This window comes from Ailuropoda melanoleuca, chromosome 16 (genome assembly GCF_002007445.2).
Source record: "Ailuropoda melanoleuca isolate Jingjing chromosome 16, ASM200744v2, whole genome shotgun sequence".
NCBI lineage: Eukaryota > Metazoa > Chordata > Mammalia > Carnivora > Ursidae > Ailuropoda > Ailuropoda melanoleuca.
The window spans coordinates 28,176,399-28,320,577 of NC_048233.1; the positions used below are offsets into that span (position 1 = coordinate 28,176,399).

Genomic DNA, 144,179 nt, shown 5'->3' on the forward strand with positions numbered 1-144,179 from the left:
ATAAAAAGGTAACATACATTTTATTTGTTAATTTAAAAATGTAATGTTAAATAACCCATGCAACCAAGCAGAAATCATTATAGAAATTTAAGAAATCCTAAACTGAGTGATAATCACAATACCAAATATCAATACTCGTGGAATGCATCTGAAGCAGCATATACAGAAAATTTTTTAGTTTTAAATGTTTGTATTAGGAAATAAGAAAGGGTGGAAATTAATAAGCTTAAGAGATAGACAAAAGAAAAATTGAATAAACAAAAGAAGGAAGTTTAAAAGGAAAGAGCAGAAAATAAGAAACTGGAAAGCAAAGATACAATAAGAAGGAGCTACAGAGCTGAAAGTTGGTTATTGAAAAGACTAATAAAACAAACTTCTGTTGAGATAAAAAAAAAAGAGAGAGAGAGAGGAAGGCCACACATAATTAATATTAGGATCAGAAAAAGGGAAATGTAATAGATTCAGTAAATATTTAAATAATGCATAAATAGTAATTACACAAATAAATTTATGCCAATACATTTGAAAATTTAGATCAGAAGTTCAAAAATTTTTTTGAAAAATGTAACTTAGCAAGACTTAAGAAGAAATAAAAAGCCTAAATAGTTCTATCACCAGTAAAGTACTTCCAGTTGCGAATTTAAAATATTCCTATGAAAAAAATTAGACCCTTAAGATTTTGGGTGTGAATTATATTAAACCTTTAAGGAAGAGATCATTGTAACATACAAGTTCTTCCAAATAATAGAAAAAGAGGGTAAGTTCCCTGTGGTGAATCTGTCAAATGGACCTTTAAAATCTTTTCCCCCTTAAAAAAAAATAGGAGTTGCTTGGCTGGCTCAGTGGAGCATGAAGCTCTTGGTCTCAGGGTCATGAATTCAAGCCCTACATTGGGAAGGGAGCCTATTTAAAAATACATACATATATAAGCACGTACCTAAGTAAGTAAATAAATAAGTAAACAAGTAAATAAATAAAATCTTTCTCCCCTTTTTCCAAGAGGAAGAAGGCATCTGGCCGCCTAGCCAGAGAGTATGGTTTTCCCTCTTTTGTAGTTAGATGTGGTTATTTGAATAAGTTCTCCCCAACTGAAGAGCAGAAAGTAGAAATGCCATGTCCTTCCCTTGCCAGAGCATGTGAGCCCACTCCACTTTCTTTCCCTCCTAGTGGAAATATGACTGTAGTTGCAATCTCACTTCAACCAAAAAATGAAACAAAGTCCCAGGAAATGGCTTAGAGTCAAATTGGAAGAAACCTGTATTCCTGAATGACTATAAGGACTAGAGCCACCTGGCAAGTTGGAACATCCATCTTGACTTTTACATATTAAATGGAAACCTGTATTAATATGAAAAACTTCTGGGGTGCCTGGGTGGCGCAGTCGTTAAGCGTCTGCCTTTGGCTCAGGGCGTGATCCCAGAGCTCTGCTGAGAGCCTGCTTCTTTCTCTCCCACTCCCCCTGCTTGTGTTCCCTCTCTCCCTGGCTGTCTCTCTCTCTGTCAAATAAATAAATAAAATCTTTAAAAAAAATGAAAAACTGCTGTGCACTGTGTCACTTAAAAAAAAGATAGAAAAGACAAGCCATAAATTGAAAAAAGACATATGCTACACAGGTAACTTGTAAAAGATTAGTATTCAAATCATATTTAAATGTCTAAAATATCATTAAGAAAAAGGCAATTTTTAAAAGTGAATGCTATAACCACATTTTTAAAAAATAATTTTTATTTTGTTATATTAGTCACCATACATTTATACTGATGAGGTTTAGGACATGCCATCCCAAAATATGGCAATTTGGCATATTGAATATTTTAAGCTTAAGGAATTTGAAAAACAGCAGAAAGAAGAAAGTCACTCTGACCTCCTCCTTCCCTTACCCTTTTTCCCGGAAACAGGTCATAAAGTCCTCATGTGAGAAGTGCCCTCCCTACACCCAGGGGAAAGGAGCATTCTATCTTCAAAGGCAAAAGGACACCAAGAAGAATGCTAACAAATGGGGCTTGCTAAGTGACCCCCAGTTTATTGCAGTTACCTCATACTCCGTAACCTATCATATTCCTCCACAACATATCATGTTCCTCCATTATTCACTCTTCAATCAAACCTAGCATAAAAGTACTCATTTATTTCTACTCTAAGCTTTATTATTTTCCCTCTTCTGCTGCCTTTGGGCTTCATTTGTTGTTCTTGTTAGAACTTCTTTAGGTGTAAGATTCGGTTATTTATTTGAAATTGTTCTTGTTTCTTGAGGTAGGCCTGTATTGCTATATCTTCCCTCTTATGCCCACTTTTGCTGCATCCCAAAGGTTTTGGACTGTCATGTTTTCATTTTTCTTTGTTTCCATGTATTTTTAAATTTCTTCCTTAATTTCCTGGTAACCTATTCATTCTTTAGTAGGATGTTCTTTAACCTCATGTATTTGTGGTCTTTCCAAATATTTTCTTGTGGTTGACTTCAAGTTTCATAGAGTTGTGGTCTGAAAATATGCATGTTATGACCTCAACCTTTTTGTACTTGTTGAGATCTGATTTGTGGCCCAGAATGTGATCTATTCTGGAGAGTGTCACACGTGCACTTGAAAAGGATGTGTATTCTCTTGCTTTAGTATGAAATGTTCTGAATGTATCTTTTAAGTCCATTGGTCCAGTGTGTCATTCAAACCCATTGTTTCCTTGTTGATTTTCTGCTTAGATGATCTGTCCATTGCTGTAAGTGGGGTGTTGAAGTCCCCTACTATTATTGTACTGTTATCAACGAGTTTCTTCATGGTTGTTATTAATTGATTTATATATTTAACAGCTCCCAAGTTGGGGGCATAAATATTTACAGTTGAGGGGCACCTAGATGGTTTAGTTGGTTAAGCATCTGATTCTTAGTTTCAGCTCAGGTCATGGTCTCAGGGGTATGAAAAAAAGCCCTGCATCTCACTCTCTTGCTTAGCAGGGAGTCTGCTTGAGAGTCTCTCCCTCTGCGCCTTTCCCCACTTGCACGAGCTCTCTCTCTAAAATAAATAAAAAATAATAAATAATAAATAATACATAAATATATAAAATATTTTACAAAATATTTGCAGTTGTTAGATCTTCTTGTTGGATAGTCCCCTTTATTATGACATAGTACCCTTCATCTCTTGTTACAGTCTTTGGTTTAAAATCTAGTTTGTCTGATGCTATGGCTATAAGTATGACTGATATGTCTACTCCAGCTTTTTTTTGATGTCCATTAGGATGAAAAATCATTCTCCATTCCCTCACTTGCAGTCTGTAGGTGTCTTCAGGGCTAAAGTGAGTCTCTTGTAGGCAGGTCTAAAGTGAGTCTCTTGTGTTTTTGTCCATTCTGATACCCCATGTGTTTTGATTAGAGCATTTAGTCCATTTATATTCAGAATGATTATTGTTAGATGAATTTAGTGCCATTGTATTACCTGTAAGGTTGTTGTTTCTGGAGATTTTCTCTATTCCTTTCTAGTCTTTGATGCTTTGGGTCTTTCTTTCCCACTCAATGAGTTGCCTTTAATATTTCTTGCAGGGCTGGTTTAGTGGTCATAAACTCCTTTAGTTTTTGTCTGGGAAACTCTTTTTCTCTCCTTCTATTCTGAATGACAGCCTTGCTGGATAAAGTATTCTTAGATGCAGATTTTTCCCATTCAGCACTTTGAATATATCATGGCACTCTCTTCTGGCCTGCCAAGTGTCTGTGGATAAGTCTGCTACCAACCCTTATCTGTCTACCCTTGTAAATTTGGATTTCTTTTCCCTTGCTGCTCTCAGGATTTTCCTTATCTTTGTATTTCACAAATTTTACCAAGATATGTCTTGGTGTTGGCCTGCTTCTATTGTATTTGATGGGAGTTCTCTGTGTCTCCTGGATTTGGATGTCTGTTTCCTTCTCCAGATTAGGAAAGTTTTCAGCTGTAATTTGCTCAAAAAACCTTCTGCCCCCTTTTCTCTCTCTTCTTCTGGGACTCCTATGATATGAATGTTATTATGCTTTATGGAGTCACTGAGTTCCCTAAGTCTGTTCTCGTGATCCAATATTTTTCTTTCTCTCTTCTTTTCAGCTTCATTATTTTTGATAACTTTATATTCTATATCACTTATTCATTCCTCTGCTTCTTCCATCCTTATGGTCATTACATCCAGTTGGTTTCACATCTCAGTTATAGAATTTTTTATTTCAGCCTAACTAGTTTTAGTCTTTTATGTCTGCAGTAAGGGACTCCCTGGTGTCTTCTATGCTTTTCTCAAGCCCAGCTGGTATCCTTATGATTGTTGTTTTAAATTCTGGTTCAGGCATATTACTTATATCTGTTTCAATTAGATCCCTGGCCATGACCTTTTCTTATTCCTTCTTTTGGTATGAATTCCTCCGTCTTGTCATTTTTGTTTGGATTTCCGTCTTCTTCTCTATGTTAGGAAAGCCTGCTATGTTTCCTGGTCCTGAAATTAATGGCTTTATTAAGAAGAGGTCATATACTGTCCAGTGCCTATCACTTCAGGAAGTGTTTCTGGTGTATGCTGTGTGTACTCTGCTCTTTCCCTCAGTAAGTCCTATGCAGAGTTCCTCCTTACCTGTGGTGGGTAGTGTTTTTCCTTGCCCAGTGTGTGGCAAGTTATAATTAGTCTCTCTTTGGTCTGCTTGTTAAAATAAGCCTGATCCTATTTCCACTAGAGCTGAAGTTTTGCAGCACTGTATGTTTAGTAGACTTGGTGTGAGGGGTGATTTTGCTGGTCTGGGGAGGGCCCTGCTGCTGCTCTGACTCTCAGGCATACTTGTTCTAGTAAATAAGCCCCTGCAGAGTGAGTAAGTAAGCACCTCAAGCCTCCACTGTGGACACTGCTACTCACTGAAGTCCCTCTGTACTGATAGGTGGGGGTTAAAAATGGCATCAACCCACCTCTCATCCCCGGATAGGGGAGTTCTCACCCCTCAATGTCCAGCAAGTCCTCAGAGAGGAGCAAACAATCTCCTGTTGTGTGTCCCATACATCCCTCAGATCCCTGCCTTCTCCCTGTCTGTGTCCAGGCCATCTGCCCACCCAGTGGTGTAGTGCTCCTGGGTTTTCTCTCAGGCACACCAGCTGAGTTTCAAAATGCCAAAATTTTAAGGACCAAGCACAGCATGAACCTGTACTGATCCTCTTGGGAAGGGACTCACCATGCTGTGGCTGGTGCTGGTTTGTCCCAGAAGGGCAGTTGCATAAGCATGCAGGGGCTTAGAGTTTAGAGTAAAGTGCAGCAAAAAGCCAGTGTCTAGGTTAGCTGCCCTCAGCAGGTGTCTCTGCCCCTATGCTAATGAATGGGGCAGCGCAGTGGCACCCACCAGCTCTTTTGTCCCCTGAGAGGCTGGGTCACCTCCCAGATGCATTCCAAGAAGGGGAACTATCTCTCACAGTGTGACCCCGGGGAATCTTCAGACCACACTTCCACTTCCAGGCCTCTGCCCTCCTTCTCCATAGGAGCACCACTATACCCACCAGCCTCCATTCCTGCCAGTCGGTGGGCTTCTAAAATTTCCATTTTTGAGCCCCGCTGCTTGTAAAAACTCACAGTAAACAGCCTTTTTAGTTTTCCTAGTCAATGGTTTGGGGGAAGTGTTTTTCTTGTGCAACCCCCTGTGCACTGCTTTTTCTTTCTCTCTCTCTTTCCTCTCTCTGTGATCAGGGCTCCCTCCCCTCCTCAGCATCCGAGATTCTTCTCCCCCAAATCATGTCTCTGCACCTCCCACCTTCCACAATGCGGTCTCTTTTCTCCCTGTAGTTGTGCAGTTTGTTCTCTTGGTCTTCAGATCAATTTCTTGGGTGTTCAGAATGATTTGATATTTATCTGCTGTGTTTGAGGGATGAGGCAACCTTAGGGTCCCCCTACTATTCCACCATCTTAACTCCTCCTCCACCATTTTAATTTCTAAACTAAGGAACAGACCATAGAATGGATGACATTCCAGGACAGCATGAGAAGCTTGCAGGCAGGCCAGTTTGCCCTTGAAGGGTAGCAGAGTATAGCACCCTAACATATGCCTTTTTGGCATATTATTACGTATTATTATTTTGAGCTAAAGTTACTTGAAAAATAGCAAACGTAGGATGAGACTTTCTTTGAATTCCCTTTATCTATCTATAGACAGATCCTCCAAAAGGAACTCAATTATCACCGATCTCTTCCTCTGGAGTTTCATCAACCAGAGAAAATTGGTTCTTATCACAGGAGAAACTAGAAAACTATCACAAACTATCGTATCTCCCGTCTATTCTTCTAAGGGCCCATTTCTCTTTCCTAAATATCATTTACTCTCCCCTCAGAAGTCTAATCCTCCCTCCCCTTCACCTAGTGACTATGTATATTAAAAAAAAAAAGACTGTATGTAAGCTCTTAAATCTCACTGCTTTTTAAAGTATTCATTCTTTTTTTCCCCCTGTAATTCCCCTGTGCATGTAACATTAAAAATTAATAAAGTTATCTTTTCTCCTGGTAATCTCCCTGTTGTCAGTTTATTTCATAGATCCAACTATCGAACCTAGAATGATAGAGGGAATATCATTTCTCTTCTAAACCCTCTACAAACAGAATTCTCTCTCTCTTCCTCTTTTCTTTTTCCTTTTTCTCTTTCTCCTCCCTCTCTCTTCCTATCTTCACCAACCTCATATCCAGTACATTCTTAAACTACACCACTTTGATTTGTGATTCACAAAATGCAAAAAGGGAAAATTTTGAAAGAGAGGCTGCTGCATCCACTTCCTAAACAATTCATTGATTTAATTTTGCATATGAAAATATTTCAATGTTAAGTAGTCAAATCATTTCACTGATTAATCTTATGATATGTCTAAATGTTCCCAAAGCATTTTGGCTATTAGTGAATGAGCCTTTATGAAACTATTGACCATACAGATGTGCTTCTGGTGAAAAGCCAGTGTAAGGCCATACGGCTGATGCATTCTGGGTTAAAGTGGTACATAGCATATACCAATCTGACTTTATTTCTTCTCTAAAACTACAATAGTGGTATTATTTTAAAAAACATGAAAGCACTGAGATGGGGGATAAGAACAACAAAAACCTTTGGAAGCTGGGAAGCAAACTGATTCAAAATAACTTAGAAGAACTGAGAATCTCTGGCAACAGTGGGAAAAAATGAAAATAGACAGTACTATATTACAGAAACACCAACAGACTCAGATCCTCTCCCTCTTTTCTCTCCCTAAATCCATGGTATTGGATGACTACTTCTCCATGACTCCAGTGGAGGCTGGGAATCTCTGGAGAGGATAAAACTGTGTCTCTGTACTGGAGAATAGTAGCTAAAATTGAGGTGATTGGTACCATGCAAAAATGGAGGTTTACATTATAGGGGCCAAGGGCAGGCTGCCCCAAGCTGAGCCACTTTGGCATAAAGATGATTTCAAGTTAAAAGTAATCCAAACCCGGCATATGCAGGAAAAGCTCTCTGCCTCCCTCTCAAATGCTTAAATCTACATTGGAAAGAAGAGCCTATACAAGGAAGAGAGCTATTAACAGAGATTTCCTTTTACCTAAGGAACTTATCTGCACAAACATCTCCTTTCATCTTTCTGCTAATGGCCTCCCTCCCCTTTGTATCCTCTGAACCTACTCCTCTCCGTAGCTTATATAAGCTTCATGTTTTGCCACATTATCTTTGGAATTTGATGTCTGTGTGGATTCCCTATATGTACACTTATTAAATTTTATTTTCTCCTGTTAATCGGTCCCGTGTCAATTTGATTCTAAGTTCAGCTAGAGGGACCATAGGGCAGAAGGAGGTCTTCCTCTCTGGCAACATAATCACATGCATTGTGCATGCTAAGACTCTATCTTCTGCTCCACAGTACTTATTAACTATTCAACGCCCAAACTATGGCAGCTGTATCTTTACCCTCTAGGGAGGATATTGACACACTTTTTCTACATGCAACCCAAGAGAGAAGAAAGAGAAACTGACATTTGGGATTACCCAACAAAAAGAATGGCCCTAGAGTAAACTCAAAGTATACAAGAGCTCTCCATGTACTCAGAACTTCCAATCAACTCTTTAGTCTTTTGCTCTCAATCATGAGCAGAAAGCTAAAGATTACCAGAATTCTAAAGAAAGTCTCTATCATGAAAGATAAAGACCAAGCAAACAGAAAACGCACCTGTTGAGGGAACAGAATATGTAGGAGAAAGAAAATGTTACATTATTTCTGTTCAAAGCTTCCCAGAAGAGATCACCAAAGAATTCTATTATGATTACAACAATAAATACCAAGCATAGTTTATTCGAAATGTGCCAGACAGGGGAGACGCTGGCCAAATGAAATCAGTCAAATGGACTCTGAGAAGCTTTGGCACTTGAGTTTTATAAAGTTTTGTTGGGGAGGAGTTAGTCAAAGGATGGTTTTAGGCGGAAGTTAGCAAAGATGGGGGAGGGGCAGGAAGGAAGGGTAGGGCTATGACAGGAAAGAATTGGTTAGAATTTGCAAAAGACTTGAGTCTCTGACTGCTTTGATAGGCTAGGCAAGGCGGTTGTGAAAGAGTCTGTGGTTTTATCTTTCCTGAACACATGAGCTGTTGCTGAAATTGTCTGTCTTGCAAATTGTGGTTTCTGTGCTTTTTTTTCTTTTGTTTTTTAAGTTGTGGTTTCAGTAGTTTTCCATTTCTCGGTCCTGAGAGAGGTAAGAGAAGGTATTTTATTCTTAAAACAAGAACAAGACAGTATTTTTAAAAAGAGGAACGTTCATAGAACAAAGAGAAGCTTTTGGAAGTTAAAAGTATGATAAGAAGTGAAAACTTAATAAAGAATTGACATATAAAATTGAAAAAATCACATAGAAAGAACAGCAAAAACACAAGGGGATATGAAATAGGAGGAAAAAGGTAAGAAAATTAAAGCAGTCTATGAATTTTAGCAGCCAAATAATGGGATTCCAGGAAAGAAAAAACAGAGGGGAAGAAATCAACAATGAAATAATTCAAGGAAAATTTCCAGACCTGAAGGACACAAATTTCCAAATTGAAAGAGCCCATTTTAACAGATTAAAATTATCCTACACCAAAGCATATAATTGTGAAATTTTAAACATTTAGAACAAAAGATGAGATTCTCAGTCTTCCAAAAAAAGGACAGGAGGAGATAGGGGGAAAAAGGAGAAACAGGAATCATAATTGCTTTGGGCTTCTTAGCAGCAATGTGATGTAGGGAAAGAAAAAAACTTTCTTTAACCCTGTTAGGGTTCCTGGCTGGGTTTGAATATTAAACTGACAAAGACGATTAACAGGAGAAAGGCATACAAAATTTATAGAATTTTTACATGTACATAGGAACCTTCACAAGAGAATGAAGGCCAGAAGAAGTGACCAGAGGAGAAAGCTTTTATACCCTTTAGACAACGGGACAATAAATTTGTGAGGAATTGACAAGACAAAAGTATTTGGGTTATGGGTAGTAAAGGGTAAGTAGCTAATAAGGTTTGTTTATACAGGTTTCTGGGCCTTAAATTCCCTGTCTCTGGATATTAGAACACATCCCTTCCTCATGGTACAAGGAGGGTATCTTTCACATGGAAGATTTACCTCCTCCTTTGGAGGAAGAGGGGGGTACAGTGGGAAGGTCAGAGTGACCTTCCTGCTTCTGCTGTTTTCTTAAGCTCCAAATTAACATATGCAGTATGCCAAGGTACCATATGTTGAGGTTGTGTGTCTGGAGCCCCATCATTGAGATGCTAGAAGACAGTACAGCAGTGCCTTAAAAATTCTGAAGGACAATTTATTTGAAAAAGAGCCCTCTCTATTCAACCAAATTATGAAACAATTGCTTCATATAAATACATAAAAACTTGCAAAGACTTTTAAAAAAAAGGAAAATCTTTCCAAGATTATAAAAATGCTCTCCATATACCCTTCCTTAAGAAACTACTGGAGGATATGTGCCACCAAAATGAGAAAACTAAGAAAGAATAAGGTATGAATATAGAAAATAGGAGTGAGGCAAAGCGAATATCTGACATGGCAGTGAGAGGAAATCACAAATAAATAGCAGGCACCAAGTGTAGAAGGCAACTGATCCAGATTGGGGGAGATATAACTGTAGACACAGACATGCTAAAAATGTCATCCCCAAGATGCCTACTGCCATGTTAAACCTGAGCTCATGATCTTGTCCACACTTGGTTTGTTTGTATAGCTTAGCCCTTCTCCCTTGCTACCTGGCTCATCTGAGAATCATCATTTTACCTCACAGAAGAGTTCTGCTTTGATCTACTCCTGAGAGTCAAAATGTAGGCCACACTTAGCAGAAATAGAAAATACAGAACATTCCCCACTCCATGACCATATTCCTGATGGATATCCATTCCTGGGCTTACGCACTACAAGCCTGTGTATGTTTTTCAGGACCCTGTCTTCAGATGAGGCTCTTAGAAACTGTCAGAAGATGCTCAGTTCTACCTTGTGAGCTTTCACTGAACAGTGGAAATATAGCATTTTTCTTATCTAGATAGTTTTTGTTCTTGCTGTACTCATCATTTCACACCTAGAAACTACACAGTAAATTCTTTCTTAATGTATGACAAATGGTACCCCAAAATAGAATTGCACAGGATTTGGGGTCTTGTTATTGCCAGAGTAATGAAATGACCAGGTGAATCTGCAGTTAGCTTGCTGGGAATTCGGGGGAGCTGGGAACCAACTCCAATTACTTTATGGTGTAATTCCCATTAAAAGTTTTTTTTCCTTCTCTATGTGTTGAGAGATTTAAAAAAAAAAGTAAGTGTAAAAGTTATAAAGAAAGTCAGGGGCATGATTAACATGAAAATCAGGAGAGAAGGACCGGGAGAGTGTTTTCTTTGGGAGGGAATGAGGGAGATATAGGCAAATTACCTTAATAAAATCAGAACTTTCCTCCTTAATTTGTAGTCTGCTTCCTTAAAGAACAGCTAAAAGCCCCATTGATCAAGCAAAACTAAGTTTGGCTTATTGCAATAAGGAAAGAGCACATTGACAGAATCTTTTTTTTTTAAGATTTTATTTATTTATTCAATAGAGATAGAGACAGCCAGCAAGAGAGGGAACACAAGCAGGGGGAGTGGGAGAGGAAGAAGCAGGCTCATAGCGGAGGAGCCTGATGTTGGGCTCGATCCCATAACGGCGGGAACACACCCTGAGCCCAAAGCAGATGCTTAACCGCTGTGCCACCCAGGCGCCCCACATTGACAGAATCTTAATAGCATCTTGAAAGGGAAAAGTCAGGAGACAACATTTAAAAGGTTTTAGGCCAGGGCAGAGTGATTTTATGGTGGGTCTGACAAAGCAGGGAGTTGAGGGGGATTAAACAAAATGTACCCCATTAGAGTTTTGAATTGTTTAGAAGCACCAGATGAGGCTCTTGAGTAAGTACTGACTAGTAAGCTTGATGAATAAGCTACTTTAGTTGGTTCATGGTTTTATTTTCTATGAATAAGTATTTCTTGAAGAGAGTAGCTGAGTTATTTTTGCTTGATCCTAGTATTGATAACACAAAAGCAGGGAAAAAATGATTTCTTCCAGAATTATTTAACACAGAGACAGAGAAATATGTTGGTTTTCATAACTACTAAGATCTGAATAAGATAGAAACTGGAGAATATTGGAATATTTTTATTGAAAGTATAAGTCCCACTGGCATCATGGGAGGGGACTGTACCCAATCTCAAATCTGACTCAGATTTGGAAACATTTACAAATATTTTTCTAGATGAGTCTATGCATATATTACATTATCTCCTGCAATACCCTCAATTCCAGTTTAGGCAAACCTCTCCTTGATCTTAATAGCCAACATACAATGATAAACACTTTTTCCAGGATCTTAGAGTAAGACCCCCAGAACATAGGTGAGAAAAGAGAACACTGCATTTGCTGGCAACTAGAAGGTAAAGGGATCTTCAAAACGTACCACTTTGGCATGTAGATTACTTTGAGCTGAAATCAATCAAGGCCCAAAAGACTCGGGCTTTTATCTCCCCCTTAACTGCCTTAAAGAATTTAGATAGCATGGTCCAGGAAGAGAACTATCACCAGAGATAACTCTAAAGAATATGGGCTAGGTGTGGTAAACTGAGGAGAAGTTTGTCAGGGTCTAGAGATCAGATTCCTCTCTGTGACCATTCTCTGCATGGCATGGAAAACATTTGTTTATCAAACCTTTGGTTTTCCCATCTTCCTGTGAATTGTCTTCCTCCCTTTTGAAGTCTCAGAACCTGACCTCCTTCTTCTTAGCTCAAGATGACATATAAACTTCAAATGCCTATCTGTGGGTCTCACATTCTTATGGGGCCCCATAATACACAATTAAATTTGTTTTTCTCCTGTTAATCAGTGTTATGTTAATTTAATTAATAGACCAGCCAAAAGAATCTAGAAGGATAGAGAAAAAATTTCTCCTCCCCTACAAAGGTTAGTCAGAAATTGAGACGGCTCACCTCCTTCCACTTTCTGGTAGTTAACAGAAAGTTAATGAGTTATAAAGGAACAAAAATATAATGTGCAAGGTAAGGCAAATGTTCTGTTTCTAGTTATCCAAGGTAGATGGCTTAAGAGTTAATTAGGTTCAAGTTTAGCAAGGAACCTACAATTTAAGGTAATCTGGGAGAATACATTCTTTATTCTTTGGTTTCCATTCTACCTAGAAAAATGTGCTTTCATCTGAGGCCTGCAATTCTGTTATATGAAAGCTGTAAGAGATTTTTTTTCAATTTTATTATGTTATGTTAGTCACCATTCGGTACATCATAAGTTTTTTATATAGTGTTCCATGATTCATTGTTTGCATATAATACCCAGTGCTCCATGCAATACATGCCCCCCTTAATACCCATCACCAGGGTAGCCCATCCCCCCCCACTCTCCTCCCATCTAAAACCCTCAGTTTGTTTCCTGGAGTCCATAGTCTCTTATGGTTCATCTCCCCCTCTGATTCCCCCCGTTCATTTTTCCTTTCCTTCTCCTAATGTCCTCCATGCTATTCCTTATGTTCCACAAATAAGTGAAACCATATGATAATTGTCTTTCTTTGCTTGACTTATTTCGCTTAGCATAATCTCCTCCAGTTCCATCCATGTTGATGCAAATGGTGGGTATTCATCCTTTCTGATGGCTGAGTAATATTCAATTGTATATATGGACCACATCTTCTTTATCCAGTCATCTGTTGAAGGGCATCTCAGCTCCTTCCACACATGCACCCCAATGTTGAAAGCTATAAGAGATTTTTACACAAGTTAAAGAACAGCAAGAATAGTAACAAAAATATATTTTGTTATTTGTTCTGGGAGACCATATTCTTGCCATTTGGTGATCTTCCACAGATAGTCAAGCTTCTGAGTGTCCATTAGGATATCCTAGGACATGCAAGAGTCCTGCATTATTTATCCTGATATGATGTTAGAGAAAGATACGTTAACTTCCTGAAGTTCAGCTTTTGATCTCAGGGTTAACTCTGGACTTTGAGACCAGCCTGCTCTCTTAAAATCCCAAATTGTGACCCAGAAGAATTGCAAATTGTTAAAAGGACATTTATGATGAATTTTGTCACTCCAGGAATGTTAATCTAAAATTTTCAAGTGTCTAATGTACTTTAAATAAATATTCTCCTAGACAGAATCCTAAAAGAGGAATTTATGAGCCAGTAAACTTGGAGTTACCCAGCCCTTTACACTGAAGATTGACCCCTTGAAGTCACTTAAAACACTAATGTTTAATTTCCTTTCTATTTTGAAGTCTTCAAACCTTGACTCTTTAAGAGTGGAACACTTGACTATTTAAGAGTGGAACCCTTTCGGATAGGGCTTGATGAAAGATTAAGTGAAATGCAAAAGCTAGATGGGATATTTACCATCTTTGAAATTATCTTTAAAGGGCAGGATGGAAACAAATTTTGTAAAACATAATTTGCCCATATTTAGCATTTATGTTATTTCCATATATGTTTCCTCAAGTAGATTCGATTCAAATGAAAAGGGTTTTGTGTGCTGTTTTCAAGGGGACAGAGGGTTGAGAATGACTTTTCAAGGTCTAACTTGAAAATCAAGGCAGAAAGAATTGGTGACAGTTATCTAAATGACTTTCCTTCAAAATATATGGCATTATTCCACAGTGCTTCTATTGAACATGGCCTCGGGGGTTAGAAAGACTTTGGTTCAAATCCTTGTTCTGCCATGTGTTGCTCACTGGTCTTGGAACAATTAACCGCTCTGAGCTTTAGTTTTTGCATCTGACAAATGGGAGTAATAATGGTGTCTATGTACTGCGTCACTGAAAACATTAAAGTGACTTAAGGAATATAAAACAGTGCCATGCTCAATAAATGTTAGTGTAGTTTCAGTGACTCCCCAGCATTATCCTAAAAATGTTAATGGTGAAACCTTAATCTGGCTCATTCTCATCACCCCAGTGTACCACACTACATATACATTCCTCCACAAATTATAATGTTCTTTTGTCTCTATCTTGTTCATGCCTTCACCTCCTCTACTCCTAGGGTCTTTATTTTCTCAGATTCATTATCCATTTCTTAAGGCTCAACCCTGGCATTACTTCTCTGAAGTCTCCATTGATTAGGTTAAGGTGCTCCTCATATGTCCTTGTCATAAGTCCTATTCATACCTATCTATATCTTTGTATTTACAACTTAGTTTGTTTAAGTGTCATGAGCTCCCTGAGGGCAGAGATTATGTCTTATCCATATTTTGAACCCCAGAGGCCAGTGCAGTGATTTGTACTTGGTAGATATTCAATGAGCATTGGATAAATGAATAATAATGCTCAGACAAATTATTTCCAGGTTCTAATCCTTTCTTTTGCAGGACCAAGACCTCAAGTTTCTTTGAACATTCAGGAACAAGCAAGCTTAAGGGAACTGATTCATACTAAATAGACTCTCAATGTAGTGTATAAACCAGAATGCAATTTTTTGAAAAATTTTTTGAAAAATCTTATCAATGCATTGTCTCCTCCAGAAGTAAGTCTTTAGTAATAATCAATATAATTTCTTAGGAGCCTGGTATGCTCTAGGTACTGCCCTGAATTCACCAAGAATGAGTCCATCTCTTGAAAATGAACCAGTTTTGGGCACCTGGGTGGCTCAGTTGGTTAAATATCTGCCTTTGGCTCAGGTCATGATCCCAGCATCCTGGGGTGGAGTCCAGCATCAGGCTCCCTGCTCAATGGGGAGTCTGCTTCTCCCTCTGCCCCTCCCCCCATTCATTCTCTCTCTCCCTCTCTCTCTCAAAAATAAATAAATAAATAAAAAAAAGAAGAAGAAAATGAACCAGTGTTAAGTAGGCTATTGAAATGGCCTTGAGAAGCTTGAAAGTCAATGTATTAGTTTATAATTACATTGAGATCAGAATGCTCAATTCGATATGAGGAGCACATTTTCTTCTAGCCTTCAAGTTATCCAGGAAGCCAATCACAATCAAGGGCCCAATCATTAACTTATAAGGTAAAAATCACTGTGGCAGAGAGAGGAAATACTATAGTTAGGAACCCTATGATGTGAATGTTGTCTCTAAAGACTGACCTACCTTGAAGCCAAATCACAATTAGAATAAAAGAAGATAAATGATCATATGTTTACTGGTATGAGGCTGAAACAGAGAAGTTTTGTTAAAGGGAACTAAACGCCAGTAGTCTGTTACTTAAAGCCTCCTCACTGCAAGGGTACCAAAGAAAACTTGTAAATTTGGTTTTTACACTGTTTACCTGGCTGAGCTACCACCCTCACACTGACTTTTCTATGGATGAGTTAATCTGGTTGGCAAAAAAAAATTTTTTTAAAGAACCAGAAAATAAATGTTTGCAGCTCTGTAGGCTATATAGTGTCTGTTGCAAGTACTCAACTATGCCATTGTAACATAAAAGCAGCCACAGATAATACATAAATGAATGAGCATGGCTATGTTCAAATAAAACCATTTATGGACACTAAAAAGTGACTTTCATATAATTTTCATGGGTCATTAAACATTATTATTCTTTTGATTTTTTCCCCAACCATTTAAAAAGCCACTCTTAGCCCACAGGTTATACAAAAATAGGTTGCAGGTAATTTGTTAACCCATTATCTAGTCAATAAAAAAGAAGCAGGCTAGGTGGTGTGGCCTAATATTAATAAAGAAATAAGGGAGTTTCAAAAGGCAGTTCCCTAAATTATTCCTTAAAGTAGTCCCAGGAGAGTGACAGTTTAATCCAATTATAAGGTTGGGTAATCTCATTATAGAGCCCCTATACAAATCTAGGATGCCTAGTTATTCTGTTGTTTTTTAGGACAGATTGCTAAACCTCTCACTTATTTGGACCTCTCTCATGTTAGCCTCTCTCCCCAGGATTTCTATAGCAGCTGACTTGTTCTGTAAGCATCCTTCAGAATACAACAATGATCATTTTCCCTCTGCCTGGATGCTGTGCTACTCTACTGCTATTCCCCAACAAAGAGTTACTTAGGTCAATATTATTGGATATCTGTTGGAGAAACAAAGAAGTGTAAGACAGAAAATGTTCCTGTGCTTAAAGAATTCCCAGTCTCAGTAGAAGGCAGATTTTCTTCATATAACCCATGATTGCCAACGAGCTTTAAAAAAGAGTAATTTGTCAGAGCCCTAATCTCTACTAACCTCTCCAAAGAGCCACCTTAACTAATATAACCTTTGATATAAATAATTAATGTTAACGTTAATGTTAATGGAAGCTAACTTAGAAGCTGTCTTTATTGATATACACTGTCTTTTGTCAATTTATATTGCCATTGCATTATGTGACTCTTTAGGACATAACTCAATTAGATGATTAACAAAATATTACATATTAACATAGACAGGTTTTAGAATATTAAACTGACAGTCATTTCATATTTTCATACTTATATGCTTGAGTCACCATGGGTGCGTTACATGAATACTTACCTCATTGGTTCCATCAATGTCCTTCTTTCATGGTGGATTACTTTGTATTTTAGCTGACTTAACTGTAAGATTCTACAGTAGAGTAACTAGGGTCATTTCTATTTTGTTTTTAGCAATTGTTATTGAATTACTATTTTAGAGTGAGATTTTAATAAATTGATTTTGAAGTTGAGGGGGTGAATCAATGTGTGGGGTAGTGGGTGAGGGAGTGGGTCTGTCTGTATTGGGAACATCAGAGCGGTGCCTTTCAGCTAAGTAGTACAGCTGGGGTGTGTGTGTGGAGAAGAGGATGCCTGGTGATGAGTTAAAACTTCATGCAGGATAAACACATCAGCATTCTATGATTTCATTTTACATCTCTTTTATTTCATTCTGCATTCCAAAGCAGTATCAAATGGAAAATGACATTTGGATGTCTTCCATTTTCTTACAGAATTTAAATTTGTTCCTTAATATCAAGATTGCTCCATTTCAGAAATCTCACACTCACTGTTCCTTCAATTAAAAAACAAAATTCAGGGTGCCTGGCTGGATCAGTCAGAAGAGCATATGACTCTTGATCTCAGGGTCATGAATTTGAGCCCCATGTTGTATGCAGGGGTTACTTAATTGAATGAATAAATAAAAACTTTAAAAAAATAAAAAAACAAAATTCAACTAAGTAAATTGGAAGATCCAGCTGACTTCATTAAATGATTCATGAATCTGGCAGCCTCCAATCTAACAAGTAGAAGGGAAATCCACTGAGCTAAGCAAAGGAAGGTTTTTAAAGGCAGAGAGAAGGCATAAAAAAAGAAGAAAGGAATTTATTAGCAAGAAATGCATTGTTTAGGCAAGGTTGCCCTCCTAAGGGGAGTATGAAGAGAGCAAGATGGAGTCACTCATGTCAAGTAATGATGTAAACAGCTGATGGTGTTGAAGCTAAGACCAACTATCACCGAAACCAGCACAGACCAGAGGTACAAAGGACTGATAATCAGTAAGGCCACTCGAACCTGGAAAAACCAGGAGCTGATAATCACTAGAACCGGAAAGGGCCTGCAAAGGCCTAGCACTGATTAAACTCCTTTGAAAAGGGAGAACCACTGCATCAAACTGTCAGGCTCTCCAGACACTGACTCCTCCATATCTGACTGAATTTGAAAGGCAACTGCTGCTAAAGGCTACACCCAGTTGATCTCTGAACATTACAGAACCCTCCACTGCTAGAACATAATAAGCAGTACATGCCTAAAGCTGACCTGGACTGGACAGAGGCTTCACCTCAACTGTGTACTCAGACTGACTTCATTCTGTTTGGTTCCTTAACATCCTACCCCTTGTCGTATCTTGTCTGCTGTGTGATTTTGATTGTGTTTTCTTTCCTTAGTGTGATGTGTATGAAGCCAAGTTAAATGCATAATGAAATGCCAGTGAATTTGGAGTTCTGAACCTGCTTTATGATTGAATAAAGCTGACTTTGTGGAAAACACAACTTGAGTGTGCATCATCATAGTGTGACTGAACCAACATGAGTTCACACCTTAATGACTAACAGATAGAAACTACACCAGGTTGAGTTGTTGCAGAAAGTAAACTTTATTTGCAGCAAATAAGGAGCTCACAAGACATAACTTCCAAAGCTGCAACTCTACAAGCAAGGGTGGATGGTTTCCTTTTATTTAGGGTTAGGATGAATATTTGGAAAGGGGGTCCTCTCATGAATGTAGGCTTAGGAAACTCGATGACTCCTTAAAGTGTAATAACAGTTATATCATAGAAGTCCCAGAAGAAGGAAAGAAAAAGGAGCAGAAGGTTTATTTGAGCAAATTATAGCTGAAAAGTTCCCTAATTGGGGGAAGGAAACAGATTTTTAAATCCAAGGACAGAGAACTCCCATTAAATCCAACAAAAGCAGGCCAACACTAAGACATAACATAATCAAATTCACAACATACACAGGCAAGGAAAGAATACTGAAAGCAGCAAGGGAAAGAAATCTACAAGGGAAGCTGATTAGGTTTGCGCAGGTCTGTCCACAGAAACTTTGTAGGCCAGAAGAGAGTGCCATGATATATTCAACATGCTGAATGGGAAAAATCTGCAGCCAAGAATATTCTATCCAGCAAGGCTGTCATTCAGAATAGGAGAGAAAAAGAGTTTCCTGGGCAAACAAAAACTAAAGGAGTTCATGACCACTAAACCAGCCTGCAAGAAATATTAAAGGGGACTCTGAGTAGGAGAAAAAAGACCAAAAGCAATAAAGACTAGAAAGTAGCAGAGAACATCATGAGAAACACCAACTTTACAGGTAATACAATGGCACTAAATTCATATCTATCAATAATCACCTGAACGTAAATGGAAAATGCTCCAATCAAAACACATGGGGGAGGGCACCTGGGTAGTGTAGTCAGTTAAGCATCTGACTCTTGATTTTGGCTCAGGCTATGATCTTGGAGTCATGAGATCGAGCCCCACATTGGACTCTGCACTGGGTGTAGAGCCAACTTGATATTCTCTCTCTCCTACTCCTTCTGCCGCTACTCCCTCTTCACACTCTCACTCTTTTTCACAGAACAAAAACAAAAAACACACCTAGGGTATCTGAATGGATAAAAAAAACAAGACCCATCTATATGCTGCCTATAAGAGGTTCATTTTAGACCTAAAGACATCTGCAGATTGAAAGTGAGGGGTTGGAGAACCATGTATCATGTTAAGGAATGCCAAAAGAAAGCTGAAGTAGCCATACTTCAGACAAACTAGATTTTTTCTTATTTTTTATTTTTTTTAAAGATTTTATTTATTTGACACAGAGAGAACACAAGCCGGGGGAGCAGCAGTCAGGGAAAGGGAGAAGCAGGCTCCCTACGGAGCAGGGAGCCTGATGCGGGGCTTGATCCCAGGACCCTGGGATCATGACCTGAGCTGAAAGCAGACAGTTAACTGACTGAGCCAGCCAGGTGCCCCAGACAAACTAGATTTTAACCCAAAAACTGTAACAAGAGATGAAGAAGGATATTATATCATAATTAAGTGATCTATCCATCAAGAAGATCTAACAATTGTAAATATTTATGCCCCCAACCTGGAAGGACCCCAACATCTAAATCAATTAAAATAAACATAAAGAAACTCACTGATAGTAATATAATAATAGAAGGGGACTTTAACACCCCCACTTACAGCAATGGACAGATCATCTAAGCAGAAAATCAACAAGAAAACAATGGCTTTGAATGACATACTGGACAAGACGGACTTAATAGATATATTCAGAACATTTCATCCTAAGGCAGCAGAATACACATTCTTTTTCAGTGCACATGGAACATTCTCTAGAATAGATCACATACTGGGTCACAAATCAGCCCTCAAAAAGTACAAAAAGATTGAGATCATACCATGCATATTTTCAGACCACAACACTATGAAACTTGAAGTTTCATTCTTGATAAAAACCCTCAAGAAGTTTCATTCTTGATAAAAAATCCTCAAGAAAACAGGGATAGAGGGAGCACACCTCAACATCATAAAACTCATAAATGAATTACCCACAACTAAGATCATCCTCAATGGGGAAAAGCTGAGAGCTTTTCCTCTAAGGTCAGGAACAAGACAGGGATGTTTACTCTCACCATTGTTATTTAAGATAGTACCAGAAGTCCTAACCTCAGCAATCAGACAACAAAAGGAATCCAAATCATCAAGGAAGAAGTCAAACTTTTCACTATTCCCAGATGACGTGATACTGTAGGTAGAAAACTTGAAAGACTCCACCAAAATATTCCTGGAACTGATATACAAATTCAGCAAAGTCACAGGATAGAAAATCAGTGTACAGAAATCTGTTGCATTTCTATACACAAATAATGAAGCAACAGAACGAGAAATCAAGGAATCGATCCCATTTACAGTTGCACCAAAAACCACAATATACCTAGGATAAACCTAACCAAAGAGGTAAAAGATCTGTAGTCTGAAAACTAGAACACTTATGAAAGAAATTGAAGAGGACACAAAGAAATGGGAAAACATTCCATGCTCATGGATCAGAAGAACAAATATTATAAAATGTCTATACTACCCAAATCCATCTACACATTTAATGCAATCCCTATCAAAATACCACCAGCGTTTTTCACAGAGGTCAAACAAACAATCCTAAAATTTATATAGAACCACAAAAAGACCCTGAGTAGCTAAAGCAATATTGAAAAAGAAAAGCAAAGTTGGAAGCATCACAATTCCAGACTTCAAGCCGTAATACAAAGTACGGTATTGGCACGAAAACAGACACATAGATCAATGGAACAGAATAGAAAACCCAGAATGGACCTACAACTCTATTGTCAACTAATATTTTACAAAGCAGGAACAAATATCTGATGGAAAAAAGACAGTATCTTCAAGAAATGGTGTTGGGAAAACTGGACAGCAATATGCAGAAAAATGAAACTGGACTGGTTTCTTACACCACAAACAAAAACAAATTCAAAATGGATGAAAAACCTAAACGTGAGACAGGAAAGCAGCAGAATCCAAGAGAACACAGGCAGCAATCCATTTGGCCTCATCTGTAGCAACTTCTTACTAGGCACATCCCTGGAGGCAAGGGAAACAAAAGCAAACAGGAACTATTGGAACTACGTCAAGAAAAAAATCTTCTGGGGCACCTGAGTGACTCAGTCAGTTAAGTGTCTGACTTCAGCTCAGGTCATGATCTCAGGGTCCTGGGATGGAGCCGTGCATTGGAGCTTCCCACTCAGTAGGGAGACTGCTTGTCCCTCTGCCCTCCCCTGCTTGTGTTCTCGAGCTCTCCTGTTCTCCTGCTCTCATGCTCACATTCTCTCACCCTTTCAAATAAATAAATCTTTCAAAAAAATATAAAGCACCTCTGCACAACAAAGGAAACAATCAACAAAAGTAAAAGGCAACCTTCAGAATGGAAAAGATATTTGCAAATGACATATCTGATAAAAGTTTAGTATCCAAAATCTATAAAGAACTTATCAAACTCAACACCCAAAAAAACAAATAATTCAGTTAAGAAATGGGTAGAGGGGCGCCTGGGTGGCACAGCGGTTAAGCGTCTGCCTTCGGCTCAGGGCGTGATCCCGACGTTATGGGATCGAGCCCCACGTCAGGCTCCTCTGCTGTGAGCCTTCTTCTTCCTCTCCCACTCCCCCTGCGTGTTCCCTCTCTCACTGGCTGTCTCTATCTCTGTCGAATAAATAAATAAAATCTTAAAAAAAAAAAGAAAGAAAAATAAATGGGTAGAATACATGAATAGACATTTTTCCAAAGAAGACATCCAGATGGCTAAGAGCCACATAAAAAGATGCTCAATATCACTCATCATCAGGGAAATACAAATCAAAACCTGGATGAGATATCACTTTACACCTGTCAGAATGGCTAAAATTAACAACACAGGAAACAAGAGATGTTGGCAAGGATGGAAAGAAAGGGGGAAACCTCTCACGCTCTTGGTGGTAATGCGAACTGGTGCAGCCACTCTGAATACAGTATGGAGATTCCTCAAAAAATTACAAAAAAGCTACCCTATGTCTCAGCAATTGCACTATTATGTATTTACCCAAAGGATACAAAAATACTGAATTGAGGGGGCACCATACTGTTTACAGCAGCATTATTAACAATAGCAAAACTGTGGAAAGAGCCCAAATGCCCATTGATTGATGAATGGATAAAGAAAGTGTAGTGTACACACACACACATATACACAGAGTGGAATATTACTCAGCCATCAAAAAGAATGGAATCTTGCCATTTGCAACAACAAGGATGGAACTAGAGTGTATTATGCTAAGTGAAATAAATCAGAGAAGGACAAATACCATTACATATATGTGGAATTTAGGAAACAAAACAGATGAACATATGGGAAGGAGAAAAGAAAAGAGGGAAGCAAACCATAAGAGACTCTTTATGGATACAGAACAAACTGCAGGTTGGTGCAAGGAGGTGGGGGGGGGATGGGCTAGATGGGTGGTGGGTATTTAGGAAGACACTTTGTTGTGATGAGCACTGGGTGTTATATATAAATGAGGAATCACTACATTCTACTACCAAAACCAATATTACACTATATATTAACTAACTAGAATTTAAATAAAAGTTTGGAGAAAAAGAAAATCAAGATCCTCATCTGTTAATATGTCTTGTGTCAATTTAATTATTAGACCAGCCACAGGAACCGAGTGGGTTAGAAGGGATTGGTTGGGGACAGGGGATATTTTCCCCCTTCCCAAGGTGTCCATCTTTTGCAAATGGTATTTCAAAATAAATCCCCCAGGCAGTCAACCCATCCAGACAGACTGCCATGCTAAAGCTCCACTAGGAAGAATTTCAGGCACCTCTGCCCTTAGCCTATCTTGGGACTCTGAGGAAGGCTTCTAGGAGAAGAGAAGCTAAAATGAATTTTGGAGGATGGGTAAAATGAATTTTTGAAGTTCCAAAAAGTTGGAAGAATGTTCCAAAAGAGTATCAGTTACCTGAGAGGCTCACAAGTTTATGAAGAGCCTTCCTTTGTAAATGGTGCTATGGAACTTCAAATCTTCAAAACATGAATCGAATCCTGTTTGTGATGAAAAGGTTTAAGCTCCATTGGGAAAATTACTGTCTTCATTTATATTACACACACTAATCTGAGTACTCGGAGCACTCCACTTCACAACACTGGAGACACCAGACACCAGACATTTCTCACACATCATACAATTCTGGGACACCTGCTGGGTGTCCTACAATTTAACTCAATTCTTTTTTTTAAAAAAAGGATTTATTTATTTATGTGAGAGAGAGAGAGAGAAAGTGGGTGCGCACCTGCGCTGGTGCAGGCGGGGGGAGGGGCAGAAGGAAAGAGATAATGTGAAGCTGCTCTGCTCCCAGCAGGGAGCCCTACGATGGGCTTGATCTCATGATCCTGAGATCATGACCTGAGCTGGAATCAAGAGTTGGATGCTTAAACAACTGAGCCACCCAGGCTCCCCTGACTCAATTCTGACAATATCCACCTGGAAATAGCATCAGGTCCCACAGGTTAAGGGCTCAGTCCCATAAGTCCCATACTCTAATCTCAAACCCATGTTGTCAACCTGTGCTTCTTATAACAGGCTATAAATTGGAGGTTCACCCCATACTCCAATTAATTTGCTTAGAGCAGCTCACAGAACTCAGGAAAACAGGTAACTTATGTTGGTAAAGAAACAGTGGCCCAAAATGGGATCACTTGCCCCCACCACAGCAAACCAAGATTTAGCTCCCAGAAATGTGACATTTAAAGGATGGATCTGAAATTTCCTGATCAGCACTTGTGAGATTATCTCCATAATAAGTCTCCTGTATTCCCTTCCCCGCAAAAGGAGATGGCCTGGCCTGAAACAACCTGTCTTTTCTTTTGCTAATAACTTCCTTGTCCCACTCTCCTTTTGCCTATAAAAACCTTTTGTTTGGTACAATTCCTCAAAAAGCCTATCTATTTGTTAGAAGGGCTGCTGTCCAATTCATGAATCAAGTAAAGCCAATCACTTACTCAAATTTGCTCAGTTGAATTTCTGTTCTTTAACGTTTATAGATTACCAGTTTATTTCAAAGGCATTCAAGGATACAGAGAAACAGCCAGATGCAGACCTACTTAGGGCAAGGTATGTGGGAAAGGGGGGAAAGTATGCAGAGCTCCTGTGTCTTCTCTAGGAGTGCCCCTCTCTCAGCACCTCTACATATCCCAGCAGTTCAGGATTCATTACACAGGCATGCCTGGTTAAATCATTGGCCATTGGTGATGGATATGACCTTCAGCTCCTCTCCCCACCCCTGAGATGGGGGGTAGTGAGGAGAGACTGAAAGTTCTAGCCCTCTAATCACATGGTTTGTTCCCCTGGCAACTAGCCGCATCCTTAGATGCATTCCAAAAGTCTCCTTTTAACATAAACTCAGATGTGGCTGAAAGGGGCTTATTACATAAATAACAAAAGACACTCATCATTGCCCTGGAGCTATTTCAGGAACTGGGAACAAAAATCAATATTGTAAAGAAAAGATGCCCCTAAAACTGTTACATTGAAAATTATAAAGGTTTTGCCAGAACAGTAGACAGAGACTATAGATAGATAGATGATAGATAGATAGATAGATAGATAGATAGATAGATAGATAGATATTTCTTTTATAAATCACAATATCACAATGGCACAATCAGATTTGTAGTTTAGAACCTAAACTAGATGATTCATCCCAATTGTAACAAGGATAGGTTTAGTGGAGGCTGTAACAAGGATAGGTTTAGTGGAGGCAGACAGAGTCAGGCAAGACTGTGGTAATGAAGGCAGATACTCAGAAAGCCCTTCATAATTCACTGGTGATGAGGAAACATTGTAGTTAGAGGATCAGTCTGGACTCTCATTCTTCATAGTTTAAAATAGCTGAGTATGCAGTTTTAAGTATATCCTCAATTGTCTGGCAAGATCCCAGTTCATACCTGTTGTCCTGGCTTCTGCTTTCACTCTCAGTGGTAACCTGGTTTGGATCATCATTTATGAAGTCTCCCTATGATTTAAGCAACCCCAGCATAGGACACCAATGATTGCTAATGATTTTGCAGTTTTATGCTTCATCTGAACTTTTCCTCTCATTGTTTGACTTTACCCCTGTTACTGTTTCTTCTGTGAAATATGGATGGATCATATCCTCAGTATGTTCTTGTTCTTTTTAGGATCAGTGTTGCCAAGACCCCTTCCCACATTAACCCCCTAAGTCAGTGTGGGGGTTTAGTTTTGTCTTTTAGTCAATATTTTTTAACTTTGTTTGAAACCACATTAAAGTTCAATTTTTTTTTTTTAAAGATTTTTTTATTTATTTATTTATTAGAGATAGAGACAGCCAGCGAGAGAGGGAACACAAGCAGGGGGAGTGGGAGAGGAAGAAGCAGGCTCATAGCTGAGGAGCCTGACGTGGGGCTCGATCCCATAACGCCGGGATCACGCCCTGAGCTGAAGGCAGACGCTTAACCGCTGTGCCACCCAGGCGCCCCTAAAGTTCAATTTTTTATTACCACCCAATACAGACATAGACTTAAATGTAACTGAAACAAAAGTTTCACAAGATAATTGCAACGTAATCTTGCAGTACACTCTGACATTACATATTCTACTCTTGTCTGTTATATTCTAGCCCATTTCATTCCATTTCATTTTTTAATAGTTCTGGTGAAAACCTACCATGTGGCTTTATGAATTGACCAACGGGTGGTAACTTGAAAATTGAGAACCAGTGCAGTAGATTATCCTATCATTGTTTCACCAGCTAGACCCCAAGACCTGAGCTTTACTGCCCACCTCATGTGAAAATGTTGGGGTTCAGGAGCAAACAGTCAAGAAAGAAGTCTTGAGATGTCTTCAGTGCAAAAAGGTGGTTTTATTAAAGCACTGGGAGAGGACCCAATGGCAGAAAGGGCTGCACTGGGGTCCTGAGGACTTGCTGATTATGTGCTTTAAAGCTAGGAAGAGGTCAGAGATAGTGAAAGTCTCTAAGGAATTTGGAAGCAAGGTTTCCAGGACTTTGAAGGGCTAGCTATTGTTAGGAAAAAGTCTAGTAAAACCCTAGTCATCAGACCCTTCAGATGTATATCGTGGGCCACGTGCTTGGTGGATGATTGCTAACATATATCTTGGGGGCTTAGAGATAAGGAAGTCTCCAAAGGAATTTATATATATTAAAGGAGATTTACAGGATCCTGGACGTCAGGATAATATTAAGGTGAGATTTTCTTTTACCCTTAGCAAAGTATCAACATCAAGGCAGTTAAATGTCACTCTGCCTGTCTCAAGGACTTGTCAATGGGCTGTGAGTTGTAAGGAAATTTAACTTTTTTCTTTTGCCTTTGTTCCCCACATCACACCTACTTGTAATCACCAATCTTTGTCCCAAATTTTTCCTTAAATTAAATCCCCCCTTTTAGTAATTTCCACACCCAACATGGGGCTCGAACTCACAACCCCGAGATCAAGAGCCACATGCTCTACTGACTGAGTCAGCCAGGTGCCCCAGCTTATCTCTTAACTCAGGCAATGGAAAGCAATAGCACTTCTCAAGCAATAGCAACTGCCCTGACAAGACCTCCAGTGTCTCAGACTACCCAGACCAGTTTGAGCATAATCTCTGACCTGCACCGGCATAGATGGACAATGGAGTGACCTCTAGAATGACTCACAATTACCTTTACCTCATTATAATACTAAATTTTATCCTCAAGAGTACAAGCCTTATTTGCATAACATACAATGCATGTCTAGGCATGTTTCCTTAAGGCCCACGTATGACTTTATGCCTACCTCTACATATGATGACAATGATCCCCTTTTTAAATTTTTATCCTAGCCCTAAATAAAAGGGTTATCCTTTTTATCCTAACCCTAAATAAAAGGGTTATCCACCCTTGCTAGAAGAGTCACAGCTTTGGAAGTTACTCCCTGTGCTCTCCTTATTTGGTGCAAATAAAGTTAATTTGTGCAACAACTCAACCTTGTGTAGTTTCTATCTGTCACTCACCAAGAAGTGAACTCACGTTACTTTGGTTACAGTTGGATAGGAAAGGACATTTCTATTACCCCAAAATATTCATCATGTCCCTTTGCAATCAGTCTGTCTTTTTTTTTTTAAAGATTTTATTTTTAAGTAATCTCTACACCCAATATGGGGCTTAAACTCACAATCCCGAGATCAAGAGTCACATGCTCTACTGACTGAGCCAGCCAAGCGCCCCTGCAGTCAGTCTGTCTGACTCTGGTCTCCAGCAACTGTAGATCTGTTTTCTGTCATTGCATAGCTTGCCTTTTCTGTAATTTTATATAAGTGGAATCATATGGTATAGTCTTTTTTGTCTGACTCTGTATGCAACATAATACTTTTGAGATTCATATATGTTGTGATATGTATTGTTCATTCATTTTTGTTGGTGAGTAGTATTGTACTGCAGTTTATTCATTTATCAGTTGGTTGTTTCCAGGTTTTGGATATTATGAATAAAACTACAATGAACAGTTGTATACAAGTCTGTGTTTTCACAAAGACATGTATGTTGTTTGGATGTTTTCATTTCTTTTGGGTAAATATCTGAGTTAAATTGTTGGATCATGTGGTAAGTATATGTTCACTTAATAAAAAAATACCAAAAAGAAGAAAGGAAAGAGAGAGAGAGAGAAAGAAAAAGAAATAACCAAACTGAGAAAGGGGAACCCTCTTGCACTGGTGGTGGGAATGCAAACTGGTACTGCCACTCTGGAAAACAGTGTGGAGGTTCCTCAAAAAAGTTAAAAATAGAACTACCCAATGACCTAGCAATTGCACTACTAGGAATTTACCCAAAGGATACAAAAACACTAATTCAAAAGGATATATGTACCCCAATGTTTATAGCAGCATTATCACAACAGCCTAATTAAGGAAACAGCCCAATGTCCACTGATTGATGAAGATAAAGAAGAGGTGGTATACATATATGTGTGTGTATATTATATATATATATATATACACACATACATATATATAATTATATATATATATATACAATGTAATACTACCCAACCATAAAAAAGAATGAGATCTTGTCATTTGCAATAACATGGATGGAGCTAGAGAGTATTATGCTAAGTAAATAAGTCAGTCAGAGAAAGACAAATACCATATGATTTCACTCATTTTTGAAACTTAAGAAAAAAACAAATGCGCAAAGGGGGAAAAAAGAGGGGGGCAAACCAAGAAACAGACATCTCTTAACTGTAGAGAACAATTTGATTGTTACCACAGGGGAGCTGGGTGGCGGGGTGGGTGATATTGGTGATGGGGATTAAGGAGGGTGCTTGTTATGCACCAGGTGTTGCATGGAAACAATCACTATATTGTACACCTGAAACTCATGTTACACTGTATGTTAAGTAAGTGGAATTTAAATACAACATTAAAAAAAGAAAAGAAACTAACAAACTAACTTGTACCATTTTTTATTATTTTTACCAGTAATGAATTAAAGTTCCAAATGCTCCACATTCTCACCAACACCTGGTATTGTTAGTCTTTTTAATTTGAGTCACTCAAGTGGGTGTGAAGTGGTATTTCATGGTTTTAATTTGCATTTCCCCAATGACTAAATGATGTTCTTATTTGCCATTCATATAACGACTCTGGTAAAGTCTGTTTTCACACTTCTGCCTTGTTTTTTATCATTCTTGCCAGATTTGTGTATTCTTTTAAAATAACTGTTGCTTTTAAGTTGGATTTATTTTTGCTGTTTTTGTGATTGTAGGGTTCAGGACATGCTACCCCTAAATATGACACCTTGGCATATTGAAAATTTTTAAATGAAGGGGTTTGAGTAAACAGAAGAAGGAAGTTCACTTGGACCTTTCCTCTGTCTTCTTCCCCTGAAACAAGTCATAAAACCATCATATGAGAGGTGCCCTCCCTCTGCTGAAGGAAAGGAGAGTACTTATCTCCAAGGACAAAGGAACAGGGAGAAGAATCTAAACAAACAAGCCTTCTTATGTTTCTCCCAATTTACTGTCATATTTCTAAAGGACTGCACACTTTTCATCAAACCTAGCTTAAAATACTCAGGTCTAACTGTTTCTTTGGGTCTTCATTTCCTTATGGAGCTTTCAGTGTCACACAAAAAGATATATTAAATAAATTTGTATGCTTTTCTTCTGCTAATCTGTCTTTGTTTAATTTTCAGACCGAACTGGGGACCCTACAAGGATCAAGGAAAACTTTTCTCCCCTACATTGATTTATTGTAAGTGTTTACTTACTGATTTTTCTGCTTTTATTTTTTGAATACAAGATTTTTAAGTTTGTATATTTCTATTACTTACCTGCATCCTGCATTTGCCATCTGTAATATTTTTTTAAAGATTTTATTTATTTATTTGAGAGAGAGAGCAAGCATGAATGGGGGGCAGAGGGAGAGGGAGAAGCAGGCTCCCTGCTGAGCAAGGAGCCCTATGTGGGGCTCGATCCCAAGACCCTGGGGTCATGACCTGAGCCAAAGGCAGATGCTTAAACAACTGAGCCACTCAGGCACCCCATCTGTCATGTTTTTATAATCATTTGGCTCACTCTTATGCTGTTGGTGGGAATGCAAACTGGTGCAGGCACTCTGAAAACAGTATGGAGGTTCCTCAAAAAGTTACAAATAGTACTACCCTATGACCCAGCAATTGCACTACTGGATATTTACCCAAAGGATACAAAAATTCTGATTTAAAGGGGTACATGCACCCTGACTTTTATAGCAGCATTATCAACAATAGCCAAACTACGGAGAGAGCCCAAACGTCCATTGTCTGTTGAATGGAAAAAGAAGGTATGGTATATATACACAATGAAATATTACACAACCATCAAAAAGAATGAAAGCTTGGCATTTGCAATGACATGGATAGAGCTAGAGTGTATTATGTTGAGCAAAATAAGTCAAAGAAAGACAAATACCATATGATTTCATTCATATGTGGAAGCTAAGAAACAAAACAGATGAACATAGGAAAAGGAAAAAAAAGAGAGAGGGAACCAAACCATAAGGGACTCTAAAGGTAAAGAACAAGCCGTGGGTTGATGGAAGGAGGCGGGTGGGGGATGAGTTAAATGGATGATGAGTACTAAAGAGGGCACTTGTTATGCTAAGCACTGGGTGTTATATGTAAGTGATGAATCACTAAATTCTACTCCCGAAACCAATATTGCACTATTTGTTAACTAACTAACTAGAATTTAATTAAAATTTGAAAAGAAAAAAAAATTATTTGGTTCAACATACTATAATTTCCATTCTGAATTCTTAATTTGTGTCTTTCTTAATTTCCTAGCACATGGAAATTTTCTAGTTATCATTTTATTATCTACTTATGACTTAATAGCATTTTATCAGAGAATGCCATCTATGTGATTTCAATCCTGGGAACTTTGCTGAGGCAAACTTTGTTTGCCTTATGACCAAATACATATTCAGTTCATAAGTTTCATGTGTGCTAAAAGAGAATTTTTTTTTTGCAGTTGTCAGTGCAGTTCCATGTTTTCATTATGTCAAATTATATACATCATATCTTCTAACTTGTCAAATATTTTCTGTTAGTTACTAGGGAGTTAAGATAAATTCCTTCACTATAATTATAGATTTATCTGTTTCTTCTGGTGATTCTATCAGTCTACACTTTATGCATGTTTTTAAGGCTTTGATTTCAGGTACCTATGAAAGAAATTCCTACCTATGTTCAAAATAGTGAAATTGCAGAACAACAATGGCAAAGAGGTTATCACTGGGAATAGGAGGGAAAAGAGATAATCCTCAAAGAAGCAAAGTTAGTCACACCTGGCTTAGGGGTACTGTAATCCACAAAACAATGAAATGTTCTCTTTAGGGTGCTGAGAGTAAGTAACTGACAACCTGGAATTCTAAACCCAATGAAAGTATCTTTCAAGAATGAGGGTAAAATAAAATCATTTTCAGGCAAATAAAACTGAGTCTCCAAGATAGGGAAAGCTTAGCCAGAAGGAAAGTAATCCCAGATGAAAGGTCTAAGATACAAGAAGAAACAAAGGGTAAAAAAAAGTAGTAAAAGTTTGAATAAATCTAAACACAAATCAACTATAAAACGATGATGTTTAATGATTTGTATATTGAAAAGAAAAAATCCATAATAATATTATATGTCACATTCATCTTCTGGAGGAGATGAGGATATTTATTAACTTCAGACATTGTAATTTAAATGATCACATGGCAACATATAGGGTAACCACTAGCAAAAACCAAAAACCAAAACCACATACCAAAACCAAATAGGATGCATAACTTCCAAACTAGTAGAAAAAATAATAAAATTAATCCAAAGGAGGCAAAAAGAATAGGAAGTAAAAGCAGAAACTAGGATGGTAGATTTTTATGAAACCAATTTCATAAAGTAAAGGTAGATGAACTTGATGCCTTCGTAGTTAAAAGAAGAAGATTCGATTGTAAAAATTCATTTATAGGCTGCATGCAAGACTTTAGAAAGGTTGAAAGTAAATGGTAATAGAAAAGAATAGAAGTGAATAGATGGAAAAGGTATATAGGCAAAAAGAAAACCAGCATAGCTATATCAAAATGAGAACAATAAAGTCCAATACAAATAGCATTATTAGAAATAAACAAGACCTGGTTCTAGCAGTGATCAAGATAAGGATATAAGGGATACCTGGGTGGTTCAGTCAGTTAAGCATTGGACTCTTGAAATCAGCTCAGGTCATGATCTCAGGGCCAAGGGATTGAGCTCTGTGTCAGGCTCCAAGCTCAGCATGGAGTGTGCTTGGAATTCTTTCTCTCCCTCTGCCCCTCCCCACTGCTCGCTCTCCCTTTCTCTCTCTCCCTTTCTCAAATAAATAAATAAATCTTTTTTAAAAAGATAAGGATATAAGACTATCCATGGCTCGCTCATCCTTATGATTATATAATTTGAGCATCAAAACACAGTGGTATCTCTTATATTTTCTATTATCACAGCAAAGATTTGTACATAAAGCATCTACTTTTCTCTTCTTCACTTTCTTTTTTTCCTCTCCTTCTGTTCCCCCATTCCCCCCTTCTTCTTCCTTTTTCCCTCTCTGCTCCTATCCTCTTCCTCTCCCTTTCTTTTTCCCTTTCTCTCTTTCTCTCTCAGGAAGAGTGGAGGATAAAAATAAGACTCCTGAGTTAGGGTAAAATAGAGATTTTCAAGGCATTAAACTTATTTCAGGGGCACCTGGCTGACTCAGTCAGTGGAGCATCCAACTCTTGATCTTGGGAGTCAGGAGTTTGAGACCCAGGTTGTGTGTAGAAATTACTTAAAAAATAAATAAATAAGTTTATTTCAGTAAACCCTTACCAGCATTAATCTTTTGGGGGGGAAAAGTATAATGTTTTATTTAGATTATCTGTAAAGTTGAATTGGGGGGGATTTGTATTTCCTCCTTTATGAATTATTGTCTCATATCCTTTGCACATTTAATGGCATTTTTGCATAGTTTATACCTGGCTCCATCAAAGGAGGGGATTACCACTCAATATCTGTAACTAAAGAGAAATAGGATCTTGCTACTTACTTAAGTAAGGGAAAATTGTATGATAAGGCACAGTATCCTTGAAGAAAGCAAACTCCTTGTCTTATGAGGTTCTTGGGAAGCATTTTTCTAGTGGTTGTATTGATTATAGAGGCAAGAGTGGGTTTACATCAGCCTTAGAAATGTGATTTCTGCTAGTTCCAAAGCAGAGAGTGGGTTATTCTGATAAGCCTTTGTGGGGGCCCAGGGCAGACCATCCCAAAATATGCCACAATGGCATAATGATTATTTTGAATTACTTGAAAAGCAGCCAGTGCAAAAAAGGGCATCTTGACCCTTTGTCTTCCTGAATGCAGGAAATAATTCTGCCACGTGAAGGGCACCCACAACTTTACCTAGAGACTGAGAGAAGTATTGTTATCACCAGAGATGAGAATTCAGGGTTGAAGAAGCCTATATAGACAAACCTTGTTACTTCTACTAATTTACTATTTCAGCCCAAATTCTCTTAAGAATTCCTTATTAATTAAAGGTCACAGCTTTCTTTGTCCTATCAATTCCTCACAGATTTCTGTTTCTTTGTCCAAAGCATATAAAAACTGCCTGTCTTGGTCATTTCTTTGGGTCTCACTTTTATCATTGGGCCTCCATGTGTACCTAATTAAGCTTTATTATTATTATTATTATTATTCTGTCGATCTGTCTCATGTTAATGTAATTCTTAGAACAGCCAGATGAATCTTGAAGGATAGAGAAAAAAATTTTCCTCCCCAACACCTTGCTGACCAGCTGGCTTTCAGCAATATTGCATTGCCTCTGATTGGCTTTCAAAGGCATTTTCACAAAAGCAAATTGATTAACAGAGTTGCTCGTTATCATGGCCATAGAACTGTGAATCTTTCTTCGAGGAGCCTAAAAACTTTCTAATAGTTTTTTATATTAAGGATATTAAGCTTTTGTCATGTTGTTTAAATTTTTTTTTAGTTTGTCTTTTAATTTGGAGATTCTCCAAATGTAAAAATCTATAGTTTGTCAAATTCCCCTGTCTTTATGTGCCTATCCTTTCAGTTTAAAATCTTTCAGAACTCATGACAGAAGATGGGAATTTTCCATTTTTTATCATTAATTTTCATTTTTAAAACAACTCTTTATACTGATTTATAATAGCCTCATATCTATATATTTTGCTTCCCCTAAAATTCCAAGCTCCATGAGGTCAGGGTTATATCTTTTTTTTTCTCCCACAGCACATATTACAGTGTATGTGAGGTATGTGAGTTGGCAGTGTGAATCCTGGATTGGAACAGGATTAAAGACTGCAGGCTATCTATTGGGGTAAGAGTTAGTAAGGTTTGATGTTAACCAAGGACAAGTTGGATATGGAAAAAGATTTGAGAAGAGGTAAATGAGGATCCAAATTTGATAGAACTTAACTTGTTCACAAAACTAATTCTCTTGGGTAGCAAAAATTTCTATCATATATTTTTTAATAACTCCACTTTTTGTTTGTTTGTTTGTTATTAATTCAGTGGATTGGAAACAGTGAAGTTCTCTTGTGGGATCTTAGTAAAGTAAGGTGGTTAACCATAGAGACTTGTCTTGTAAAAAGAGTCCTTAACAACTGAACTTAATAAATCCCAGAGGATTAGAAGACTGAGGACTCAGGTGGCAGCTTTATTTAAATGGCTACTTCTAAACTTAGCGGACAGAAGTAACCATTATTAGTGTGTTTACCCTAGGGTAGTCCCCAAAGTTGCCTAAATCCCCAAGCCATACTGAAGCCATCCTAAGGGTAATAAAAATCAAGTTTTCCTTTTCCCAAAAGAGTCTCAAAAATTTTTATACTTGTTGTATTAGGTTAAAAGACAGAATATTCTACATCTGGTCTTCCCATTATGTGAGATAATGAATTTCCTCATGATGGTGAAAGAAAGGAGAAGAAAGGAAAAGAGAAGAAAAGAAAGGAAATTAAGGAATGGAGGGAGGAAAGAAAGAGGCAGAGAGGAAGGAAGGAGTGAGAAAGGAAGGAGGAGGGAGAGAAAAAGAGAACAAAAAAGAAGAAAGCAAATAGCCTAGAAATGAAAAGTCATACTCAGTGACCTAACAGATGTGAAAGAGTAAAGCCTGGAGTCTAGGTTTCCTTGAAAAAAGTGCTCTGCCAGTTATGGGCTAATTGTATAATGCTATAGTTTGGGGATGCAAAGAGATCTAGAAGCAACCTAGTTCAACACCTTGACTTTTTAAAGAAAAAATCAAATGCTTAAAGGTTAAATTACTTCCTGAAGTTAGTAAGTACCAGGATTGGAACTATAATTCAGATCTTCTGATTCATAAACTAATGGTGTGTAGTTTATGAGATGCCTCATTACACACCCCAACCCCTGTCTCTTAGTTCAATAGCTAATAGGTGAGAGAGCATACTCAGCTAAACAAAGAGTTTAGCTACTTTTTAATGATTCTGGATAAAATGATCTCTCTGGATGAATTCCTGAGGATGTAATTAATATTTCCCAGGAGTACTAAAGTCAATTTTTCAATTCCTTATGCACCTCACATGATCTGGGTTCGTTAGGACCTATGAGGAAGAGAAATCATTTATGGTGGCTCTGGTAAATATATACTTTGCTTCCTACATCTTGCAAAATAATGAATGGGTATGGAAAATAAAGTTTTTAAGAAAAAAATGGCTTTATCTTGGTTAAGTGTGACTTTTCCTGGTAGGACATACATGCTATTCATTTGCAGTGGTCAAAGACAAAAGCCACACAGTAAGAAGATTGATTTTATTCAGATCAGAGTATCTCAGTAGGGTGGTACTACCTTAGACTTTTATAGGCAGGGGTAAACAAGCTACAGTTCGGGCGATTTACAGCGGTAGTTGTTTTGTAAGCAGGGGAAGTCTCAGTCAGTTATTGGAGCAAATATTTTTCTCTCTAGTTGGCTAGTTTCAAGGAGACAAATAGTTCTAATCTTAGCTGAAAATCAGGAGACAAAGAATGGGAAGTTGGTGAGGTAGAAAGCAGGTTCAGGCAAAGGGGAAGAGTATGTGTCTGGCCTTGTCACAGCCTTTACCCAATCAACAATTACTGAATCACTCGTTCTTTCTTTCTTTCTTTTTTTTTTTTAAGGAATTTCTTTTCTCTCTTTTTTTAAGATTTTATTCATTTATTTTAGAGAGAGACAGAGTGAAAGTGACAGGGGGTGGGGGAGGTTGGTGGTGGTGGGTGTGGGAAGGAGAGGAAGAGGGAGGAGGAGGAGAGAATTTCCAGCAGACTACAAACCCAGAGCCCGACATGGGACTCAGTCTCACGACCCTGAGATCATGGCCTGAGCCAAAACCAAGAGTTGAACACTTAACCAACTGAGCCACCCAGGTGTCCCTGAATCACTCATTATTTTTTGATTAAACTAGTAGTTTCCTAAAGTAACCAGATCTTCCACTGCCTTCATCTAGTCTTGGGGGATCTCTGTTAAAAATTAATTCATGAAAAATATAACAGTTTCTTGTGAATGCTTTCAAACTTTTAGTTACCAGTGTTTTTGCAATTAAGGTTGTCCACCAGGAGCTCTCAGAATGGATAGACTTCAGTAAGTAGCCACAAGTAAGATAAACATAGGAATAAATTGGAGGATAGTGTGATGGCTGTATAACTTTGTGAATGCACTTAATGCCACTGAATTATGCACTTAATGCCACTGAAATGGTTAAAATGAGGGACACCTGGATGGCTCATTTGGTTAGGCATCCAACTCTTGGTTTTGGCTCAGGTCATGATCTCATGGATCGTGAGATAGAGCCTGGAGTTGAGCTCCCCACTCAGCAGGGAGTCTGCTTGAAGATTCTTTCCCTCTGCCCCTCCCCCACTTGCACTCTCTCTCTCTCTCTCTCTCTCTCTCTCTCTGTCTGAAATAAATAAATCTTTAGAAAAAAACAAAAAAGTTTAAAGTGGTAAATTTTATATTATATATATTTTACCACAATTTTTAAAGCATATAGAAAAAAAGAAATTAGAAAACATAATGCAAAGATCTTTATAACAGTAAGAGAAATTAGACTATCTAGAAAGAAAATTATAAGACTGTATAAAAAGGCATAAAAGAACATTTGGATAAATGGAGAAACATACTGTGTTCCTGGATTAGAGGACTCAATGTAAAAAAAACAAAAAACAAAAAACAAAAGCACAAGAACGTTCCCCTCTAATTTATCTATGCATTCCATACAATATAAAGGAAGTCTTTATAGAATTTATATATATATATATATATATATATATATAATATAGGTAGACAGACACACATACACACATGCAAAAACTGATTCTATAATTATCAATGATCTGGAATGAATTATTCAGTAAGAAGTATTATGACGAGTAACTAACCAACTGGAAAGTGATAGTTGAACTCCTACAACTTACCATACACCAAAATTAATTACAGGTGAATCAAAAATGTAAACTTAAAACTGTAACGAAAACGAAGAAAAGTTAGACCTCTCCTCCCCAAATACACTGAAGTCTTAGATAGGCATGACATAAAACAGAAATTCCGAATGACAAATAGGTAAGGTTCTAATCCCCATAATAATCAGTAAAAGCATAATAAGTTGTGTCTAGTCTATATACCCACCAAAATGAGTGAGTTTATGAAGGTTGATAAAACCACATATTGGTGAGAAAGTGAGCAATGGGAACGTTTGTGCCCTTTGTTGGGAGTGTAAACTGGGACAACTTCTTTGAGAAACAGTTTGACATTAAACATACCCAACAACTCCAAAATTCCACTTGTATCAATTGAAAAGAATATAATTTATTAATAAAAGAGGACATCTGGAGGGCAGGTTCACATAAATATTTTTAATAGAAGAATAAACATAGGGACATGCTTTACTAGATATCAAAATATAAAGTTATTGAAACATTGTCATATTGAAGCAGTTATAAACAAATTGACCGCTGAAAGGGAAGGAAGTTCAGAAACAGTTAGGGACATAGGTTTATATTGTGTAGTTACCTAAAGTTTCTTCTCAAATCAGTGGGGAAAAATGAACTATTCAGTTGTCTGTTCTGATGAAAAAAAGAGAGATTCATACATCACATCAAAAATAAATATTTTGAGGGCCGCCTGTCTGGCTCAGTGGAAAGAGCATGTGACTCTTGATCTTAGGGTGGGGAGTTTGAGCCCCATGTTGGGTGCAGAGATTACTTAAATCAATGAAACTTAAAATAATAGTCATAATAATGATAATGATAATAATAATAATAACAAATATTTGGGATGGGGGAGACTTAAAAAATCTAAAGATAAAGATATAAGGTTATCAGAAAAAATTTTTTAGAATACCTTTATAATTCTGAAGTGACAGGGAGTGGCGTGCCCGCTCGCGTGGGTGTACCTTAAATATGCATTGTATATACATTTTATATATATTTAAAGGAAATTTATCTCAAACTTGGAAAGAGGTAATATGATAAGTAGTTGTTTTTTTTTAATACACGCTAAGTCTGCTTGCCCCCACCTTACCTGAAACTGGGTTCACCTCTTGCTGGGTGTTGAGCCAAAAAAATACAATCGCGCCAAAGAATAGGAAAAGGAAGGGTTTTACTTCCAATAAGTAAGGAGGACACCAGGGCTATTTCCCAAATGAACAAATCTAGGGAAGTTTTAAACTAAGGATGCATATATATTCATGAAAGGGCTTGTGCAAAGGGGGAATTTAGCATGGAATTGGGGCAAAAGTCATCTTAAGTTGACAGAGTTTAGATCTTAGTTGATCGAAGTTATGAGGGCCAGCAAAGGTCAGAATCTCTGGCTCCCACAGGTCTGGTATTTGAGTGCTCAAAGGGGTTTAAATCCTGCAAAGATAACTCAAGAATGTGCATAAGGTCTATCTTTACTTTTGAACCAGTGCTGGGAGTTTTACTACTGATTTATTGTCTCGGATATGATTAGGCTATCTCCTGGCCTGATAGTGGCTGTTTGTTCTTACATTCTTTTGTTCTCTTAAAATCATTAACTACTGAGGCCTATTCTTCTGCCATTTCAACATATCCCAGGAAGTTCTGCAAGAAATGTGCTGTGGACAAGCAGTGCTGATCAAGCAGAAATCACAAGATGGCCAGGCTCTAAAATGACTTTTCTTATGGCAAGAAAGCTATGTCTCAGCTTTCTTTTTCTGGAGACACCCCGCCCCCCCACTACACTAAAGTGATACTCTTGGGAAATGACACTATATATTTGACAATAATCAACATTTGATGAAGGTGCAGAAAGACAACTGCTCTATAAGATTAGAAGTTAACATGTAAACCTATACGTTCTTAGGATACTTACTACCCGGTAGAGATGTTAACCCCAAATGTGATAGGCCTTTATTGCTCTGAAAAAGTTAACCACTTTTATAACCAATTTTGCAATCTTATTTGGAATTGCTTTCTCCTCTGACCATATAAATAAGACTATGTTCTTCAAAAGCTTCTCAAGCCAGCTCTTTTCTTACCTGCCGGTTCCTTCACAATTCAGTAAAAGCTTGGCATGTGCAGGGGTGCCTGGGTGGCTCAGTCGGTTAAGCGTCTGCCTTCAGCCTAGGTCATGATCCCAGGGTTCTGGGATCCAGCCCTGTGTTGGGCTTCCTGCTCAGCAGGGAGTCTACTTCTCCCTCCACCCCTTTGCCTCCACGCTTGTGCTCTCTCTCAAATAAGTTAAAAAGGAAGGAAGGAAGGAAGGAAGGAAGGAAGGAAGGAAGGAAGGAAGGAAGGAAGGAAGAAAAAAGTTTTGCATGTACTAACAGATTTATCTAAGAATGTTGCCTTTCAATATAATTGTATATTCACAGACAAGGCTCTGAAAGGAATATGCAGAAGAAAATTGGACAGTGGTTTTACTTATGGGGATGCAAGTAGGAAATTGAATTTTTGCATTTCTTTATTATTTTTGTATTTTATTACTTTTGTATTTTAAACATCCCTTAATTGAGAAACACAAAAATGTTATTGTGTCAATAAAAAGGAAGTATAAGCAAAGAAAACAGAATGTTTCCATGAACTCTGTGTTCACTAGAGAAATGATTTAGCAAACTATGATATTTTTTTCCCTTGGAAAAATATTCAATCATTAAAATTATTTTGTGAAGATTATATTTTATTTTATTTTTTTTTTTTTAAAGATTTTATTTATTTATGTGACAGAGAGATAGCCAGCGAGAGAGGGAACACAGCAGAGGAGTGGGAGAGGAAGAAGCAGGCTCCCAGCGGAGGAGCCCGATGTGGCTCGATCCCGGAACGCCGGGATCACGCCCTGAGCCGAAGGCAGACGCTTAACGACTGCGCTACCCAGGCGCCCCTATATTTTATTTTATTTTATTTTGATGATTTTTTTAAAATTTATTTTTAATTTCTTTTTTAAAGATTTTATTTATTTGAGAGAGAGAGTGTGTGTGTGAGAGACAGCACAAGTGGGGAGGAAGAGCAGAGGGAGAGGGAGAAGCAGGATCCCCACTGAGTAGGGAGCCCATTGTGGGACTCAATCCCAGGACCCTGGGATCATGAACTGAGCATAAGGCTGATGCTTAACCAACTGAGCTGCCCAGGTGGCCCTAAATATTTTATTTTTAAGTAATTCTCTATACCCAATGTGGGGCTCAAAATCACACACTCTACCTACTGAGCCAAGAGGCACCCCAAAGATTACATTTTAACATGTAAACCTATTATTTAAAAAAAAAACCCACTATGCATAGAAAAGAAATCATGGGAGGAAAAAAAATGTATTCATGATAGTTATCTTTAGGTAATAGGCTATTAATATTTTATTTTATTTTTCAGTATTTTCCTCATTGTCTAATGAGCACATTACTTTAAGAAGGAGGAAAACGTTGATATAAACAGAACATAGCACGTTTCAGCATGCCCTGACTCTTTTCTTTGAGGATGTGTGATGCAATAGTTTGACCTTTTGTGACTTTTACAAAAACTTATAGTTTGTGTTCCCTCCCACAACTAAGAATTTTACCTCACATAGTGGATATTTGATAGGTGATTTTTTTAGAGTGCAAGTTAACACTTTAAACTGTGATTGAATTAAAGTCTTGCAAGTTTTGACTAAGAAGACAACGTTTCTGTACTGTGTTTTTAATCAAAGGAAATTCTTCAGATGGTTTATCTATTTGGAAAATATTTTTTTTAATAGACATGGGGAGGAAAAAAGCTCTACCTTATTAGGTTTAATACCTGGGCATATGCAAATTAAACAACAGGAGAAAAGACACTCATTTTTTTGTATAGGGGTTCACAGAAAAGAAGTGAAGCTCAGAGAAGCAGAGCTTATATACTCTTTTAACAAAAGAAGGGGAGTTTGGGCTTTAAAGGACAAGATATAGTGGGAAAGTGAACCTAATGGAAGATAAGGCTATTTTAATAAGGTTTTGTTTATGCAAACTCATCCTGGTGATGGTTCCTTGGCTTGGGCAATAAGAGGCACTCTTGTTTCTCTGGTGGTGGTGGTTGGGGTGGGGATGTGATTCTTAATGTCTTCAGCACAAAAATAATCCTTATGCCTGGGGCACCTGGGTGGCTCAGTTGGTTAGGCATCTGCCTTTGGCTCAGGTCATGGTCCCAGGGTCTTGGGAGGGAGCCCTATGTGGGGCTCCCTGCTCAGCTGGGAATCTGCTTCTCCTTCTCCCTCTGTCCTTCCCCCAGCTCATGCTCTCTCTCTCTTGCTCAAATAAATAAATAAAATCTTAAAAAAAAAATAATCCTTATGCCAAAGTGGCATATTTTGGGGAGGCATATTGAGATCCCTTTCAAACAAAAAGGAATAAAGTCAAATGTGTATAGGATAAAAATTTACCTTTCTATGTATTGAATTCATTGCTGTGCCAAATTTATGCTTTTGGGGGAGGCAGGAAGCCACAGTGGTTATGAGCAAAAACTCTTTTTTTTTTTAAAGTTTATTAATTATTTATTTATTTAAGTAATCTCTACACCCAACATGGGGCTCAAACTTATGACCCAGAGATCAAGAGTCACATGCTCTTCTGTCTGAGCCAGCCAGGTACCCCTGAGCAAAAATTCTTGATTTCCTGGCTTTTCATATTCTAGCAGTGTGCCCTTCACCAAAATTATTAGCCTCTTTGACGGCTCAATTTCTCACCTGTAGAATATTATTGTGGTAAAGATTAAGCAAGATAAGGTATAATTAGCAAAATGTCTGCCACATAGTAAATAATAAATGCTACAAACATCATTTTATGTTTCTGTTTAGAAGATGTTTATTTCATAAGGGCACCGAACCCTTGTATCAGGCAGTGTTAGATTTGAGAAGCAGAGTCACTATCAATAATAGACTAAGGAGTTTATTGTACACATTAGAACTTAGACGATTATGGTAGCTGCTTGAGAAGGTTGTTGTAAAGAGCCTGATGTCGTGAAGGCTGGCAATCAGGGGAGCTGGATATGAAGGAGGGAAGAGAACTGGATTCCATAAGGAGAAACTAGAAACCACAAGGACAAACCATGATGTTGGATGACCTATGGTAGAAGGTGGTGCCCTTCATTGTTGGACTACTCACACACCTTTCCCAGAGTTAGGAAAAGCTGAAGGAAGGGATATGGTATGTGCATAAGGAACTATGAACTGGGTATTACCATTTACTACCAGGTAAGCTAGGACATCAGCAACAACATGTGCTCACTACCACAATACCTGGCACCCTATACTGACTTTCAGCATGAGAAAAATGACAACAGCTTCACGTAAGCCTTCTAAAACACACTCCTATTTCTCCTGTGGCCCGCTGTAACTCAGAATCATACAGGGAAAGAAATTATGGGAAAGTTAGTTTGACCTTAGGTAAGCTGAGGTCGTACAAAGTCACTGTATTCCTTGTCTTGTTTGTAATCCTGCCTACTTCAGTCTGAAACTGAAAACTTAGAGGAAAAAACATACCATACCATTCAGATATTTTAAGCCCAGCTCTTTTATTTTGAAACTTGGGGACTTCAGTCACAAAAATTCACTTTCTAGATTCTATTTGATGAACGTGTAGTTAAGAAAATAAGTATCATTTACATCAGAACATGTAATTTCAAGTGAATCATGTATCACAGCATATAGAAATTTGTTTAGCAAAGGACTATCAAACTCTTGTGAAGAACTGGCCTCTCAGAGACGGTTGGGTCCAAGGAAATATGAGAGGGTTGTAACAGCCTGTCCAGCATGATAGCCTTCTTGCTTGGTCCGCAAATAGTGCCCATCTACAGAGGGATTGATTGATTGATTGATTTTAAAGGTTTTTATTTATTTATTAGAGAGAGAGAGAGCACTAGTCGGGGGGAGAGGCAGAGGGAGACAGACTCCCTGCTGAGTGTGGAGCCCGATGTGGGGCTCAATCCCAGGACCCCAAGATTGTGACCTGAGCTGAAACCAAATGCTTAATCAAATGATCCACCCAGAAGGCTTTAGATATGGATCATCAAAGGAGTTTCAAAGAAATGAGAGTGAGGTAGGTACAATTCCCAAATAATCCCATGACAGTTTTGCCTTCTTTTGAATGAGGAAGAACAGTGGTGGGTTCTAGAATGTCCCTGCAATGGATAAATAGGTACAGGGGAGAGGAGATTATTTTGATGTGCAAGAGCGAAGTTGTTGTCTCACAGAGTCAAAGAATGAATCCCTCGAACAAAGGAGAGTGAGAAAAACAATAGAAGTTTATTTAGCAAGGATATAGAAAAAAAGCTTTCAGGAGTGAGAGGGGTCCCAACATGGTTTCCACTGAGGGCTTTTAGGGATGGCCTTTTATAGAAAGCTAAGCAGGGAACGTAAATCTTTTTAACATCTCTATTGATAGCACCATTGAATAAGGACTAGTGATAACACCTTCTTGTTACAACAGCTACTTGCGACCAACCAAGACCCCATCTCTGACATCTAGGACAGGCTGGTCTGGTTTGTTCCCTTATCTCTGATTTCCTTTCATCTCCTACATTTTGAATTTTGTGAACCTGATCGCGGCGGGGGGGGGGGGGGGNGGGGGGGGGGGGGGGGGGGGGGCCCCTACGTATCTCTACCTACCTAGCCCCACCTGTCCCTGCCTTAAGCCAATCTAGAAGCAGAAAAATGCTAGGTATTTTCAGTTAACAATAAAGTCTGAGCAATGTCAGGGACTGTGAGGTTAAGTGCAAGTAATAAGGCTAAGTCACCAGACTGTGGCAGCTGCTGTCATCACACCCAAACAAGGTGGGTGGCCTTTCGCAATGGGGTCAAATTAGGGGACGTAAATCAATGAGTCTCTGGTGTCCATTATGTTGTTGTTAAGACTCCTAGAGTTTGTCCTGATTTTTTTTTATATATACAAATAGAAAGAAAGGGTTGTGACAATTGGGGAACCCAAGGATGGTGAGTCTATTCAGAGCAAAGACCCAGGTGTGTATAGGAGCCAAGGGCCAGCTATCCTAAAATGGGCCACTTTGGCATGAAGATTACTTCAAGTTAAAAAGCAACCAAAACCCAGTAGATTCAGGAAAAGCTCTTTACCTCCCTCTCAACTGTCTAAAAAGAATTTAGATAGGCAAACTGCTCCAGGAAGACAGCTAATCGGCATCACATTTTGAGGAACTAGGTATAGGGTACACAGGGAGGAACCTAGCAAGGCCTGTTTGAGCCCAGTCCGCTACGTCTCATTATTTCTGAGTAACCCCCCAAACATTTGTTTACCAAACATTTTCTTTTTTTCATCTTCCTGTGAATTGCATTCATTCCTTCCCTCTGAAGTCCCAGACCCCTAACCCCTTCTCCTTAGTTCAGAACGACATGTACACCTCATTTTTGCCTGACCATCTGTGGAATTTCCATGTCCATCTGGATTCCCTCTACATACAAAAGTAAATTTGGTTTTTTTCCCCCTGTTAACCTGTCTTATATCGATTTGATTCTTAGCCTGGCTAGAAGGACATTAGAGGGGACAGGAAATTCCTAATCCCTGACATGTGTCAACTAAAGATCATATAAAGGGGCAGCCAGTACCAAAAGTTAGGAATGCAATGTCTACAATATCCCAGGAGTCCAAGAACTCTGCTACGTTATACTTTGGTGATTAGTAAGGTGAGGTCATGAAGAATTTCCACTCTGTGATGGGAAAGAAACTCTCCATTTTGTGCAATAATGTCATGACCAAGTTAACATTTCCTGCCCTTATAGAAACAATGTTTATTGGAGAATGCCAGGTATGAGAAGTCTCCAAACAAGCAGTCTCACTTGTAAAAGGACGGCATGTTAACAGGAGGGGTCAGTTGAAGTCTGGCTAATTTGGGGAACAGAATGTCAAAGATGGGTCCTTAAGAAAGAGAGGAACAGGGGCACCTGGGTGGCACCGCAGTTAAGCGTCTGCCTTCGGCTCAGGGCGTGATCCCGGCGTTATGGGATCGAGCCCCACATCAGGCTCCTCTGCTATGAGCCTGCTTCTTCCTCTCCCACTCCCCCTACTTGTGTTCCCTCTCTTGCTGGCTGTCTCTATCTCTGTAAAATAAATAAAAAAAAATAATAATAATAATAATAAAAAAAAAGAAAGAGAGGAACAATTCTTGTAGATTGATAATCATTGTTTGGTCAAGAGTGAAGCAAGAGACGAGGTTCTTCTCTCACAGAGTTGAAGAATGAATCTCGCAGACAAAGGAGAATGAGCAAAGCCATAGAATTTTACAAAGCAAAGATACAAAGCTCTCAGGAGTGAGAGGGGTCCCGACCAGGGGTTGCCAATGAGGGCTTTTATTGGCATTGTTTTATTTAAAATTGACCAGGAAACTTGTAGCCTTGCAATTCCCATGACGTCTTTTGTTGAGCAAGGTTTTATGATAACATCTCTGATGGTTAACTTTTCCTTTGAGGACTGGTCATTTTTTTGTGTGCGGTCATTTTCTGTTTTCTGTGGTCACAATGTAATTATCATCAAACATTTCGATCCTAGCAGTTAGGTCAGGGTGGTCTGATTTTTCTTCCTGATTTTTGTTTTTGTTCTGTCTCAGTGCCTGCATACCTAAAATACCCTCAGAGCCTAGTTGGGGCCCCTATTCTTTCCCTACCTAAAGTCTCATCCTTTCCCTATTCATTCTCCCCCCTGGAAGAGGATCCCTAACTGCTTTTAAGGAGTAGGGACGATGAGAGCTCTGACTTCTTCATGCTGGAAAGGGAGGGTGTGAGGGTGTGGCAGTCAGAGTCTACCCAGGGGTTGGTCAGGAGGTCCACAGTATGGCTCCAGAGATGTCGGAAGGCATGAGGACAAGCTGGACAAGCATCGACAAAAACAGAAAAACACAAACCAATGATTATTTCCACTAGCAAAATAGCATTCCTGAAATAATGACCCCATTCTCCAATCCAGGTGAACAATCTAGGAGAGACCCTGATTTTGTCCAGTTTGGCTTGAATGTCATTTATTAATTGTGAGAGTTTATGAGAATTGTCAGTTACATAAAAAGAACACACGTGTGGAAAATGAGAATTGTCAGTTACATAAAAAGAACACACGTGTGGAAACTCTTCACAGCCTAAGTGACGCAGAAGTAGTTAAGTGATCAATGGTTGCCCGATTCTCCAGAAGTCCTGCCCTAACTGCTCAGTTCTTGATTTAGAGCATCTAACTCCGGGGACATGTCATTTAAGGTTCTACTGAGTAGGCAGACAGTTTGTTTTATCTCATGGTGTAAGATTTGTTCAAGTGCTGGGAGTCCCACCAGGGAGAGGGCCAAGGCTGCTGTTTCCCTATCTGATAGGAGAGCTACATTATCATTGCAATGGGAGGTGGGACGGTGGGATGAGGCAACTCTCATTGATAATGTGTCCCTGCGTGTGATATATCAATAATCCTAGTTTGCCTGTAGAACACAGCCCCAAAAATTGTTTAGGGATGATGTAATAGGCCATACAGGCACAAAACAGATCCCATCTCTAGGGAGGTAAAAGTTATTAGTTGGGGATGGAAAGTGTAAAATAAAGTTGTATTGAGTAGTAGGCTCATTACTGGCTATGCATATGCAGTTGGCTCTGATTATACGTTTTAGATGTATTGGGGGCCTGAATTGCAGGAAAGTATTCCAAACTGAGTGGCAAGACTCTTGTTGAGTTGTAGAACTTTGGCCTGGGTGGCCCCCACACCCACCAGACTATTGAAAAGCAAGTTTCGTGAGGAGTTACCATCAGCATCACAAGATTGAGACTGATTCATAATATTTAGAGCCATATGTATCCAAAAGTTGGATGGGGCCAATGGTTTTATGGGTTCCAGGTTTATAGTAATGGGAAGGGAACTTTTATAGTACCTATGGGGAGATTCTTTTCATATTTTTACACGGGTGTATTTTCCTAAATCTAATAATATACTGGAGGCCAACTGCATATGCATAGCCTGTAATGAGCCTACCACTCAATGCAACTTTACTTTACACTTCCTATCCCCAACTAGTAACTTACACCTACCTAGAGAATGGGATCTGTTTTGACAAGAGGAGTGGAGGGTAATAATAGGTAGGGGCTATGGTCATGTGCAAGAAGGTGTGATGAAGAACAGCTGTGGGGACAAGGACAGTAGCAGGTGTAGAAAATTCTCAGACCATCAGTGTCTCTAACAACATTCAATGTCACTTGGATATCACCACTGAGAATGAATTGACCTAACAAAACTGGGCTGAAATTCAGTCTTTAAAAACTAGTTCCCTACAGTGGTAGAATTTATCTGCCTTGACCATGAATCTGAACAGAATAGTAGTTTCAACAAAGAATGAATTGATGCATCTTACATTCAGTCTCCCAGACACAAGCTCTTAGCATCTGAATTGCTAGGGTATTTTCCTTTTTGACACCGGAACTCCATGGCCACCTCCTACCCTCTTTCCTTTTTGTTTTCCAAATTGGCCTTGAATTTTGTTTTCCAGTTGGTAATTCAACTCACCTGATCTTTTTGGCTGTTCAAATAAACACAACAAAGAGATCACTTTACATATTGAGACGGAAACAGCGGATTTTTTTTTTAAGGTTTTATTTATTCACTTGAGAGAGTGAGCACAAGCAGGGGGAGGGACAGAGGGGGAGGGAGAAGCAGGCTCCTGGCTAAGCAGGGAGCCTGACCTGGGGCTCGATCCCCAGACCCTGAGATCATGACCCTAGCCAAAGGCAGACGCTCAACCAGCTGAGCCACACAGGCGCCCTGAGAAGTAAACAGCCATTGTTAATGATGGGGAAGGATAACTTTCTGGGTGTTAATGGAAAATCTTATAGCCTTAAAAGGAAATAATCTGGCAATACCTGTTATGTTAAAATTACAGTTCAACCCCACAGTCCTCCTCCTGGGAATCCTTCCAATGTTTGTGGATTGTTCTTAAGTGTTAAAAATTGGAAACAAAGTGAATTTCAATTGGATAATGATACATTTTAACCAACTATTAAAAATGACTATAGCAACTGCCATGACCTGGAGGCATTGCTGTGGCTTGTTGAATAAAGCCAGAATCAGAGAAGTGTGTACCATATGCTACTTAATAAAATGGTGACTAAAATCTCTCTGTATGGATGTATATTTATCAATACATGGTTGAGTGAACATGGAGAAAAAAACTGAAGTACACATGGATGAAGGGGAATTGGTGGTTCATCCCTGTACCCAAACCATGTGTATTATTATTGAGTAAGTCTTGAAATCAGGTTGTGAAAGTCCTTCAGGTGTTTTTCAGGATTGTTACTGCTGTTCTTGTTCCTTTCTATTTCCAGGCTCATGTCTTCAATTATTCTCTTCTTGTCAAATCCAAAGGAGATTTTCCTATTTACTCTTCCTTGATATTTAACAAATGGAACATTTTTTTACTCACCTAGCTCATTCTCTTTCTTTGCCTGTGTAACAACATTCTCCTGGTTTTCCTTCTTTCTTTCTGGCTATTCCTTTGTATCTTTAAGGCTTATCCTTCTCTCTTGCCATTAAACATTAGAGTTTTTTGAGGCTTGGTCCTCATCACATTTCTCATTTTCCATTTCACATAAGGTAATACCCCTTCATATCCAGAGTTTTAATAAACTTTCAAAAGATTGAAATTTACTTCTCTCTCAGTTAAATAATCTAGCTGTTCCAGGCTGGTGGAGAGTTTTTCTTTACAGATCTTTCAGTATCTATTTTCCTTCCACTTTGTTCCTTAAACATTGTCTTTGGTAGGGGTTATAACCTGGAGTCTGTTATATTACTTCTCTCTTACTGCCATAATAAATTACCACAAACTGAGCTGCTTAAACAACACCTACTTATTATCTCACAGAATTCACTTCCAAGCTCTTTCAGGTTGTTGGCAGAATTTACCTCCTTTTCATGTTTTCCTTGTGGTCCCCTCCATTCGAGCCAGCAACAGTGAGTTGAGCCTCTCTTGTGCTTTCAGTCTCAGACTACCACCTCTGCCACATCTCTCTGACCTCCTCCCCCATCTTCCTCTTCTGCTTTTAAGGGTTCATATGATTACACTGGGCTGGATCCACCCTGATAATCCAAACTCATTTGCTTATTTTAAGGTCAGCTGATTAGTAATTTTAGTTATCTCTGCAAAATCCCTTTTGTAGGTAGACAACATAACCATGAGGTAACATCAGGAAGTAAAGATTACAAGGGCCAAAATTCTGCCTACTACATTCACGGGTAGAATTTAATAATACCATGGATTTGGATGGTGAAGGAGTTTGGGACAGTGGGACAACCCCCACCCCCAAAACTACCCCCACTTTGGCATTTGGCACGTGGACTATTTTGAGCTGAAGGCAGTTAAGACCTTGTGGGCTTAGGAGAAACTTTTGCCCCTCCCTTTACTATATAGAAGAGTCTAAATTGGAGGGTCTTTCCAGAATAAGGGTTATTAGCAAAGATAAATTTTATCTGAGTGACCCATCTGTATGGCATGGCAAACATCTAATTACCAAACATCTGCTCTTTTCTTATCACCCTGTGAATTACATTCCTTTCCTCTGAAGTCCCAGACCCCTACCCTATCCTCCTTAGTCCAGAATGAAACATAGCACCTCATTTTGCCTATCTTTGGAATTTCCACGTCTATGTGGATTCCTCATACATATGCTATTAAATTTGATGTTCTCCAGTTAATCTGTCTCATGTCAATTTGATTCTTAATCCAGTTAGAAGGACCCTTGAAGGGGACCTTACTCCCTTGAAGGAATACTTGCTCCCTGATAATGGCAAACAATTAACTCTATTTTCACTAATATTTTACTGAAATGTACCATATCCTTTGTTGATTGATTAAGAAGAGGGTGTGAAGCAACAAAAGTATTTATTTGGGGTGTTAGAGATTGCAATCTGGAAAACACAGAGTCCATCAAAATCCAAAGTATGCTTGAATTGGGAATTTGCAAATTATGAGTGGGAATCACAGGCCTAAAAAGGCAAAAACCACAAGTAAACGTAATTTGTTTTGGAAGAATTCTAATTGGTGCTGGCAGAGTTTCAACTGACTATCTAATACATGATTGGCTATTTAGCTAACAAGTATTAGGTTATCTCTATTTCAGTCCAAAGTAGAAGGATGTGTCCCAAGAGGAGGTCCAGTTGCAACTGACAAAAGTCAAAACCTCATGGTGTTCTGAGAACTGAAACAGAAGATGTCCATAGGTCTTACTTCCTCAATATCCTTCTAACTCTACTTTGAGTGACTGTCTTAGCAATGGTTACTTCATTTTGAATCTTCTTTCACATCTTTTATTATGAATGCTGGCAAAAAAAAAAAAAATCCACAGTAACATAGCAGTATTAACAGTAAATTTGTCAACATAAAAATCACAGGGATTCATATTATTAGAGTTAATGCAGATGACCGTGAAATATCATTTCGGTCCATCAGTTAAAAAAAAAAATCACAGTTGTTATTGGATCTGCTACTAGATCTTATTTGTCAATAAAGAAATACATATTGCCATGTCACAATTAGTTTTTAAAATATCTTGAGAACTTTCATATTGAACTAATTTCCTTTGTAATCTTATGTATTTTACTTTAAGCATTCCCAAACATTATTCTAAGTAGGAGTCTATGGGTTTTACTAGGTTTATGGCCCCTAAAAGGAAAAGAATTCCTGTCCTCAGGAATTAAGTTCCTTTGTATGGTTGAAATTTGGTTATTGCTTTTTCTACATTGCAACCCAAACAAATGAGAATGATAGAGGAATTTTGGGTTAAAGCATTCCCTTAGGCAGAAGTTGCATACAACATTTCTGCTCATACATCATTTTGAGAACTGAAATGTGGCAATACTTAGCTGCAAGAGAGCTTGGGGAATGTAGCCTCCAGTTATGTGACCCTGTACCCAGTTAAGTATTATTAACAGGAAGGGGAAACAGAACATAGGAGACATTCAAGAAAAGAAAAAGAAAATCAATGACCTAATTTACAACTTAAATGAATAATAGTCACCTTTTGTACACCACTATAATTTCTTACTATAGACATGCTAATGATGTCATGCACTTTTCTTTCTTTTTTTAAGATTTATTTATTTATCTTAGAGTGTGTGTGTGTGTGTGTGTGTGTGGCAGGGGAAGGGCAGAAGGAGAAAGAGAATTTCAAGTAGACTCCCCATTGAGCACAGAGCCTGACATGGGGCTTGATCTCATGACCCTGAGACCAGGATCTGAGCCAGATGCTTAACTGACTGAGCCAGCCAGGTGCCGCATGTCATGCACTTTTCTAAAACATGTTTTATAAGCTTAGGAGTTAACAAGCCTTGAGGCTAAGTATTATGCTTTTGAAAGATTGAGATAGTATCTATAGTCAAATTAATTTTGAATTTTTGCTTTTGAATGTCGGGAAACATAGGGAGAGGATGTGTAATTTATGATAGGAGAGATAGCATAGAGCAATCTAATCTTTTGGGGAAATCTTTCCTCAGCCTGAACATCTGGATAACAAGATGCTTTGGCACAGTGTTGTAAGTACCTGAAAGAGAAGGCAATGTAGGCATGCCTGGGTGGCTCAGTCGGTTAAGCGTGTGCCTTCGTCTCAGGTCATGGTCTCAGTCAGGGTCTGCTTCTCCCTCTCTCACACTCTCTCTCTCTCTCAAATAAATAAATAAAATCTTTACCAAAAAACTTTTTAAGAGAAGGCAATATAAAGTCTAGCCCTGGATTAAACATACTTTCAAGTCCTAGAGATTGTGTCTTCCCTTTGTAAGTCTCCTTGCTGGGGATCCTTCAGGGCTGCTATATTGATGAATGCCAGTTGTACTCTGGGATTTGTGGAAAGACCAAACACTTTCGGGAAGTCAGACAAGCTTCACTTATCTAAAGGAGAAAGGAGAAAGTCAGCATAAACACAGAGATACATGGCAGAGAGACCAACGACTTCATCCCAAATACTGTTGTAGCTTCCTCAGCATTAAATCTTGCTGGGCATTAAGACTTCCTTAGGCTGTATAGGAGGGGGTCTGCATCCGACTTTCTGGCAATGAAACTCCCTGTCCCTTGGGTTGATTTCTCGCAGTTGATCTGTGTGGCGTAGGCTCTGGAAAACCCCTTCTCTGAGCCAAGTGCACCACTCCATCCTCCAGGAGACAGTCTTAGTTATGTATTCGTTTATGTAATGATCTCAAAAACCTGTAAAGTAAGTACAGGTATCCCCTGCTTTTCACTCTTCAAAAGGTCTCCTAATGCCATTTGGCTTTTACTAAAGACCTACATTAGTACTTGTTTTCGCTAACTCATAGAAATCTGAAGAAGATTTTTGTGTTCATGAAAAAAGGTGATAAGTGAAAATAGCATTCAGCATTTATTTTACTGCTTGTACCCTGAGCAGCCAGAGTGGCACCACCAAGCTCCTTCCTTGGGAACTACATTGGGTATCTCAGCATTGAGCTGCTTTAGCTTTTAACTATGTCTCTGAGCCTCTGTGCTTTATCCCAATTCGTTTCATGCATCTGTTAGCAAGATGTGTCCTAAGGAAAGCCTAAAAAGAGTTGTTTTTTGGGTCTGGGAATGCCCAGAAATGTTTCCATATAAATTAATGGTAATCACTTCCTCACTTTACACCATTTTGGCTTAGGAAAGTTTTCATAGGAATCCTTTACCTTTGGGTAGCAGGAGAAACCTGCACTCCTGTTATTCTTTTAGAGGCAGGAAAACTGAGCAGAGACAGGTTAAGTGATTTTCCCAAAGTTGTATGGCTAGTGAACGGCATAGCCAAGATCCAAACCTCAAGGGCAAGGACTACCTCCCTACGGCAAGAACTAACCACGTCTGCCCTTTCTTATTACCACTCAGTCGTATTCCCTTATTTACTTCTTCCTATACAAGCCCTCAAATAAAAAAGGTCTATTTTCTTTGAGAAATTTCCTCTGCGTTAATGGATGTTCTCCCTATTCCAACGGCCTGGGCAAAAAAAAATTATCTCCTTAGCTTCACTTGGTGCGCTTTTTTTTCACATGTTTTATAGAAAGTTTGCTGACCCCATTCTCTAAGTCATTGGTTCTGAGACCAGCAGCAGAAGCCTATCCCGGGAACTTGTTAGAAACCTACATTTTCAGCCCTACTTTAGCCCACTGAATTGGCAATTTTGCAGGCGGTGCTCTTTAATCCTTTTGTAACGATCTCTCTCAACGATTCTGATGCAAGCGAAAGGCAGAGAACCACTGACAGAGACGGTTTCTCAGTCAGACAAGAGAACGTGCCTTTGCCGCCAGGGACTAGAAAGGCAGGCTGGCCACAACCTTACGTATAAGGGTGGCACTAGGACCCGGGCGGCGCGGGCCTCACCGCTGCCGCCCACGGCCGGGGGCGGGGCCAAGCTGTACGAGGAGCCGGGGCCTCGCTGCTCGACCCGCCTCTGGAGGCGGACCGAGCTGACTTAAACTCAGGGGCCCGGGAGGCCGAGCGTCCTCCCCGCTTGCCCGCGCTGGGCGTTGCGCCCGTTGGTAAGTGTGGGGCCGGGTGGCTAGCGGCCCCTTGCTCGCCTTCTCGGGCCCCCGGCGGGGCGCTGGGCGCCAGAAGTGCAGGCGCCCGCGGGCTAGGGCCCGGCGCGCGGCGGCGGGCGCTTTTGTTCTGAGGCGAGGACGGAGTCGCGGGGTCGCGGGCGCTCAGGCGGCTCCGGGCCTCGGACCGGCGGCTCTCGCGCCCGGCCGCCAGCAGCTCGGCCGGCCGCCTCGCTCGTGGCCCTGCGGGCGGCGCGGGACTGGTTGTGGCCACCCGCGGACGCCGAGCCCGAGCCGGAGGGCGGCGCCTCGCTGGGTGTTTTCTTTAAATTGCCTTACTCCTGGCGGTGGAGGTCGCGGGTGGAGAGAGCGAGTACGCATTTTGTTGAACTACAAGCGGTTGTTTAGGCGGTAGGTGTGAGGAAAGCTTACGTTTTTAATTATTTCCTGTCGTCGGCGTGGAAAAAAAAAATCTTTGTTTGGCATTTACTGTTTCTCGAGCGTTCCTTTCCTCCCCACCTCCATTATGCTGACCCTCCTGAAACTGGATTGCTCGGCTCGTATCTCCAAGTGGCCCGCGAACGCCTCTGTTCCGTAGATGCTTTCTGTTCCTCAGCAGTAGTTAGTTCCTCGAGGCATTTTTAAATGCACAAATGCATATCGATTTTAGGTGTTCTCCAGGGATGCGAATGCCCTAAGCAAGTGTCCTTAGGGTCTTGAGTTCAGCAGCAACCTTCAGGGGAATCCTTTCAGTGAAAACAATTCATTTGTGATACTTTAAAGAGCCTTTTTAAAAAATAGAACAGCCGGTGATGTGATTGAACTTGGGGTGAATAGGCGGGTCGCAGAGCTTGTTTGGGGGATTTTTCTGTTTAATGTTGGCTGTAAACCGTATGTTTCATTCAGTGTGAACATGCATGAATGTTAAGATTTCAGTTACTTCTTCCTAATGTACAAAGGAGATTGGGATTTTCTTAAGTATTCCAGTCAGGAAAATTGCAAAGATAAAGTGTTTTTGCTTTAGAATGGTAGGACGGTAGTGAACCTGGAGGACCGCCCATGAATTCTAACTTAAACAGTGAATGGTACTTTAGGCCACACCTAGCTTCTATTTCTGTTACTTTGCACACCTAATACGAATTTTGTAAACTTAGTATGTTTTTGGTGCAACCTTAAAGGAGCACAAGTTTTGCACAGCAGTGTCATACCAAGTAAACAGATTAGCATGTGCTTTTATTGTAACTTTAAGGTAAATTTCATATAAATAAAAATATATAAACTTTATATTGAATTATTATTAATTACGAAATGTGTCTTGCTCTTCCTAGGACCAAAGAAGTAAACGCTGTGTAAAGGGGGAACACGTGTTCGGAGGGAAATGGGAACATACACAGTAATAAAAGAGTAAGATTGTACTTATAAGTAAGTATGTTACCTCCAATTAACCTACTTTAATTTATCTGTTAGGGAATAAAATTATTAATTAAATGAATCAGCATTGGTTAAACATTAAATGGTAGGACACAATGGATTCGATGACAGAGCTTGAGGAGAAATACTGTGGTTGACATAGAGAATTCAGTTAATCTTCGTAAGATAAGGGAGAGTAGATTATGGTGAGGTGACTGGTTCAAGTTACTCAGGCAGAGGTCTAAAGATTGTCTGTTTCTTGATTTTTTAAAATTTATTTTTATTATTTCTGGCAACGGATTGGGGTAGAGCAGCACAGAGCACAAGAGAACCATTCTGTGAGATACCAACCTAGAAAGCCGGAGTGATCACCTCCAGTGCTTCCATTCTGTAAACACCAAGTTGCATCAGGAAATATTCTGTAGTAATTAAGACCATGGCCTTGCAGTCGATTGCTGAGCTTCAGATCTTGGCTCTACCATTTATTATCTATACAACCTTGGGGAAATTATTTAATCTTTTGCCTCAGTTTTCTTATCTGTAAAATGGGGATGACAGAGCACCTAGCTCATAACGTTGGGATAAGTTACATGATTTTTATTCATATAACACACTTGGAACAGCTGCTCGCTGTAAGTGGTAAGCGGTCAGTAAATTTTAGCTGTTGACCTGTTAGAGGAAAGATATGTTATGGCCTAAGACAACAGTATGTCTAATAGGAAATTGAATTTGCTCATTTAAGCTCTAAGTTTATCAACTCTACCAGCTTTGTGTTGATTAAACCCTTCACTGTAGATCCTTCTGTAGGTTCAAATTTTGTAGGGAAGTACCAAACACAGCTCTCGTTTTTACCTACAGGCTTAATTTGTTGTTGTTTTTGTTTGTTTGTTTTTTTGAAAGATTTTATTTATTTATTTGACAGAGACAACCAGCGACAGAGGGAGCACAAGCAGGGGGAATGGGAGAGGAAGAAGCAGGCTCCTAGCGGAGGAGCCTGATGTGGGGCTCGATCCTAGAACGCCCGGATCACGCCCTGAGCCGAAGGCAGACGCTTAACGACAGTGCCACCCAGGTGCCCCTGCCTGCAGGCTTAATTTGAAATCAGGAATTCCTCTATTAAATTCCTTATTTAGGGCAGATTTGTCCAAAAACCTTGTTTTTCCATATTATTGTGCGATGAACAGGAATTTCTTCCCGTTTAAATTGTCGATGTCTTACACAAACAGTTCAGATGTTTAGAGAATTGATCTTGCTTTTAAAAGGATACTTACTGGGGGCACCTGGGTGGCTCAGTCAGTTAAGTTTCTGACTTTGGCTAGGGTCATGGTCTCAGGGTCCTGGGATTGAGCCCCATGTCTGGCTTTGCATCCAGCTCTGCTCTGTTCAGCTCTGCTCTGTCCAGCTCCTCCCTGTTCTATGCTGGGGGATGGCATCGTTTGCTTATCCTCCTTCCTCCCCACTCTCCTGCACACACCCGTACTCTCTCTCTCAAGTAAATGATATAATCTTTAAAAATAAGTAAAAAGGTATTTATAAAGGTGAATTTCCAGATTTTTTTTGTGTGTGTAATGAGGCCTTCTCCACCCTCCTGCCCCAATCCCCCTATGCAAGGCATGCTCTGAAACAGACATGGAAAACATTCAGTTTGAGATAAAGAGACAACAGTTTACCAACTCTGTCTCCAGAAATGCAAGTTAAAATTTACTTTGTAATAAGCCTTGCGAAGAAAGAAGTAATCTTGTGGACTTTGAGGAATTCTTAATGCTTTGTTGGGAGGGAGCGTTGTGTGTATATTCTTGAGATCTTAAGTGTGCTTGTAAATGGAAGAGCAATGTTGGAGGCTGGTCTGTAGAGGTAAATGTCTCAAGTGAGACACTGGCTCGTAGGTGTAATGACTACAGAGATTTAACGACAATCTCTAGGATTCTCTTGAGATGTATTAAATTACAAGACTTCATTTCTAAGTAAAATCTTTATGGCTAAGGTTGCAAAGTGTGTTATAAGAAATATTGTCCACCTTAGCTTTTAAGAAACAAACAAATCATAAGCAAATTATTTTTTTTTAAGCCCCAAAAGGTAATTTATTGGATCACATCATTTAGAAGTTCAAGTAGCTCCATCTTCGGCTGGATCTAGCATCAGAATCTAAGGAAAGAATATTTTAACGACTTTTGAGACACTCCATCTTTGAGCTCTGCTGTATTCAGCATTGACTTCATTCTCAGACACACCTCCCTTCTTTGAGTGGCTGCAGCATCTCCAGGTATATATCCGATCAGCTTCAACTTGGACATGCCTTGTGTTTGGTTGCTTTACCAAAAATCTATAATTAATTTCATTGGCTTTCATTGGGTCATGTGCGCATATGTGCTAATAACAGGGAAATGCTGTGTTTGGTTTTTTAAACTACAGTTCAGAGACGTAATTCATATACCATATTCACTAATTCAGTTTGTCCATTTACATAGTACAGTGATTTTCAGTGTATTCACATGGTTTGCAGCCATCACTGCAATCAATTTTAGAACAATTTCTTGACCCCCCAGAACAATCTCCATGCTCACTAATGATGTCAACTCAAATGACGATGAGGCTGTAAAGCGACCTAAAGGGTTTCTTTGGCGTCTTAGGGACTGCAATCTGGGACACACAGAGTTGACTGAAATCCAGAGTGTGTTCCAGTGGGTGGGGAGTGCAGGCTTATATAGGCAGAAACCACAAGGTTACATAACTTATTTTGGAAGAATAATGATTGGTGCTAGCAGAGTTTAAACTAACTGTGATACACGATTGACTGTTTGGCTAATAGGCATTAACATCCTATTTCAGTCCAAAGTAGGAAGATGTGTTCCAGGAGGTGGTCTAGTTGCAGTTGACAAAAGTCAAACGTTCATGGTGTTCCAAAAATTGAAACAAGACAAGCACAGGCCCTATTTCCTTAATATCCTTCTAACTCTGTTTAGAGTGACTCTTAATGCTCACTGTGTTTTGGAATCTTGTTTCACAAATCACTCTCCACTCACCCCCAACCCAAGCATTCCCAGGCAACTATTAATCTAGTTTCTGTCTCTAGGTTTGTGTGTTCTGCACATTTCTTATAGATGAATTGATAATATATGATCTTTGTGACCTTTCTCTCACCTCACTTGTTGTTTCCAAGGTTTATCCATGCTGAAGTATGTATGTACTTCACTGCTTTTTATTGCCAAGTAATAGTCCATTGTATGGATATGCCATATTTTGTTTATCCTTTCATCAGTTAACAGGCACTTAGGTACTGTAAGTAATGCTGCTGTGAGCATTCACGTACAAGTGTTTGTGCAGACATACAGTTTTAATTCTCTTGGGTATATACATATCTAGGAGCAGAATTGCTTCATCATATGATAACTATATTTGATCTTTGGGAAACTGCCAGGGTGTTCTTCCAACTAGTTGAACCATTTATATTCTCAGCAGCAGCGCATACTTCTGATATGTCCACATCCATGGCAAACACTTGTCTTTTTGTGGTATGGCAGTGTTTTTGATTGGTGGTTTATGATGTTGAACATCTTTTTATGTGCATATTTGCACTTTGTTGACTTTCAATTTGAGTTGTCTTTGAGTTGTAAGAGTTCTTTATTGAATTCTGTTCCACTGATAATTGTCTATGTTGTTTAGTACCTCATGGTTTTGTTGTTGTAGGTTTGTAGTAAGTTTTGAAGTTGGAAAGTGCGAGTCCCCCAGATTTACTCTTTTCAAAATGAATTTTAAGATCAGGTTCTCAATTTCTGAAAAGAAGGCATCTGGGATTTTGGTAAGGATTGCATTGAATCTGTAGATGAGTTTGGGAAGTATTGCCACCTTAACAGTATTAAATCCTTTAATTCATTGAATATGGGATGTTTTTCCATTTTTTTAGATCTTTAATTTCTTTTTTTTTTTTTTAAGATTTTATTTATTTATTTGACAGAGGGAGAGAGAACCAGCAAGAGAGGAAACACAAGCAGGGGGAGTGGGCAAGGAAGAAGCAGGCTCCCAGCAGAGGAGCCTGATGTGGGGCTCAATCCCTGGACTCCAGGATCATGCCCTGAGCTGAAGGCAAACACTTAACAACTGAGCCACCCAGGTAGGTGCCCCTAATTTCTTTTTTTTTTAATGAAACTTTTTTTTTTTTTTTTTTTTTTGGTAATCTACACTGAACGTGGGGCTCAAACTCACAACTCTGAGATCAGGAGTTACATGCTCTTCCAGCTGAGGCAGCCAGGTGCCCCAATATTTTGATTTTTTTATCTTGCTATTTTTTTTAGAATTATGACACTTTTTTTTTTTTTTTTTTAAATAAACTCCATACCCAACTTTGGGCTCGAACTCACCACTCCGAGATCAAGAGTTTTATGCTCTACGAACCCAGCCAACCAGGCGCTCCTGGTCTTTAATTTCTTGTAGCAGTGTTTATTATAGAGTATAAATTTTTCATTTTTGTTAAATTTATTCTAAAATGTTTGATTCTTTTTAGTGATACTGTAATGGATTGTTTTCTAGAGTAAGTGTTGTTTAGAAATACATTTGGTTTTTGTATTTTGAGCTTGTACTAGGCAACCTAGCTAAACTAGTTTATTACTTATGTTAGTTTTTTTAGTGGATTCCTTACAGGTTTCTGTGTACAAGATGATGTCGTCTGCAGGTAGAGGTAGTTTTACTTCTTTATTTCCAATCAGATATCTTTTTTAGTTTTTTTTATTTGCTTAACTGCCATGGTTTTTTGCTTAATCCTCTTGTACAGTATTGAGCAGAAGTAGCAAGAACAGACATCTCTGTCTTGTTCCTGATCTCTTACAGGGTAACCATTCAGTCTTCATTGTTCATTATGATGTAAGCTGTAGGTTTTTTGTAGATGCCTTTCATCAAATCAAAGAAATTCCCTTCTGTTTCTAGTTTGAGTGTTTTTATCATGAAAAGGTGTTGGATTCGAAGGTGCATTTAATTTCTACCTGTTAGATCCTTCTGCACCTACTGAGATGATCGTGTGGTTTTTATTCTTTTTTCTATTGATATGTTATATAACATTGATTTTTTTAATGTTGAGCCGATCTTACGTTTCAGGGATAGGTCCCACTTGGTTGTGGCGTATAATTTTTATATGCTGCTATATTTGGTGTGCTAGTACTTTGTTGAGGATTTTTTGCATCTATATTTGTAAGAGATTGGTCTGTAGTTTTATTGTGATTTCTTTTCTGGTTTTGCTATGAGGATAATATTGACCTCATAGAATTAACTTGGGAAGTGTTCCCTCCTCTTTTGTGTTTTAGAAAAGTTTGTAGAATTGGTTTTTAATATTTAAATTTTTGGTATGATTCACCAGAAAGCTATCTGGGACTAACCATTTCTTTTTGGGTAATTTTCTGGTTACTAATTCAATCTCTTTATAGGCCTATTTAGATTTCCTGTATCTTCTAGAGTCAGTTTTGCTCAGTGTGTCTTTTGGGGTTGTACACTCAATTCCATTGTATGTGGGGGGGAAGGTTCCCCCCACACCAACAACAAGCAACTCTCTGAGGACACGATGGGGGTATCCTACAATTCAACACAATTCTGACACTATATACCTGGAAGTAGCATCAGATTCTATAGCTTGAGGACTGAGTCCCACAAGACTGTCCTTGCCCCCATTTAAGATACCAATTCCAAGCCCAGGAATTGGGCTTCTGACCAACAGGCCACAGATTGGAGGTTTTTGTGACCCTCCTTGGACTTCAGATACCAGTCACAAGTCCAGATTGTTAACTGTACTTCTGACTAACTGGCTGTAGATCAGAGGTTTCTACAAACCCTTCTGTGGAGTCTATTAATTTGCTAGAGAGGCTCACAGAACTCAGAGTCATTTTACTTACTAGGTTACTGGTTTATTGCAAAGGATTTTAAAGGATATGAATAAGTGGTCGTAGAAGAAATGCATAGAGTGAGGTATGTAGGCAGGAGAGTGGAACTTCTATGCCGCCTCTGAGCATGCCACTCTTCCCAAATTTTCATGTGTTCACAAACCTAGAAGCCCTCTGAATCCTGTCTTTTGGGTTTTTTTTGAGGCTTCATTACATGGTCATGATTGATTAAAAACATTGGCCATTGATTCAACCTCCCATCTCTCCTTTGCTCTCTAGGGGTGGGGTGGTGTGGGACTGAAAGTGCCAATCCCCTAATCACATGGCTGGTTTTCTTGGCAAATAGCCCCCATCTTTTGGTGTAGTCTAAAAGTCACCTTATTAACATAACCAAAGGCACCTTCCTTCATCACATCCCTTAGGAAAACCTAAGGATTTTAGGAACTTTGTGCCAGAAATGGGGACAAAGATCAAATACATATTTCTTAATATAAATTACAATATCACAGGGGTTTGTTCTTTTCATCCAAATTTATCAAATATATTGGCATACAGTTGCTCATAGTATTCTCTCTATTTTCAGTGAAGGGTTGGTAGTAATGTCTCTATTTCCTGGTTTTAGTAATTTGAGACTTTTTTCTTGGTTAGTTTAGATAAAAGTTTATCAATTTCGTTAATCTTTTCAAAGACCCAAGTTTTGGTTTTGTTCCTTTTCTCTGTTTTTATATTCTCATGGCTAAAGTTTGACAGCAAGGGACACAATATGTGACCAACAGGGAAAAGAGAGAAGGCACAGGCAAAGTCCATGGAGGGGAGGTGCATGTTTCCAGGTTCTCCTTCCACAAGTACTGCATGGGTATGCCATCTCCACAGCTACAGATGGCAGGGACAGATGGTCTCCGAAGCATTTATGTACATTAGAAATTCTTTAGGACCCCAAAAACTGTTTGTTTATGTAGGTTATATCAAATCTGCTTCTGCCTTCAATTTTTAGCCATGTGCTGTTTTAGATGAGTAATTGAGGGTGTTTATTGGATACTTCAAGTAGGCCTGTGCTTTATGACAGTGTTAAAGATTCGCTGTTACAACTTCTATTGTTTTTTTACTTTTTCCTTCCATGTGACCATGTTTTTGGACAAAGTTTGTGGCTAGGGTGGCTTAGAGCATAATTGATCAGTTCACAATTGAGTGATTGTCGTGGCTTCTCACCTGCAAAACTTGCATGCTCCCCTATGCTCGTTGGAGAAGGAAGACAGTAGACCCAGGGGATCAGGGTTGGGGGAGGAGGCAGAAACTAGTAATCTAATTTACCCCAGGCTGTTGCTACCTACCACCCTTAGTCAACATTCTATTGGCCAGTGGAAGATCTTAATCTAAGGACTCTTACAGCTCTTCAGTAGCTGCTGATTTTGGGAGTGAATGTCCTTGGGAGGGGTGTCCTTTGGGCCAAGGCTTTATATACCTTATCCTTTAGTCATGATTTTCTTTGGTTTCCTGATAAGGCAAAGCAGAGTTCTCGTGTATGTATTTTCTAGACTACAGTTACGGCTCTGGATTTAAGTGGATATGTTATTCCTTGCCTGACCTTGCTAACAAGAAAATAGATTCTGTCCTATAGGTCTCTTCTGGTACTTCAGGTTCCCTTGCTTCGTTAATCTCAGCCTTTAGTTTTATAAAATCTGGGTCTTAACTCCATGCCAACAAAATGCCTCTGTTAACATTCTTGCAACCCTCTAAACTAAACCTGGGACAACCAGAGTAGACAGTAGAATGTGGTCTGTAATGACAGAGGTACTAAGAGTGTGTAAAAATTCTCAGATTTTTCTTTGGGCCAATTCAGCCTGCTTTTTTGGTACCTATTTAGTTCTGTTCAGAGAGTTCATCCACCTCAAGAGGCACAGAATTGACTCACTCCTATTACAATAGCAATACTTAGACTCCTGGTACTCTTTGTACTCCAACAGCATATTGCATCTTAGGTACCTTATACTTGCCTGGCAAACTGCTCGTGTACTTGAGGCACTTGTCAGGGATTTCTAGATATTTGAGACCACTACCCCTCTAATGAATCCTGTTTCCTTAATGCATCCTGTTTCCTTCCTTACCTGGAACACTCTAAAATGAGTTGCTAGGCAGAACTCCAAGGAAGGGTAACTGACTTTTTCATACGTGCTCTGGGATCTTTAATTCCCACTTCAGGGTATAGTACAACTGTAAAGGTAGTCTGAAATTTGTCTCTGACCTTTGCTCTAGAGACACAAGAAAGTAGCATAAACTTTTTAGCCCAAATGATAGTCAAATGCATTGCTCTGAACTTCATGCTGGCCAGTTACAATGGGATATATGTGATTGCCAACACCCCATGCTGTACCTAGATTAATCAGTCAGCAAAAGTAGAGCAGTTTATTTCCCATTCACTTGTTCTTCTAGGGAGAAAGCCATGTGGCTCTCATTGGTGAACCTTGATGATACCTGGGACATACTTCGCTTGCTTCGATCTGTGTGGGGAGCCTGGTTGTGGCCTGACCTCCACAAAAGGCCTGATCATCCTGCCAGGGATCAGGGTCAAGTCACTCTTTTGCAATGTTGCCTAAGAGAAAGTAAAGTAAATTAGGGTATTTGATTGAGTATCCTGTGCTTCTGAATAGAATTTGTAGCTGGACACATGAAAGGTGGAGGGTAGAGATATAGGGGGGCAGCTTCACCATGGTACTCTGATTACCTTTGTCTTCTCATGGGCCAAATAGTCAGAGCCTAATCTCTGTTTGACCCATATCTTGGCAGGACACCCAGCAGGTCCTCCTGGAACAAAGGTTGATAACACTTGTGAGAAATGGCCACAGGATTTTTTTTTTTTTTTTGCTGCTCTGGTGCCAGTTGAGCACAGTTTACCACCTCCCTTAGCCTTGAGATATAGCTGCAGGCTATAAAATGACTACAGTTTGGAGTTGGCTCCTCAGCTGCCTGTGTTCCTAAACACGCTGGTATCACCCTCTGGGAACAGGGACACTGATGTTGGTTTTTCTGTTTTAAGTAATAAGTTGCATGTGAAATTATAGTCTTGTCTCTTTCTGTCTCTGGCGGTGTGGAGACATCATAGCTGTGATAGTAGGACTTGCAGCCCTGCTAGCCGTGGCAGTACTGCATGGCGTCATTCATATGTTCTGTCAGTTCAATGTGATCATGTATTTAAAGCATTCGGCACAGTTCTTAATATATAGTAAATTCTCAAATGTTAGCTGTTACTTACAGAGTTGTATTATACATAACACAAAACTTAGAATATTCTTGAAAGCCTAATTCAAGGATTGATAGCCTAACTCCTCCCATGACTAAGGATACAAACAACCAGGGGTAGAATAGGCTGAGTAAATCATGATACTTTGGCATTCCTGAAAAGTGTCTCTTACACCAAAGTGTTGGTATTTGTGGTTTTGTTGATGTTATAGAAGTATCTGTAGCTTTTTGTAATGCAAATCAGTTTTTCTTTTTCTTCTTTTTTAGATTTATTTATTTATTTGACAGAGAGCATGTGCACAAGCAGGGGAAGTGACAGAGGGAGAAGCAGGATCCCCACTGAGCAGGGAGCCTGATGTGGGGCTCAGTCCCATCCTGACCTGAGCTGAAGGCAGACACTTAACCAACTGAGCCACCCAGGCACCCCATCAAATCGGTTTTTCAATGAAAAATACTGGCTTTCCTCAATTTAACCACATCAGTGGACACTCCAAATAAATTCTGGTTTGTGGAACACATTAGAAGTGGAACTTAAAAAGCCATAAAGGAGAGTTCCAATTTAAAATACCAGAATTTCTAGTTTTGGGTTTTTTGGGGTTTTTTTTTCAGGGAGGAGAAGAGTATTCTATATATTTCTTAAGAAGTTTCTGTATTTTTGAAGTACTGAAAGGCTTACAGATGGAATTCATGTGATGTTTATGGTTGACAACAGATCTGAAGGTAGGAGTTGGGAACTTTTTCCCCATCTAGAAGTTGAAATAGGGACTTCTTTTTAACTTGGCATTCAGCACTTACAGATAATGTTTATTCATTTGACAAACATTTATTGAAGCCTCCCAGACATTTTCTAGATTTGCATCTTTTGTGTTGCTCTGAGATGGTCTTTTTTTATGCCTGTCATTTTGGCTATTAATAGCATTGTCTTTCACTTTAATAATGTTCCAGTTTCTTTGATAAGTAGTCACCCTTGTATATAAAACAATTCTTGATGTGGCTTAGTTTGTCCTATTCTTTCTATTTCATCTGACCTATAATAGGCCTGGCCATGGCAAACCATAACATAACAGGTCCCTTTTCATAGTGTTTTGTTTATGGGTGTGTGTGCTTGAGATAAATATTAATATGATTATTCCTCTAAGCTATGATTTTTAGTTATTTGCTTTGTAAATTTCTGTAATAAGGCTAAATTACAAATAAAGGAAGCTGGTGGGTTGACAGTTTTTCATTTAAACTACATTCTTTGCATTATATGGATATAGTATACTTTAAAATGAAAAGACAATTCACAAATCTTAACCTTGGTGAAGTCCTTATGAAATTTTTATATGAAAATCACATGCATTGTTACGTAGTGTCTCCTGCAGCCATTTGATTCTTTTTTTCCTGCTTCAGAAATTAATTTTGCAATTCATAGCTTACTGTTCATAACTTCTTATATTTTGAATTTTTAGTGACTTGCTTTCTTCCAGTTTTCTCATAGGATGTAATAGTAATAGTATCATAAAATTCAAAGCCCCAAACTGGCAAACCTAAAGGTAGTTTGTCTAGGGGCATCTGGGTGGCTCAGTCAGTTAAGTTGCTGACTCTTGATTTTGGCTCTGGTCATGATCTCAGGGTCCTGGGATGGAGCCTTTGTGGGGCTACACGCTCAGCAGGGAGTCTGCTTGAGGATTCTCTCTCCCTCTGCCCCTCCCCTTGCATGTGCGCTAGCGCGCGCACACTCTTTCTCTCTCTCTCTCAAATAAATCTTACTATTTCCAGGATGTGAAAAAAAAAAACAACTTTTTTTTTAGTTAAAACTTTAAGACCTTTTATGATGACATACAAGGAAACCTCCATGTATCCTCTCTTTGGGGTAGTAGTGTGCGAATTGACTCTGATTCAAGGGCTGCTTGCCTCCCAGTGGAGGCCACCACATCTTAACAGCATCAACATACTTATATTACCTGTTCAGACTGCAAAACCTGCCTGATAGGTGGGGTTAGTAGAGCCAAACTTTGTGCTAACTATATCTAGAGTCATTATTCAGAGTGTGCTAATTTTACTATAGCTAGTAATAGCAAGGATGTTCCTAGAATTTCCCACAATTGAATATAAAAATCTGTGTTTTGGTGGCTTGATGACATCTACTCCTATTACTGGGCTGCTTGCTGATCCCTTGACTACTTGACAAAAGTACTTGAACTGTTGCCAATGTGGAGAGAGCTTTAAACCTACAGGCAATCAATGGACAATTATGTACTAACCTACAACTTAAGATGCTCAATTTGTTTCAGTCCCTAATAGAAACAAATGTGGGTGTATATGATGTGTTCTGTACTTCTCTTTCCTTGTTGATTTTTCTGCCAGTTCTATTCGTTATGGAAAATGAGGAATTGAAGTTTTCAACTCTTGGTGAATTACCTATTTCTCCCTCATGTTTTTGCTTTTTTTATTTTCATGCTCTCTTAAGGTGTTTTTAATTGTTTATCTTTTTGTTGGATTGACCCTTTTATGATTATAAAATATCTCTCTTTATCTCTAGTAAGATTTGGGTGTTTTGTCTGATAATTAGCGTAGACCTTCCGCAGTTCTGTGTGTGTATGATATGATACCTTTTTTATTCTTTCACTCTGTATCTTTGGATCTAAAGTGTGTCTGTTGGAGATAGCATTTAGTTAGGTTTTTTTTTTTTTTAATCTAGTTTGACAGTCTGTCTTTTGGATTGTTTAATCCATTCACATTTAATGTTATTGATATAATGGGATTTACATTTGCTGTTTATACTTTTGTTTTCTAGGTTTTATATCTTTTTTCCCTCCCTTAGTATTTTCTTTAGCATTACATGAGTATTTTCTAGTGTACATCTTAATTTCCTTAATGGCTTTTTTCACTGTATATTTTGTAGAAGCACAAATTACTTTTAAAAATCATTTTTATCTATCCCTTTAAAGGTGTTAAGTATTTAAAATCTGACTTATGCTTGTGATTTTAAACCATACTAAAAGACTGTCATTGGTACATAGGTAGAATAGTAAAGAATATGGGGCCCAGTGAGGTTTATTCTTTTGAATTCTGCCAGTCCTAGAGTATGTGTGTACCTGTGTGAATGACCTAATCCGTAGAGACAGGTTGATACCAGGAATAAAGGGAAGGGGAGTAGAATTTTATTTATTTTTATTTATATTTTTTTTTAGATTTTATTTATTTATTAGAGATCATAAGCAGGGGGAGGGGCAGAGGGAGAAGCAGACTCCCCACTGAGCAGGGAGCCTGATGTGGGACTTGATCCCAGGACCCTGGGATCATGACCTGAGCTGAAGGCAGACACTTAACCAACTGAGCCACCCATGTGCCCTGGGAGTAGGATTTTAAATGTAGAGATTTGGTAGGAGGAAGGTCACCTCTGTTACTGGAGATGCATATTACATTTACAAGGGTGGGCTTTATAGATTTGATGATGGGAGGATGGCAGATGATGCTATTTTTTTCTCTCTGAAATATAAGCAAGCTGAGTTAGGGCAGGGGAACATGAGTGTGGGTTGGAGTGGCTGGGGACCAGGGAGGAGAGAAGAGGTCTTAGAGAATAGGGGGAAATTTAGTAAAACAGAGTAGAATTGGAATTGTTGAGCAGTGTTAAGTTTGATGTTTGTGTTCATGAAGTAAAATCAGTCTGCTAGCTTGTGTGATTCCCCCACCATCCAGAAACTTCAGCTACTCCTGTGCAGAGAACGAGATTCTTAAGTTCAGCCATATGTGGGGCTTCTCAGGTGAGTGCCATGATTGTCAGAGTTGAAGGGTGATGATGGAGTGGGGTGGAGATTTTGGCACAAAGTTAATTTTTTCAAGAGAAATTAAAATGATAGATAATACAAATCTTGTCTCTGGTAATCTCCATTACAATATATTCTCAAAAGGTTTAATACTTGGTATCTGAAAGTAGAGACTCTGTAGTCAGAAAAAAGTCCAGCAAACAGCCTTTGACTCCCTTCCTCTAAATAGGTAGTTCAAGGATGATTTTCTAGGCTTCAGGAGTTTTTTTGCCAGCAAAGAAGAGAGAGGAAACAAGTAACCCCATGTTGGTCCTCCAGGGCTGCCCTAATGTAACAGACTGGGTGGCTTAAACAACATATCTGTTTCTTACAGTTTCAGTCTGGAAGTCCAAAATCAAGGTGTTTGGTTCCTCCCGAGCCTCTGAGCTTGTGGTCAGCTGCCTCCTGTATGTGACCTCACATGGTCTTTCCTCTGTGTGCATATGCCTGATGTCTCTCTTATAAGAACACCAGTCCTATTGGATTAGGGCCCTATCCTTATTACCTCACTTAAATGTAATTGTCTCCCCGAAGACCTGTCTCCAAATATAGTCACATTGCAGGTTATGGCTTCAGCATAGCTTCAACATACGAATTTGGCGGTGGAACGACACAATTCACTCCATAACAACCTTCCACCCCAAGTATGCATAAGAACTAAGGAGAATTTATTAGTCATCATTAACTCTAGTAGAAGTGCTACTTTGTATTATGCATCTGCCTGATCATTCAGTTGTGTGTTATTTTTTTTTTATCTTTTAAGTAAACTCTACCCCCAACATGGGACTCAGGCTCACGACCCTAAGGTCAGGAGACTCATGCTCTACCGACTGAAGCAGCCAGGTGCCCCCAGTCAGTTGTATCTTCCTTTCCTGGGAGAAGGCATGTGAGGAGTACACAGATCTATCTCTCTGGGAGATGTTCCTTTTTTTCTTTCATTTTTTTTTCTTCTTTAAATTCAATTATAGTACATCATTAGTTTCAGATGTAGATTCGGTTATTCATTAGTTGCATATAATACCCAGTACTCATCACGTCACATGCCCTCTTTAATGCCCATCACCTAGTTACCCCATTCCCCCACCCATCTCCCTTCTAGCAACCCTCAGTTTGCTTCCTAGAGTTAAGAGTCTCTCATGGTTTGTCTCCCTTTCTGATTTCTTCCCATTCAGTTTTTCTGGGATCTGTTTTTAATCCAGAAGCATACATGCCTTCTTCAGTCTTGTTTCTCCTCGTAGTGAGAACACTATGACCCATAACTTAATAGATCTCAAAGAGCTGTAGATCGTTTTGGATTTTCTACATAACCTCTGTGAATAGTCAGTTTTATGTTTTCCTTCCTAATTCTTATACTTCCCAGGATCTCCAGTACAGTGATGAATAGAAGGGGCAGTAGTGGTGTGTTTTATTGTCAATCTAAATGTTTAAAGCTACCATGTATCTAAGGAAATTTAAGGAAATTTCTGTTGTTGGTTTGATACAGTTTTCTTCAAATGAATGAATGTTGAATTTTATCAGAGGTTCTTGCATGTGTTGAAAGGAACTTAGCATTTTAAAAAATTATTGTTGTGTTATTGCTTTGATTAATTTTCAGATGACCTAGTATTTCTGAAATAACCCCAATTTGGTCAAAGGTTATCCTTTTTATATGTCACCCTGTTTGGTTTGCTAGCATTTTGTTTAGGATTTTTGCTTTTACGTTTTTGCAGGAGATTGGCTTCTTAATTTTCCTTTTCAGCTTTTGGATGACAGCATCAGTGAATGAGCTCTGAAGTGTTCTCTCTTTTATCCTTTGTTATATTGGATTATTTCTTTCATAAATGGTTGCTAGAATACTCCAGCAAAGCCATATGGGTCTGGCATTTTCTTTGTGAGAATATACTTAGTTATCAATGGCACTCCTTTAAGGAGATCAGTATTCTTCCTAGTTAGGTGTATTTTTCGAAGAACTTCTCTTCCACCTAAATTTGAAATGTATTGGAATAAAATTATTCAAAATAATGTCATTTTAACATCTGTAGGGTCTAGTGGTAACCTCTCTTCCCAGTATTACACTTTGTTTAAAGATTGATTGATTTTATAGAGTGAGAGAGTACACACAAGCTGGCTAGAGGCAGAGGGAGAGGGAAAAAGAGAATCCGCAAGCAGACTCCCTGGCTGAGCAACGGAGCCTGATGCAGGGCTTGATACCAGGACCCTGAGATCATGACCTGAGGTGAAACCAAGAGTTGGCCACTTAACCAACAGAGCCACCCAGGCACTCCCCCCCTGCCCCTGCCAATATTACACTTTTACAATGTCATGATCATGGGGCACCTGGGTGGCTCAGCCATTAGGCTTCTGCCTTCGGCTCGGGTCATGATCCCAGGGGTCGTGGGATCAAGCCCTGCATCAGGCTCCCTGCTCTGTGGGAAACCTGCTTGTCCTCCTCGCACTCCCCTTGTTTGTGTTCCCTGTCTCGCTCTCTCTGTCAATCAAATAAATAAATAAATAAAATCTTTCAAAAAAATAAATAAAATGTCATGATCAGTATTGTCAGAGGCTTACTGATTTTTATTCTATTTAAAGAATCACCTTCTGTCTAGTTGAATCTCTACATTCGTGTTCATTTTTTTGTTTATTTCACTCTGTCATTTCTTTCCTTGGGTTATTACTCTTAGGTAAATGTGGGGGATTGTTTCCTTATTTTATTTTATATTAATTAATTTTTTAAAGATTTTAAGTAATCTCTACACCCAACGTGGGGCTCAGACTCACAACTCTGAGATCAAGAGTCACATGCTCAACCAACTGAGCCAACCAGGCACCCCTCCCAGTCTCCTTTTTAAAATACGTTTATTTATGCTATGAATTATTGTCAAGTGATATGTGAACGTGAGTATAAGAGCATGTTATGGACTGAATTGCGTGTCCCTCTTTCCCTATTCATAGGTTGAAGCCTTAACTCCTAATGTAACTATTTGGAGATAAGGCCTTTAGGAGGTAATTAAGGTTAAAAGACATCATAAGGGTGGGGCTCTGATCCGGTAGGAGTGGTATCATAAGTAGAGAAGAGGCACTAGAAAGCGCTTTTTCTCTCTGTGTAAGTATAAAGTGCGTTCCTTATTTCTCAGTTATTTGGCAATTTCTTAGTTACTTTTTTCCCCTGTAATTTCTAGATTGAGTCTACTGTAAATTAATCTGAATTAGTGTAATACTCTGAAAATTGAGATTTGATTATGGCTCAGCTAGTCATATTGATATGACATTGATATTGATATGACTATTGATACCAATATGGTCATATTGACAAAAATTCCATGTGTGCTTGGAAGGAATGTGTGTTCTGTATTTGGGGTGTACTATTAATATGCTTAAGTTTGTTTAATTTTGTATTTTAATTTGTCTTCATTTATTATAGATTTGACCATTTTTAGATTCATCAATATACTGTTAGTGAGTTTAAGTTATTTTAACCTTTTTTGGAAGGCAATTTGTCACTATTTATGTAAATAATTTTAATGTCCTTTGACACATTGATTTCATTTCTAAGAATTTCCAGAAACGTTTAGCCACAAATATAAAAGCATAAATACAAGAATGCTTAGGGTAGGGTAGTTTGTAAATGCAGAGACTTAAGAAAACCAAATAGAGAGCTGTTTAAACGTAAGCCAATAGAGGACTGGTTAAATGGGGATATACTCAGAAACTTTAATGTTATATAGACAATAAAGTTAATATAGTTGTAGTGAAATGATAAGGTATCCCAATGATAGTAATGAAAATCAGACAAAAAGATAAAATTTTCTTTATGTGTTTGTTTTTTATGTATAAAATTTTCCAAAAGGGAAGCTAACAGTGGACACCCCTAGGGAGTTAGACAATGGGGATAGACAATAAGAACTATTTACCATGTGTTTGAAATTTTTTGTTTTGTTTCAGTGAGCATGGGTTACTTAGAATAAAGAGCCTATTAAAATAAATAACAGCAAAAGTAATTGCCACTTCAATGTAACAAACAAAATCCTAACTGTATTATGTAGAATGAATTCCTGTAAAACACCCCAGAAATTTTATTGGTCTTTGCCATATTGTTGCATCCTCCTTTGCTCTTTCCTTTGTTTCTCTTCCCCAAATTAAAGATGAATCTTTGGTCTGAGGTGTCTGGAATTATGATAGACATAACATAGGGTAAACTAATTTTCTTGGAAGTGTTACATAGACAAATTTTTAATAAAAGATCTTTATTTCCTACAGATTCCTGACGTTCAAAACAACTGACTTCTAATACACTGCTACTACATCAAATCAACAATGAATTGGAATGCAAAACCAGAGAATGTCACCTTACCACCACAGTATCCTAAAAAGCAGTCCTCTTTTTTGGAGCAGGCTTTAATAAATACACTTAACACAACATCTCAAAATTCTTTAAACTATCCTGGAAGTAACCAAGAAGCATGTATGTTTCTTGGTAATTCAAATCCAGTTTCACAGCCACTGTTAAACATCAGAAATTATACAACTCCTCAGCAAATCCCTATTCCTGATATGCATAATGGGACACTTGTGGCCTCACAAACTTCAGTGGAAAGAATCACATATGCAAATGTTAAAGGATCCAAACAACTAAATCACAATTTGCAGATGTCTTCAGGAGTTACACAAAATGTATGGTTGAACTCACCAATGAGGAACTCTATGCTTTCTCATACAGGGGCAACTGTGTCCCATCAAACTGGTTTTGGAGCTAATACACCTAATATACATGCACTACAGAATCAATTTGTAACATCAGATTCTTATTCTATGCAACTACAAATGATCCCTTCTAATTCTGCAAGAGTTCCTGTAACTTATCAAGGAGCCCCAAGACTTAACCCATCTTTATCAGAACGACAGGTTGATTGGGCACAACAGTATACATCCAGTGGACTGACTTATCCAGATTACAGACCATTTCCAAAGCAATACAGTTACTCATCACGAAGCTGTTTGCAAGAGCCTACTCTTCAGAAACAAAACCCTATGCCATCTACATCATTGCATATTAAAAATAGTCATCCTCCAGATTCTCCACGGACTTTACAGCCAAAGCAGACTGCAACCATACAGTCATATCAATATGCAGTTACTCAGACTGACAAAAGACCTCCGCCACCTCCTTATGACTGTAGATACACAAGCCAGCCTTTGCAGAGTACTCAGCATGTTATTAAACAGTCTTCTGTGGACATTCCTCAGAGTCAAGAAATGCACTTACCTGAAATGAGGAAAGACTTTTCTAGAAGCTTTCAACAGCATTGGCAAAACCTTAATGAAAACGGCAGCACAGTTGGAAATTCCTGTAACTTGAAAGTAAATACCAATGTCACTCAGGCTTTTAATGAACCTGTTAGATCTTCTGTGGCTGGTGTTCAGACCCTTGCTCAAAATAATCAAGAGAGAAGAATAGACTCTTGTGATCTTACTTCAAATCAAGTACTGGACACAAGTGCCACAAAAGAAAAGTTAGTGAGGGATATTAAAACATTAGTAGAAATAAAAAAGAAGTTTTCAGAACTTGCAAGGAAAATTAAAATTAATAAAAATCTTCTGATGGCAGCAGGTTGTATTAAAACAACTGATACCTCTTACAGTGAAGTAGCTCCAAATTCTGAACTGTCTCTGAAACAAACTGCCCAAATCCAGTCTGGACCGCAGCTGACCCTAGGGACTCCAGAGGATAAACCACCATCCATGATAGAATCTGCAAAAGAAACACATAGAACACACAGTACAATGAATTCCAACATCCAGGACCCAAATTGGGGAAATTGTAACCAAGTGAATTCTGTTTTACAGAATTCTGTCTATTCAGAAAAGTTGCCAATGCCAGACCAGTTGCATGATTTGCAAGTAAGGACTTCTTTAAAGGCATCAACTCTTGAGATTACCCAGGCAACATTAAATAACACCCAGATTTCATCAGGAAATGTCAACGTTGAACTAAATGTGCCAACAAATTCTGGAACACCTTCTGTTCCTCAGTCTACATCCTTTGAGGAATATGTTTCAAAATATCCAAATAAAAATACGCTAATTCTCAGTTTACTTACATGTAGAGATAAACCTCAGGAGAAATTATTTAAAAATGCTAGTGAAAGTGTTCAGGGTTCTAAACCACATAGTTTTGAAATTAACCCAAATACCCAAATCACTGGTAACCAACCGGCTTTGAAAACCATGGAAACTTCAAGTATTTGTAATATAAATGCCAAGGTTTTAGACAACTCTTTTTGCCTTGAGCATAAATCCTCAACAAGTGGAGTGTCTTCTAAAAGTGACAATCACTTTTCCATGGAATTGCTAGCAACATGTCTTTCTCTGTGGAAAAAGCAGCCTTCAGAACCTACAGAGGAAAAACAGTATAATGAGTCAAAAAACAGAACAGCAGTTGGAGTTTCAACGCCTGTGGAAACCTGTGATAAGAGTCCATTTTCAGTTGTAGGACATTCTCAGAACAAGATGGTAAACACCTTACAAGAAACAGCTTTGTCAACAGTAGTACAGAATTATGAGTCTTCCAGTGCAACTGTTACAAAGGGAACAGAACTTCAAGTAGCTGTAGTGTCACCCTTAATTCTTTCAGATGTGAAAACATTGTCTGCCAAAGGAATAACACCTGAAGCTGTACCTGAAACACTGTATCCAGTTATTAAAGAAGGCAGTGTTTGTAGCTTACAAAATCAGTTGGCAGAAAATACAAGTGTTAATGCTCCTTTGAAAGCTCATCTTAAGGAACCAGTAGCAGGTACCACAACAAACACAAAGATGTTCTCACCAATTCAGAAGGAGGAGCAAAATGAGTCAACTAATTCAGAAGACACACCTAATAGCAATCAAGGAAGGCATATCAAGTCAGAACCAGTTACCCACTATTCTGTGAGTGAAGAGCAAGCCTCATGTAAGTCAAGGAACAGTGATACTGTTAGTGGTGATATGTTACATATTGACAATATTTGTTCTCTTGTTGAAGGTGATACATCTTACAATTCCCAGATAGCAAAGATATTCAACTTGCCTCCTTTGAAAAGGGTTGAGTCACAGAAATCTCTACCCAATCACCAAGTGATAACTAAGGGAAAACAAAAAGGACAAATAGACACCCTCACTGAAAGTAAAGACTTTGGTTTTCAAAATGGTAATTTTTTACAGTGCACAGATGTTTCACATAAAGTAACTGATCAGACAGAATCTCCGCAACCTCCAGAAACATCTTTGAAGTATGTTAAAGCAGATAGTGGAATTCTAGAGGAGAGCAGCTTGGACCATATCACTAAAAAAGAAAGCATGGCTAATGATGTGTGTTCGTCTTCTATTCAGCAGGATAGTTGTCCTCAGGAAGTTGACTCGTCCTGCAATTACATTACCCAAGATCCTTCAAGAAGTGAGATTCTCAGTGATAAGGCATCTGTCTTATACCTACACGATCAGCTGTCAGAACTTTTAAAAGAATTTCCCTATGGTATTGAAGCTGTGAACACACATGAAGGTTTTGTGGCTCAACAAATAAACCACATCTCAAAAGATCAGACCTGTCATAAAAGTGGTTGCGACTCCAAGGACTTAACAGACCAAATACAAATTACAATATTAAATTCAGATCAAATGAAAGAATTATTTCCTGAACATGACAGTCAAGTCTGTGAGGTAGACAAGTTGACAGAACATCAGAAAGAAGAACCCGTAAAAAAAGAAGGGAGCGACCAGTGTGACCCACAAGCAGATACAGATGGAAAGACTGATGATAACTTAATGGATTCAGAGAAAGATGATGTCGGTTGCTGTGCATTGGGGTGGCTATCTATGGTTTATGAAGGAGTACCCCAGTGTCAGTGTAATTCCATCAACAGCTCAACTTCAAAGGAAGAAAAAGGGGAAGATCAGTGTTCTCCTTCGAAGATCAACAGTCATAAACAAGGAGAAAGAACATCTGATAGAAATGTCCCTGTTGGGTGTAATAGTCCTCTAAATAATAATCCGAAGATTCCTTTGACTTTTCCAGATATGAAAAACCATTTTCCTGAAATAGATCAAGGCAAAAATACAAATGGTATGCCCAAAACAAAACATCACAAATCACTGAAGACAGAACAAGAATTACCAGGTCAGTTTTTATCTAAAGGTGATAAAAAACTAGATTCCATGCAAAGTCACAAAAGAAAAGGAAAACTACAATTTCATGAGATAACTTTTCACACCAGTAGTAAAATGACAAAGTTTTCTCAAGAGAGCCTGCACCAGAAGCTCATGGCACAAAACTCACGTCCACTAAAAACAAAGGTGGGTTTTTTGACAAATAAAAATAAAGATCTACGTATGAAGAATGGTTCTTTGGTACAGTCAGTATCCCCAGAGAAAATAAAATTGAAAGCAGGTGGCTTGAGACAAAAAGTTTCGGAAAAAAGGAAGTTAGATGATGGGAGCATACTTGATTCTAAGATAAAGAGGAAGAAATACGATAAACAAGAGCAGAATAAAAATGTGGGAGATGGTACCTTTAAGTTATGTAATTTTTCGTCAATCACAAATGAAAGAGCTAGGGTTAAAGAAAAGGCAGTATCAAATATTAAGTCCTCAGGCTCTAAGGATAGTTCATCTAAAATTAATAGAGTTCTAACACCAAAGGAGTATTTGCAAAGGCAGAAGCACAAAGAAGCATTGGGTAGCAACACATCAAAGAAAAGCTATGTGAGAGAGGTACCATGTGATTCTCAATACATGAAACCCAGTAAACTTTCCATGCAAGTAGGGAGTTGTGGGAAATCAAATGAGAGACATAATAGCAGTGTGCAGACTTCTAAAGAATCCTTAAATATTTGTTCAAGCCATGGTAAAAATCTCAAGATTCACCATTCTGAGGAGTCTAAAATATACATTTCAAGAAATGTTAAGGGAATAGTTGATGGAAAGCAAGCTGATAAAATGTGGATTGATAAAAGCAAATTAGACAAAAGTTTAAGCAGTATAAACAGTGAAGTGGAATTCAGTCAAATGCCTCCCCAGTCAAAGGATCAAAGGAAACTGTATCTGAACAGAGTTGCGTTTAAATGCACTGAGCATGAGAGTATTTGTCTCACAAAATTAGACAGTTCACCCAGGAAGCTTAATAAAGAGAGGAAACCGGAAGATAAACCTCAAAGCCTCTTACCTGTGAAAGATGCCACAGAAAAACCAAATATGCTGGAATTTAAATTATGTCCAGATGGACTGATTAAGAATACAAATTCTGTTGATGACTGGAAGGATCTGCAGCCTTGTCCTAGGAAGGAGCAAGCCCCTGTGCAAGGTCTAGTATGATTTTTTTCATGGTGTCTGGTACACTGTAAGGCATTGTAGGTGAACAAGTGGGTTAGCACTACTTACACCATCTGGGTGTCTAGCAAAGGCTTAAATGCATTTGCCATTCCTTGGTATTTGTTTTTCTAAATTGATGGTTCATTGGGCAGTATTTAAGTTTATCTCCCCCTTACTGTAAATTGTCCTAGATTTGTACTGATGACGAGGTGTATGAAATTATAAGGTTTGCCAAATACAAAGATTTCCCTTTGCACCAAGAAGCCTATATTATGAAAAGCGTTCTTTGTGCTGTTAGAAAAGTTATACATTATTTCAAGTGTTTTGTTGATTCTCATTTGGACTTTTGATTTCGAAGTCCTGTGAATTTGAAGTTTTGGTCTAAATACGAGGAGATAATCGTTACATACTAGTGAAAACTTTTTATACATATGGAAATGGTTCATCTTACTGTCATCTTTAAAATAGCTGGTGACTGTGTTACCACAAAAGTTAAAGCATTACCATGTAGTCTACTCTTGAGATGGGAGGACCACGGAAGAAATACTGTCCAGTGTTGTTACCAAAGCCAGAGCATAAGCATGACTGTCAGTTAGCTGCTGAATGATAGAATTTTCCGTGTAGTGCCAGGAGGGAAGGAGAAAATAGAGGACTAATTTTTTGTGATAGTAAGGAAACGTGTAGGGGTTGTGGTTATTACATATAAGACATTGTGTTGAGAAATTCAGATTAGAGAAGTAAAGGATTTGAATGGCAATCTTAATTTCTCCTGTGATGTTTAGATACGGTATCTGTTGGGGCACAGAAAGTTATGATGCAAATATAAGGTACCTTTTCTTGAAAGGAGATAAGGATATATGATAAAATAGAGTTCAGAATTCGTTTTGCAAAGTATTGGTGATTTCACTTGGCTATGTAAATAGATCTTTGGAAAGTGAGGCATGGGTGTTATAACATTAGAAGTAGGTGGGGGCAATGGGAATGACTTTGTCTCACGTGCCCTTAAGTACCTTGAGATTTGTTGTTCAGCCTGAGTGGAAGAAACATAATTCCATAATGAAGGTAAACTTTTAAAGCAGCTCCTTTTTCGTTTATGATTCAGGCGTTTGAAATGGAAGAAGGCCGTTTTCAGGCTTCTTTTAGACTTGAGTTATATGTGAATATATTATTTAATACTTTTTAAAGTCTATTTTATGCTTACATGATTTTCCTTCATTATAGTACTAAAAGAGATATGAATAGCAATTTCTAGAGATCTGATATCAATATTTAAATAGTTTCAGGAATAAAAAGTACAAAAGAAGACTGGTTAAGAGGTGTAACTGAGGAGAAAAGGATGCCAGAAGCCAACCAAGAAATAGGTAAAATCATCATCTATTTAAGTTTTTATTTTATTTATTGGGCACTCAGTCATGTGGAAGCTGGATTATTGTTAACGAAACTATTGTGAAGTTTGATTTTTATCCGTATTTGTAGTGATTCAATATTTGTGTGTGTGAATGGTAGGAAGATATTTTTTGATATTTTTGTCATACTGTGGAGAGGGAAGGAGTTCCTCTTAACAAGAAAATATTTCTTACCATGAGTTAGGTAAGGGGTTGGCATACTTTTTCTCTGTAGGACTAGATAGTAAATACTAGGCTTTGCAGATTATAAGATCTCCTAAATACTTACCTCTGACACTAGTGAGAAAATGGCAGTAGAATAATAAATGAATGAGTATGGGCTGTTTCAATTAAACTTTACCAAATCGGATTAGAGGCTGGGCTTGGCCTGTAGGCCATGTCCTGTTTGCCAGCTCTTGAGTTGGGTTATTTACAAGTTAATCCATTTAATTCTCAAATCCAGGTAGACGGGGATGTCCCCATTTTATCAATGGGAGGTTAGATCATTTGACTGAAATTCCATGACTAGTAACTGAATAGGCACTTGAACTGGATCCCTTCTTTTGAAAGTTAATTAAATGTGGAATTTCAATTATTTTGATGATAAGAGACTGAACCTCCTAGTTAAAATTTCATTTTGCAGTGAAGGGATTTGGGCTGAGGGCCAACCAGAAAAACCAAAGCTTTCAGCATATGATTTAATTAGTAGAATGAATGGACTTTGTTTTTAGGGTTTTGCATTGAAAACTAGAAACTAGGGTTCAGGAGTTTTATCTTCCTTTTGGTTAATTGAATATGCAAAAACAAAGAGTATGGAATTCCTTGCAAATGGAGGAAGGAGAATTTCACCATGAGCAACAATAAAGAGAGGAAGTGTGGCAAAGTTGAGAAGAGAGCTTAAATATTATAAGCCTGTAGAAATGAAGTCTACACATTAAAGATGCATATAGGAAAACACTAAGTTGAATCGAAGACTCAACGAAGGAAGAAATGCACTCTTAATCAGAACAGGAAAACATCTGAAAGAGGGGAAAATGAATTTTAATAGTTGTGAGAGTAGAAAACATTTCTAAAGTTGAACACAGGAATTTGAAAATGAGAAAGATGGAAGTGGGCATGGAGATTGGGCAAGAAAGGTCCTGTGAAATAGGAGAGACATTACCTCATAGAGAAGGTCAGAGGCATGATTGGAATCTGAATCTGAAGATACGGATGTCTGCACAGATTGACCAGAGATAATCATGAGCTAAATGAGAGACGTAAAGATAGCCACAAATAGGATGAACAATAAACTGAAGTTGAATAAACGTCAGTACTCAGAATCATGATGAAAAAAAATACAAATTGGGGCACAAGCTCAAGGAGATCTGAAGCAGGGTAGAGAAAAGCCAAGATACAAGTCACAGCTCTGTCAAAAGTATAAGATCAAATTACCAGGTTGTACCTGAAACTAATGTAATATTGTATGTCAGTTTTATTTCAATCAAAAAGTAAAGGCAAGTAAAATTCACCTGTAATCTAAAAAAGCCTGATGAGCTTCAGGGAAAGTGTGAAAGACAGAACAAATACCAAGATGAAGAGGTGGACAACGTGAACCAGCGTGAAGAGAGAGAAAAAACAAATGTCATGAACTCCCAAACAGATGCAAAGAAACATTTTTGGATAATTATACATCTAAATTTGGTAGCAAAGATTGGAATGTAGATGGTGCAAGTTGTAAAACCATATCAAGTCAGAGTAAAGTACAGAGAAGAAGTTACAGAATCCAATGGAAAATGACTTAGGGACCCATCTGGGATATCAGTATTACATTATAAAAGAAAGCTAATGAGGATGTACAAGGATTTGAATCATGTAAAGAACCAAGAGGGCAAAATACTTGACTTGCTAGAGCAGCAGAAAAAGGTAAAACAAGACTATTCCTAGAAAAGAATGGCTAGAGTGAGGATGAAAACCATGGGAATTCTAAATAGGGGGAATGGCTACCGAGAAATGGAGGCACATCTAGAAATGCAAGAAGTAGGAAAAACTGGACCCATCAAAAAGATAATGAGGCTAATGCAATGCTTGAAATGGTCTAACAAAACAGAAAAACTACAGATATGTCTTAGAATACTTCATGCATAGCAAGGCCAGAGTGTTAAAATTGTCTTTTCCATTCAGTGGTTGGAACTGGTTGATGATTATACTTTTTATATTCCTAGTTTTAGATAGCTGTTAAAAAGGTCACATCTATAATAGTGTGCAAATGGTAGTAGAACAGAATAGCCCTGGGCTGTGAAGATGGGATGAGAGTAGAAAACAGTCCCCAAAGAGAGGCAAGATACCCTGTGTACAAAATTTATTCTATAGGTAAAAAGCCATAGTTTATCAAATTACTTTTTTAGTATTTTATCCCAAAGGAGAATGTCGGTTTTCCCTCTCCCTTTTAATTGATTGTAAATTGGTCACTAATACTGAGTAATAAAGTAAATAAAATTTCTATTTCCTTAGATAATAATGTTTTGGCTAATTCAAGACTCTCCAAGAGAAGCTTCAGTGCAGATGGATTTGAGACACTACAAAATCCAGTAAAAGATTCAAAAGCAATGTTTCAAACCTACAAAAAGATGTATATGGAAAAGAGAAGCAGAAGCCTTGGTAGCAGTCCTTTAAAATAATTTTGAGGCTAATTTTTTTGATGGTTCTGTAATTGGCACCAGAAATTTTTTGTTCAGAATATTTTTCTAGAAATGCTCAGAATTGCCATGGTAGAATCGCAAGAGATTTTAGTTCACTTAGGTTATGTATATCTTTGAAATTACTTAATTAAGATGGCTTGAGGACCTTACCTGTGGTACCAGACATAAGAAATGTATGGTATTTGTCAGGGAAACCACAAGGTATTGAATTTCAACATTATTGAACAAAGTTTACCATTGTTTATTTTGAAATGCTAACTATCCATCCTGAGAGAGGGCTGTTCTCAGTTAAGTACTTGTTTATTTTGGCTGGGACTGTAAATATGTTTTTATTTCTAAAGCTTATTAGCAAAACTTATTTTTTAAAAATGCTCACTGTGAATGTCAAAGTATATTCTGAAGTATTTTATACCTAATTGTAAACTTTGTCAGAAGTCTTGTTTTGTACTTGTTAAGCTGGACATAATTTTTGGATAATGTTTAAACATTACTTTTCATACTTGAAATAAACATTTATTTTTAAAATATATATGAAATCATAATGGTTTGTGTTTGATTTTCTACTCTCACAACAGGGCACATTTTAGAAGGGCATGTTAAAAAGGAGAAATTTTAACAAGCTGTCAGAAGTAAATATTTTCAGGTTGCACTCAGAAGAACAAACATTTTCCTTGGGTCAGGAAATTGCAAGAAAGCATGGAAGGCGAAATGGTTCTGGGTTTTACTTTATGGCTACTAGGAAAGTGTTGTTATTTTCATAAAATTTCAATGCTATATGTATAGTTCATATTCATTTAAAAAATATATTTCTGGGAATAGGGAGAAATGGGGAGTTTAATGAGAGTATAGTTTCAGCTTTGCCGTTGTGTGAATATTGTTAACACTACTGAACTGTACACTTAAAAGTCCTTAAGATAGTAACTTTTATGTGTATTTTATTACAAGTTTAAAAACTACATTCTGAAGACTTCAGAAGACAGGGCTTCTCATAAAATGCTAAGCAGCTATGCTCATTTCTACTAACTAATGGTCTCATGTCAATAAAAGATTCAGTTAGAAAAGCAATGGTTGGGAAAACTGCTGGCACCCTAGCACCCATCAAGGCAACGGCTTCAAACTGTGATAGTCATTACATTGATCGTTGTATTCTTCACTGCTGGAAACAATATTTTTTTAAAAACTCATAATGTCTTTGATAAAATAATGAGAGTTGTTAATATTAATAAATCTCAATCCTTTAGTATACATCTTTTAAATATCCTAAGTGATGAAAAAGCAGTGGCCATTGAGAAAAAAATAATTTTTTGACTTGTAAACTGAACTGGTCCCTTGGGACATCATTTTTACTTGAAGAAATCGACATTTTTCTCAACTACGTCTTCCTGACTTTTCAAGGAAAAGAAAAACATTTGTTAATGATAAAATTTAAGCTTCCCCCCAAAATTAGGATTTTGGAAAACTTGTATCTGAAACCAAGTTTGATAGCATCCTACTGCTAGATCTCTGAGTTAATCAGAAATATTAGTGAATGTAATTATTTTAAAAATCTTTTAAGTAGGCTCCACACTGAATATGGGGCTTAAACTCAACAATCCTGAGATCAAGAGTCATATACTCAACGAACAGCCAGCCAAGTGCCCCTGACTAATTATTTTTGGTGTTTGCTAAAGTATGTCAGTATTTGGAAGATCTACATAACTTCATGAACCAATATTTTCTGATGACCAATGCAAATTGATAAGAGATCTACTCAGAATGCCAGGTAGACCAATGGATTTTAATAGAAGAATATAAAAAGATAGCTGTTGTATCAAGCTTCCATGTTGCAACTAACCTTTTAGGAAACTGTCAGCTTTTGGTGCAGTATTGAAGAATATATGTGATCTGAAAAAGCTGAAGGAACATTCTTGTCCACATAAAAAGCCGTCTGTGTGTGAGATGGGATTTTTTCGGTATACTTGAACCAAGACATAGCTCAACAACAGGCTGAATGCACAAGTAGATAGATTCGACTGAGTTCAATGAAGTTGGATCTTAAAGAGATTTGCAAAAATGAAAAAAAATGCTGGACTTTTCATGGATTTTTTTGTTTTGATATATTTTTTATTAAAATGCTATTTATATAACCATGTAATGGGTTTACTTTTAAATGAAAACACTTTAAAAATTTTTCATGGACTAAATATTGATAAATATCTGAAGTCCACAGTTTTTAAGATGGTTAAAAATAAGAGTGGTTACAGTGGTGATTCAGGAGCAAGCACAATTAGATGGATATGTCCAGTCTTGCTGAAAAGTCAACATTAATTTTCAAATACTTAGATAGTATAAAGCATGTAGAGTTGCATATAAGTAGTTAACAGTGTTGAATTGGCTGCTATCATTATTCTTTAATTGTTAATGTTTTCACATTAGGTGTGGCTTTTACATGTTAAGGCTAGAACCTTATAGGTACCAATGAATATTATTTTATGACCTTGAATTTCAAAGGGTAATTTCAGGACAAGATGAGAGAAGCCTGCATAGACTATGAAAATTATTTTTAAAAAAGTAGGGAAACCTAACTGGCTCAGTCCGTTAAGTGCCCAGCTATTTGATCTCAGCTCAGGTCTTAATGTCAAGGTTGTGAGTTCAGCCCCGCTTTGGACTCCATGCTGGGCACGGAGTCTTCTAAAAAAATAATAATAAAATTAGTAAAAAATAATAAGTCTTTTAGGTGTGTGAGGTTCAGGACAGTAGTATGTAAAATACTCTTTATGCATAATACAATGAAAGACAGGCTCTCAATGAAAGACCAATGAAATTCCTTCAGGAAGAAGGGAATTGAAAACAGAAGTGAAATGCAAGGGTGAAAGGTCAAAGAAATCAGTGGACATTTATCTAAAGGATGACCACAGAAAGAACACATTAATAGAACAAATTTTTAAAGGAAAAATAATGGTGAAAAAATCCATCTGAATGGTAACACTGACTAGCATGTTACATGTATCTTGTTTCCTGGACATGGAAGTAATTTGCAAATAGTACCTATAATGTATGAAGCTTTGTGGGAAGTATGGTACTACTATAGAAGCTGCAAAAGTGAGTAAAACAAGTTCTTCCCTTAGGAATCTCCAATCCAGAAAATGAGAAGTGTCCAAATGTGAGTCAGTACTCATAAAAGGCATAAATGTTTGGGGAGATGAAATGAGAGATAAAAAATAATTAAAGAAGTTTTCTTACTGACTTCGGAATGCCTTTTATTACCTTACCACAGCCAGGTTAATGCCTTCTCTTGCCCATCTATATCTAGATGAAAGTGGCCAAAACCAACTACTGGTCTTACCAACTAATTTTCATTTGAATTTCTCTTCAAGAGAAGGGTCCAGAGAAAGAAGCACAAATAACCTGTTGTTACTTTAATCGAAGCATAAATAATGTTGATTTTTGTTGTTACTATTTTCATGTTTAAAGGAATGCATTCAAGGTTCATTTTCTTTCAACTCTAGATATTTATTTATTTATTTATTTATTTATTTTTAATTTTATTTTATTATATTATGTTAATCACCATACAGTACATCCCCAGATTCCCATGTAAAGTTTGATGCTTCATTAGTTGCGTATAACACCCAGTGCACCATGCAATACGTGCCCTCCTTACTACCCATCACCAGTCTATCCCCTTCCCCCACCCCCTCCCCTCTGAAGTCTTCAGTTTGTTTCTCATAGTCCATAGTCTCTCATGTTTCATTTCCCCTTCTGATTACCCCCCTTTTCTTTATCCCTTTCTTCCCCTACCGATCCTCCTAGTTCTTATGTTCCATAGATGAGAGAAATCATATGATAATTGTCTTTCTCTGCTTGACTTATTTCACTTAGCATTATCTCCTCCAGTGCCGTCCATGTTGCAGCAAATGTTGAGAATTCGTTCTTTCTGATAGCTGAGTAATATTCCATTGTATATATGGACCACAGCTTCTTAATCCAGTCATCTGTTGAAGGGCATCTCGGCTCCTTCCATGATTTGGCTATTGTGGACAATGCAGCTATGAACATTGGGGTGCATATGGCCCTTCTCTTTACTACGTCTGTATCTTTGGGGTAAACACCCAGTAGTGCAATGGCTGGGTCATTCAACTCTAGATATTTAAAAATAGAACTTGGAAAAGTATTTGAAACTCTTACTATATTAAGTTTAGACTGTAGAGCAGAGATTATAGAGTATGAATCAGGACTGCAGTGATACTATATACTTAAATGAAGACTGTCAAATCATCAAAACAGTCATCAGGCCATCAGGACTCAAAAAGCCTCTGAAATACTGAAGAAAGCTTGAAACTGACCATCAGATTACTATGCTTCCAGTTTGGGAAGGTGCCCTGAGAAGGGTGTGAGTACACCTTTAAGAAAGCATTGCAAGGGAAGGTTAAGAATGATACAAGTTGATAGCCATTTTGATAGTTCTGTAATCTTACAGATATCTGTAAAAAATTACAGATCTGTAAAAAAAAAAAAAAATTTCACATTAAACATTGTGGTAAATACAGGTAACCAGAAAGTAATTAATGAGCCTAGCTGCCAATATGGTAGCTGTTAGCCTTATGTATATGTATTGAGCACTAGAATATAAAATGCCCTAGACAGTTTGGCTCTATGTTCTGGAGGAAGAGCCAACAGAACCTCGTGGTGGATTGGATAAGGGAGAAGAAGGGGGAGGAATCTTGTTTCTGGATTGTGGCGCTGAGTGGGTGAAGAGGCCTGCCTTGTCTGCATGACTAGGGAGTTGGAAGTCTTTAGGCTGACCAGGAATTGATTTCTTTAAGCATGCGGCCAGTTTCCATGGACCTTTTACCTGGAGGCCAGCCTGCAAGGCAACAGTCTTGAATAAATTAACCCACACCTTTTAGTAGTTGAGTCAACCCAGCATAGCCTCTAGAGAGGAATGGACTCCTACTCGGCACCATTTTTGCAGACATCATTATTTTCATAGCTGATATTTCAAGGTAAATTTTATGAAATAATTGAGGCCTAATTTGAAATCTTTGTAATTTCTCCCAGCTTTTGCTTTGCCTAAGTAGAATGGATTTATCTATGAGATAATAGATTTTTTTTTTTCTTTTTTTTTTTTTTTTTTTTTTTTTTTTTTTTTTTTTTTTTTTTTTTTTTTTAAAGATTTTATTTATTTATTCGACAGAGATAGAGATAGCCAGCGAGAGAGGGAACACAAGCAGGGGGAGTGGGAGAGGAAGAAGCAGGCTCATAGCGGAGGAGCCTGACGTGGGGCTCGATCCCACAACGCCGGGATCACGCCCTGAGCCGAAGGCAGACGCTTAACCGCTGTGCCACCCAGGCGCCCCGATAATAGATTTTTTTAATTAAAAAAAATTCTTATAGTCTATGCTTTTTTTTTTTTTTTTTTAAAGATTTTATTTATTTTTTTATGAGAGAGAGAGTGAGCATGAGAGGGGGGAAGGTCAGAGGGAGAAGCTGAGCAGGGAGCCCTATGTGGGACTAGAGACTCTGGGATCAGGTCTGAGCCAAAGGCAATTGCTTAACCAACTGAGCTACTTAGGCGCCCTAGGTTTTTTTTTTTTAATAGCAAGAAACAGACCTTTGACCCTGAATTGAGCATTTCCTTTTCCGAGTCTTCTTTAGTCACTTCCTTCCTGTCTTCTATTATCTGATCTCTCTGTAACTCCAAATTGATAACTTGCTTGAGATTCCAAGGTATTGTAATTATGGGGACTCAATGATCAGAGAACTGCTATTGTCACTTTGGCAACATTTTAGATGCATTATATATCATTGGTCACTGGGAATGTGCCTGCTCTGATGGCTTTGAATTATATATCCAAAATATGACTCCTACCTTGTTAAAATTTTCTGGGGTCCAGGAACTCAGTTACTTTTAAGTCCTCATATCAAATATAAATCATATACTTACTCATAACTGTGTGGGCTGAGCATAATAACTTGTCATGCATGGTGATAATTAATTCCATTGCTTTTGGATGCTTCAAAGGATCTCCTAGGAAACAAAATGTGTGGATAGTTAGGTTTTGTGCTCAGATTCAAGTATGGCCTTTATTAATTTACCTTTACTCATTGCCTGTTGCGAATGGTTATTTATTATTCACATTAAACCAGGAAGTTATATTGCCCTTGTTATACATATGAGAAAACTGAGCTACAGAGAAATAAGTTCAAACAGCTTTAAAGTAATAAAGGAGCACCTAAGAATTAATATAATCATCAAAACAACTTCTAATTTGGGCCAAAACATCAAAATCAGTGATTACAGTCCATTTCTCACCAAGGAACATTTCATTACATGATAGATGTGAACACTTGCCCTTTCTTCAGTATTAGAAGTACTGGACTAATTTGCCTGAATATGTCTGCAGAGTGATCCCAGCATAGTTCTCACAGATGGCCCTTCAGCTTCCACCTCTATTTGGCTTTGCACTTCTAAAATTCTAGTGGCCTTATGCTTTTTACCCTAATTTCTCCACCCTGTATCAGTGTGACCTTAACTTTCCTTACTCTTCCCTTTTCTTCATTTGTGTTTTAGCACTATATACCAGCTTCATAGATTTGGAACATACTATCATCATGTGCTTATCCTTTTGCAGAATGAAGCTCATTGTTAGATCCCTGCATCAGTTATTATCACTGTGTAAGGCTTAAACATGTCACAGTTTCTAAAGGTCAGAAATCTGGGTGTGGCTGGGCTGGGTTCCTCCTTAAAGTCTCTCACAAGGCTGAATCATGGTTATTGGCTAGTAGTGCAGTCTCATCTGACGGCTTGACTCAGGAAGGATCCACTTCCAAGTTAATGCATGCGATTGTTGTCAGGTGTTTCAGGCTGTTAGACTGAGTGCCTCGGTTCCTTACCGGCATTAGCCAGCAGCCTCCTTCGATTCCTTGCCATGTTGGTCTCTTTATAAGGCAGTCTCCAACATGGCAGCTGACTTTCCTCAAAGCAATAGAACCTGACTGTGAGAGCAGGCTAGAGGAAAGTCAGTCTTTTTGTAACTTAATTTAAGAATTCATATCATGTCATTTTTGCTATATTCACTTGTTAGAAGTTAAGTTCACATAGTTGCAGTTCACATTCAAGGTAAATGGGTTAGGGGTCACTAGGAACCATCTTAGAGGCTACCTACCACAGTCTTTACTAAATTAACCCCTAAATTCTTTTGTACAAGTGGAAGCATGACCTTTCTGATTTACGTAGCTCTGTGCTTATTCCAGGGAACCTGGAAATCTGGCTTCTTGTCTAAAATACGGATAGAAAATGATGCAGATGGTTCAACAGTTACTTCGCCTGGGTTTAGCTCCTTGACGTGGAGTATAAGACCCCTCAGTAAACTTGCGCCTCAGCATTCCCTAAGACATTACGCTATCTTGTTCCTATGTTGGTGATTCATAACTCCAAAGACCAAGTGTGTTCTGTGTGACTGACAAAGGGCTCTGGGAGCTGTGCCTAGAAGCCCCCGTCTCTCTGTCTGCCTGTGCTTTCTTTCTTTTCTGTACTGTATCCTTTACTTTTATTAAAACCTTAACCTAAGAAAATCTTGTGGAGTCACATGAGACCTTTGAGTGATCCAGTCCCATGTAATCATTGCAGTTGGGGAGGACTGTGACCACACTGTCTGAATCCCAGCAGCATCCAGGTGGCTGTGGAAACTCCCAGAATTAGTCAAATTACCCATGGGGCTGCAAAGAACCTCATTAAATGCCTTTCCCTAATGTCAGTTTTTTTGTGAGGGAAAGGCCTCTTTCTATCCTGCTGTCCATGCCACTCCCCTATTATTTCTTTGTACAGTACCAGCTTGCTGAATGTTCATACTGCTGCAGGAGTGCCCATCATGTTATATGACAATTAATCTCAATTCCTAGATAAATTAGGAGCTCCTTGAATGCAGGGACCCTGGCTTAGTTACATTTGTATTCGCAGTGCCTATTGTCAAGCACAGTGCTGTCCAATAGAAATGAAATGTGGGCCACATATGTAATTGTAAGTTTTATGGTAGTCACATTAAAAGTGTAAAACTGGTGAAAATAATTTTAATAATGCATTTTATCTAACCAATGTATTTAAAATATATTGTCAACATGTAATATGAAAATTACGGAGATATATTCCTTTTCCTTTTTTTTTAATACTAAGATTTTTGAATTCTGGTGTTTATTTTATATTTACAGCACATCCTAATTAGATGCTCAGTAGCCATGTGTGGCTTATGGCCACTGAATGGGACAGCACAGCCTAGCACATAAAAGGTGTTCAAGTGTCTCTAGGTACGTAAGAGGTACTCCATCTTTTTAGAATTTGCCAATTGCTATGCCAGCCTATGCTTGACACTTGGCATATACTATCTCAACACACACACAACCTTGAGAAGCAGGTATCATCATCCTCAGTGATAAACAGAAAACCATTTGTTTTCTTCACCATTGTACACCCAATTCCTGATTTATTTTTAAAATAAATATTTATTTTATGAATAAGCGAAAGACTATTAATGAGGGAACATTTGAGCTTAAAAAAGTTTAATAACTTCTCCAAAGTGAGTCACAGAGTCAGGAGTCAAACTCAGCTCTCTGACTCGACCTCTGGGCTCTTCAGTCTCCTGCCATGCCTCCTCTATGGCCAAGTGAAAGAACTGATATGTTAACTAATAAGCAGCACATTAATAAGGACATGGAATCCTACCAAAAATACAAGAATCTAGCATGTATCACTTATGTGAAGCACTTGCTGAATAACTAAATTATCTGTCAGAAAATGTTTAAAAGTGGGATTATTTGAAAAAAATGTATTAAAAGGCACTTTGATATGGTATGTGACCAATAAAAAATGAATTCTTATTGCAGCCAACCTTATGTATATCCTGCCACTAGAAACAGATGAGAATAAGTCTTATTTTATCTATTTTTTTAGTTGAAGTATAGTTGGCACACAAATTAGTTTCAGGTGTACAACATAGTGATTTGACAAGTCTATACATTATGCTGTGCTCCCCACAAGTGTAGTTGCCATCTACCACCATACAACTCTATTATAATCCCATTGACTGTATTCCCTGTGCTGTACCTTTTATCCCCATGATTTATATGATTTATTTCACTTTATTTCATTTATTTCACCTTCTAGGTCCATTTCCCACATTGCAAGACATCATTCTTTTTTATGGCTGAGTAAAATTGGCTCTGTGTGTGGTGTGTGTGTGTATACCACATCTTTATCCATTCCTTTACTGGTGGACACTGCTGCTTCCATAATTTGGTTATTATAAATACTGCTGCAGTTACCGTAGGGCTCCATGTATGTTTTCAAATTATTGTTTTCGTTTTCTTTGGGTAAATACCCAGTAGTGGAATTACTGGATCATATGGTAATTCTATTTTTAATTTTTTGAGGAACCTCCATGCTGTTTTCCACAGTGGCCGCACCAACTTGCATTCCCACCAACAGTGTACAAGGGTTCCTTTTTCTTCACATCCTCACCAACTCTTGTTTCTTGTGTTTTTGATTTTACTGTTCTGACAGGTGTGAGGTGATATTGCCTGGTAGTTTTGATTTGTATTTCTGTGATAATGAGTGCTGTTAAACATCTTTTCACGTGCCTGTTGGCTAATTGTATGACTTCTTTAGAAAAATGTCTCTTCAGTTCCTCTGTCCATTTTTTAATCTAACTGGGGTTTTTTTGTGTTTTTTTTTGGTGTTGAGCTGTATAGTTTTTATTTTTAATTTTATGCTTTTATTTTTTTAAGATTTTATTTAAATTCAGTTAGTTAACATAAATTGTATTATTAATTTCGGGACAGAATTTAGTGATTCATCTCCTGCATATAACATCTAGTGCTCATTGCAACAAGTGCCCTCCTTAATGCCCATCACCCACTTACCCCATCCCCACACCCATCTCCCCTCCAGCAACCCTCAGCTTGTTCCCTATACTTAAAAGTCTCTTATGGTTTGTCTCCCTCTCTTTTGTATCTTATTTTATTTTTCCTTCCTTTGCCCTATGTTCATCTGTTTTGTTTCTTAAATTCCACATATGAGTGAAATCATATGGTGTATGTCTTTCTCTGTCTGACTTATTTCACTTAGCGTAGTATATTCCAGTGTTCCATCCATGTTATTACAAATGGCAAGATTTCATTCTTTTTGATTGCTGAGTAATATTCCGTTGTATATATACACCACATCTTCTTTATCCATTCATCTGTCAATGGACATCTGGGCTCTTTCCATATTTTGGCTGTTGTGGACGTTGCTGTTCTAAACATTGGGGTGCATGTGCCCCTTCAAATCAGCATTTTTTGTCTTTTGGGTAAATACCTAGTAGTGTAATTGCTGGGTTATAGGGTAGTTCTATTTGTAACTTTTTGACAAACCTCCATCTGTTTTCCAGAGTGGCTGCGCCAGTTTGCATTCCCCACCAACAGTGTAAGAGGGTTCCCCTTTCTTCACATCCTCACCAACATCTGTTATTTCCTGAGTTGCTAATTTTAGATATTTTGACTGGTGTCAGGTGGTATTCTTTGTGGTTTTGATTTGTATTTCCCTGACAATGAGTGATGCTGGGCATTTTTTCATGTGTCTGTCGGCCATTTGTATGTCTTACTTGGAGAAATGTCTGTTCATGTTTTCTGCCCATTTCTTGGCAGGATTTTTTAGTTTTTGGGTGTTGAGTTTGATAAATTCTTTATAGATTTTTGATACTAACCCTTTATCTGACAAGACATTTGCAAATATCTTCTCCCATTCTGTAGGTTGCCATTTAGTTTTGTTGATTGTTTCCTTTGCTGCGCAGAAGGTTTTTATCTTGATGAAGTCACACTAGTTCATTTTTGCTTTTGTTTCCCTGCCTTTTTGGAGACGTGTCTGGTAAGAAGTTGCTGTGGCCAAGGTTGAAGAGGTTGCTGCCTGTGTTCCCCTCTAGGATTTTGGTGGATTCCTGACTTATATTTAGGTCTTTCATCCATTTTGAATTTATTTTTGTGTATGGTGTAAGAAAGTGATCCAGTTTCATTCTTCTGCATGTTGCTGTCCAATTTTCCCAACACCATTTGTTGAAGAGACTGGCTTTTTTCACATTGGCTATTCTTTCCCCCTTTATTGAAGATTAGTTGACCGTATAGTTGTAGGTCCATTTCTAGGTTCTCTGTTCTAAACCATTGATCTATGTGTCTTTTTGTGTGCTAGTACCATACTGTCTTGATGGTTGCCTCTTTGTAATACAGCTTGAAGTCTGGAATTGTGATGCCTCCAGCTTTGGTTTTCTTTTTCAACATTACTTTGGCTATTCAGGGTCTTTCTGGTTACATACAAATTTTAGAATTGTTTGTTCCAACTCTGTGAAAAATGCTCGTGTTATCTTGATAGGGATTGCATTGAATGTATAGATTGCTTTGGGTAGTTTAGATAGTTTAACAATGTTTGTTCTTCTGATCCATGAGCATGGAATATTTTCCATTTCTTTGTGTCTTCCTTAATTTCTTTCATCAGTGTTCTATAGTTTTCAGTGTACAGATCTTTTACCTCTTTGGTTAGGTTTATTCCTAGGTATCTTATTGTTTTGGTTGCAATTAGAAATGGAATCAGCTCCTTAATTTCTCTTTCTTCTGCCTCATTATTCATGTATTGAAATGCAACAGATTGTACACTGATTTTCTATCCTGTACCTGCTGAATTCCTGTATCAGTTCTTGCAATTTTTTGGTGGAGTCTTTTTGGTTTTCTACGTAGAGTATCATGTCATCTGCAAAGAGTGAAAGTTTGACTTCTTCCTTGCTGATTTGTGCCTTCTATTTCATTTTGTTGTCTGATTGCTGAGGCTAGGACTTCTAGTACTCTATTGAACAACAGTGGTGAGAATGGACTTCCCTGTCATGTTCCTGCCCTTAGGGGAAAAGCTCTCAGTTTTTCCCCATTGGGGATGATGTTAGCTGTGGGTCTTTTGTGTATGGCCTTTATGATGTTGAGGCATGTTCCACCTATCCCTACCTTCTTGAGCCTTTTTATCAAGAAAGGATGCTGTATTTTGTGAAATGCTTTTTTTCCATCTGTTGAGAGGATCATACGGTTCTTATCCTTTCTTTTATTAATATAGTGTATCATGTTGACTGATTTGCAGATATTGAACCACTCCGGCATCCCAGAAATAAATCCCACTTGGTCTTGGTGAATAATCCTTTTAATGTACTGGTGGATCGTATTAGCTAGTATCTTGTTGAGAATTTTTGCATCCATATTAATCAGTGTTATTGACCTATAATTCTCCTTTTTAGTGGAGTCTTTGTCCGGTTTTGGGATCAAGGTAATGCTGGCCTTATAGAATGAATTTGGAAGTTTTCTTTCCATTTCTATTTTTTAGAACGAGTTTGAGAAGAATAGGTATTAATTCTTTGAATGTTTGGTAGAATTCCCGTGGGAAGCCATCCAGCCCTGGACTCTTAGTTTTGGGAGATTTTTTTTTTATTAACTGTTTCAGTTTCTTTGCTGGTTATGGGTCTGTTCCAATTTTCTTTTTTTTTTTTTTTTTTTTTTTTTTTTTTTTTAAAATTTTTTTTTTTTTTTTTTGAAGGNACAGAGATAGAGACAGCCAGCGAGAGAGGGAACACAAGCAGGGGGAGTGGGAGAGGAAGAAGCAGGCTCACAGCAGAGGAGCCTGATGTGGGGCTCGATCCCATAACGCCGGGATCACGCCCTGAGCCGAAGGCAGATGCTTAACCGCTGTGCCACCCAGGCGCCCCTGTTCCAATTTTCTAGTTCTTCCTTATTTCAGTTTTGGTAGTTGATATGTTTCTAGGAATGTAGCCATTTCTTCCAGTTTGCCTAATTTGTTGGCATATAATTGCTCATAATATTCTCTTATAGTTGTTTGTATTTCTGTGATGTTGGTTGTGATCTTTCCTCTTTCATTCATGATTTTATTTGTTTGGATTCTTTCTTTTTTCTTTTTGATAAGTCTTGCTAGGAGTTTATCAATTTTGTTAATTCTTTCAAAGAACCAGCTCCTAGTTTCATTGATCTCTTCTGTTTTATTTAATTTCTATGTCATTTATTTCTATATCATCTAATCTTCTCCTGCTGGATTTACGCTTTATTTGCTGTTCTTTTTCCAGCTTCTTTAGGTGTAAGATTAGGTTGTTTATTTGAGACTTTACTTACTTCTTGAGGAAGGCCTGTATTGCTATATACTTCCCCCTTTGCTGCATCCTTAAGTTTTGGACTGTTGTGTTTTCATTTTCATTTGCTTCCATGTATATTTTATTTCTTCTTTAATTTCCTGGTTAGCCCATTCATTCTTTAGTAGCATGTTCTTTTTTTTTTTAAAGATTTTTTTTTTATTTATTTATTCGACAGAGATAGAGACAGCCAGTGAGAGAGAGAACACAAGCAGGGGGAGTGGGAGAGGAAGAAGCAGGCTCATAGCGGAGGAGCCTGATGTGGGGCTCGATCCCGTAACGCCGGGATCATGCCCTGAGCCGAAGGCAGACGCTTAACCGCTGTGCCACCCAGGCGCCCCTTAGTAGCATGTTCTTTAACCTCCATGTATTTGTGGTCCTTTCAAATTTTTTCTTGTGGTTTAAGTTTCATACCATTGTGGTCTGAAACTATGCATGGTATGATTTCATTCTTCTTGTACTGGTTGAGGCCTGTTTTGTGACCCAGTATGTGATCTGTTCTGGAGAGTGTCCCATGTGTACTTGGAAACTACGTGTATTCTGCTGTGTTTAGGATGAAGTGTTCTGGATACACCTGGTAGGTCCATCTGGTGCGGTGTGTCATTGAAAGCCTTGTTTCCTTGTTGATCTTCTGCTTAGATGATCTGTCCATTGCTGTGAGTGGGGTGATAGAGTCCCCTACTAATATTGTATTATTACCAATGAGTTTCTTTAAGTTTGTTATTAATTAATTTATATATTTGGCTGTTCCCAAGTTAGTGGCATAACTATATACAATTTTTAGATCGTCTTCTTGGATAGACTCCTTTGTTATGTTATAGTGTCTTTCTTCATCTCTTATTACAGTCTTTGTTCATAATCTAGTTTGTCTGATATAAGGATGGCTACTTCAGCTTTCTTATGATGTCCATTAGCATGATAAATTGTTCTCCACCCCCTCACTTTCAATCTGGAGGTGTTTTGCAGTCTAAAATGAGTCTCTTGTAGGCAGCATATAGATGGGTCCTGTTTTTATCCATTCTGATATGCTCTATCTTTTGATTGGAGCAGTTAGTCCATTTGCTTTCAGAGTAAGTATTGAAAGATATGAATTTAGTGCCATTGTATTATCTGTAAAGTCACTGTTCTTGGAGATTGTCTCTGCTCCTTTCTAGTCTTTGTTACTTTTGGTCTCTCTTTCCCGCTCAATAAGTCCCCTTTAATATTTCTTGCAGAGCTGGTTTAATGTTCACAAACTCCTTTAGTTTTTGTTTGTCTTGGAAACTCTTTATCTCTCCTTCTATTCTGAATGACAGCCTTGCTGGATAAAGTATTCTTGGCTCTATATTTTTCCCATTTAGCACATTGAATATTTCCTTCCTCTCCTTTCTGGCCTGCCAAGTTTCAGTGGACAGGTCTGCTGCTAGTTTCATGTGTCTACCTTGTAGATTAAGGACCTTTTGTCTGTATCTGCTTTTAGAATTCTCTCTTTATCTTTGTATTTTGCATGTTTCACTATGATATGTCATGGTGTTGACCTATTTTTATTGATTTTGAGGGCAGTTCTCTATGCCTCTTGGACTTGAATGCCTGTTTTCTTCCCAATTAGAGAAGTTCTCAGCTATAATTTGTTCAAATAACCCATCTGGGCCTTTTCCTGCTCTTCTTCTTCTGGGACTCCTATGATATGGAGATTATTTGATTATTTTGCTTTATGGATTTGCCAGGTTCCCTAAGTCTACCTTTGTGACCTAATAGTTTTCTTTCCCTCTTCTTTTCAGCTTCATTATTTTCCATAATTTAATCTATACTCTCCTCTGCCTCTTCAGTCCTTGTCGTGATTACATCCAGTCAATTTTGCATCTCAGTTGTAGCATTTTTTATTTCAGCCTAACTAGTTTTTAGGTCCTTTATCTCTAGAGCAAGGGTTTCTCTGGTGTCTTCTATGCTTTTCTCAAGCCCAACTAGTGGTATTATGACCACTAGATTATTGTTCAAAATTCTTGTTCAGATATATTGGTTATATCTGTTTTGAGCTTGTCCGTGGCTGTGATTTCTTCTTGAACTTTCTTTTGGGGAGCATTCCTCCATCTTGTTATTTTGACAAAGTTCCTGTCTTTTGCATGTTATGGAAGCTTGTTATTTTTCCTGCACCTGGGAGTAATGCCATATTAAAAAAGAATCATTCTTTGTCCAGGGCCTGGCACTTCAGGAAGTGTTTCTGTTGTATGCTGTGTGCACTCTGGTGTTGTGTTTTTTCTGCTCTTTTCCACTGGGCCTCTGCAGAGTTTCTCCTTATTTGCAATGGGGAGTATTTGGACCTTTAACTGGGTATGCTTCGATTTGTTTGTTAAAATAAGCCTGGGGAAAAAAGAGAAGAGGAGAGGAGGGGAGGGAAGGGGAGGGAAGGGGAGGGGAGAGGAGAGGAAAGGAGAGGAGAGAAAGAAGAGAAGAGAAAAGAAAAATCCTGATCCAAAAAAAAGAGAAAAGGAAAAGGAATGAAAAAAAACGAGACAGGGGCGCCTGGGTGGCACAGCGGTTAAGCGTCTGCCTTCGGCTCAGGGCGTGATCCCGGCGTTATGGGATCGAGTCCCACATCGGGCTCCTCTGCTATGAGCCTGCTTCTTCCTCTCCCACTCCCCCTGCTTGTGTTCCCTCTCTCGCTGGCTGTATCTATCTCTGTCGAATAAATAAATAAAATCTTTAAAAAAAAAAAAAAAAAAAAAAAAAAAAAAAAAAAAAAAAAAAAAGAAAAAAAAAAAGAAAAAAAACGAGACAATCAAAAAACTATAAGCCTGATTCCAAAGAAAAAGGGGAAAAAAGAAAAAGAAAAGAAAAAAAGAATCTTCATCCAAAAAATATACAAGGAAATGAAAAAAAACTAAGAAAAAAAATGATAAGCCTGATTTCCAAGGAAAAGAATGGAAGAAATGAAAAAGAAAGAAGCCTGATCCAGAAAAAAAGAAAAGGAAATGAAAAAAACAAACTAACAAACCAAAAACTATAAGCTTGAGGAAAAAGCCAAAGGAAAAAAAGAAGGCAAAGGAAAATACAGCCTTATCCTATTTCTACCAGAACTGAAGGTGAAACTTTGAAGCACTCTGTGATCAGTAGACTTGGTGCATGCAGGGTGCTGCCTGTGCTGGTCTTCTGGTGGATAGGCCTGATGTGCTGGCTCAAAGTCAGTCCTGCCCCAGTAAATATCCACTTACCAGGCACAGAGGGACAGGGGTTTGGTGTAAGTGGCTCCTGCCTTCACTGGGGGATGCTCTGTTGTTCTCTGAAGTCTGACCATGTTGGTGGCGAGGGTTAAATGGTGCCACCCAACTCTTTCGTCCCTGGACAGGGGATCTCACAACTCCTGCTGTTCAGGAAGCCCTCACAGAAAAGCAAGGGCCATCAGTGCACCTGGCGCCACAGCTCTCCTACATTTTATCTTTGGCGCACATCTGGGTTCAGAACTCCATATTTTAAAGGACCTGGCACCACACAGATCTGCTGTTTCCTCTGGAGTAGAGCCTCCCCATCATGCTGTGTCTAGTGTCCTTTGTCCCAGAAAAGCTTCCACACCTGTGTAACGCATGGAATCTATGTTGTAGCACCACAAAAAGCAGTGACCAGGTTATCCACCTCTGCATGCACCTCTGTCCCCTGCCGATGAAAGGCTGTTCACTGGCGCCTGCAGGGTTTTGTCCTTGAAGAGGCAATAGACCTTCTTCCAAATGTACTCCGGAAGGGGAGTGTTCTTTTCTAGTGCAACCCAGGAGATACCTACACCACTTTGTGTGTTCTCTGGCCTGTGCCCTCCTTCTCCCCAGGAGTGCGTGCCACAGCTCCACTCAGGCAGAAGTTGCGCACTTCCAAAACCTCAGAGTTTGAGCACCACACACTTTTTGCAAAACACCTGTGACCCTCACTTCCCATTCCTCCCCAGTCTCTGGTCCAGAGAGGTTTTCTTCTTGTGCAGACCCAACACTGTACTCTCTCAATCCTTCTCTCTTTTTCTCCCTTTTCTCTCCCCACAGAAGGGGCTCCTACCCCTCTGTGGCACAACAGTTTTTCTCTCCCCCAATTCACTTCCACACACCTTACTCCTTTAACGCTGTCTTCCGTGGAGATCCTTCTTACGATCCTCTGATCAATTTCCTGGGAGTTCCAAGTGGTCTGACCTCAATACAGCTGTATTTGAGGGGTGAGGAAAGCCCAGGGTCCCCTACTTCTCTGCCATCTTAACTCCTGATGAGTTAACTTCTTTGTATATTTTGGATATTAATCCTTTATGAGATATATCATTTGCAAATATCATCTCACATTCAATAGGTTGCCTTTTAGTTTTGTTAATGATTTGATTTGCTGTGCGAAAGTATTTTATTTTGGTGTAGTCCCAATAGTTTGTTTTTGCTTTTGTTTACCTTGCCCAAGGAGACATATCTAGAAAAATATTGCTAAGACTAATGTCAAAGAAATTACTGCCTATGTTTTCTTCTAGAAGTTTTATGGTTTCAGCTCTCACATTTAGATCTTTAATCCATTTCGAGTTTATTTTTGTGTATAGTATAAGAAAGTGGTCCAGTTTCATTCTTCTGCAGGTAGCTGTCTAGTCTTCCTAGCAGCATTTATTGAAGTGACTGTCTTTTCCCTAAGAATAACTCTTTTTTTTTTTTTTTTTTAAGTGGGCTCCATGCCCAGCATGGAATCCAATGCAGGGCTTGAAGTCACGATCCTCAGATTAAGACCTGTGCTGAGATCAAGAGTTGGATGCCTAACCAACCAAGCCACCAAGGTGCCCCCCCCAAAAAATAACTCTTTTCTATAGCCTTAGAGTTAGTATACTCCAGCATCCTATTGACTGTTCTTTTATGAAAAAAATTTTGGATATGATTAAATGTAAAGCAGACAGCACTGGTTCATTTACTTGTGTGGCAGCTACAAACCAGTGTCACCCAGACAGGGCAAAACCAGCACTAAGTAACTAGCAGAATCTGTGTTGGGATTGCCCTATTTGGTTTGCTAGACCTTTAGGAATCTTGTCTATTGGCCAGTTAAAGGAAGATGACCAGCCACTCCTGCTTTGGAGTAGCAGCACTTTGTACAGTGGCGCTGTCCAATAGTTCTGTATCTACGTGGTCTAACAGTGTCGCTGCTAGCCACCTGTGTCTATTGAGGAACTGAATTTTTAATTTTATTTAATTTTAATTATTTTAAACTTATTTTTGGCTAGATTTGGCTATTTGACCACATGTCCCTTCTTGGATAATACAGTGTGAACAGAGTGGGTGGCAAATGTCTACAAGTGTATTTCTCTGTCACTGGGATCCCCATAGGCTTGTGCAAGTTATCAGTGGGACCCTGATAGAACCTGTATAAGGCCTTATCTGAGATCCCTTTTGGGCTGTTTTAGTACCTGGCTGCTCTCTGGCCTCCTGACCATAATTCTTTCAACCTCTAGGACATGGACATATAATAATGAATGTACTTGCTTGTAGCTCAGATATCTGCCTTTGAGCATTTTCCTTTCTTTATAGAGTGAAATTTGTGATCTTGATATTTCTTAGAACATTGGCCCCTTTCTTTGATGATATTATGCTAATTGAACCTGAAAAACAGAAAAAAATAAGCATTCTATAAGATTTAATAAAACGTGCATGCCAGAGGATGGAAATAAATGTTGTAAAAAATTCAAGGACTTCCACATTAGTAGATCTTGGGAGTCTGACAATAGTCTGGCACAAGTCGTACCACCCAGTGCAAAGAAAAGAGGCACAGTGTTTGAAGAACCTCTGTGGGGTTTGTGGGCAACGTACACCATGTATGGATATGCTGTCCTAAGGAATTTATAAAGTAATTCACGTAACTCCAGATTTATACGTGGCCCCAAGCAGGAGAAGGCTCTCCAGGCTGTGGTGCAGCTGCCCTGAGGCCAGAGGGTCTGGGGGGCCCAGTGGTACAGGAAATTGCTGTTACATGAAGCCTCTCAAAAACCGTTCTTGTTTTTTGTTTTGTTTTATTTTGGGGGGTTTTATTTTGTTTTGTTTTTTGTTTTTTAGGATAATCCTAGCATCATGCCCTATGTTGCTGACAGGTATTCTCCATTTGAAAAGAAGTTCCTAAATTGCTTCTTAGGACCGAACTCGACTATGCAGCCTGAACTGTTCATCATGATGGGGTGCTCTCTGATTCACAAAACTATATAATTGGGGGGGTGCTGAGTGGTTCAGTTTGTTAAGCATCTGACTCTTGATTTCAGCTCAGGTCATGATCTCAGGGTCCTGGGATCAAGCCCTGCATCAGGCTCCTCACTCAGTGGGAAGTCTGTTGGAGATTCTCTCTCTCTGCCCTTTCCCCCATGTATGTGCGTGTGCACACTCTCTCTCAAATAAATAGATAAATACATCTTTAAAAAAAAAATATATATATATATATTTATATAACTGGATTGGTGTGGCAGCATTTCATTGTTAAATACATTTCATTGTTAAGTGAAAATAGTATATTCATTACAATCCAAGCAGATCTTAAGGCATAATTAAAAACATATAGTCAAGTCGCCCCAGTGTTCTGACATCCCTGGGGCTTTCTGCTTCTTTGGCTTTCCTCTGTCCACACACACATATGGCTGCATGAGGAGTGAGCAAAAGGAAAGGAAGGTTCTGGTTTATGAGTTGGTTTGTTTAGTATGCTGACTCTAGCTGGAACTATTTGATAGCCCTACTTAGAGACGATACTAAAAGACAGTGATAAAGCCAATCTCACTGTGGCCTGCCACCAGGAACAGATGAGAATAATTCTTTTAGGCAGCTTTTGAGTTCTTTATACTGAAATAGCCCACAGCCTTTATAAGAGCAAATTCTTGGATGTGATTAAATGTGAAGTTGAGACAAAACACTAGTTCATTCACCTTTATAGCATCTACAAACAGACTAAGTAGGCAAAAACCCCACAACATTAAATAACTATCAGAACATATGTACACAATGCCCTGTCTGGTTTGGTAAACCTATTAAGCAAGAACCAAAGTGACTGAGGAGCCAGTGCATCTGGTTATCAACTTTGGGCTTAGGTGGGTAGATATTCTGATGTATGAGTCAATATGGATTCATGGACAGTGGCTAATGGTCAGAAACTTCGAACAAGATTGACACATTGGTGTCAAGGAAGCCTGGGGGGAAAACATGTGGAAGACTCTCAGAATGTGCGTAGTGTGACAAATCTGCAACCCATACCAATGCTCATCTGAGGGCATCCCTGCAGAGTAGGCTGTCAATAATCAGACGGACAGTATATCCAGTCCTGTGGGTCAGTCAGCCTCTTTCACCAGCCACCCTGATGTTTGCATTATTAATAGGCCCATTTATAAAGTGAGATGGCAACAGGGAAGGAGGCTCTGCATGAATTTCTCCTCGCTTCTGCCTCTGCTAGGTACCCAGGTGCTGTGGGTCAAAGCCATGCTGAGTCCCTGACAGAGCACGCCATTCTCCAAGGAACTGATGAGCTGCTTGGAGGCAGACTGATACATTGGACACTTTCCATAATGGAGGGAGGAGTAGTTTGTCCTCTTGGGCATAGAAACATGTTTCAGATATGGCTTTACCTTTGCTGCCCCAAATGCTTCTACCAGCACTAAACAGAAGGCCTTATTCATTGCTATTCATGTTCCATACAAATCACCTCAGACCAAAGAGCATATTTACAGCGAAGGATGGAAAGCAGTGGAATTACACTCACAGAATTCGCCAGCATTACCACAAGCCCCAACAACATTTGGCTTGACAACATGGTAGAATGGCCTGCTAAAAACTCAGTTACTATATGAGCTAAAAGAAAATTACCTTACAGGATTGGGGTGCTGTTGTACAGGATGAATAACTGACTTAAATCAGCAGACAATATATGGTGACATCCCCCTCATAGCCAAATACATGAGCCCAGGAATCAAGGAGTAGTGATCCAGAATAGTCCTATTCAATTTTTTCCTTGTTTTTAAAAAATTGAGATGTAATTCACATAAACATCTACAGTGTACAATGCAGTGATTTCTTAAAGTATATTCACAAAGTTGTATAACTATCACCACTATCTCTAAAAAAAAAAAAGCTGGTAGCCTTAGCAGTGTCGTTCAGTTTCCCCTCCCCCAAATCCCAGGTAATCTCTCATCTACTTTCTGCCTCTGGGGATTTACCTGTTCTGGGTATTTCTTATGAACAAAATTATATAATATGTGGCCTTCATACTTGGCTCCTTTCATTTAGTAAGATGTTTTCAAAGTTCATTCATGTTGTAGAATGTATCAATACTTCATTCCTTTTAATGGCTGAATAATATTCCATTGTATGATCTTTTATTTTATTTCTGTTATTCTTATTTTTAAGTAATCTCTACACCCAAAACAGGGCTTCAGCTCACGACCCTGATATCAAGAGTTGCATGTTCTCCAACTGAGCCAGCCAAGCACCCCCATGGCCTTTTATTTTTATTTTATTTTTAATTTTTTTCAAATTTTTATTTAAATTCTAGCTAATTAATGTATAGTGTAGTATTGTTTTCAGGAGTAGAATTCAGTTATTCATCACTTACGTATAATAGCCAGTACTCATTATAACAAGTGCCCTCCTTAATACCCATCACCCACTTAGCCCATCCCCCACCTACCTCTTCTCAGCAACCCTCAGTTTGTTCTGTATTGTACAGAGTCTTTTATGGTTTGTTTCCCTCTCTCTTTTTTTTCCCTCTTCCCATCCGTTCATCTATTTTGTTTCTTAAATTCCACATATGAGTGAAATCATATGGTATTTGTCTTTCTCTGACTTATTTCACTTAGCATAATACTCTCTAGCTCCATCCACATCATTGCAAGTGGCAAGATTTTATTCCTTTTGATGGCTGAGTAATATTCCATTGTGTGTGTGTGTGTGTGTGTGTGCGCGCGCATTTGGGCTCTTTCCATAGTTTGGCTCTTATTGATAGGCCTTTTATTTTTAAACATAATAATCCACTTAAGGAATATTTTCTTCCCAATCTATAACCGTTGGGTTCAGTGGGTTTGAAAGTTCCAATGTCCAGTGAAAGAATGTTCCACTAGTGAACACTGACATAGTTCTGGTATTTTGGTAGCTGGTACTCCCCCCTACCATTTTAGGTTCCTCATGCTGCTTAAACTCCAAGCAGTGAAAAAGGGATCACTGGCTGGGTGTTTGATCCTGGTTACCATGGGGAGGTTGGGTTGCTGCTGGCTAATGAAGGAAGGAGGTCAGTTCAAGTCGGCAACCCATGGAAATGGGGATGAGGGAACAGATTTAAGAAATGCAGAGGCGGTAATATTGTCAAGACTTTAGATTGATGAGGTGTAGGGATTGAGGACAAGGAAGGACTGCTGATTTAGTGGTTCTTTCTTTAAGTTTCTGTATCTGTTTTTAAATTTTCTATGTATTTTTCTATTAGTTACTAGGAGAAAAATGACAAAATAGCCAACAATAATTACAAAATACTCAAATTCTCTCAGTTTTTCACTTTTGTTTTCATGTCTGTTTTGAGACTCTGTTATTAGGTACACATATATGTTTGTATTGTTATGTTTTCTTGAGAAATTGATTCTTTTCGTTGTCTACTTATCTGATATACACAGCCACTCCAACTTTCTTATGACTAGCACTTGCATGGTGTAACTTTTTATGCTTTTTTAACCTATTTGAGTCTTCATTATTTGAAGGCTTTCTAGCATATGAACAACATACAGCAGCATATATATATTTAATATTACTTTTGTTCTTCATATATTGAGATAGTAATCCTTTGCCATACTCACTGCAATTATTTTTTTTGAACTATATTTCATTGATCTCTTGTATTAGTAAATCTTTTTAAAAAGTTTTATTTAAGTAATCTCTACATACCCTACGTGGGGTTCAAATTCATGACCCCGAGATCAAGAGTCTCATCACTTCCTACTGAGCCAACCAGGTGCCCCTTAGTGGATTTTAAAAGGAGAATTCTTTAAAGGAAAAGTGACATTGAGACTACCTGCCTCATTCTTTTTTTTTTTTTAAGATTTTATTTATTTATTTGACAGAGAGAGAGACAGCCAGCGAGAGAGGGAACACAGGCAGGGGGCGTGGGAGAGGAAGAAACAGGCTCCCAGCGGAGGAGCCTGATGTGGGGCTCGATCCCATAACGCCAGGATCACGCCCTGAGCCGAAGGCAGACGCTTAACCGCTGTGCCACCCAGGCGCCCCTGCCTAATTCTTTCTTTCAGTATAATCTTGCCCAGGAATATAAAACTGTAAAGAACACATAACTTCACTATTTACCTTAGGATATGTTTGCCAGTCAGTGTATCTGGGAAGATCATCTGTAGGAACAGCTCTCCTATTAAGGTAACAGCTTGCTCACCTGGAAAAGAGCTTGCTTCTCTGACTCAAAAATGACTTTAAAATCCTCACTTTGGGGGCGCCTGGGTGGCATAGCGGTTAATTAGTCTGCCTTCGGCTCAGGGCATGATCCCAGAGTCATGGGATCGAGCCCCACATCAGGCTCCTCCGCTATGAGCCTGCTTCTTCCTCTCCCACTCTCCCTGCTTGTGTTCCCTCTCTCACTAGCTGTCTCTATCTCTGTCAAATAAATAAATAAAATCTTTAAAAAAAAATAAAATAAAAAAAATAAAATCCTCACTTTGTTGTCATAAACTTTTCCCAGTTCCAACAGGTCTCCACCTGGAAGGACCTTCTTTAAACCAGTGGAGTCTAGACCTTCAAAGCTTAACCGTAACCCTTCCTTGATCCACCTACCTCACCTCCTTCTGAGTCACAATTATGTCAAGGTGGCACTGCTCTCTGCTGCAGTAAATTTAATAAACCCAACTTTGAGTAGCTTTCTCTGGTGGTCTAGTGGGAAGTTGACAAAATTTTGAAAGCAAAATGGGCATTTTTGTACAATTTGTAGGCAAATAAAATTCTCTGTCAAACACTGAATCTATTGTCTAATCCTACTTAATTTTTTCTACTACTCACTTATCTAAACCAGATTAAAATGACAATACTTGTTTTGAGCCAACCAAAAATAATAAAAATCTATGAACATTGTTAAGATCAGATTTTTAGGGTTGCCTGGGTGGCTCAGTCATTAAGTGTCTGCCTTCAGTTCAGGTCATGATCACAGCATCCTGGGATCGAGCCCCACATCGGGCTCCCTGCTCTGCTGGGAGCATGCTTCTTCCTCTCCCACTCCCCCTGCTTGTGTTCCCTCTCGCGCTGTCTCTCTCTCTCTCTCTGTGTCAAATAAATAAATAAAATCTTTTTTTTTTAAAGATTTTATTTATTTTATTTGACAGAGAGAGACAGCCAGCGCGAGAGGGAACACAAGCAGGAGGAGTAGGAGAGGAAGAAGCAGGCTCCCAGCGGAGGAGCCTCATGCGGGGCTCGATCCCAGGGATCCGGGATCATGCCCTGGGCTGAAGGCAGACGCTTAACGACTGAGCCACCCAGGTGCCCCAATAAATAAAATCTTTAAAAAAAAAAAAAGATCAGATTTTTATTTTGCCAAATACTTACTAGTAGGCTGTCAATATAAAGCGTAAATATTTGTAATCAAGATTAAGACTCATATCTTTTAAATGAAGAAACTACACAGTTACTTTTACCTCTGCTTTTGCATCTACAGTATTCCTAGTTCCTTTAGCTGAATGTGGTCATTTATGGAAAATAGACTACGGTTGGGTTTCTTACACTTTGAATCTCAGAGCGGCATCTTTAGAGTACAAATCTTGTCAGCCCTCTGCATAAGATCTTCACTGACCTGGCATTGCTCCGAAGGTAATTTCAACACCCTTCATACAGGTAAAAGGCCCTGCATCCTCTGGCTCTTGCCTGCCTGTCCAGTGTCCGATCTCAGCATTTCCGTCCCTCTCACTGTTTCCCAACACCCAAGCTTCCCTCCTTTCTTTGAACGCTCCAGACTCCTCTGACATTGAAGGCCTTCACATTTGCTGTTCTGTTTCCTGGAACATTCCCGTATCTGCAGCATTTCTTTCTCCTCCTCTAAGCCTAATCCTTTCGCTTTCAGCTTAGAAAGCACTTCCTAGGACTCATCCCCAGGCACCCCAGTCTAGATTAAGTCTTCCTTTCATAGTTTTCTTTGCAGTGTACCTTTTCCTTCCTGGCACAAACCTTAGTTGTAAATATATAATTACTTGCATACTTGTTCCACGTTGTCGTTCCCACTGGGCTCTAAGTTCTCTGAGGCACTTTCTTTACTGTGCAGCACAGTGTCTTTCTCCTAGGAGGCCCTCCATAGATACTTGTGGAACAGATGAGTCAATTTTTAAAACTCGCTTTTCTTCATAATTGTCCTCTTAATATAGGAAAGTATGCTAAGTAAAATAACATTTTTTCTTTTGCTAAGTTTTAGACAAATTAGTTACAGTTACAGCTTAGTTATGACTATATCTCGGTAGAATGACTTGAAGGAGTTCCACTTTTCTGGACCTTTCATATAAGATCAAATGCCGAAAGCGCCTCTGAGTAAGGAGATTCTTGGGTGGCTTCTTGCTTTCTTAGCTTATCACTTTCGATGAACTGCTCCCCCAACCAATGTCCTCTACTCCCTGCATGTCTGTTCATGATAAAAGGGTCCTCGTACTTCATCAGGTAGCAACTTCGTGAAACGAGGGAGGCTTATCAGTCTCAGCATGCTGGTGCCAGGACTCCTAGGAGTAGGAAAAAACAACCAAGATTTAAGTTTCTGCAACATCTGGAAATATAAGTTCTCTTCCTTCATTTCTTCAACTATTAAAAAAAAAGTTTTTTTAAATCCCCTAATCCTAAAGAGATTAAGTCTATAGGAGAAAATTGGGAAAATTCTAAATAAATTTAAAATGACCTCAAATCCCACCATCTGTAGGTGACAATGATTAATTCTTAGGTTATTTCAAGTAGCTTGTGTTTAGGGCCACCTTCAGAGGCTGTTTTGGGTTCAGGGACCATCTATATAAGTTTACTTCACTCTAGTCTCAATGGCTTTTTTGCAACTCTTTAAATGTTTGAAATACTGTGCCCCAGGGCCTTTGTACTTACTGTTCTTTCTGCCTGAAACAATATCTGCTCAGATAGCTACATGGTACACTTCCTCCCCCACCCTTTATACAGGCACTCAAATGTCACTGTGATAGTTAAAATTTATGTGTCAGTTTGACTAGATCATGGAATGCCCAGATATCTGGTTAAATGTCGTTTTTGGTTATGTCTGTGAGGGTGTTTCCAGAAGAGATTAGCATTCAAATTGGTAAACTGAGTGAAGTGGTTTGCTCTCCTCAATGTAGATGGGTGTTATCTGTTGAGGGCCTTAGTAGAACAAAAAGTAGAGGAAAGATTGAATTGCCTTTCTGCCTGACTTTATGAGCTGGGATATTGATCTGCCTTTGGTACTCCCAGTTCTCAGGCCTTTAGAGTTGGACTGGACTCTACCATTGGCTGTTGGCTCTTAGGCTTTTGAACTATACCACCAGCTTTTGTGCATCTGCAGATTACAGACGTCAGATCTTGGGATTTTTCAACCTCCATAATCACATGAGCTAATACCTTATAATAAATCTCTCCCTCATTCTCTCTCTTTTCCTATCTACCTATCTAGCTTGCTAGCTAGATATATTTCTTCTGTTTCTCTGGAGAACCCTAATACTGTCACTTTTCAGAGACACCTTCCCACGCCACACTATCCAAACTACACCCTCACCCTTGGGGCTGATTTATTTTTCCTCTTAGTATCTATCACAATATTTTATTATATAATATGTTTATTAGTTTATTATTTCTCTCCCTGCTAGAACTGAAATCTGTGAGAATAGGACTTTGCTTTGTTTCTCGGTGCCTATTTTAATTTATCTAATAAAAATGTATATACCATTTCCTATGTGCTGGCACTACCATAAATGTTTTAAAAATATGAACTCATTTTGTCCTCATGATAATGTTCTGGGGTAGGTACTATTTATTATCCTCCTTTTATAGATGAAGAAATGGAAGCACAGAGTAGTAAAGTACATTGTCGATGGTCACACAACTAGTCGGTGGCAGAACTGGGATTTGAACTCAGGAAGTCTCGATTCTAGAGTCTGTACTTTGACCACGATTGTCTGCTGTATAGAATAGTGCCAGGCAATGTAGTAGGTGCTCAATAAATGCTAGTTGGATAAAAAGTATTTTCCTATGATCTTTCTTTGCCCAGGTTTGAGCTAGTATTTTTAAGATTTTTTTTTTAATTTGCCAGAGAGAGCATGTGCACAAGCAGGGGGAACAGAGGCAGAGGGAGAAGCAGTCTCCCCCTGAGCAAGGAGCCTAATGCAGGACTCGATCCTAGGACCCCGGGATCATGACCTGAGCTGAAGGCAGACGCTTAACCAACTGACCCACCCAGACATCACTCGAGCTGGTATTTTGTTTCAAGGTAAAAACTGCATCTTTGAATTATGTATCCCAGGGCCTACATTATCTATCTCAGATAGTCACAACCTGACCATCAGCTGGTTGGAAGGTCAGGATAAAATCACTGCTCTCTGACCCAAAATCCCTGTGTATTCTTTGACTCCTACTAACGTCTAGGATCGCAGACCATTCGTTGGTGGCATCTTTCTAGGGTATGAATCAATCAGATCAAAAGATTTGAAAAAAAAAGTTAATTTTTTTTTTCCTGAAGGTAAATAAATGTAAAATGAAAACAAGCAGGAGTGAATGTTGGCACAAAATGCAAATTGACACAAACATTTAAGATAAAACTGGAGAATCTAGAACAGCGTTTTGCCTGGGGTGCACCCCATTAGCAATACTCCCACCAGTTAAGAGAAGCCCATTCACTCTCCTAGAAGTAAGACCCTAAGGAGAGGCTACTTCCCTGGGAATGCTGGAAGGTGGAGGACCTATAGGGGATGGGCAGAAAGGAAGCAAGAAAGAGTAAATAATCTGAGCCACGAAACCAGGAGTTTGGGCTGTTCCAGTTCACAGTGTGAGTCTTAGCTTGTTCCTGCTTCCATGGTAGTGGCAATGTAAACACTCAACCAAATGGCTGCCCCATTGTGGGTGATTTTTATACTTCTGGAAAATGAAAAATACGTGACTATTTACTTTCCCTGTCCTTCCCTGTTCCCTCCTTTAATTTTCTGCCACATCAGTGGGAATCTTTTGCCAGAGAGCTGTGCTCACTTTATAGCTTGATTTTTGTTTACCTTGGGGCCAAGGACAATTCCATCAATGTTTAAAGAGGCAGAAGATAGAAAAGAAAATGTAAGTGACTCCTTGTCCTTGAGCCTGGCTTGAAGTCTAGGCAGTGGAGCAAAATTCAGGCTTAAGGGTCTTCAGGAGAGTGACATTAATAGTTTATTCAAATTACTGAATTCTAAAGCCAACAACATTTTAAAATTTTAGTCAGATAACTACCTGCTCTCCCCATCTTACGAATGTTTTAGAGAGGTGTTAAAGAAGAACCATCCTGGCACAAACGAAGACTCTTCTTGATTTAATTGTATAAAGTTGAAGAAAATTGAAAGATATTTCTCACAATGTGATTTCTTGCTTTGTCCCCCTCATATTTATGCCCCTATTTTGTGAAACATTCCATTTTACAGTAAGATTCTCATAGCAAGCTAGTATTATAATCCTAACTTATTGAGAAGGACTCTTGAGATGAAGAGGGTTTGTCCAAAAAATTCATGGATGGCAAATGGCAGAAGCAGACGTAAACAGGCATCAGGACAAAGACTGCACATACACTGCTACTTTATGTATTTCTGAGTTACGAGTGAAAACAGGTGCCTCCTAACTTGATTAATTTTTTACTCACTCTTCAGCAATCTTATACTGATGCAGGAATCAAAAAAGAGAGGCAAGAACGTTCTAATATCATTGGCTCCATCATTATGTCTCCTGGGAAAGAAGTTCCTTCTCATTTGAATATGGCTTTTGATTTCTTTTTTTCCCTTTCTTTGTGAGTCAGTTTGCTCTTGGTTTTAAAAATTTTTATTCATATAATTCTACAGAGGAAAATAAAGGAGAAACTGTATTGTCAGAAACATTTCTGAAAAGTCCTATCAACTAATTTAGAAACAAAACAAAATCCTTTAATTTGATTATGGGTATTCAGAATATGTTTCAGAAAGGATTGCATTCCTGAGCAAACCAAGAAGTAATTTGGAGCTGGGATAAAAATGCCTCTGCTCAAAGACTGGTTGGGAATTGAGAGACAATCTCAAGTAGAGGACTAGGCTTTGAAGCACTAAATAGAACAGGAGGAACAATCACGTGTTCACCAACTGTGAGTAGACAAAACAGAACAAACTGTGGTAAATTTGTACTATGGAATGTTACTCAGCAGTAAAAACAAATGAAGTGCTCATACAACCTGAAAGTACCTTGAAAACATTATGCTATGGGGCACCTGGGTGGCTCAGTCGGTTAAGCATCTGCCTTCAGCTCAGGTCATGATCTCAGGGTCCTTGGATCTAGTCCCACATCGGACTCTTTGCTCAGCGGGGAGTCTGCTTCTTTCTCTCCCTCTGCCATCCTCTTCCCCTGCTTATGCTATCTCTCTCTGTCAAATAAATAAATAAAATCTTAAAGAAAGAAAGAAAGAAAGAAAGAAAGAAAGAAAGAAAGAAAGAAAGAAGAAAAGAAAGAAAGAAAAAACATTATGCTAAATGAACAAAGACAGTCACAAAGTACTCCACAAAGTGTGGAGGGATTGGGGGGGTCACAGGTAAAGACTACGTGGTTTCTATTTGAAGTAATGAAAATGTTCTATAATTGATTGTGATATGCATGCACAACTGAATATGCTAAAACCCTTGAATTGCACATTTCAGTGGGTAAATTCGATGGTATGTGAATTATACCTCAATAAAGCTGTTTAAAATGTTATTCACTATTTATTTATTTATTTATTTATTTATTTATTTATTTATTTTACTTAATCCCCTTTATCTCTTTCATTCAGCCCTGCACCCACCACTGCTCTGGCAACCACAAGTTTGTTCTCTGTATTTAAGAGTTTTTTTGTCTTTTTTTGTTGTTTGTTCATTTGTTTCTTAAATTCCACATATGAGTGAAATCATACGGCATTTGTCTTTCTCTGACTAAATTATTTCATTTAGCAAGTACCCTCTAGGTCCATCTGTCAGGGCTGCTTTTAGGCAACAGGCCTGAGCAATGGAAACCTGAGCAAGGCAAAAGGGCCCACCGCTACCACTAAGCTGAATACAAACAGGCCCATCAGATGACCCACCTCAAAATAGCCATCGGCCCTAACTGGCCAATGGGCTACATACAACCAGGCACAGTTCCTAAGATTACACAAAAAGGGAAAATTTCATATGTCCCCATATATCCTTATTCCACTCTATAACTATGACCCCTCCCCTACTCCTCGTGGCTATTTCTCCTTTGCTGTCCTGCCCACTGCTCTCTTGCAGTGTATTCAATAAACTTTTATCTCTTTTGTTCTGCTTTGGGTGAATTCTTTCACCACCCGCGCTGCCAGCCCCCACCCGATCTGAGCACCCCACATTTGATTGGCTGGGGCCTCTCCCCAGATTCTCCAGGAATTTCTTGGGATTTTCCCTTGGTGGACCAACTGTAGTACTCCTTGGGGAACTGATGACCTCTGGCCAAGGTTACTCCTTGGTGAGGATCCAAACCCAGGGGGACCCTGCCAGACCACCCTCGTCTGAAAGGGTGACGTATCTCCCCCCTTGCCTTTCAGAGGGACCCTTCCCTCCCTCTCCTTTCTCTTTTCAGCTTTTCTGTGGTTAACCCTAGCACTCCTCAGACAACTGAAGGTCTCTGGCCAGCACAGCTCCCCGGTGTGGTTTAAAGATCTAGGGAACAGGTTGGACTACCCATGCCTGTGTGGTCAAAGGACCACTTTCTCTCCCTCTCTCACTCCGTCTGCAGTTCATCCAGGGCAAATCTGCACACATTATAGACTCAGTTGGGACCCTTTCTTGATGCTGGCTGACTCTCAGCCGCCTTGCCTTTTTCCATCCCCTTTTTTCCCTTGTCCTGTGGATCCAGCCACCATCTTGATCTATGGGCAAAAATTACGTTCCCACATGTCTGAGTGGTGAGTCCTCCCTCTCCTTTTTCCAACCCAATTTGGCCACCCTGTGTCCAGCTTTCCCTCTGCAGGGGATGCCCCGGCAGGGATTGCTATTGCCATTTGCCATGACCCTCTCCTTGGTGGGACACCCCAGTAGAGTCAGCTGCACTGTATAAGGGCCAGTCGTTTTTCAAGTCAGTGGAATGCCCTGACTGAAATCACAACCATGAGTCAGAGCTCCATTCTTTTTGATGGGATGTCCCTTTGGAAATCAGCAGCCAGTCTTTTCCACTATGGGACAAACCGCCTGTATTCCTTCATACACACCCTTGGGCTGTTTTCTTAAAAACTGGAAAAAATTTGACCCCCAAGGCCTGAGATGTCTCATCTTTTTATGTAATGTTTCCTGTTCTCAGTACAAACTCCCAGATCAAGAGGTATGGCCCCTTCATGGAACCTTTCTTATAATATTACTTTCCAGCTTGACTTCTTTGGTCAGAACTCCTCCAAATGGTCAGAGTTCCTATATATGCAGGCCTTTATGCCATTGTCCCCCAGTTCCCAACCTCCACAAAAACCGTTGAATGTATCTCGCTCGGTTTCACGGCCCATCTGACCCTGCAGCCATTCTAGATGACCTCTCTTTTATATTACCCCGTCATCTTTCCCCACCCCCTGAAGGCCCAGGGACTCCCCTGGACTTAAACTGCCCACATTAGATTTTCCCACAGGTGCCCCAGGTAAAAGTTGACAATAGCTAACAAATTGATTGACTTTTAGTGGACACAGATGCGACAGTAGGTATTAAAGCTAACTTAAGTTTGTTGGCTTAACCAATTAGATATGTCTTTAGAGTTACCAACATTAAATATAAAACTTTTATTCTACCGAGGTTTACCAAAGGTCAAATAAGCTCATGTTATCTCTGTTGCAATTCATCAGCAAAAAGATGGCTTAAAATGATGGTTAATTTTGTCTGTCTCATAAAGTTCTCATGGGTACTTGTTAAGAGAGTTTTCAAAATCTTTGGTAACCTGAAACTTTGAAGTTTTACAAAGTTAAATGATAAACTGGGTTGAATTCATTGGATAGTTTAAGTCTTTTCCAAATAAGGTAAAATGCCAAAGCCATTAATTACTAAACATAAGGTTTATCTGCTTTTGACTTTGTATTTTAGAGAAACTAAAGATATGTGGGTCTGTTGGGAAACATGCTTTGTGCCTTATTGAAAGATTGTACTATGAAAAATGCATGTTCCTAAAAATTACAAAATGTATTTAAAAATTTACCGGTCTATAGAAACCTGATGTAATAGGCAGTTTACAATTGGCTACTACTTAGTTTTTCACTGGAAACTAAGGTTTCTAAGAGTTAAAATTCTGCTAAATGTGATTAAGACTGATGGAAATGATAAGTAAAGCAGCTCTGTATGTAGGAAAGCAGGAGATGTGTAAGAAAGATATAAGGAATGAGAGTACATGGAGGAAAATAAGGTAATTTTGTCCTAAAATGAGACTAGTTATTTAGAGAAAAAGAGGCTTAGGACAAACTCTGGTATAAGGTGTAAGGTTGAATATCAATCATCACTTGATATTCTGATGATTGAAGAGTTATGTGTCACAGAAAAAATGGATTTCCTTGTCAGCTACATGATAATGAACTCTCATACCAGATCTTTAACTATGTCCATTTTTGAGGGTTTCTTTTTGTCATTTGTAGTTATTCTGATGCTTTTGCAAAATGAGTTTTGTCTAAAGGAGATTCATGAAAAGGACTTTTTTTTTTTTTTTAACAAATACAGGTATTTAATGTCTTTAAGATCATTAAATTGTACTAGGTAAGAATTTCCAGAACTAACGAAAAAAACTGCATCCAAACAACTAGAATTGGTAATATGGGACTGAATGAATTGAAAAAGATGATTATAGTTTTTGTGACTCTCGTTTGAAACATTGCTGGTTCTCTACTATTTGCTCTTCCACATTCAGAGTTTTCTCTTAAAATATCTATGACTTATAGAAATATAATAAAGTATTCCTTTGTGAACAAATTGAAACATTTAACTTTTCTCCCAACCTGAACCTCTGAAATTCAGAAGCTTTCATTGAGTATTCTTTCCTCCATGACAATTGTAATTATTTGCAAAAGTTCATTGAGAATCTGTTCTCCTTGTAACAGGATACCAATGTTGGAAACATTGGTTATATTACCAAGGCCTTGACTGAAATGTACTTGAGAGAGACATGCATAGATTCAGATATGACCGAACGGCTCTAAAGAATTAAGGTTGACTTTATGGAGCTCCTTAGAAATGTTGGCCTGATACCTTGATTTCCCAGCAGCCTTACCAGGTGAGTAAAGAATGTCACTTCCTGGCTGGTGCGGGAACCTCAGGATATTTTGTGGACCTCAAGAAGAGGAATTCACCCAAATCTCCAGGTATTATGGGCATATCTGATGGCAAATATTTGGCTTGGTTCTGGCCTTGAGATTCTATAAAAAGTTCAATCTAGAGATTCCTTTTGAAAAGTTCCAGCTAAGCAAGTTTTAAAGAATCTATATGGTCAGTTACTATTCTTACTGAGCTTACGTAAATAATTAAGCCAAGTTTGTTAAAATGGAATTGTTTTTCAAATGAATTAGTCTTGATTTGGCTATCTTCGGAAAAGAGAGTGATTTTAGAGAGAAAAATTATTCGATAACATACCTTTGTGGATGTTAAATTCTAGCTCTGATTGTCTTTGAGTGTTTGTTGTTTGCCTAAGCTGGACAACTTGAGGTAGCCTTCAAAGAATTTGCCACAATAGCTTATATAAAGATAATCTTTGTGCTTGTTATTCTGTGGGGATAATAATGGGACCCCATGGGCATATGATTATTTGAACAGTTAGAAAACAGGATGGACTCACCAACAATTGTGTAACTCCGCTATCACCTTGACCAATTCTGTGTGGCTGGGATGACAAAATCATTCCTTAAAAGCCAGAGCGTACCCCACCCCATGGGGTTAACTATGGGCTTGTGATGGAAATAGTGGATGGCCCCACTTTCCTTATGATTAGATAGAGCATACACTTGGGGCATCCATATTCTCAGGCAAGTCTGCTCCCACTTGCCAGTGATTCCTCATAATTAGGGTATTTGTTACGGCTAGACATTAAACAAAGAGGGCTTCTTGATGGTTTTATCCCTTAGCTTTATTTGTTCTAAGAGCTGTCTCTATTGATGTAAAATTGCAAAAGAGGCCTTAGCCAAGCATACAGCAGCCACCTTTAACCAAACCCATCATGTAGTTACCCACAAATTCAAAAGGTGGCCCTCCAAAACTGAATGGCCCTTGATATGCTGACTGCAGCTCAAGGAGGAACCTATGCTTTATTAAGTGTTATATATATATATATATATATATATATATATATATACACACACACACACACTCTAGATAACCACAAAAATGTGACAGCGTTACTAAAAGACACGAATACTCAAATTGGTGCTTTAAACGATTTCTCTCTCCTTTAATTTGTTAAACTGCTGGACTAGAGGAAGATTTTGGTCAACTATCGAAGGTCTTCTATTCAGGCTTCTCTTCCTCATAATAGTAATAGTAATAGTAATAGTAATAGTAATAGTAATAGTAATAGTAATAGTAATAGTAATAGTAATAGTCTTATTTTGTTGTCTTTTCTGATGTCTCCCTGCCTTGTGTTGAGACTCCTTCAGTGCTATATCTTCAAGCTGACAGATGATCCTTTCTAATCGGGAAGATTCTTCCACGCTGTCTACCTTGGACTGGGCTGCCTCTGCCTTTTGTAATTCTTACATATAAATCCCCAACTGACCAACGGTGCCCCATAGGTAAAGGACATCTTTATGCCCCTCGTTCAGCAGGAAGAAGGTACTGAAGATGAGACCTCCTCCCAATGCCAAAGATTTGTCATTGTTGATCTGTCAGGGGGAGTGTCAGGGCTGCTTTTAGGCACCAGGCTTGAGCAATGGAAACCTGAGCGAGGCAAAAGGGCCCACCGCTACCACTAAGCTGAATACAAACAGGCCCATCAGACGACCCACCTCAAAATAGCCATAGGCCCTAACTGACCAATAGGCTACTAACAACCAGGCACATTTCCTAAGATTACTAAAAAAGGGGAAATTCCATATTTCCCCATACTTCCTTACTCTGCTCTGTACCTGTGGACCCTCCCCATCTCCTCATGGCAGACAGCCTCTCCTTTGCTGTCCTACCCACTGCCGTCTTACGGTGTGTTCAATAAAATTTTATCTCCCATTATGCCTTGGGTGAATTTTTTCACTGCTTGCTGGCCTCCACTGGATCGGAGTGCCCCACACCATCCATGTTGTTGTAAATGACATGTGATATATATATAGATATAGATATAGATATAGATGTAGATATATAGATATAGATATTGCATCTTTATCCATTCATCTATTGATGGACACTGAGGCTTCCATATTTTGGTTATTCTAAATAATGCTGCAATTACCAGAAGGGTACATATATTTTTTTGAATTAGTATTTTTGTTTTCTTTGAGTAAATACCCAGCAGTGGAATTATTGGATCAAATGGTGTTTGTTTTTGTGAGTTTGTGAGGAACCTCCATACTGTTTTCCATAGTGGGTGCACCAATTCACATTGCCACTAACAGTGCACAAGGGTTCCTTTTTCTCCACATCCTCACCAACACTTGTTTCTTGTGTTTTTGATTTTAGCCATTGTGACAGGTGTGAAGTGATAGTAGTAGTTTGATTTGGTATTTGATGGTTTGATTTGTATTTCCCTGATGATGATTGATGTTAAGCATCTTTTCATGTGTCTGTTGGCCATATGTATGACTTCTTTGGAGAAATGTCTATTCAGGTCCTCTGCCCATTTTTTAATCAGATTGTTTGGGATTTTTTTGGTGTTGAGTGTATAAATTCTTTATGTATTTTGGGTGTTAATCCCTTATTGGATATCTCATTTGCAAATATCTTCTCACATTTGATAAATTTCCTGTTTGTTTTGTTTGTGGTTTCCTTTGCTCTGCAAAAGGTTTTTATTTTGGTGCAGTCCCAATAGTTTATTTTTGCTTTTACGGCCCTTGCCTTATGGGGGAACATCTAGAAAAATGTTTCTATGGACAATGTTAAGGAAATTACTGCCTATATTTTCTTCTAAGAGTTTTATGATTGCAGCTCTCACATTTAGCCCCTTAATTCATTTTGAGTTTGCGTGTGCATGTGTGTGTGTGTGTGTGTGTGATGTAAGAAGGTGGTCCAGTTTCATTCTTTTGCATGTAGCCATCCAGTTTTCCCAAAACCATTTGTTGAGGACACTTTCTTTTACCCATTGCATATTCTTGCCTCTTTTGTCACAGATTGACCATGTAAGTGTGGGTTTATTTGTGAACTCTCTATTCTATTCCATTGACCTATGTGTCTATTTTCGTGCCCGTACCATATTGCCTTGATTACTACAGCTTTGTAGTGTATCTCGAAATCTGGGAGTGTGATACCTCCAGCTTTGTTCTTTTTTCTCAAGATAACTTTGGCTGTTTGGAGTCTTTTGTGGTTCCATACACATTTTAGCATTATTTGTCCTAGTTTTGTGAAAAAACTGTATTGGTATTCTGATAAGGATTGCAATAAATCTGTAGATTGCTTTAGGTAGTATGAACATTTTAACAATATTGGTTCTCCCAGTCCATGAGCATGATATATCTTTTCATTTACTTGTGTCATCTTCAATTTCTTTCATCAGTGTTTTATAGTTTTTGGAGTACAGGTGTTTCACTTCCTTGATTAAGTTTATTCCTAAATAGTTTATTCTTATTGATGCAGTTTTAAGTGGGATTTTTTTCTGAATTTCTCTTTCTGCTACTTCAGTATTAGAGTATAGAAATGCAACAGATTCCTGCTTATCAGTTTTGTATCCTGCGGTTTTACTGAATTCATTTATCAGTTCTAATATTTTTATGTTGGAGTCTTTAGGGTTTTCTGTATATAGTATCTTGTCATCTGCAAATAGAATCATAGTTATTTTAAATTCCAGTCTGATAATTTCAACATACTGCCATGTCTGATTCTGATGTTTGCTCTGTCTCTTCAAATTGTGTGTTTTGGTTTTTAGTATGCCATATAATTTTTTCTTGATAGTCGGACAGGATATACCAGATAAAAAGAACTGCTGTAAATAGACCTTTAGTAATGTGGTGAAAAAGTGTGGCAATAGGGGAAGCATTCTATAGTCCTATGATTTGGTCTCAATCTTAGTAAGCTTATTTCTCTGGACTTTGAAATTCACAAGTATTTTTGTTTTTTTCTCCCTGCTTAGGTGGCACAGGATGGTTAGAATGGGCTGGAGTTGGATATTTTCCTTCTTCCAGTTCAGTTAGGCTCTGGTTAACTAGTTACCCTGTGGAGAGCCCTTGTTCAGAACAGAGTGCTCTGGTATATTTCAAACTCATTTCTTTTCATATCCCTCTACCAGAAGCACAAAACGATTTTTCTCTGATGTTTACTGTGAAAACCTGTTAGAGCTCCTGGAGGTATAACTCACAAAATTGTTCTGTCCTTTGTATGTCTGAGTTCTCCGGGAGGTTTTAACTCTCGTATTTGTCCACATTGGGCCTCCAGCAATTTGTCTATTACAGCTCAGATTTCCTATCCTGGCAGTTTCCCGTGGTGGTTTCCATTTGTGATTCTCTGCTCTGGGAAGCCCACTCCCTCTATTCACCTGTATTCACCCTGTATTCACAAGATTCTCTAATCTTGGGAATAGTGGTTTCCTGTCCAAGAAAAGTTGGATCCAAGAAGAGTTATTGATTTTCCAGTCTGTTAAGCTTTCTACTTGTAAAGACAGAGTGGAGATTTCTAGGCTCCTTACCTGTAGAACCAGAAACTGGAAGTCTTCGTTATTTTTTAACTTAAAGAGTTATCAAGAGTTTGATTAAGGGGCGCCTGGGTGGCTCTGTGGCATCTGTCTTTGGCTCAGGTCATGATCCCAGGGTCCTGGGATGGAGCCCCACATCGGGCTCCTGGCTCAGCAGGAAGCCTGCTTCTCACTCTCCCACTCCCCCTGCTTGTGTTCCCGTTCTTGCTGTCTCTCTCTCTGTCAAATAAATGAATAAAATCTTAAAAAAAAAAAGAGTTTGATTAACCTTAGTCAAAGAGGACAACGGTCTTTTTATCAGTGACCATTGATATAAAGGGCTAGGGGTGTCTGGGTGGCTCAGTCAGTTAAGCGTCTGCTTTGGGCTCAGTTCATGATCTCAGGGTCCTGGGATCGAGCCCCACATCGGACTCCCTGCTCAGCAGAGAGTCTGCTTCTCCCTCTCCCACTCCCCCTCACCCCACCCAGCTCCTGCTGTCTCTCGCTTGCTCACCTGCTCGCTCTCTCACAAATAAATAAAATCTTTTTTAAAAAGACAAATGGTTACACAAATTATTACACAATTTAATTTAGTATACTTTAATTTTTAAGATTTTATTTTTTAAGCAATCTCCACATCCAACGTGGGGATCAAAACTACAACCCCAAGATCAAGAGTCAAATGCTCTACCAACCGAGCCAGCCAGGTGCCCCTTAATATACTATTTAAGTTACTTGCTTTTAAATTGGAAATAAGCAGTCTGTAATTTTACTTTTTTTAAAAAAACTATTTTATTTATTTGTTTGTTTGACAGAGAGAAAGAGAGAGAGGGAACACAAGCAGTGGGAGAGGGAGAAGCAGGCTTCCCGCTGAGCAGGGAGCCCCACGCTGGGCTCGATCCGAGAACCCTGGGATCATGACCTGAGCCACTCAGATGCCCCCATAATTTTACTTAAAAAATAAGTCAAAGAAAAGTATACTCCAAAGGAAAAGCAGTAAGAGTGGAATAAAAGTAGCGTTGAAAAGGAACAATGACAGACCAAGAAAGAATGAGAAATGAAGAACCAAATAGAGAAGAACCAACCAGACAGAGCTAAAGGCAAATACCACATACACATACGTACACACAAGCTGTGGAGACAGAAGAGCCTATATACAAAGAAAATTACAAGTGTGGATTGTAGCATTAGCTACCTAAGTCCTGTTTATCTTTCAGTGGCTGATGTTCTGGCTTTGATATAAGAATATACATATTTAACTTCTTTATTCAACTAAATAATTATTAGACATCTTCTATGTACCTATCGCTGTATTAGGAGTACTGTATTAGTGTACAACAGCAAATAAGACAATGATCACGATCTTAGATAAGCGAAAATTTGGCAGGAGACACAGGCGGTGTTTTTTTTTAATTTAAATCACATCATTCTCACCGCCTCCCCCCCAACAAGGTGGCAATGTGAGGTGGTGGGTATGTTAACTGATTGATTGTTATAATTATTCCATAATGCATATATATCAAAGCAGGATATTGTACACTCTAAATATATATAATTTTTATTTGTCAATTATACTTCAATAAAGCTGGGAAAAAATCACATTATAGTTTAAAAATCACATAGTTTAAAAAACATTATAGTTTAAAAAATTATTTAAAAAATCACACTTTTATGGGAAAATATGAAATCCTCTGAATTCCATTTTTTATTTTAAACTCTTCTTCTAGGGGCACCTGGCTGGCTCACTTGGAAGAGCACGCAACTCTTGATCTTGAGGTTGTAGGTTTGAGCCCCATGTTGGGTATAGAGATGACTTAAAAAAACAGACTTTTCTTCTGAAGCCTCTTATTTTTTTTAATGTATTTAATACTAAGGTCTCAATACAGTTTTCCAGACATTTAAATACAAAAACCCCTTTCATAGGGAAAAATGGCTTATTTGCTAAACATAATGAAGTTTGCTTATAGGTAAAAGCAGTATAGGAAAGTAGACAACATTTTTGAGAAATTGTCCATGAATAGTATCTTTTTCTTCTAATTTGAAAAAAAATACAGAAAGTACAAAGAATAATATAACAAGCACCTGTTGGGGAAATATAATTAAAAATAAAATCTCCCAACCCAATAAAGCTCTCTACAGAGGTAGAAGAGAAAGAGAATAGTTTTATTATTTGCATAAGCATTAAACTAGAATGTGATATTCATCACAGGCAACCTGCTAACCGATTACAGAGAAATAAATCTTACTGTTTTATACAGCCAGGTAGATACAACCTACTGTATATATATCTTCAAGATAAACAATAATCCTAGTCCTCAAGTAGGAGGACTTGAGAACATCATTTGTCACATACTGAATTTGCTTGGAAATAGGAGTAGCCATGAGTTAGTTGGCTTTATAATGAAGGAAAAAACCAACTTCTCATATCTTCATGAGAGCAGGTAGTTTTGCAATTTGGAGCAAGTTACCCACCAAAATTAGGCACTTCCTCTCTGCAGGACCTGGGAAATAGGGATGCTCTGTCTCTTGACATTTACATTTCAAGGACATGTCCCCCAGCTCCTTGAGAGAAAAACATTCATGGGCTATAAATCTGGCAAAAAAAGGCTTTAAAAAGATTTACATACATCTTGAACATACAAGTTTTTTAAAGAAAATGCTCTAAGGGAGGAGAGAATCTCTTCACTTTTTAAAAAAAGATTTTATTTATTTGAGAGAGAGAGAGCATGAGTGAGTGAACACACAAGCGGGGGAGCAGCAGGCAGAGGGAGAGAGAGAAGCAGGCTTTCTGCTGAGCAGGGAGCCCAACACGGGGCTTGATCTCAGGACCCCAGGAACATGACCTGAGCCGAAGGCAGACACTTAACCAACTGAGCCACCCAGGTGCCTCAAGATTTTATTTTATTTATTTGACAGAGAGAGAGAGTGCACAAGAACGGGGAGCTGCAGAGGGAGAAAGAGAAACAGACTCCCCACCAAGCAGGGAGCCCAATGTGGGGCTTGATCTCAGGATCCTGGGATCATGACCCAAGTCCAAGCAGATGCTTAACAGACTGAGCTACCCAGGTGCCCCTCCAAATTTTTGTTCTGCGCTGATAAAGAAGTTTGACTCACCAGCGATCCAAACAAAGAAATGTGGTCAACTGACGGATCAAGGTGCAGCTAAGTGCTAAGTCATGTGAGGATTGGTTACGCTCTGAAGACTGGGCCTAGGTCAGGTCTGTGCTGATTGCTAGCATATCTCCCCTGCGCCCTTCCCCTGAGCCTCTGTGCTTCAGAAGCTGGAAAGTCCCTATCCTTGGGCACAGGGTGCATGTACAGCAGTAATAAATAGCAATAGGAAGAATATGAACAACAGGTGCTGGAGACTTGTCAATTAGCAACAGGGTTCCTTATATTCCATATAAGCCTGGGGACATGGCTCCCCAGGTTAGAAAGATGCCAAAGACCAAAACCAAAAAGACTGGGTGCCTCAACAGCTACCTGTGGTGTAATCATGTTCAGTGGAATGCATACTCTTCGCTACCAGATTTGTGTATCCTTTAATGCAACAGTTTTTCCAGTGTAGTCCAGAGACCCTGGAGATGCCCAAAATCCTTTCAGCAATTCTACAAGGTCAAAACTTTTCAAAATAATACTAAGCCGGCTTATGGTTTGTTTTCATTTTCATTCTCTCATATACATAAAATGGACTTTTCCAGAGACTACATGGCATGTGGTGTCATAACAGATTGAATCTATAGCAGATACGAGAATCCAGCTGTCTTCTAGTTGGCTGGATATCAAAGGGATTTGCAAAAATGTAAAACAATGCCTCTCTTCTTGGAGAAAATTGTTTTGGGTTTTTTTTTTTAATGTGTTATTCATGATTATTACTGCTATTTTAAAAATGGATTATGTAATTTTTAAGTGCTTAGTTTTATTTTGTAATGCAGTAAATATTGACAAATTATGAATAACATGGGTTTTAACTGCGTGGGTCCACTTGTATGCTGACTTTTTATAGTATAGTACTGTAAATGATTTTTTTCTTGTGATTTTCTTTTCTCTAGCTTTATTATAAGAATACAGTATGTAATACTTCTACAAAATGTATGTTAATCAACTGTAAATGTCAACAGTAGGCTTTTAATAGTCGAGGCTTTTAATAGCTTTTTAAAAGTCGACTTGGAGAGTCAAAAGTTATATGCATGCCATTTGCAACAATGTGGGAGGAACTAGAGTGTATTATGCTAAGCAAAATAAGTCAGAGAAAGACAAATACCATATGATTTCACTTATATGTGGAATTTAAGAAATAAAACAGATGGACATGTGGGAAGGGAAAAAAAGAGAGAGAGGGAAGGAAACCATAAGAGAATCTTAATGACAGAGAACAAACTGGGGGTTGATGGAGGGAGGTGGGTGGGGGATGGGTAAAATGGATGATGGGTACTGAAGAGGGCACTTTTATTTATTTTTTTAAAGATTTTATTTATTTATTTGAAAGAGAGAGAGAGTGCACAAGATGGAGGATCAGAGGGAGAGGGAGACTCCCCGCTAAGCAGGGAACCCGATGTGGGACTCGATCCTGGGACTCCAGGATCATGACCTGAGCCAAAGGCAGTTGCTTAACCAACTGAGCCACCCAGGCGCCCAAAGAGGGCACTTTTATGATGAGCTCTATATGTTATATGTAAGTGATGAATCGCTGAATTCTACTCCTGAAACCAATATATGTTAACTAGCTAGAATTTAAATAAAAATTTAAGACAAGAAAAAAAGAAAAGTTAGATGCAGATTTTTGACTGTGGCAGGTGTTGGTGTCCCTAACCCCCACCACTGTGAGCAACTGTAGCTTAATCCTGCTGGGAAACTCTGGGGGTCAGTGTAGAAAGCATACCTCCCATCATCCCACCAGAGAGGTGAAAGAACTGGGGTATTTATACCAGCTGCCTTCAGTCATTGGTGATGGACTGCTGGGGGAGTGTTTAAATTCAGGCCTCTGGAGAAAACCAACAGAATTGGAGGTCAGCCAAGCACACTGCAGTGTCAGGAGCATGGATGGGGCACTGACAGTGGTAGCTACAAACCCAGTGCAAACATTTTCATCATAAACACTTTATTGGGTCATGTGTTTTGGAAGATTTCAGTAATTGGTGTTGATTCATATTGTTGGAGAAGGTATGAGTGGAAGAGGAAGGCTTGAGGTGATCCAGATGGCAGCTTAGACTTGATCGTGTGGTATTAAAGAAAGACCACCTGAATGAGAACAAGCAAAGTCTATTTATTCGGAGCTTGCGAAAGCAAGGGAGCCAGCCGCTATCACATTTTAACAGACTTAAAGCAGGCGGAAGATTGGGAAAGCTTGATGGTGGAAAATGGAAGTCTTCAGGTATGCTCAACTGAAGGCTGTTGGCATGGGGAAGCTGGTAGGCTAACTGGAAATGGAACCTCCTATGTGCTGGTTAGAGGAGCATATTTGGCTGTCTCTGGTTGGTTCCTAGTTGGAAGCCAGGGCAAACATTAGGGAAGCTGGCAGTTATTAACCAAAGCCTGGACATTGGGACATATGGTTGGTCTTTTGATTTATCTTTGTTTATTTCCACAGACCAAATTATTTTTACTTTTACCCCATGCTCCCATCTTATATTTTCTTTGTGCCAGCCACAGTAAACTTCTCACTTTTCCCAAATAAACACACCAGCCTTTGGCATGTAGGAGCTGGCTGCCTTTGCTCGTATTATATGTCTCCTTGTTAGAAGGTGGAGGAGGGATAGTAAAGTATCCTCCAGACTGAGAATGCATTTCAAGATGGAAAATGAAGCAAGCCAGTCCATACCGTTTACAGAGTTTTATTCAGGGTATCTTACTTTTTTTTTTTTTTTTTTAAAGATTTTATTTATTTGACAGAGAGAGACAGCCAGCGAGAGAGGGAACACAAACAGGGGGAGTGGGAGAGGAAGAAGCAGGCTCCCAGCGGAGGAGCCTGATGCAGAGCTCCATCCCAGAAAACGCCAGGATCGCGCTATTCAGGGTATCTTCCTGACAGGGGTCTGGGAGTGGGGCGTTAGGGGTGGGCAACAATCCAGGCACTGCACAGCTATTCTCTGCCAAGTCTGGACCTTAATTCGCAGCTGTTATAGAGCAAGGAAATCATTGTGGTGCGATCAAAGGGTAGTTATCTAAAGTGGCACCATCCGTGTACCAGTCATCTCTCCTAGTTATCTAAAATGGTGTCTTCTGTGCACTGCTTTAGGGAGAATCAGAACCAGCCTCCCTGCATTCCAGTCAGGGCACACGTTAATCTCCACGGGACCTGGAACACGTAGCCCTAAGGGAGGCCATTGTGTGGGCATGAGCAAGATGGAGGGCCAAAGATGGAATCGGTGTGGTCAGTACCTCTATACTCCTCTATCTAGAACATCCTTTCACTGCTTCTCCAGTTAATGGAACAGAGCCTACTCATTCTACTCCTAATCCCAGCTCAGATATCACCTCATCTGTGAAGTATTTCCTGACTCTTTCAGGGAGAATCATTTGAGCCCCACTTCTGAGATTTTTATTACAGTTTACTCATGCTGTTAGCATAACCTTTCAAACCTTATTAGAGCCATAGATTATCAGGCAGTGTCTTTATCCCCAGAGAAAGTGGGAGCTCCTATAGGGTAGACTGCATCAGTTCATCTTTTTATGTGGCTCTTCACACTTAGAAAATGTTCAGTAAATGTTTGTAAAATGAAGTTGAATTAAATTCCTACTCCAAACCTCATTTTGGCTATAATCCTTAAAACCAAGGTAAAGGGAACGGGTGATTGTTTGTTGTTTTACTAGCTAAACAGTTACTTTGAGCCTTGAAATATGTGTTTTATTTAGTTTTTAATCTATCTCATTTGAAAACATATTCAAACTCAACACATCTGTTATTGGCTTCTCACCCTTTCAAGGACCTTTTCCATTGAAAAAGAATTCATTTGGTTGGTCTATGTTTTCTCCCCTTCTGTAGGTTGCCTTTTCATTTTGTTGATTATGTTCTTTTCTGGATAAAACCTTTTGATGTAGTTTGATGTAGTCTCACTTGTTTATTTTTGCTTGTGTTGCCTGTGCTTTTGGTATCAAATCCAAAAAATCATTGCCAAGACCAGTGTCAAGGAGCTCTTCCCCTACATTTTTTTTCTGGGAGCTTTGTAGTTTTGGGCCTTATGTTTACGCTGTTAACATATTTTGAGTTGATTTTTTTTTTTTTAAAGATTTTATTTATTTCTTCGACAGAGATAGAGACAGCCAGCGAGAGAGGGAACACAAGCAGGGGGAGTGGGAGAGGAAGAAGCAGGCTCATAGCGGAGGAGCCTGATGTGGGTCGATCCCATAACGCCGGGATCACGCCCTGAGCCGAAGGCAGACGCTTAACCGCTGTGCCACCCAGGCGCCCCTTGAGTTGATTTTCATGTAGGGTAGATGTGGATATTCAGTTTTCTCAACATAATTTATCAAAGACACTACCTTTCCCCATTGGGTTTTATTGGTGCCTTTGGTGAAAATTAGTGCACTGTGTATTTGTGAATGGGTTTGTATCTGGGCTCTCTATTCTGTTCCATTATTCTGTATGCCTGTTTTTATACCAGTACCGTGCTGTTTTTGATTATTACAGCTTTGTAATATAGTTTAAAGTCAGGAAGTGTAATGTCACAGAAGACTTTGTTGTTGCTCAAGATTGCTTTGGCCATGCTGGGTCTTTTGTGGCTCCATATGAATTTTAGGATTATTTTTTCTATTTTGGTGAAAATGCTGTTAAAATTTTGGTAGACATTGCCTTGAATCTATAGAAGATCACTTTGGGTAAAATGAATATCTGATAAGGGGTTAACTTCCAAAACATATAAGGAACTCATGAAAATCAATAGCAAGAAACCAAATAATCTAAATTTAAAAATGAGCAGAAGACCTGAATGGACATTTTTCTAAAGAAGACATGCAAATGACCAACAGGCACATGAAAAGATGCTCACCATCACTAATCATCAAGAAATGTAAATCAAAACCACAATGTGCTATAATCGCACACTTGTTAGGAGGGCTATCATCAAAAAGTCAACAGGGGAGCCTCGCTGGCTCAGTCGGTAGAGCTTCTGACTTGGCATAGAGCTTACTTTAAAAAAAAAAATGAGAGTCTTAAAAAAAAAAGTCAACAGATAACAAGTACTGGGAGGGATGTGGAGAAAAAGGAATGCTTGTGTACTGTGTGTGTATGTGTGTTGTATGTGTGTGTATATATATATACATACACACATATATATACATTGAATATTCTTTAAAAAGAAGGAAATGCTGCCATTTGCAATAACTGGAGGACATTATGTTAAATAAAATAAGTCAGACACAAAAAGACAAACATTTATGATCTCACTTACATGTGGAATCTGAAAAAAAAAAAAAAAAGGTTCATGGTAACAGAATAGAATGGTAGTTACCAGAGGCTGGAGGGTTTGTAAAAAGGGGAAATTCTGGTAAAGAATACAAGGTTTCAATTATGAGTAAGTTCTGGAGACCTAATGTGCAGCATGGTGACTATAGTTAATAGCAATGTATTGTATACTTGAAATTTGCTGAGAGAGTAGAGTTCAAGTGTTCTCACTGCATGCAGAAAAAGGTGACTATGTGATGTAATGGATATATTCATAACTTTGTTAGTAATGATCATTTCACAATGTATATATGTATATATATCAAAACACAATGGGGGCGCCTGGCAGGCTCAGTCGGTAGAGCATGAGACTCTTGATCTCAGGGTCGTGAGTTTGAGCCCCACATTGGGTGTAGAGATTACTTTAAAAGAAAAAAGGTATGTTGTACACCTTAAATATATACAGTTTTATTTGTCAAGCATAGCTTGAAAAAGAAGCAAAGAGTAAAATATAATTAAAAACCATTGTTGAGACAACCTAATATAATAAACATAAATTGCCCTCCCTCAGCATTCACAAAGAATACTGAAAATTAGTTACCTTCCTTTTCATGATGGAGGTATTATAGGAAGAAATTATTAGATTTGCCAAAGGGAGAGGTAGATATTTTGAGAATCAGTGTTAATACCAGAGGTGGAGGCAGAAACACACACTGGTTATTTGGTCCACCATCAAACCAATATTGTTTAAATATGTGTTCAATATTTGTTTGAAGGAAATGTATTTGGAAAACCCAAATTCACTCAACCAAACATATGGCTCATTTAAGCCATGGCAAATTTTTGCTCCTTAGAGACTAGTTAGGGTTATTTGAATATGATCCTTGGGGGACCTTATTACCCTGTCACCTCAAGCAGTTCAGAGAAGATGACTTCTAACCCAACAGGATATCCTTAAGAGATCTGATAAATATATTGTCCTCCATGTTCTCTTCCATAGGTCCTTGGAAATTTGCATTGGAAAGGCATAGCTCACCCTCACCCTTATTTAAAAAACATATTTAGGGACACCTGGGTGGCTCAGTCGGTTGAGCGTCTGCCTTCAGCTCAGGTCACAATCCCAAGGTCTTGGGTCTGAGTCCCAAATCTGGCTCCTTGCTCAGCAGGGAGCCTGCTTCTCCCTCTCCCTCTGCCTCCTGCTCCCCCGCTTGTGCTCTCTCTCTCTCTGTGTGTCAAATAAATAAATAAATAAAATCTTTAAAAATTTTTTAAATAAATAAATAATAAAAAATAAAAAGTGCAAAATCTACCAATGTAAATAAAAACTATAATTATAAAAATTTATAATTTTTTATATGCACAGATTAAAGTACCAAATTTTGGTGAAACTAATTTGAATTTAAATAAGAACTATTATTAATTAAATTTTAAAAATATCTGAGCCTTGGGGCACCTGGGTGGCTCAGTCTGTTAAGTGTCCAACTCTTGATTTCGGCTCAGTTCATGATATTGGGGTCCTGAGATCCAGCCCTGCATTGGGCTTCAGTGGGGAGTCCACTTCTCTCCTTCTTCCTTTAACCCTCCCCCCACTTGCACTCTCTCTCTCTAAAATAAGTAAATAAATCTTTATAAAATATCTGAGCCTCAGAAGAACTACTTTCTAAGTAAACCTGTATCCTATAATGGCATTGAACCTTTTTGTGTATAAATGAAATAGAAACCTTTAATCAAAGAATTTAAGAAATGGAGTGCCCTCCCAATTCAGCTACCAAAGGTTTTAGCAACTTGTAATTATTGAGTACAAAATTTGCATGCACCTGCTCCCTCTCTCTCTCTCAAAAGAAAAGAAAAGAAAAGAAAAGAAAAAGAAAGAAAGAAAGAAAAGAAAAATGTCATTCAAGTCCTCTGCTCATTTTTTTTTTTTAAGATTTTATTTATTTATTCGACAGAGACAGAGACAGCCAGCAAGAGAGGGAACACAAGCAGGGGGAGTGGGAGAGGAAGAAGCAGGCTCATAGCGGAGGAGCCTGATGTGGGGCTTGATCCCACAACGCCGGGATCACGCCCTGAGCCGAAGGCAGACGCTCAACCACTGTGCCACCCAGGCGCCCCTCTGCTCATTTTTTTAATCAGATTGTTTGTTTCTTTGGTGTTGAGTTGTATGAGCTCTTTATATATATTGAATATTAACTTTTATCAGGTATGTCATTTATAAATACCTTCATTCAGTAGATTGCCTGTTTGTTTTGTTGGTGGTTACCATCACTGTGTAAAAGCTTTTTATTTTAGTGTAGTCCCAATTGTGTATTTTTGCTTTTGTTGTCCTTGCCTGAGGAGACAGATCCAAAAACATGTTGCTAATCAGACCAATGTCTAAGAGAGTACCACCTATGTTTTCTTTTAAGAGTTTTATAGTTTCATGTCTTACATTTAGGTCTTTAATCCATTTTGAGTTTATTTTTATATGTAATGTGTGAGAAAGTTGAATTTTATTCTTTTGCAGGTAGCTGTCCAGTTTTCCCTGTACTATTTATTACTGTCTTTTCACCATAGTATATTCTTGCTTCCTTTTTGATAGACGAAGTGACCATATCATGGGTTTCTTTCTCTCTTTTTTTTTTTTTAAGATTTTATTTATTTATTTGGCAGAGAGACAGCCAGCAAGAGAGGGAACACAAGCAGGGGGAGTGGGAGAGGAAGAAGCAGGCTCCCAGCGGAGGAGCCCAATGCAGGGCTCGATCCCAGGACTCTGGGATCACGCCCTGATCCGAAGGCAGACGCTTAACAACTGAGCCACCCAGGTGCCCCCATGGGTTTATTTCTGTATTCTGTTCAATTGATCTATATATTTTTGTGCCAGTACCATACTGTTTTAATTACTATAGCTTTGTAGTATAGTTTGAAATCTGGAGTGTAATACCTCCAGCTTTATTCTTCTTTCTCAGCATTGCTTTGACTATCTGGGGTCCTTTGTGGTTCCATCAGATTCTAGTATTATTTTAGTTTTGTGAAAAATGCTGTTGGTACTTTGATAGGGATTGCATTAAATCTGTAGATTGCTTTGGGTAGTATGGATATTTTAACATTAATTCTTCTAATCCATGGGCATGAAATATCTTTCCATTTATTTCTGTCTTCAGTTTCTTTCATCATTGTTTTATAGTTTTCAGAATACAGGTCTTTCACCTCCTGGGTTAAGTTTATTCCTAGTAGGTATGTTATTCCTTTTGATGCAATTGTAAATGAGGTTGTTTTCTGAATTTCTCTTTCTGCTGGTTCATTATTAGTATATAGATACACAACAGATTTCTATAATTTACAAAATTTCTAATTTTGTATTCCACAACTTACTGAATTTATTTATTCTAATAGTTTTTTCATGGAATCTGTAGGGTTTTCTATTTATAGTATCATGTCATCTGCCAGTAGTGATAGTCTTACTTCTTTCTTACCAAAATTGGATGTCTTTATTTCTTTTTATTTTCTGATTGCTGTAGCTCATATATCTAGTATTATGTTGAATAAAAGTGAGCATCCTTGTTTTGTGCCTGATTTTAGAGAAAGGCTTTTAGCCTTTCAGTCAAGTATGATGTTAGCTGTGGGTTTGTCATATGTGGCCTTTGTTATGTTGATGTATGTTCCCTCAATACCCGTTTTGTTGAGAGTTTTTATCATGAATGGATGTCAAATTTGTCAAATACTTTTTCTCCATCTTTTAAGATAATCATATGATTTTTATCTTTTATTCTGTTAATGAGGCGTATCACTGATTAATTTGCAGATATTGAACTATCCTTGCTTCTCTGGAATAAATCTTACTTGATCATAGTGAATGATCCTTTTAAAGTATTATAGAATTCAGCTTCCTAATATTTGTCCAGGATTTTTACATCTATGTTCCTCAGGTATATTGGCCTATAATTTTCTTTTTTGTAGTGTCTTTGTCTGTTTTTGGTATCAGGTAATGAATTACCTCATAGAACAAATTTGGAAGCCTTCGTTCCTCTTCAATTTTGGATAGTTTGAGAAGGATAGGTATTAATCCTTCTTTAAATGTTTTGTAGGATTCACGTGTGAAGCCATCTGGTCCTGGACTTCTGTTTGTTGGGATTTTTTTGATTACTGATTAAATTTTATTACCAGTAATCTGTCCAGCTTTGCTATTTCTTCCTGAATTGGTCTTGGAAGATTGTATGTTTCTAGGAATTTATTAATTTCTTATAGGTTGTCCAATTTGTGGGCATAACATTTTTCATGATAATCTCTCATAATCCTTTGTATTTCTGTGGTGTTAGTTGTAACTTCTTTTTCATTTCTGATTTTATTTATTTGAGTCCTCTTTTTCTTTCTTGATAAATCTAGCTAAAGGCTTATCAATTTTGTTAATCTTTTCAGAGAACAAGCTCCTAGTTGTATTGACCTTTTCAATTGCTTTTTCACTCTCTATTTCACTTATTTCCACTGTGATCTTTATTATTTCCTTGCTTCTACTAATTTTGAGCTTTACTTGTTCTTTTTCTAGTTCCTATAGGTATAAGGTTAGATTTTTTTATTTGAGATTTTTCTTGTTTTTTTAGGTAGGCCTGTATCACTACAAATTTCCTTTTTACTTTTGCTGTGTCCCAAAGATATGGGGACATTGTGTTTCCATTTTCATTTGTCTCGAGGTATTTTTTTTATTTCACTTTGATTTCTTCATTTACCCATTGGTTGTTTAGTAGCATGACATTTAGCCTTTACAGGTTTTTGGTTTTTCCTTGTTATAGATTTCTATTTCCATATTGTTGTAATCAGAAAAGATGCTTGATACTATTTCATTCTTCTTAAATTTACTGAGACATGTTTTATGTCCTGATCTATTCTGAAGAATGTTCCCTGTGCATTTGAAAAGAGTGGGTATTCCACTATTTTTAGATGGATTATTCTGCATGAATCCGTTAAGTCCATCTGGTCTAACATGTCATTCAAAGCCAGTGTTTCAAGGAAATCTTGTGCACTGTTGGTGGGACTGCAAACTGGTGTATCCACTCTGGAAGACAGTATGGAGGTTCCTCAAAAAGTTAAAAATAGAAGTACTGAACAGTCCAGTAATTGCACTACTGGGTATTTACCCAAAGAATACAAAAACACTAATGCAAAGGGATACATGTACCCCTATGTTTATAGCAGCATTATTTACAATAGCTAAATTATGGAAGCAGCCCAAGTGTCCATCAATAGATGAATGGATAAGGAAGTGGTATATATATATACAATGGTCTATATTATTCAGCCATCAAAGAGAATGAAACCTTGCCATTTGCAACAACATGGATGGATCTAGAGAGTATAATGCTAAGTGAAATAAGTCAGTCAGAGAAAGACAAATACCATATGATTTCACTTCTATGTGGAATTTAAGAAACAAATCAAATGAACAAAGGAAAAAAACAGAGAGAGAGAGAGACAAACCAAGAAACAGATGCTTAACTATAGAGAACAAACTTATGGTTACCAGAGGGGAGGCGGGTGGGGGATAGGTGAAAGAAGTGATGGGGATTATCATCATGAGCACCAAGTCACATACAGAATTGTGGAATCACCATATAGTACACCTGAAACTAATATAACACTGTACGTTAACTATACTGGAATTAAAATTAAAAGCTTTAAAAAAAAAAAAAAACAAAGCCAGTGTTTCCTATTGATTTTCTGTCTGTACGATCTATCCATTGATGTCAGTGGGGTGTTAAAGTTCTCTATTTTTATTGTACTATTGTCAATTTCTCCCTTTATGTCTGTCACATTGCTATATATATTTAGGTGCGCCTTTGTCGGGTGTATAAATATTTACAATTGTTATATTCTCTGATCCTTTTGTCATTGTGTAATATCCTTTTTTGTCTCTTATTATAGTCTTTGTTTTAAAGTATTTTATCTGGGGGCGCCTGGGTGGCACAGCGGTTAAGCGTCTGCCTTCAGCTCAGGGCGTGATCCCGGCGTTATGGGATCGAGCCCCACATCAGGCTCCTCTGCTGTGAGCCTGCTTCTTCCTCTCCCACTCCCCCTGCTTGTGTTCCCTCTCTCACTGGCTGTCTCTATCTCTGTCAAATAAATAAATAAAATCTTTAAAAAAAAAAAAAAAAAAAAAAATAAAGTATTTTATCTGATGTGTTGTTACTCCATCTTTCTTTTTGTTTCCATTTACATGGAATGTCTTTTTCTATCCCTTTACTTGGAGTCTGTATGTGTCCTTAGGTCTGAAGTCATTGTCTTATAGGCAGCATATAGATGTGTCTTATTTTATTATCCATTCAGTTATCCTACATCTTTTTGAGTTAAGCCTTGAGTCCATTTACATTTAAAGGAATTACTGATAGGTATGTACTTTTTGCCACTTTGTTCATTATTTTTGGTTGTTTTTGTAGTTCTCTCTTGTTGTCTTCTCTCACTCTCTTCCCTTGTGATTTGATGACTTTCTTTAGTGTTGTGCTTACATTCTTGTCTCTTTATTTTTTGTGTATCTGTTATAGTTTTTTGGTTTTCAGTTACCATGAGGTTCATATGTAACACCCTATACCTATAGCAGTCTATTTTAAGTTGATGGTTGCTTAAGTTTGAACATATTCTAAAAGCACTACATTTTTTTTTGTTTTTTGTTTTTTTAAAGATTTTATTTATTTATTTGACAGAGATAGAGACAGCCAGCGAGAGAAGGAACACAAGCAGGGGGAGTGTTGTTTTTTTAAAGATTTTATTTATTTATTTGCCTGATGTGGGGCTCGATCCCATAACGCCGGGATCACGCCCTGAGCTGAAGGCAGATGCTTAAACGCTGTGCCACCCAGGCGCCCCAGCACTACGTTTTTATTCACTCCCTCCCAATCCCACCCCAATCCCAAATTTATGTATTTGACATCATATTGTAAGCATGTGAGGTAATGGAAGTGTTAAATAACCTGATTGTGGTAATCATTTCACAAAGCATATGTATGTCAAATCAGCACATTGTACACTTTAAATATAAATTTTATTTATCAGTTATACCTCAATAAAGGTGAAAAAAAGAAACTAGTTAAAGTATCTGAATATGTACCTAAAATAATTATTTTTCTATATTATTTTTTAATATTTGTCTAATCAACATAAAGGTTTTAAATTTCACTTTAATATATGCACATATATCTTGTTTTTATTTTCTTAGAATATTATCTTTTAAATGGTTTGCAATTAAATTATTTTATAGATCCACCAAAATAATAAAACCAATTTGTTGGTCAATAAATATATCAAAAATTCTAGAATTATGATTAATTTGGCACCTCCTTTGGATCCAAAATTTTACTATTTGGAAGACAATTATATGGTAATCCTCCCTACTCACAGATTTGTGCTCTGGGATTTTGCCTAACTGGCCCTCCACTGTATCTGGCTAAGGATAAAGCACCAGAAATAGCACAAACAAATACATCACAAGTTATTAAAAGATGTTTTACAAGGGAGGTGCAGGGAGGATGAGAACAGAGGGAAGAAGAGCAGGAGCAGGAACTTATTGCAGTATAAACTTAAAGAATTTCAAGAGATCCTATTCCCCAGGTCATTCTTAAGCCACAAGAGCATGCCAGGCTGAATCAGAGTATATTCCACTTCCTAGAACATCTGTGGATGTTACGTCTTTCCTCAATTTTATTAAAAATCATTTTTCACTTTTGAAATTTTACTGTATCTTGTGACTTTTACAAACTAATTGTCATTTAAAAATATTAAGATAAACAGTAGGTGTCCTGCAGGGTAGTCCAGGGGTATACCATGTGGGCTAAATTAATTAGAAAGACGATAGTATAGAAGTGGCCACCACAAAGCTTGAGTCATCTTTTTTTTTTCAAGATTTATTTATTTATTTTAAAGACAGAGAGAGAGCAGGGGAGGGCAGAGAGAGAGGGAGAGAAAATCTTTCAGCAGAATCTGCGCGAGCATGGATCCTAACTCAGGGCTCGATCCGACGACCCTGAGATCACAACCTGAGCTGAAACTAAGAGTCCAACATTCAACCAACTGTGCCACCACCCAGGCACCCTGGCTTGAGTCATCTTTACTTCTGAAACCCCAGAAGATTTACAAATTATCAAAATGAATGTTAGAAATGTGTGTTTGTGGATGAAATTAGCAATGTTCAAAGAAGTATGGATTGGCTAAAAGATTTTAGAAATGCTTCCATTCTTGCATGAACAGGGTTAAAGAATTCAGAGTTCTGGAAGCCTATAGTCCTAAGGATGGCATCCAGATCGTGACCGCTAAACAACTTGCATCCTGTCATGGGTTTGCAGGCTTTGGAGTCAGTCTCTAAGGCTGACTCCCTTCCCAATTAACGGAGTGAGCATGTTAGATTAGGTGTGTTCTAAAGGGATAGATGGCAGATCTTTGTTGAACCCGCAGAGCAGGGTTTCTGAATTGTTTTGTATCTATTAGCAAATGAATGTGTGCTGCAGACCTGCTTTCACTGTAACCTGGTAGGGAGGGTGCAGGTGAGTGGCTAACCCTTACCCACCTTTAACTTTGAAAGATGACTACTTCTGCCAAAAAGAACTGCATACTTGGGCATGACCTGTCCCTCAATCCGGTCCTGATACAGTTTTTTGAATGTGAGGTTGGTGGGTTCTGGAGCTGACGGCCAAGAAAGAATTCTTGAGACGTCTTTGGTGCAAAAAGGTGGTTTTATTAAAGCACAGGGACAGGACCCGTTGGCAGAAAGAGCAGCTGCCTCGGCTGCCGGTAGCCTCCTGGGGCTCCCTGGGGCTCCCAGGTCTCGAGGAGCAGCTGATAGTCTTCCTTGGGGTTGGGGGAAGTAAAGATCAGGGAAGTTCCAAAAGGACTTTCATATGCTAAAGAAGACCATCGGATACCAGAGGCCTTGCTATTGTTAAACCAAGGTTGTTTTTCCCTCTAGCAAGGCTTAACATTCAGACTGTTGGGAGCTTCCTGGAGGAAGGTTATACTCGGCCTACCTCAAGTATTTGTCAATGGGCTGCCGGTTGTAAGGACAGTTAATTTTACTTACATTTCCTTCTGCCTTTGTTTCCCAGTCCCATTTCATTTTTCCTGGTCTCCAGGATCTAGATCAGGGGTTCTCAAAGTGCAGTCTCCAAGATAGCATGCCAGCATCATCTAGGAACTTGTCAGAAATGCAAACTCTCAAAACCCACCTTGAAACAGCCAAATCAGAAGCCCTGGAGTTGTTTTCACAAGTTTTGCACGTGATCCTTGTGTATGAATGTTTGAGAAGCGCTGGACCAGATCACATTTTGCCATCTATCTTTTCTTGATTGCCCTCTTTTGCTACTTCATTTACTCGGTCAATTGTGCCTTATCTGAACTCTTTACATTGTTTATTTCTTAGTATTGTGTTTGTAAAATGTTCTCCATAAATCAAGACCCAGGTGTAACTTTTAATCAGAATTCCTCGCTAATCAAGTACTTAGAAAAACTTTCTGTATTAAGTTGATTTTATAAACAACACAGTTTCAGAAACTCATATTCATCTGTGATACAGCAGCAATAGTGCAATGACTATGAAACTCTGTTCTTTGGAACCCTAGGCATTTCTTTGAGTGCCCTACTGGGGACACCTGGAAAGCTGGAAAAGGAGGAATAAAACTTTCTCTCCTTGCATTTAAAAAAGGCCAACATTTGGGGCACCTGGGTGACTCATTCCATTAAACATCTGACTCTTGATTTAGGCTCAGGTCATGATCTTGATGAGGTTGTGGGATATAGGTGAGATTCAGTGGGATGGAGTCCGGAGCTGACAACCAACAGAGAATTCTTGAGACGTCTTTGGTGCAAAATGGTGGTTTATTAAAGCACGGGGACAGGAGCCGTGGGCAGAAAGAGCTGCTGCCCCAGGGTTGTGAGGGGTGACTGGTGATATACTATGGGGTTGGGGGAGGTAAGGAAAAGGGAAGGTTGAGAAAGTACTTCTATATGTTAAAGAAGACTCGCAGGATGCTGGAGGCCTTGCCATTGTCAAGGTAAGGGTGTTGACCGTCTAGAAGGTGTTAACAGTAAGGTAGTTGGGAACTTCCTGGGAGAATGTTACTTTCCTCCTATCGCATGTCCTTATCAATGGGCTGCAGGTTTAAAAGAAATTCTATTTTATTTACATTTCCTTCTGCCTCAGCCTCTCTCAATTTTATGGAGGGGATGGTAATGTTAGGGCTTCAGGAAACTGAATTATGGGTCTCTGGAAGTTAGGCTATTGATAAGAAAGCTGCTTCCTTGTAGATTTACAAGGACATGTGTAAACTGAGGGAGACTCAGGTCTTCCAGGATTGTGATCTCTGTCAGTTAACTATTTGTTTTTCCTTTCCTTAGCTTTAGAGCAGCCAGGGGTGCCTGAGGAATGTCATGTACATCCCATGGGGTGGGGGGGGGTTGCAGGGTGTCAGTTTCTTCTTTGTCCTCAGCTTGCCTTCTGTTCCCTCATCAGTCTCATGGGTTATGAGATCGAGCCCTGCCTTGGGCTCCATGCTCAGCCAGGAGTCTGCTTGAGAGTTTCTTCCTCTGTTCTCTTCTTCCCACTCGCTCTCTCTGTGTTGAATAAATAAATATTAAAAAAAAAAAAAAAGCCAACATTTGTTAAGCACTTACTATGAGCCAAGCATAGTTCTGAGTACTTCACATGCTAGGGCATTCATGTAGGAGCATTCTGTTCACCTTTTTGATCAGAGAAGTTGTGCCCTCATCTGTTTTACTTACCAGGCTGCAATACACTTTTCTTCAAGGAAAGAGGATTGAAGCTAAAGAGAAAGCAACCTATATCCTTTACTCACTAAGCTCCCTGTATCCAGGCCTCTCTCCGGTCCTGGAGTACACAGGTTCTTTCCTATCCCGAGATTTTACATGCTTTTCCCTCTTCCGGAAGCTCCTTCAACCAACCATATTAGACTTTCTCCTTGAATGTCATCCCTTCTAAGAGACTTTTCTTAACCACCCAGACTGTTTTAGATAGTCCTTTTATTCTCTCTCATAGTAGCTTGTTGTTTTTTTCTTTATAGCATTTTTGGGCATTTGTTAGGACCTGTTTTCCTTGTTCAGTTTTTGTGGTTTGTTTCCCCACTGGCTGGTAAGTTTGGCAAAGGCTGGGACCTTATCTTGTTCCTTTCGTCTTCCCAGAACCTAGTAGTGTCTAGCACAAAGCTCGTGCTTATAAATATTTGGTGACCAATGACCGAAGTGATGACACATGAGTTCTCTTGGAGGCTCTTTCATTCACTGAAAGAATTTCATCCTTAAATGAAGGTTGAATGGGATGCTGTGCGAGATGATTTCTGCTTCCACATCATCTGGCTCAAAATTAACTTTTAATTTTAAAACCTGTTTATGCTTCTGATGGGCAGGTGTTTTATATCTTAATTGCCCGTTGTGTATGGGAAAAACTTACATTAATATCTCAAATGAACACCTTTTTAGATGGGTTAAAATAAATACAAAATGGAGACCAGACTTGAAAATTCCTTGAACAGACCGAACAAGTTAAACCACATAAGCAGAACTTAATATAACTTATTCTGCAACATAAGCAAAACAACTTGGATTGTTTCTGGTAAATGCCTCTGAAAATCATAAATAAAACCTAAATTGTTTTCCAAAAGTGGCATAAGAATGACTTTTAACCAGTTCCCTGTCCTTTGGAAAACCCCAATGCTGTAACCAATCATAAATGATATAGCTTCTGTGTTTTTACTCTATTAGCTGCCTGTAACATGCCTCTAGGCTTCACGTCACTGTTGCTTTGAAGACTCCCAGTTTGCAAACTGTTCTTCTGTGCACAATAAACTCTTACTAAATACAATTTGTTGACCTGATTTTATTTTTAACAGTCTCTGGATTTTGACAGGAGCCACCTGCCAACTTTACTTTGGATTGGCCATAAATATTGGAATCTGAATTCTGCACAGTCATGCTGCACAAAACATTCATTGTAAAGAGAAATGTAGAAAAACTTTGATTTGGGCCAAAAAAAGGGAGGAGTGTTGGAAATGATGTGTTGAACTTATTTAAAATGAATTCAGATTTACTTATCTTATAAAATTACATATTTATTAATCCAGTCAAAAATGGGCAGAAAGGGGCACCTGGGTGGCTCAGATGGTTAAGCATCTGCCTTCAGCTCGGGTCATGATCTCCAGGTCCTGGGATCGATCCCCACATGGGGCTCCCAGCTCAGCAGGAGCCTGCTTCTCCCTCTCCCTCTGCCTCTCCCCCTGCTTGTGCTCTCTCTGTCTCTGTCTCTCTCTCAAATGAATAAATAAAATCTTTAACAAAAAAAAATGGGCAGAAGATCTGAATAGATATTATTCTAGAGAAGACATAGAAATGGCCAAGAGATACACAAAAAGGTACTCAACATTACTAATCATCAGGGAAATGCAAATCAAAACTACAGTGATATCGCCTCATGCTTGTTGTAATGGCTATTGAAAAGAAGACAAGAGGGGCGCCTGGGTGGCACAGCGGTTAAGCGTCTGCCTTCAGCTCAGGGCGTGATCCCGGTATTGTGGGATCGAGCCCCACATCAGGCTCCTCCGCTATGAGCCTGCTTCTTCCTCTCCCACTCCCCCTGCTTGTGTTACCTCTCTCTCTGGCTGTCCTCTATCTCTNTTTCAAAAAAAAAAAAAAAAAAAAAAAAAGACGAGATGACAAGTGTTGGCAAGGATGTGGAGAAAAGGGAACCCTTGTGCCCTGTTAATGGGAATGTAAAATTGGTAGGCGCAGTATGGGAAACAGTATAGAGATTCTTCAAAAAATTAGAAAAACTACCATATGATCCAACAATCTCATTTCTGGGTATATATAAAAGGAAATGAAAACAAAATACTGAAGAGATGTCTGCACTCCCATTTTCATTATAGCACTGTTTACAGTAGCCAAAATATGAAACAACCTAAGTGTGCATCAACAAATAGATAAAGATGGTATATACACATAATGGAATATTATTCAGCCATGAGAAAGAAGGCAATCCTGACATTTGTGACAACATGGATGGAGTTTGAGGGCTTTTATGCTAAGTGAAATAAACCAGATAAAGACAAACTCTGTATGGTATCACTTACACGGAAAAACAAATTTTTTTTTAAGTGGTCTCCATGCCCAGGGTAGAACCCAACGCGGGGCTTGAACTCATGACCCCAAGATCAAGACCTGAGCTGAGATCAAGAATTGAATACCTTATCAACTGTGCCACCCAGGTGCCCCACTTATAAATGGAATCTTAAAAGAAAAAGTCAAACTCAGAAAAAGAGAGTAGAAAAGTGTTGCTGCAGGCTGGGGAGTGGGAGAAAGCTTGGTAAAAGTTACAAACTTTCAGCTATAAGATGAGTAAGGTCTGAGGACCTAAAGTTAAATATTGTGACTACGGTTGATAATACTGTATTATATAATTGTAAGTTGTCAAGGGAGTAGAACTTAAATGTTCTCACGAAAAATGTATATATGAGGATGGATGTGTTAATTAACTAGATGGTGGGAATCCCTTCACAGTTAAAAAATAATAATGCAATGAGATGCAAAAAATGCAAAAAATGACAGAAACTTTCCCAGAATTTCACTAGGCCTTTCACATTGTAGAATTTTGTCTTGGAATTCAGGGTAAGAAAAGTCATCTTTTTTTCAATTCTGCCTTATTGAGGCATAACTCACAGAAATTTTTATTTATTTAGAAAATAAATTTATTTAAAAAATTTTAAAGTTTCAAACCACTTGTAGTTGTGTTTTGTTTTCTCTTTGGGTGTTTTAATAAGCTGTAGATAAAATTTCCATTAGAAATGGGGCACCTGGATGGCTTAAGTGGTTAAGTCGGTTAAGTGTGCGATTCTTGGTTTTGATTCAGGTCATGATCTTATGGGTCATGGGGTCAAGCCCCCGCATCGGGCTCTGTTCTTAGCAGGGAGTCTGGTTGAAGATTCTCTCCCTCTGCCCCTACCCTGCTCATGCATGCTCTCTTTCTCTCTCTCAAATTAACAAATAAATCTTTAAACAAAAAATTTCCATCAGTCATCAGTAAGCTAGAGATACAGAGACTCACTATTCAGAAGACTCCTGGTAGTTACCATCCTTCAGCCCCACTTAAATAACTGCTGTATGATTAGTGGCATCAAACCTCAAATTAGTGGACTTGGAGTCCTCCCTCATGACACTTTGACTCCAGGTAAATTGAAGAAGAATGGCGAGGAATGCCAGCTACATTCACCACTGTTTGCTGTGTTCCAGACCATCCAGTATGCAGAATCTTAAGTAAAGTGTAATGAAAACATATCCATACCTGAGTACTGTGAACACACCTCCCCGTCAGCAGGCATGGAGTTAGCAGGGAGAACCCAGGTTGGGAAATTTGAAGACCAAGTTTCTTGCTCTAAATCTAACACTAGGTTGCTGTGTGACTTCAAGTAAATCACCTCATGTCAATGGCATTAACTTTTTCTCATTTGTAAAAATGATGGAGCTTGATTTAAGAGATTCTCTACAATCCCTTGAGATTATTTTTGTTTGTCCTTATCTAGCTATTTACAGAAACAAGATTGATATGATTTTTTTTTTTTAATTTTGTCTGCCCAGTTTGTTTCTTACTGGCCTACCACAAGTGAGTGAAAGAGGCTGCTTGCCAGGAGGTTAGAGAAACCAGAGGACGATGGTAATGCAATGGGTTTTGGGTTTCCAATGCCAAACTTGGGACAGCTGAAAATTCCTTGAGTGATTTGGACTACCAGTAATATCTGTTGGCAGGTGACTTGGTAGAATGGGACCAACCAGATCTCAAATCCTAGCCTATTGATGTCTAAGACATTTAGTATTAGTTGACTCCTTTTCCTTTTCTTTCCAGTAACTACTGGAGACTTCCTAGAACAGTTCTCAAAGGAATGCACCTTACATTATGACCTAGGACACATATACATACATACATACATACATATATACATACATATATACATACCTACCTGACTGAATTAATACTTAGCCTTACATCACCTAATGTATTGTTTATTTTCTATTCTATTGTGTATGTTTTTGTTTTTTAATTCTTGGCTTCCAACAGCAATTTAAAAGCATTGTCTTGGGGTAGAGGGAATATGGCTAGCAGCTGTCTCCTCCTTGGATCTGTGTTGTAGATTTTAGAACAGATGTTTGTTATTCACTCCCAAGCTTTCTAGGCAGTGTGCCAGTGGGACTGTCCTGCTGTTGATCTTTGAGTTGATGGCCCATCTGTCCTGGGTCTTGATGAGAGTGGGGGTAGAGGTGGGGGATGCAGGGAGAAAGCTCATTAAACATGGCCTTGTTCTAGGATTTAGAATGTGGTGGGTCTGCACTGAATCACTCTGTCAGACAGGTGGTTCTTTAAAAGAAATTTGGCTCTATGATACAAAAATATTAAAAAAAAAATTAAATAATTTAGAAATGTAGTCGTCTTTTGCTGTCCATCAGTAATCTGTTACTGAAAACCAGTTGTTCTGCATGCAAATGCTAATCTGCTATTTCTCATTTATTTTAAGTAGGAAAACTACATTATGTCAACCCTAAGCCCTCAACCAATTTCTTAAACAGGCAACTAAAGTATGGTAATATACCTATATATAATGTTTAAAAATCCAAACTATCTTGTTAGGTGTGAGATGCTTAAAATATTGTTTCTCTGTCACCAAATAATTAATATAATCAGTAACACACAGCAGATTTTGTACAGTCAAAGGCCACTGACCAAGACGGTTTAATGTTCTCTTCAGCTTGACTTCAGTTAAATAGGCTTCTTCCTGACTCTAGGCCCTTGAGCTCCCTTTTCTTAGAATATTTACTTTAGAAAACTTTAAAATTCTTCCTTCACCCCTTTGAGATGTAAATCTATTAAAAAGTGTCTGGTCGGTTTTACAACCCAGGGAAGTCTCAAGAACCTGGGGACCATCTCTTTGAAATTTAATCAGCAAAGGAGATAGCACCCCTCTCTGTCATCTTCCACAGGCGGGTAGGAGCCAACTCCAAGTTCCTTGCTCCAAGTTACAAAACTGTTTCATGTCATATAG

At 38.6% G+C, this 144,179-nt stretch overlaps 1 protein-coding gene across 8 annotated transcripts; it reads left to right on the forward strand.

The window, feature by feature from the left end:
- The first annotated feature begins 29,673 nt into the window (after positions 1 to 29,673).
- RESF1 (retroelement silencing factor 1) lies at positions 29,674 to 82,170 on the forward strand. Of its 8 annotated transcripts, none has more exons than XM_034644697.1 (6): positions 29,674 to 29,732; positions 55,277 to 55,370; positions 57,426 to 57,621; positions 72,487 to 77,560; positions 78,846 to 78,929; positions 81,447 to 82,170. In XM_034644697.1, exons 4-6 carry the CDS (start codon positions 72,544 to 72,546, stop codon positions 81,611 to 81,613), a joined length of 5,268 nt encoding a protein of 1,755 aa, XP_034500588.1. In that variant the 5' UTR covers positions 29,674 to 29,732; positions 55,277 to 55,370; positions 57,426 to 57,621; positions 72,487 to 72,543; the 3' UTR covers positions 81,614 to 82,170. The 8 variants fall into 8 exon arrangements, with proteins under 8 accessions (XP_034500588.1, XP_034500589.1, XP_011219814.1 ...); XM_011221512.3 differs by lacking the exon at positions 29,674 to 29,732 and adding an exon at positions 53,810 to 53,951; XM_011221513.3 differs by lacking the exon at positions 29,674 to 29,732 and adding an exon at positions 53,968 to 54,359.
- The last annotated feature ends 62,009 nt before the right edge of the window (positions 82,171 to 144,179 follow it).

Bases quoted from the DNA above. Each gene is read 5' to 3' on its own strand.
- RESF1 (XM_034644697.1), top strand. From the start codon at position 72,544: ATGAATTGGAATGCAAAACCAGAGAATGTCACCTTACCACCACAGTAT. The intron at 77,561-78,845 runs GTCTAGTATGAT...ATATTTAAATAG, and splicing joins GGAGCAAGCCCCTGTGCAAG to TTTCAGGAATAAAAAGTACA. The intron at 78,930-81,446 runs GTAAAATCATCA...CTATTTCCTTAG, and splicing joins AGAAGCCAACCAAGAAATAG to ATAATAATGTTTTGGCTAAT.